This window comes from Nansenia antarctica (genome assembly GCF_963989245.1).
Source record: "Nansenia antarctica genome assembly, chromosome: 1".
NCBI lineage: Eukaryota > Metazoa > Chordata > Actinopteri > Argentiniformes > Microstomatidae > Nansenia > Nansenia antarctica.
The window spans coordinates 10,056,595-10,200,773 of NC_137674.1; the positions used below are offsets into that span (position 1 = coordinate 10,056,595).

At 40.9% G+C, this 144,179-nt stretch overlaps 11 protein-coding genes across 15 annotated transcripts in view; 4 read left to right on the top strand and 7 right to left on the bottom strand.

Annotated features, from left to right (window-relative positions):
- Positions 1-1,145: 1,145 nt before the first annotated feature.
- Positions 1,146-3,044, bottom strand: LOC308170012 (uncharacterized protein). The gene is made up of 3 exons (XM_080544743.1): positions 2,912-3,044; positions 2,317-2,415; positions 1,146-1,750 (listed from the first exon to the last, which is right to left on the bottom strand). Exons 1-3 carry the CDS (start codon positions 3,038-3,040, stop codon positions 1,598-1,600), a joined length of 381 nt encoding a protein of 126 aa, XP_080400869.1. The 5' UTR covers positions 3,041-3,044; the 3' UTR covers positions 1,146-1,597.
- A 5,172-nt stretch (positions 3,045-8,216) lies between these two features.
- On the bottom strand, positions 8,217-41,365 carry LOC308161301 (leucine-rich repeat-containing protein 1-like). The gene is made up of 14 exons (XM_080535299.1): positions 40,853-41,365; positions 30,829-30,946; positions 29,979-30,057; positions 29,400-29,489; positions 17,377-17,433; positions 16,967-17,030; positions 16,478-16,552; positions 16,059-16,203; positions 14,732-14,850; positions 14,353-14,436; positions 11,143-11,258; positions 10,673-10,845; positions 9,054-9,193; positions 8,217-8,556 (listed from the first exon to the last, which is right to left on the bottom strand). Exons 1-14 carry the CDS (start codon positions 41,009-41,011, stop codon positions 8,398-8,400), a joined length of 1,578 nt encoding a protein of 525 aa, XP_080391425.1. The 5' UTR covers positions 41,012-41,365; the 3' UTR covers positions 8,217-8,397.
- A 5,258-nt stretch (positions 41,366-46,623) lies between these two features.
- eloal (elongin A, like) lies at positions 46,624-50,526 on the bottom strand (the record flags this gene model as incomplete). The annotated part of the gene is made up of 9 exons (XM_080524881.1): positions 46,624-46,721; positions 46,951-47,131; positions 47,416-47,513; positions 47,608-47,775; positions 47,899-47,989; positions 48,093-48,864; positions 48,973-49,085; positions 49,242-49,298; positions 50,449-50,526. 9 exons carry the CDS (start codon positions 50,524-50,526, stop codon positions 46,624-46,626), a joined length of 1,656 nt encoding a protein of 551 aa, XP_080381007.1.
- A 2,331-nt stretch (positions 50,527-52,857) lies between these two features.
- On the top strand, positions 52,858-54,936 carry klhl31 (kelch-like family member 31; the record flags this gene model as incomplete). The annotated part of the gene is made up of 2 exons (XM_080550349.1): positions 52,858-54,032; positions 54,204-54,936. 2 exons carry the CDS (start codon positions 52,858-52,860, stop codon positions 54,934-54,936), a joined length of 1,908 nt encoding a protein of 635 aa, XP_080406475.1.
- Positions 54,937-59,652: 4,716 nt separating this feature from the next.
- Positions 59,653-68,010, top strand: gclc (glutamate-cysteine ligase, catalytic subunit). Of its 2 annotated transcripts, none has more exons than XM_080530649.1 (17): positions 59,653-59,929; positions 60,064-60,270; positions 61,581-61,693; positions 62,257-62,439; positions 62,544-62,657; positions 63,138-63,196; positions 63,409-63,545; positions 63,722-63,796; positions 64,006-64,122; positions 65,012-65,150; positions 65,496-65,608; positions 65,742-65,834; positions 66,096-66,200; positions 66,544-66,625; positions 66,727-66,830; positions 66,963-67,083; positions 67,225-68,010. In XM_080530649.1, the coding sequence occupies exons 2-17, from the start codon at positions 60,121-60,123 to the stop codon at positions 67,404-67,406; spliced, it is 1,887 nt and encodes a 628-aa protein (XP_080386775.1). In that variant the 5' UTR covers positions 59,653-59,929; positions 60,064-60,120; the 3' UTR covers positions 67,407-68,010. The 2 variants fall into 2 exon arrangements, with proteins under 2 accessions (XP_080386775.1, XP_080386776.1); XM_080530650.1 differs by having other exon boundaries at positions 59,653-59,821; positions 60,068-60,270.
- A 1,815-nt stretch (positions 68,011-69,825) lies between these two features.
- Positions 69,826-80,881, top strand: elovl5 (ELOVL fatty acid elongase 5). 3 transcript variants are annotated; one of them, XM_080523955.1, is made up of 9 exons: positions 69,826-70,013; positions 70,273-70,441; positions 71,677-71,742; positions 72,407-72,594; positions 76,014-76,091; positions 76,989-77,160; positions 78,244-78,368; positions 80,112-80,246; positions 80,472-80,881. In XM_080523955.1, the coding sequence occupies exons 3-9, from the start codon at positions 71,685-71,687 to the stop codon at positions 80,598-80,600; spliced, it is 885 nt and encodes a 294-aa protein (XP_080380081.1). In that variant the 5' UTR covers positions 69,826-70,013; positions 70,273-70,441; positions 71,677-71,684; the 3' UTR covers positions 80,601-80,881. The 3 variants fall into 3 exon arrangements, with proteins under 3 accessions (XP_080380081.1, XP_080380082.1, XP_080380083.1); XM_080523956.1 differs by having other exon boundaries at positions 69,826-70,009; XM_080523957.1 differs by lacking the exon at positions 70,273-70,441.
- A 3,847-nt stretch (positions 80,882-84,728) lies between these two features.
- fbxo9 (F-box protein 9) lies at positions 84,729-90,777 on the bottom strand. The gene is made up of 13 exons (XM_080546677.1): positions 90,637-90,777; positions 89,833-89,907; positions 88,532-88,654; positions 88,362-88,419; positions 87,996-88,083; positions 87,599-87,726; positions 87,354-87,468; positions 87,102-87,220; positions 86,350-86,440; positions 86,167-86,262; positions 85,678-85,771; positions 85,310-85,464; positions 84,729-85,114 (listed from the first exon to the last, which is right to left on the bottom strand). Exons 1-13 carry the CDS (start codon positions 90,637-90,639, stop codon positions 85,006-85,008), a joined length of 1,254 nt encoding a protein of 417 aa, XP_080402803.1. The 5' UTR covers positions 90,640-90,777; the 3' UTR covers positions 84,729-85,005.
- Positions 90,778-108,928: 18,151 nt separating this feature from the next.
- Positions 108,929-115,082, top strand: LOC308157470 (serine/threonine-protein kinase ICK-like). Its single transcript, XM_080531026.1, has 13 exons — positions 108,929-109,128; positions 109,636-109,690; positions 110,707-110,828; positions 110,923-111,002; positions 111,111-111,249; positions 111,392-111,557; positions 111,965-112,132; positions 112,336-112,725; positions 112,833-113,038; positions 113,119-113,261; positions 113,548-113,661; positions 113,852-113,959; positions 114,143-115,082. The coding sequence occupies exons 1-13, from the start codon at positions 109,028-109,030 to the stop codon at positions 114,292-114,294; spliced, it is 1,944 nt and encodes a 647-aa protein (XP_080387152.1). The 5' UTR covers positions 108,929-109,027; the 3' UTR covers positions 114,295-115,082.
- A 3,251-nt stretch (positions 115,083-118,333) lies between these two features.
- tmem14a (transmembrane protein 14A) lies at positions 118,334-124,689 on the bottom strand. The gene is made up of 5 exons (XM_080545218.1): positions 124,581-124,689; positions 121,812-121,894; positions 121,628-121,729; positions 119,346-119,433; positions 118,334-119,146 (listed from the first exon to the last, which is right to left on the bottom strand). The coding sequence occupies exons 2-5, from the start codon at positions 121,885-121,887 to the stop codon at positions 119,104-119,106; spliced, it is 309 nt and encodes a 102-aa protein (XP_080401344.1). The 5' UTR covers positions 121,888-121,894; positions 124,581-124,689; the 3' UTR covers positions 118,334-119,103.
- Positions 124,690-125,924: 1,235 nt separating this feature from the next.
- The window catches only part of echs1 (enoyl CoA hydratase, short chain, 1, mitochondrial), a 418,160-nt gene continuing 399,905 nt past the window's right edge, over positions 125,925-144,179 (bottom strand). The window contains exon 9 of the transcript XR_013937789.1: positions 125,925-125,937. The gene's annotated coding sequence lies outside the window, so the exon portion shown is untranslated. The remainder of the gene's footprint in view (positions 125,938-144,179) is intronic.
- On the bottom strand, positions 125,947-136,530 carry agpat5 (1-acylglycerol-3-phosphate O-acyltransferase 5 (lysophosphatidic acid acyltransferase, epsilon)). Of its 2 annotated transcripts, none has more exons than XM_080545187.1 (9): positions 135,957-136,530; positions 135,566-135,831; positions 134,583-134,652; positions 133,051-133,166; positions 132,666-132,755; positions 131,833-131,923; positions 130,145-130,306; positions 128,315-128,438; positions 125,947-128,119 (listed from the first exon to the last, which is right to left on the bottom strand). In XM_080545187.1, exons 2-9 carry the CDS (start codon positions 135,782-135,784, stop codon positions 127,894-127,896), a joined length of 1,098 nt encoding a protein of 365 aa, XP_080401313.1. In that variant the 5' UTR covers positions 135,785-135,831; positions 135,957-136,530; the 3' UTR covers positions 125,947-127,893. The 2 variants fall into 2 exon arrangements, with proteins under 2 accessions (XP_080401313.1, XP_080401312.1); XM_080545186.1 differs by having other exon boundaries at positions 135,566-135,900; positions 135,950-136,530.

The following is a 144,179-nucleotide window of genomic DNA, read 5'->3' on the forward strand; positions in this document are numbered from 1 at the left end:
TGCAGAGAAAGGTTTATTGAGAAATGACATATTTGGCAATATAAGAATAGTGAGAGACTGAGCCTCAAGAATCAAATCATATCATACAAGGCAAGAGAGGTCTCAAAGTGTATTCTAGTATAGTAGCAGGATTTAAAACAGGTCAAATACAATTCCTCCATTTCCATTCCTCCATTTCCAACACACTGGAGTCAGTAAACAAGGTATTCAGAGGCAATACATGACAACAAAACACATATCTTGGCTTAGTGGTCTGCAGAGAATGTAAGCACACCATAAACCCTTCATTACATCAACCATAAGCCAGTGGCTCTCTAGTCTTCTTGTGCTACATTTCCCGCAAAGACATTGTTAGTATGTCATTGCCAAATGTGCCATTGGAGAGGACCGTTGCTTTGCTGCCTAGAATGTTGTATACTGTGGCAAAACAGTATGTATAACAAATATGGATCTAAGATGAAGGGCATTGGCTGTTAGTATGGATAGAACAAGAACGGGAAATCATTCTTTCAGGCAAGAGTATTCCCATAGAATTCCTCATGAACAAACACAAGAAGCAGCCACCATGCACTGAATGCTTTGGGATTTGAGAAGCACACTAAAAACATTGGAAGGCCTCAAACCTGAATACAGGTTTGATTCACTTACTATTCTGAATCCTTTCAAACTTGCTCCATCAGAAATACTGTATATTTCAAGAATACATATCACCACATCACAATTAAATACTCCTTACTCAGTGACTAACTGCAACATACTGTAATATCTCAAAATCCTAAACAAGAATGACTATTAATAAAGTTCATTTGTTTCTTATTTAAGTAAGGATGTCAAGCTTTATGACTTTGCATTTTTTTCAGGGGGGGTAAATTTAGCTAGAGCTGCAGGTGTTGGTCGAGGGGAAGCAGGACTGACTCTGGCTGTCCAGGTCACTTCAGACATGTGGCATTTTATCTAAGCTCCAACTGGAGCAAGTATAAGAGCATCTCACTCTCGTAGCTGGCGTGACATACCAGTAACTACTGGCGTGACATACCAGTAACTACTGGCACAACATACCAGTAACTACTAGCACGACATACCAGTAACTACTAGCACGACATACCAGTAACTACTGGCACGACATACCAATAACTACTGGCACAAACATAAGCTACAGTGGCTCCTTGGTACTTCCCAATTGAACACAATTTCTAACAAGGAAGCAGAGTAATAGTCTTTTTCAACAGAATAAATGCAACAAGTTTATGTCTCCTTGCACCCACTCTATTGTCTTTATTCATCGTGGTCGCAGTACCACACAGATAAAACATTACAAAACAAAATATTTTCAAGTCTCCACACAAAGGCTCTGTAATAATTGAATTCTAGCAATTGACAATGAGTCTTAGAAACCAATAAAAATACAGCAACAAAGAAAACAGAGCCATGAAAACTAAGAGTCATTTAAAGGTTCTTAAACTTATATTTTATATCTGGAGTATCACGTTAAACAATTACAATACCATTCAATACAAAAGGTAGGAGAGGACTGTGTCAGTCAGTTAGTCAGTTGTTCAACATTCTTCACATACCTTCAATATTTCTTGAAAGTAGGTTATGGAGGATAGTCACCTCTGCTGAAGCAGTCAGAGTGGATGAGACTTTCCGGATCATCAGAGTCATCTAATGCCTCTCCGTCAGGGCTCTGTGTCAAGGGCTCCACATCTTCATCTGAGGTAGAGGGATGAGTGAGGATAATCCGTGGTATCTAGCAGGCGGTTGCCCAGAGATTGAACAGGATTGGATAGGAAATAAAAAAGAATGATATGTTATTAGTTAACTGATTTGACACCATACTGGAATTTCATTATCAATAATCCACCATAATAATTGCAATACAAATCTATTGTTATTTCTCATTCATACACTAACTCCCAAGTGCTAGAGAGGTATGGCGATGTTTGATATCAACAGTGACTCTAGGCTGGGCGCTTAGGTGGCGTAGCGGGTTAAGCGTTGACCATGTAACCGCAGGGTCACCGGTTCGATTCCGGCCGGGGACATATCCTGCATGTCATCCCTCCTCTCTCTCTCTCACCCATCCTTCCTGTCTAAATCTCTACTGTATCTGTCAATAAAAATGAAAAATATGAGTGTGACTCTAGGATGTTTTTATCATCTATATCTGCTTATGATTAATTCATCAACATGGAGTCAACAAGGAGAGCGGATTTGGATGAGAGTAACTCTACCAGATGAGTCTGGCACGTTGCAAAGATTTGTTCACAATCATTAAGAGAATATGTGACTTGTAGTGGGAAGACAATTCGTTACCGTCATGGTATTTTTCACCACTTGAAGTGCCTTGTCTTTGAACAAGGCTTCTGGTTCTCCTTCGAAAAAGGTCACACGTAGGTCACTCTCCAAATCACACTGCAATACAAAGAAATGATGAAAAAAATTAATTAAAAAAGCTGCTCTAGTGGCAAAAACAATGTCTTGAGAAAACAAAGCTACAAAGCAATAATGGTCAAGTCGTTAAATGGACAGTGTTGACGAGTTTCTGAAAAGCCTTAGCTACTACTTCTATTTCTTTTCTTTTTGTTATTATTTATTTTGGTAAATTTTCAAACAACAAACATCTAGACGTCACAACAAGGACAGACATTAAGGGAAAACAAATAACTCCATAAAGTAGAAAGTAAGAAAGATAAAGTAATTAAAAGACAAAACACAACAGCAAACTAACAAGACAATAAACAACAGCAAAGAGACAAAAACTAAAATAAAACAAAAAGTTACATGCCAATAAACAAAAATGTGTGCGCAATGAGGGAAGGGGGGGGGGGGCATTACCACCATCAACAACCATTTGTATTTCTATCTATTTCTCTTGCCGGCACAATCATAGTGAAAGTGGTCAACTCACCACTCCATTGCCATTGCAGATCACAGCCTCGATTCTCTTGGACAGGTTGCAATCCACAGGGGGGGACTCCGTGCTTGGCTGCTTGGGTTGTTGGCGTACATCCTCCTGCTCAAAGTTGTGTCGGCTCATCAGGATATCCGTCTCCGAGGCAACAGGGTTGTCCTGGGCGCGGATGTCTTGTGGAATGGCCCTCTCTCTCACTACCTTCATCTTGATGCAGCTCCCAGCATTCCTGAGAGCGGTGACAGCCTCGTGGTGGGTGACCTCCTGCATGTCCAGGCCGTTGACCTGGAAGAACCCCAGGACACTTTAGACCCAGAGAAAGTAAAACCCAAGGTCATAGGTGGGAAACTGAACCTTTTGCCTCACAGTATGCATTCACTGAAAATAACTTGTCTAGTCTATGTATGGACACTACAATATAAAAGTTGCTCTATGATTCAACATTTCATTGGACTGTCACTCGTTCCCACTGTTGGTCTAGAGATGAACGTGTGTTTAGGAGTAATTCACTATATACTCTTTTGAATGACTAAAGTCTACATTCAGAAGTCAGTCTCAAACACGACAGCCAGGTCTCTCTTTCTACATTTCTATTTGTCGAATGATGCCCCCTTCTGGCCAGTAGAGGAATAGCAGACAAGGCACTTTTTTTTTACTCAACCTTATGGGACTGTTCACAGGTAATCTGATAATCATAGCAGCCAAATAGAAGTAACCAGCCAGAGAAACACTACTAGGAGTGCAACCATATCACAGTATTTTAGTCCAACCTCAAGCACCCTGTCTCCAATGTGGACCCCAGCTTTTTCCGCTGGCCCTCCTTTCGACACTCTGGAAATAAAGATGCCCTGAATGGAAATAATATGGATATCAATACAACTGATACTCAAAGGAAAACATGTCAAACCTTCAATCGCCTGAACTGAATCAGAATTCTTTTTTTATGTTTCAGGGGGGTAAATGTCAACCATTTAATGATTATCGTGTGAGAAGTGTGGTGATGCTACAGCTGTGGTTGCAGTGCTGCCTAGGGCCTCTTCAGCTGTCCTGTGATAAGGCTCACCTCGTCATGCTCCTTGTAAGGCAGAGAGCCCCTCCCCCCTGCAATGCTGATTCCCAGACTGCCCCTCTGGCCACACACTTTGATCTGTAGCTAAATGGAAAAGTAATAATAATAATAATAATAATAATTCATAAAACGTATATAGCGCTTTTCCGAGGCTCAAGGACGCTGCTTCCATTATACAGAATCCATTATACAGAATCCGCACAGCCTGGCTATCTCCACCAGTACCATCAGAACTATGTGCAAGAAAAATAAAAAATAAAGCTATGTGCAAGGTCAATACCATAGAAAACAGGAAACCTGACATACCACATGCGACATACAGTAGAAGTCAAAAGTTTGGACACACTTGCCCCGATTGAATGGGAAAGTGTGTCCAAGCCTTTGACTGACGCTGTAAATAGATGGCACTGATACATTTACATTTACATTTTTGGCGTTTAGCAGACGCGTTATTCCAAAGCGGCTTACAATCAATCCATTTGACTAAGAAAGTGAATCATCAATCCACCAGTTGTAGCAGGAAAAGTAATCAAGGTTTGTAATGGACACTGGAGAAGCAGTACATGGGGGTAGTAGAAATCTTCGGAGAAACAGTACAGGAGGGGGGGGGGGGGGGGGGAGAAACAGTATAGAGGGGGGAAACAGGTGTCTCTGGAGACACAGTGCAGGGGGGTAGTAGATGTCTCAGGAGGAGCAGTTAAGGTGTAGCCCGAAGAGATGGGTCTTCAGTTTCAGTTGATACAAACAGTGGACATTCAAGATAGTAAAGGCATGAAGACTTACTTTTAATGGCACTCGCGAGATAAGTGGTTGCTGAAAAGTGGTCCTCCCTGCTGCCCCGGCTTGGTCTAACTTCCCTGGGGTAGCAGGGCAGTCTGCAGTCTTTGGGGGGTCTCCATGGAGACCGGGAGCTCGACATCGTTGGAGTTTTCTGTCCTCCCGAATGTCTCCTCTGTGATGTCGGAATCTTCTGGGCATTGCTTCTGCCTCTGAGAAATGGACAGCACCATCCTAGGGGAAGGGGACGGGGACGGGGGGGCAAAGAGATGGAGAGAGACAGAGCGAAAGGGAACAGGTGGTGTAGAATGATCGATTATGTGTATAAAACATCTTCTTGAGGATATACTATATGCATGTGGGATAATATGTGGGACGTGTGGGAACATGAAACCAAGGCAAGGAAAAGCAAGGCAACAAGAGAGAACTAGAAGACGGAGCTCACGTCCTCAAGGTGTTCCTCAACCTCCTCTGCATCTTTCTCTGGACTGGAGCTGTGGCCCCTCATGCTGTCGTTAACAGGGAGCAGGTTGAGTCCCCCGTGCAGGCAGTCCTTCCCTGCCACCCAGCGCAGGCCAGAGATGGGCCAGTTGTGGCTACTGGCACTGGAGGATGCATTAGCATGAGCATTTCTACACCCCTGGAGATAGTCAGAAGATATCATTCATAGCTACACATAATGGTTAGTCCAAGAAGCCAACATAGCCAATAACACAAGTTAAATTAACATACTAAGTTATTTTGAGAGACATTCCTAATTAATTGCAGCAGGGGCATGTTCGTAATGTATACATAGTATTACATTTAATATTTGTACCTACCTGTCAGTGACATTTTCCTCTGATAGCATGCATTTACTCTTATAAGCTGCCTTGTCTTTTCTTTTAGGTTCAAGAGCAGAAATGCTGGTCTAACTTTAAGTACAGTATAGGTTTAAAAGAATGGGTTTCATTAAGTCTAAAATAAAGCTTTAAACTTGGTTTAAAGAGGGGCTGAAATGTTAATGGAATTTGTCTATGTTGTGTATTCTTATTTCAGTGTCTTCATCTTGTGGCGTAGCACACAAAACGGGTTGTAGGACTCCAATGATTGTACTTTAAGTATATAAATAGAAGAGAGATCCCAGCCGAGCAAAACAGAGTATCAGTCCAGCCGGGGGGATAGTCTAACTATCTACAGCATTTAATCAATTAGGTAGACTACTGATATGGCGGGACATGGCAGAGGAGCTCAGTTTGTCAGGAATTACAAAATCAAAGGGATAGGCCCTTTGGGAGATGCGGACACTTCCTTCAGATAAGGCAAAGTAGTGCACAGTTCCATTTGATATCTCCCGAGGAGGAAACCAGTCTGGTCAAGTATTTTAAATGCTTTGTACTGGCACTTGAAAACAAATTGTACAAGCACAGAGTTGGATATGTGGTTTGGTTGTAGAGGCCTAAATCAAATTAGGGCTTAAATGCATCCTATTAATATTCATAAAATTGCTAAATACATTATCAACCCATTCTGATGTCAATTATTTTGTGTAAACCATTTGCATGACCATTCAAAGGGGACTATACCATGACGTGCTATACAGACATGAAATTCAAAATGATTTACAATTAAATCAGCACACAAACAGTAGATCAAATTAAGATCTTACCTTCCATGCCAAAATGCATGCTTTTGTACTTAGCGCCACATTTGTTTATGTTGAGAAAGAACATCAAACAACAATTGCACTTGAAAGCATGTCAATATACATAACATACAACATAACCCATGCCTTACACACTGGGACTTCACATACATAGCAGTTAGGTAAATGAGGTGTAAAATGCTATACACAAGTCATGCATGGTTGAATAGACACAATAGGAGAGAAATAGGTGAGGATACAGGAACAAATACTATGTGTATGTTGTGATTGACCACCATGATGATCTCTCAGAGTGAATACCAAAACCACTGTATGGAAGATGAGATTGAGATTGAGATTTTAACAAGCCTGTTAAAATCCTATCTGAGTTTAGTAGAAAGCACATCTAGAAATAATTATTGGTAATGTGGGGTGTGAACACAAAAGATGTCTTTGGTGTTTGTGATTTTAAGTTTGACTAATTATGATGAACTGATATAGAACCCACACTATAATGAAATCACTAAACAACTCATGATGCAGCATGCCCTTTTCAATGTCAGCATTTAGAGAGAGGTATAAATGCTTGGGAGGTAATGAGTTTAAGGAATAAGGAATCATGTTGTTTGGTTTTATACCCATTTTATTATCAGTGGTTAAAGTCATCCAAATCTGTAGGCTCAGTGTCCATGCCTATTTGAGATTGTGTTTTTGTGCAGCTTGATCATAAAAGAGAAAATAATCCAAAGACAAAATCAACATTATAACCAATTTCTAAAGTCCTCTCCTTGCAATACAATTACAAACAAAAAAGTTAAAATCAACTTTGTAGTGTACCATATGAACAACAAGCCGTATTTAATAAGACGCAAGAAACTTTAAGAAGTGCATTGGTGTATGGTCTGAAAACGACCGCATTTTTTAAAAGATTACACACAGGTAATTTACCATATCTGTAATACAATTGGTCAGTCAAATGCTCGTTCTCTACATTATGTGTTACAGAGAGGAGGCACATCTGAACAAATCAAAAAAATGCAGCCGTTTCAAGCAACATTGCAAAGACGTGAAGCGCAATGGACGAAAGTAAGACAGCCTTGTCACTTCCACTCAATCCGTTTGTAGGAGAGTGGTTAAGGTAGGAGTAGTGCACAATATTAGCCCTTAATCGTTTAATTACAAAATGTTTTTCCATAAAAAAGTCTCCGATTTGTGTAAGACGTCTAACAAGGGACTAGAAAAAATATCCAAGGCTGTCCACTCACCCAAATTCACAGTTACATCGTTTTGATATGACATTAGCAACTGCATTTTGTTCATTCCTTGACGTAAAAGGAAATAAATTACGTACCAAGTTCAAAGATATAAAGTTTTAAATCTGCAATGGATTAAGAAACTTACTGCTATACATCTTTTTTTTAATTTACACCATCTGAGCTGCCAAAAAGTATAAAAGTATCAATATTCACAAATTACTATACAATAATTCATAATCAGTAGGTCCTGGGTTTAATATATCCCAAAACGTAAAAAGAAATATTCACCCAGTGTTTTAAAAAATAAAAAATAGAACAAATATACATAATATATTTATAAAGATTTTTGACAATATTAAGACTTACAATAGTGCAACTACCTATTGTCCATTTCCAAAAAAGAAGAAGAAAAATCTTTGTAAAAAGCACTACATTTTAAAGTATCTTTGAAAAAGGGCACACCTGTGCAGATTATTGCTGTGGAAATGTGAAAAGAAGGCACATAGACCCTGGTAGTCTGAGCCGCATAGACCCTTGTAGTCTGAGCCACATAGACCCTGGTAGTCTGAGCCAGATACGGTGATGGAATCAGAGATGAAGGAAGGTACTGGACACAGGGAGGCCAAGCAGAGCCCCAGGGTTAAACCAGAACAGGGGGAGGCCGCAGAGGGGTTTGTGGGTAGAAGAGGGTTGGAGGGGTTGTGCAGGAGGTCATGGCGAGAGACACAGGAGGTAAAGCACATTTCGGAGGTAAGAGTCACACAGACGTGGTCACTCTGTCTGCAGCGTTATTGACCTCGTTCTTGTTGGAGTCCAGGCCTTTGGCAGCATTCAGGTCATTGCGGAGGTTCTCGGCTGCTTTCTTCATAGTCTTCAGCTCGCCGGGATGAGGGGTAGCGCGTCGCATCAGCGTTCCCTATGGGGAGAAAACAAGCAGACAACAACAGGGGATGAACAGGGTTCTACAAGAGATCTCATGATGCAATACAGCACTTAAGAATATTCCACTTCTTTGCCTTAAAAAACTCCTGGGTTGCTGATGCAGTATGTTTTGGGTCAGATAGATAGAGATAGAAAATGGTTGGGTAGAAAGTGAGAGTAGGATGCTGAAGCAAGCCTAATTCTAATGACATCATGAATGACATCATATGAAAGATTAGTCCTTAATAGTCTCAACCAGATAATGGATTAAATCCTTATTTCCAGTAAATCCATATTTACCATTTGCCTTTCTATCTTTTACAGAAAAATAATTCCATCTATTCCTTGTTTGTCCAGCGATGTTTTGACGTTTCAAATGACCACTGTCTACTCTTGTCAAAAGAGTAGACAGGGGGTCACCTCACCTTTTTCACCTCACCAACCTCCCTCCGCACACTCCTCATCCTTCCCACACTCAAGCTCTCATCTCACCTTTTCATCATCCTCGTCCTCATCGTCATCCAGGAAGTGGATGGCACTGATCCTGTTCATGGCTCGGTCGTCCCAGGTGTCATCCACCATGTCCTTCACCAGGCTCTCCAGAGCACCACAGCGGGCCAGGTTATCAGACCCTGAAACACAGTTTGGGAATGCCATGTAAGGTCAGTAGTAGTAGTCGTTTGTAAGAATGCCATGTAAGGTCAGTTTTCATAGAGTCATTAATCAATGACTGGCTTCTTTATGAGGTCCAAATGAATGCAGAAAATGCAGAAAATCAAGAGCCTTATTGGGCAGTAAAACGTGAGGTAAAACCCCTCAAGGTAGTGTTGGCATGTGTGTTACAATCACAAAAGATGTGACACAAACCACAGAAACATACCACATTGAGGTGAATTCTTCAACAGATTAAAAATGTATGCGTTTTGTACGATTGCTTGTTTCTCCCTCAAAAGGTGAAGGCTGTCTCATGACCCAGTGCTCATGAATGAGAGCTTGGAACTGCCAGATCACAGTTTCAAATCCCAGCTTAGTCACAGGCTTACAGCAATCTACCCCCCTCCCCCATCTCACCGTCAGACTCACTCGCTTGACCTAAGAAAAATCGTAGATCCTCATCTGCCCTCCGCAAATGAGTGAGGGGTCACGAAAAATCAACATAAAGCACACAGACAGACTCTCATTCTGACAGAGATACTACTAGAGGGCTGCTACTATAGGGGATGGTCACAGGATAAGGATGGTCACACCGATACCAAATTAATCTGATAATAAATACTCCATAGGGTTCAGCGTGAGGTTGTGGATCACACTAAATGATAATAAACGATTAGATCATCAGGCATAGATTCTGACAGGACTCTACCGGGACTGCCTCTCTTCACTCAGCAAGCTTTTAATGACGGCAGGCCAGTCGGAGCTAAGCCTCTTTCGCTGTCCAATCCACTGGGGTTTTTTAAAAAACACAGCCGAGGTTCCTGGGCCTCAAGGGGCAGCGTTAGGCCCAGATCCGGTAGAGGCTCTGTGATCCCCGCAGGACCTCTTAATCGGCGTCAACCGAGGGATGGATCAGAGACACAGAACAGCTTCTCCGAGCTGCTCATGTGATAATCAAAACCCTGGCCTCTTTGAGTGAATGTAATGCTTGTCAGGCTTGGGGGAGAATATGCAAGAACTGATGTAGACTATTACTATAATATAATACGACCTGTGGGATTAACTCATCTCACTCTGGGGTTGAATGGGTTTAGGCATGATTTTTAAAATAAATGAATAGATAGCGTACATGTAACATGTAATGAGAAGCCGGTGACCCCAGAAGAAGATTTGAGGTTAAGTCCCCTCAATCCATAAATGACCATCCATGATCATGCAATACACTTAAAACACTAAACATAGTCACTGTGATTAGTAGAGAATAAAGGTTGCATTTTATCGCATAAGCAGTCATACTATAACTAGTGAATATAGTAGTGCTGGTGCATATCAGGTAACATTATAGTAGTGCTGGTGCATATCAGGTTCAGGGAACATCAGAGCCACAACCCATCAGGTTAACCATCATCAAGCCAGACCAGGGGTCAGGATGAACCAATCAGAAGACAATAAATTACCTTTATTGTTGGATTCACAAGGCTGCTGGGGCAGAAGCACACAGGTGAGCACCTTTTCCCCTGACTCAGGGTCTATGTCTGTCTGAAACGTCAGGAGGGGCTTGGACTGGTTCTCTGACAACCACAGGGCCTTCAGCCGGAGCGTGGTCAACGACATAGGTAAGTGGGAAAGCCTGGGGAAGAGATGACACCGTGTTACAGACAAGCCTCACAAAACTGTATGAGTTGGGATCTCATCCTTGGACAGCAAAGTCATAATACACTTTAAACAACTACAGTTTAACAACTAATACAATGACTACAGAATATACACATACATGCTACATACTCTGATTGGATATGTCTGGGGGGGGGGGGGGCACTGCAGTCAAACATAAACTTGCAAATACTGCAGATGAGCACCTGTCATCTCTTACAGGTTTGCTGGGTTTAGTGAATTATGATCAAACCGAAATGATTGCAAAAAGTACCTGTTTCCAGAGACATCGAACACGTGCAGCTCCGTGGCCTGTGACAGCTCTGAGGGGATCTGCGTCAGCTTGTTCTCTCGCACGCAGAAGACGTTAAGACTGCTGCAGCCTCCGATCTGGATTTGAAGAGACAAAACATGGAAATAAAGCAAATTAAAACAAAACAAATCTTAAAGACAGTAGTTTCACATAGACCACATCTACTGGCAGAGATGTGTTTTGGGAGGCACCGAAAATCATAAGCAGTGAGGAAGGCATGGGCGGCAGAAGCCTTTATAATTCATAGTATAACCTAATATATGCAGGCAATCCTGTACTGTTTCTAACCTCCGATTTTTCACATTGACTAGTCTCAAGCCATCCATACCAGCTAATGGTACGGCAATTCTTTTGGAGACGGTTTTCGACAGTCAGACACTCTCCTGGCAAATCACAAGTTTGGGTAGGTGGGGTTTGGAATGAAATGGAGGAATCAGAGGTGGAGGCCAATTGTTGAAGAGACAGTTAGTCAGAAGCATATGGTATTTGTGGGAAGCTGATTTGGTAGACTACATATTGACAGCAAAAAAAGGAAGTAAAGTATGTATGGACAGTACCAGTCAAAAGATTGGACACACTTCCCCATTCAATTGGTACTGTAATATCCTTTAAACATATTGTGTTCAGAAACTATGTGTTGTAGAGAAAAGTTAAGCACTTTGCCCTAGAATTGCCGATCCTGATCACAGATCTATAAAATGTCTGTGGTTTGGCACAAGGGACTATAATTAGCTGCAATTAGTAGCAAGTTAAAGTAGAGACCTGATGGTCCAGCTAAAGTGCACTGTAATCTACTAATGAGTCAGTACCCAGCCCTAAGCAGGGAACAAGTACAGTGATGGAGACTCATCATGTTAAAAGGACCTCTCTAAGCTGGAGAACTCGATGAAAAAGATTAGATGAAATGATGCTGCTAAGAGCTGTCCAAATGTCAGCAAAGGGATTGCAGGTTCTACACAAAGAATATCCATCACTTCAGGCATACAAAGGGTTTCATGCATGGATGCTCAAACAAATATTTCAACAGATGTTTTTTTTTTGTCTTCCTCAGCGCATAGCAAATATTGCCAAATTGCAACATGTAGGCCCATAACACAACCATTAACAACACTAATGAATATCTGTATTTTTACAGTAAAAGATTTGCCAACGGTTCTGTCAATATGATGGATCTATAGATTACGATCACAAAACAGCCTTTGACACTTGGAGCCAAATATCAAGTCATTGCAATTGAAAAAACAACATTCATTCTGCCCATCGCTGTATTGTAGTAGACTTTTTGTTCAGTTTCATGGTAAGGTTTCTATACTTGTTATTATGGTTGGAAAAACTGTGATACCATCATTTCATTATCTGGGCCAAGTGTATGGACTCTTACTTTTCTGCAAACACTGGACTATTTTCAGCATTGAGACATAGAGCCATTGTCTAACCACTAAAGGCCCTTTCAGAATAAGCTTTAACCAGAGCTTGCCTTCACTCTACGAGGGGTTAGAAACAAAATGTCCAACACAAATACTCGCACCAGAGAACTGCAGAAGATAATAGAAATGAAATGAATAGGCAAAAAAAAGCAGGCAGTGTCTGTGTGCTTTGTCTGGGCTTGAATCCCATGAACACAAAAGGTAGCATGCCAACACTGGCATCGCTGTGAGTGCTGAAGTCATGCTAGTGTACACACACACACACCCACACCCACCCACACCCACCCACCCACCCACCCACACACACACACACACACACACACACACACACACACACACACACACACACACACACACACACACACACACACACAGACACACACAGACACACACACACACACACATACACACACACACACACACACACACACACACTTGTTGGGTGCAGTCACAGCAGGAGATAATATATTACATCACTGAGTGCACCATGTCGACGTGGTAGTCGACCTTTGTCTGCCAGTGACGGTGGCATACACTCCTGCTGAAAAGGATTCAGCTCACACAACCCGGATCTTGTTCGGGTTGGCAGGTGTGAGGATTAGCTTTCACAATACCCATTAAAATCAGAGGTGAGTGATAAGAGTCAAACAGAGCTGCATGCAAATCAAACACAGTCATGGCTAGAGAGCACACTAACCCATTCCACTTACTCATGAGGCTAGGAACTTCAATCATTGTTCCAAGCAGCAATGTAAATCAGGAGCAAAATGCCATTTAATCACAGTTTATGTCCGCTTTTTAAAAATGTTAATCTGAGATTGCACTCAAATCATGCAAATGCACACATCTACACTCAAATACAGTACAACTATATTAAACAAAGCTCTATTTCATTCTATCCATCTGTGCAATCTGCACTCAGTCAAATATTTGAAGACCCTGGATGTTGATCAGAAGCTATGGTCAAAACAACCTAGGCCTAAGTCTCATATGCATGTGCTTTTGTGTTCATCATTAATCTGTAGGAGAACCTGCCTGATATCAATAAAAGATGGAACACATCGTCATATTTACAACAAACATTTGAATGTCAGAGAGTATTGTAGGGCTATGTCATATTCTATCCCAGATCACTAAAGTACAGAGTCTGCTACAAAGGGACACAAAGTAAACTTTATCTGAAGTGTAATTGCATTAGTTTCCCAGACCCACATTAAGAATCTCCATTGAAAATACTTGAGGGTTAGGACAACACAAAGCCTATAGACAGTACCATTAATCAAAAGGACAATGGTACATTTGTAAACAAGGACACAAGCCTGCTTTCGTGAGAAACTCACACAATCGTGTACCTACTTCAGAAATGCCCTGAGGTAGATACTGCCCTGAAATTACGCCTTTTTTTTCTTTTAACATGCAAATGATCAATCAATCTCAAGGGTCATGAATGTACTGCCACAAACTGAAGAGAGAGCGGGAGGGAGAATGAGAGAGAGATGGGTGGGATAGAGAGGGTGAGTGAGTGGAGAGAGAGAGAGAGAGAGAGAGAGAGAGAGAGAGAGAGAGAGAGAGAGAGAGAAAAAGAGTGGGTGGGTGGGGAGAGAGAGAGAGAGAGAGAACTAGGTAAAGCTCGTTTTCAGTTTCTCTCTCACTAAATAACATGAAAAGACTCAATAATAAAAGCAAAGATAAGACAGTTGATGCCTACACATTTCCCCTCTTGATTTCTTGTATAACAAATTACCTCTTTTGGTAATGATGAGAGTCGATTCTTATCACAGTTGAAGTTGGAGAGTCTCTTTAGTTTCCCAATACTTCTTGGCAAACTCTAAATAGGGAACCAAAAAGAGCAAATACTTAATCAGGTTGTAGAATTAATCAGTTTGTTGAATGTTACGCAGCAGTTGACACTCTGGCTTCTGGCCAAAGCCTGGGGCTTATACACGTCGTACTGTGAAGATGGAAAAACACATTTTATAGGTAAGTGGCACTGTGAGGGCAAGATATATAGAATACAGAAATGTGATGGTTTAGCATACAAGACGTGAAGTGTCAGGGCATGTTCCAGTTTTAAGGTGACGAGATGTAAAGACATTATTCATCCCTTCAGAAGGAACACACACCTGTAGCTGATTCTCTGTGAGCACCAGTTCAGTCAGACTCTCACAGTTGCCAATGCTTTCTGGCAGCTGGGCAAGCCGATTCTGATCCACTTTCAATATTGAGAGTCGCCTGAGTTTTCCTGCAAAATAAACATTGACATCTTGAAACATCAGCACAGTACCTCCATAGAGATCGCATAAGATGTACCTTTGATAGCAAATTCAAAATGAAGATTGAATAGTAATCATTAACTATAATTTGTTGTAGGTCCCAAATAGGTCCCATTTATAGTCCTTGTTTGGATTTGCAATGAAAACCAGTTCATATCTAATGCAACTACATCACGAACCACCAACGGGCAATAATACAACATGTTTTCTCAAAGTTCATCACTCATTTTCATCCATTTATTAGCAGTTATGTTGTGCTCTAGGGAGATCCCACATGAATTAGTAGGTAATTTCCGTTAGCAATGTCACAATCATGAATATATGGTTGAGATACTGTAGTGTACAGTAATCTCTCTCTCTGTACTGAACATTCTTTGAATCCGTTAAGATTAACTTCCCGTTTCAATTTAGTATAGACTACATCCATGTTGACCAATACATCGAACCCATCAGTTTTAGAATTGTGCCATTGAAAACAAGATACCAACAACAAACCACATGTACGGTAAGCACCAACAGGAATATGCACATGCACACAATCAAACAATTACTGTGAGGTTGAAGTTGTGATTCTCAATTCAATGTATTGTTTTTTCAGATTGGTTTTACCATTTAGAAATTACAAGCCTTTTTATACATAGTCCCCCTATTTTAGGCACCAAAAGTATTGGAATATTGGCTAGACGTGTGTTTCCGGTGTTTTCTTGACTTTCAGTCTCTTTGGCCCTCATGTTGCAGACACCAATAGCAGACTCCAAATAAATAAATAAAATAAAAGCCTAAAATCAATACTAGACATTGACAGCTCTCTTTTGCCTGCACTAATGATGTGACGGAACACCCTGACTTACCAGGAACACCTGTCAAGCCAATGGGTTTCCAATACCTGTTGGTGCCTTACAATAAGGGGACTATGTTTAGATCTTAGATTTAGATTTAGATTCAACTTTATTGTCATCGCAGAGTACAAGAACTACCGTATACAACGAAATGCACTTTAGCATCCAGCCAAAAGTGCAAATAGTGATATAGTGCAGCTAAGTGCACACAACAGAAATAAAAAGGTAATTGTGATTTCTAAGTGGTAAAACCAATGTGAAAAAAACACACAGAGGGCACTGTGTATTCTTATTCCCGTGGTGTGCAGCAGCAAGGATAGAAGAGTGCAGATACTAACCTATGCCCTCTGGCAGAGCATCGATGAGGTTCTGGGACACCAGCAGGTCTGTGAGGGATACCAGGCCGCCCATCTCTTCTGGAAGATGCTCCAGTTTGTTCTCTGATACATCTAGACACAGAAGGTTTTTCATACTGCCCATCTCCTGCAAGTTAAACACATCTTTGTTTATTTCCCATTGTGTGAGCAAAAACAGTACTCTTATCACTCCATCACATCAACACATCAAGTTGCAATATTAATTTGGGTTAATTACTGCATAAGGTGATATGCTTTGGAAAAGTGTATACTTTGCAACCAAAATGTTTTAATTAACTGGAATATATTTACAGTGCAAACTATGCTTTGTCCACCAAACTGATGATATACTGTACAAGAACAATTGTAATGTTAGCACATAAATGTCAGGAATAGCTTACTGCAGGTATTTCAGCCAACTGGTTTCCATCCAGCCACAAGTCCTTTAAGCTGACAAGACAGCCTATTGTTTCTGGCTACGTAGGAGTAAGAATTGCAAGAGAATGAGAGAGAGGTAGAGAGAGAGAGACAGAAAAAAAGAGAGGCAGAAGAGAGGCAGAGAGAGAATTATAGACAGGTGACTGAGGCAAATGCAAAAATGTGAAACATTTCTAAACTGGCATTCCTTCACAACCTGTTTTTAGTACTACATTGCCATTAAGAATAACATTCTGTGGAGACCGCTGTTTGAGTCCAAACGCAAGTCGAGTCGAGCACAAATGTATGTTTTGTTTGTTTACCAGGATATGCACACATTTGTCACTATCAGAAAACGTAGCATATTGAACATTTACATTTTCAGTGACGCCAAAGAGGGCAGCAACACATACAACTATGTGCTTCACCTTTAATAAGACCAAATGTATTTATGGCATTTCAGATAAACTTACCAAGTTGTAAAGTTCATTGTTCCCTAGGTCAAGTTCTTCAAGTCTATTTAGTAAAGACAGTGACCTGTTAAATGCAAGAAGAGTTAAACTCAGCATACAGGTCCATACATATGTGAAATACAATACACACATAGTAACAGATTGCCTAGCCTTTCACACCAACTGAGTGAAACTGGCATGGACATGGTAGCAAAACAAGCAGTGAGATGGTTAGAGGTCTGGTAGAATACTGTGTTTAGAACGTTTGGAGGACACACTGCCTTCTATATCACCACTGATCTAAGGCCATCTTACACATTACCCTTACGTAAAACACTTTCAGTATGACTGAGTCTAATGTGAACCCACAGACAAATTCGCAACACGCTCTAGTCCATAAACTCCCTCACATATCAGGTGAAAATACTTACTCTGGTAAATATGTCAGCAGGTTCTCTCTGAGTTCCAGTGACACCAAGTTGGAAAGGCTGTAAAGAGAGGCAAATTAGATATATTATGCAAATTGTAGTTTGTTAAAAACTAGATTAGGCCTATGCACTGTCATTAATAACAGACGTCCCTTTTATATGTCAGTTTTATAGAGCAAGATTACTAAACCAGTACAACAGGTCCAAGGAAATACAAGAATTAAGATTTTCCAGGAGTAAGAAAAAAAGCCATAAACATGTCAGAGAAAGAGACATAGAGAGAGAGAGAGAGAGAGAGAGAGAGAGAGAGAGAGAGAGAGACAGAGAGAGAGAGACAGAGAGAGAGAGACAGAGAGAGAGAGAGAGAGAGACAGAGAGAGAGAGAGAGAGAGAGAGACAGAGAGAGAGAGACAGAGAGAGAGAGACAGAGAGAGAGAGACAGAGAGAGAGAGACAGAGAGAGAGAGAGAGAGAGAGAGAGAGAGAGAGAGACAGAGAGAGAGAGAGAGAGAAAGAGACATAGAGAGAGAGAGAAAAAGAGAAAAAAAGGAGAGAAAGCGAGAATAACTCTTCATTCCCCAGGGATGAAATTAGGTGAAGAGCTTATAAATACACAAAAAGTATGTGGCTGCGTCAAACAGGGTTGGAGATCAAACAAATATGATATGAATGGTTGTGGGTTTGTGTCAATATTAATACCATAGGTCAACAAGATGTAGGCTAAACATGTACACATTGAAGACACATCTACAGTACGTCACCCTTTGGGTAGTTCACACCTCCAATACAACATAAACAACCTGAGCACTAAAAATGGCCTAGTTTGAAATTCCAGCCAAGAAGCAATGACCCAGAGAAACGCCCAAATGTGCAAGCCCTATCAATAGTCAAGTGTTGGAATAAAGTCAGTAGGTGAACTTTGTACAATGGCATGTCAGGCAAGTAAAGGAGTGTTGCATGATAACGTGTAGCACTCGTTAAAAACAAGGGTTAGGCCTACAGTATCAAATATCAAATAAATAATTACAATCAATTACAAAGACACTGTATTAAGGTGTATGTGCACATGACTGTCTTCATGTCACAGCGTAGAGGTTTGGGCAAAGCACATTGTAAGGAAATATGGCTAATATGTACAGTACAGGCCAAAAGTTTGGACACACCTTCTCATTCAATGTGTTTCCTTTATTTTCATGACTATTTGGTACATTGTAGATTCTCACTGAAGGCATCAAAACTATGAATGAACACATAGGAATTATGTATTTAACAATAAAGTGTGAAATAACTCTAAATATGTCTTATATTTTAGATTCCTCAAAGTAGCCACCCTTTGCTTTTTTGTTGTTAATAAAATATATAATAATAATATTAAATATAATATGTGTTAATAATATAATGGTATTATATATCTATATTTAATATTATTATTATATATTTTATTAACAACAATTTTATTTTATTTTATTAACAACAAAAAAGCAAAGGGTGGCTACTTTGAGGAATCTAAAATATAAGACATATTTAGAGTTATTTCACACTTTTTTGTTAAGTACATCATTCCACATGTGTTCATTCATAGTTTTGATGCCTTCAGTGAGAATCTACAATGTAAATAGTCATGAAAATAAAGGAAACATTGAATGAGAAGGTGTGCCTGTACTGTATCTGCAGGCATTAGGATAAGAAAGGGGCCAGCTAGTCAGTCATGAGAGCTCTCTGCTACAGGCATTGACTGACAAAGCCATGGCCAACAACTTGATCGCCTCATACTGACTACTGACTACTATTGACCTTGCTCCCTATCATTGTTAACCACTGCCTAACTCTAGGGTAGCCACACCTTTGGGGTCTCTTGTATATATAACGTGTGCCTTTCAGACATGTAATTGTATTTGAGCTGTCTTTCATGCCTGGTATACTTGGTGTACCGTACACTACTCTTTTGCTGCAAGACTTTCTTATTTCACAAGGGTGAATTTCCTTCAACCTGAATCGTATGGAGGATTCCTTAAAACCCAAGAAAGAAGCCATGCATTTGACTTTTGTGACCGTAAACGAATAACTTTAGGAAATTTGAAGGAGAAATGGCGGCAAATGTTTTAACAAGGAAGGGAGCCAGGGAGGTTGTTTATATATATAGGCTATATATACATATATATATATATATATAAATATATAAGCCGATTACCAGAGTAGCATTGCGCTTAATCTATATGCAATCTCTCCTGAATGACTGTGGCTGTGTAGCTCTCCTGTGACGTCACCCAACTGGGTCTTGTTTTGGCGTGTTTTTTTCTCTCCTGTCACAATGCTGGGTTACTGGGCCAGATTAAAAAGACAGACAGAAATCTCTCCAGCTCTGATACTTGCTGCCTGCATGTTGGCCCCAGCTACAGGACCTCACAGACCAGCACTAGGCCTATTGTATAAGATGTGTGCCAGCTTGCTTAGCGTAGTCATTTGATAACTACAGTACCACACAATGCTGATAAGATATTAATGCTGTTCACCCCCCTATTACATCTTGCCTTAGAATGCGGTGTTGAAATCCCTCGCTAACCTGTTTTTGAACAGTGTTATGGTTCCCAGTGCCGTTCCTCCTCGGGAGGCAGACAGGTCCTAACTCATTGGGTTATGTAAGACAGATATGGCACACATGCCTAAGGCGGAGGCAGAGGCCGTACCACGGGGAGAGAGCTGTGATGCCTGTGATCCATCAACCCTAAGAACTCTGAACACTGTGCGTGACAGCAATCTGGAGGAAACCCCCATAGGGGAAAAGGACAGAATCATCTCATCATGTCTGAGAGATTATCTATCCCATAATATGAAGGGTAATACTGAGGTGCTACAGGTCTAGTACTGACGGTGATAGCTTTGTCTGAGGTTGGGGAACTACCACCAGATCACTATGGTAACTAACAGATCAACACAGGTTTAATGACTAAATGGAGCGCAATAAGTGTAACATTAGTCCAAGGTTTTAATCTAGAACTTCCACTACGAACGAGAAAAATCCAAGGTTGACCCGTTCCGCTAAATACCCATCTACATTAAGCATATGTGGGTATGGTATGTTAAGTTTATCCATAATTTACAGCATTATGGCATGTCAAAACAGATCTCCATTTAGTAGTCAACTAGTTGTTGCTGTGACACACTGTGCAGTAGCAGTTATCTTAAGGGAGAGAGCTGGCATTCTGCTGCAACTGAAAGTCAGGGAAAATGGCACACTGGAGGAAATTACACAGGAAATTAACAAGGTCCCAGGGTATAAGAGGGACAGGAAAGAGGCAAAACACTCTGATACAAGAGCGCTGCATGTTTATCTGCCAATGAATGATACGTCCCTTTGCACCATTCCTCGTCGTCCTGAATAATACAATTTGAATCCTTGTAAAGTTTACAAATAAACACAACTAGAAAAGTAGTTCCACAAAAATCTTTATGGGCTTGCAAAGTCTTAGTTTGGTAATGGAAAAAGTTTAAAGACGGTTTGGATTATACATGGGGGAGGGTAGTAAGAAAGATATAGTCTTCTTATGGTAGCAGATAAAGTTAAAGATGGATTGGATGGATAGATAGATAGATGGATAGATGGATAGACAGACCGACAATCAGATAGACAGATAGATAGGATGAGCCTGAGGTTTAGGTTCAGTGGAGTGGGTAAATAATTGGTCGGTTTAGGAGTTGAGAGCATCGTTTCACAGTCTGCACTGATACAGTATGTCTCGTATCACTGTGATATCCTACATTAGTATTTGGAGATCACTGCAAGCTGAACAAATCAACACATTTCTACCAGTACATCACCTGCCCAACTGGATTTATGCTATGGGTCTATAAGGCGTCTCCTAGGCCTCCCCTTGGCTTATTTGACTACAGCACTATCCACCTTTCCCCCATTTAAAGACCCGTTCTGAAGAGGGAGAAGGTACAGACAAAAGAGGTCACGGTTGATGATTGTGTTGATTGGAAACATTTCTCTGACACGTTGAAAGTGCTCCATTCAATGACGGTGTATGCTAGTGAAGTTGTCCTATAAAACGATAGCTGTCCCCCTTCCCCAAGAAGCATTTCTGTAATCTAGCTATTTAACACAGCTATGAGCTAGGTCTCATACTCTGTATAGTAAACAGTAAACAGTAGCCATTTTGGCAGTTTATCAAAATTCGTCTTACATCAGTGATAGTGCATACTAAATGCAGCGGTCGGGAACCTATGGCTCGCGAGCCATATATGGCTCTTCCGGTGACGGCATATGGCTCCCAGACAATTGGGTTGAAAAGTAAAAAAAAAAAAAAATTCAGTTTGGAACTGATTTTAAAATACTTGTGATATTGCGTAATAATACTGTGTCATTTTAAAGTAAACAGAAATTAGTTTTGAAGTTAAATTTCACGGGACTCTTCACGGGACCCATGACCCGTGACCCGTGGGTCGGGTCGGGAACCAATGTCTCGCGAGAGTGTCAGAGGTCGTTGTAAAGGTGAATAAATAAAAAACAATTTGATCAGATATTGAACTAGCTTATACGCTTCAACCCTTGTAACGAGAAAGATGGCAAAAAGAAAAAAAGACGATGATTACCGTGCATTCCAGGCTGCGTGGACAGAGGAATTTGCATTTGTGGAGATCGCAGGATCTGCGGTATGTCTAATATGCAATGATAAAATTGCATCGATGAAACGGTCAAATATAAAGCGGCACTTCGATACGCATCATGCTTCATTTGCATCGAAATATCCAGCGGGGGACAGCAGGAAAAAGGCATGCGAGGAGCTACAACGGAGAGTGCAGACGAGTCAACAGCAACTGCGTGGGTGGACCAAGCAAGGTGACGGGAATTCCACTAGCTTTGCGGGTGCTTTGGCAATAGTCAGGAATGGAAAACCATTCACAGATGGCGAGTATGCCAAAACATTCATGCTTGATGTGGCCAATGAACTGTTTCATGACTTCCCAAATAAAGACAAGATAATCAAACGAATAAAAGACATGCCTCTGTCAGCAAGAACTGTTCACGATCGTAGCATCATGATGGCAAATCAAGTTGAGGAAACACTAATTAAGGACATAAACGCCGGGACATACTTTTCTCTCGCGTTAGATGAGTCAACAGATGTTAGCCATCTATCTCAGTTCAGTATATTTGCCAGGTATGCTGCAGGTGACACACTGCGTGAGGAAAGCTTGGCTGTTTTGCCAATGAAAGGGACAACCAGAGGAGAGGATTTATTCACGTCTTTCATGGAGTTTGCTAAAGAAAAAAAACTGCCGATGGATAAACTTATTTCTGTCTGTACTGATGGTGCACCCTGTATGTTGGGGAAGAACAAAGGATTTGTAGCGCTTCTCGGTGAACATGAAAAGAGAGCCATCCGAAGTTTTCATTGCATCCTGCACCAGGAGGCGCTTTGCTCTCAGACGTGTGGCCAGGAGTTTGATTGATTGATTGAAAACTTTATTAGAAGATTTGCAGAAGTAGGTACATGAAAGTACATATTACATACAAGGTCAACTAACAGGATAAAAACCCAAGAAAGCCACTGGCTTATTTCAATTGGGGTCCTTGATTCTCAATTCATCGTTACATGTAAGACAGACAAAAAAAAAAACTAGTACTATCTACAAGATAATACAGACAAATAACTATTACTATCTACAAGATAAACATACATCCATCATGGGAAGAACAATACAACAAAACATAAGGTATGTACAGCGGGTAGGACAGGTGGGGACATACACCACCGGTGGGGGCGGGGGACAAAACACAAAGTATGTACAGTGGGTAGTTCGGGTCTTTTAATCAGATTTTTGATTTAGAGGGTCCAGTTACGGATTGCAGCCTCCTGTAAATGTTTTTTGAGAGTGGTTTTGAAGGTGGGCAGTGTTTTGCACTCCTTTAAGATTATAGGAAGGGCGTTCCACATTTTTACTGCATAGTTTGCAAACAAGTTTAACCCCTTGTTTGTGGTGCAACGCGGTTGAACGTGGTTCGTGGAGCTTCCTCTGGTGTTGTATGTGTGGACGTTGTTCACTTTTTGGAAGTATGTTGACAGGTACTTGGGTGTCTTTGTGGTGTAGCGTATCTTGAAGACCAGGCCCAGTGCAAGCTGCTGCACTCTGTCAACTACTCGTAGCCAATCAAGGCTCAAAAAATGAGCAGCGGTTAGATGTGTCCTAGGGTTGAGGCCTAGCAGAAGCCTAACCAGTTTATTTTGGGCTGTCTGGAGTCTTGTTTTATGGGCCTTTGTGGTTCTATAGTACCATGATGTTACGGCATAGTCGAAGTGACATTGAATGAGAGCTCCTGATAGGGTCCTCAGTGTGTTTTTACTGACAAGTGAGGATATCCTGTACAAGAATCTAGTTCTATGGTTCACTTTTTTGATTACTTTTGCTGCCATTTTATCTCCGGAAAGATTTGCCTCTAAGATGGAGCCCAGGTATGTAATATCCTCTTTTCTTGTGATATTAATGTTACCCACTTTTATTTAAAAATGTTCAGCCTTTCTGAGTTTAGATGGGGATCCGTATAGGATGGTTTCAGTTTTACCTAGGTGTATTGATAGTTTATTGTCAGCTAGCCAGATGCAGATTCTACTCAGTTCAGTGCTTAGCGCTTTTTCCACCTGCAATATATCCCTGTCAGAGACCAGCAGAGCCGAGTCATCCGCGAACAGGAACAAATTGCAATCACATGCTGATGACATGTCATTCACATATATTAGGAACAGTAAAGGTCCCAATATGCTTCCTTGTGGAACGCCGCAGGTCACTGGGAGGGGGGGGGACAGTGTTCCGTTCACACTAACCACCTGTTCCCTCCCCTCTAAGTAGGATTGCATCCAGCTCACCGATGTTCTATCGAACCCAATTGCTTTCAGTTTATCTAACAATATGTGGTGATCTACTGTGTCGAAGGCCTTCTGGAGGTCCAGCATGACCATGCCGCAGTACTTGCCCGAGTCCACCTCATGGTTGATGTGGTCGTTCAAATAGAGAAGGCATGTGTCAGTGGAATGGGATGTTCTGAATCCTGATTGAAATTCATACATCAGATTTTTTTCGGTAAGGTACCTATCAACCTGTTCATAAACTATTTTTTCCATAAGTTTCGAGATGGAATTAAGAATAGAAACAGGTTGGTAGTTGTCTGGGTCTAATTTGCTTCCTTTTTTATACAGTGGGGTTACCCTTGCTATTTTAAAGTCAAGGGGGACGTGTCCCTGTTTGATGGAGAGGTTTATTATGTGGGTGATGATTGGGGTAATGGAGGCAGCTGAGTCTTTTAGAAATCTGGCTGGAATATTGTCATGGCCCGTGGCCTTTTCTGAGTGTAGAGCGCCCAGCTTTTTAAACACCTCATCGTTTGACACCATGGAGAGTTTAAAATCATCTTTGCGTACACCCAGTTTATTGTAGAACGCACGGATGTGCTCTACACCATAACGCCCTGAGTGGGGTGGTAGATTGTTAACTAATTTAGTGGCTATTGTTGTAAAGAAAGTGTTTAAGCACTTAGCCACATCCAGCTTGTCTGTAAGGAGAGAATCTCCAGATTTTATGCTGATGTTTGTAGACCTGGTTTTGAGTTTTTGACTGCAACCTAGTTGGCTATTAAGTAGCTTCCAAAGGTCACGTGGTTTGTTTAAGTTTTCTTCGATTTTGTTATCGAGGTATTCTTTCTTAGCAGATTTGGTCATGGTAATTACCTGATTGCATAGTTTGTTGCATTGTTTTTTAATTTTCTCAAAGTGGGTTTTGTGATCTTCGTTTAAGTGTTTCACTAATTTTGATTTGCATTTTTGAACTTCAGAGCATTTTAGGTCTCTGACTTTCATAGCATTTAGAATGTCCGAATTCATCCATGGTTCCGATCGGGCTTTAACCCTGGTGGTTCTCATGGGGGCTATACTGTCAATAATATTTAGGAATTTGGTTTTGAAACCTAGCCATGCCTCTTCAACCTGTGTGCATTTTAGTTCATCTAACCAGTCTTGATTCTCCAGTTTATGGTTTAAGGCCTCACTAGAATAGGATTTAAGGGATCTAGTGGTTACAGTTTTATGACCGCCAGCCTTGGGTTTATGTTTTTTACGAGTGCAAAAGATCATGTAATGATCACTTAGCCCACATACAATAACCCCACTCTTGGAGATTTTGGACTCATCCGATGTTAGAATGAGATCTATGGTGGTTTGAGTAGAAATACACACCCTAGTGGGTTTGGTAATTTGTTGACGGAGACCGTGTAATTCAGAAAACCTAGTGAAGGATTTGAAAACGGATGCTTCATTTCTGAGCATGTCCGTGTTCAAATCCCCAATAAGAATCTTTTCCACACAGTCAACGTCATCCAAGCACCCCTCAAGAATATCATAGAAATCATTCTGATCGGGAGGTCTGTAGATAGTACCAACCAGCACCGGTTTTGCTTTGTTAAAGATAATTTCAACCCAAACAGATTCTAATTTGTCACGATTCAGGTCATACCGGGTGTTAAAGATAATATCGTTGTGAATGTACATGCAGACACCACCCCAATACCTGTTCCTGTCGTTTCTGATGACTGTGTAGTTAACTATTTCAATCTCTGGGTCTTTGATTGATTCATCAAACTTGGTCTCAGAGAAGCTCAAAATGTGAACCTTGCTGTCATGGAACATTTCTCTGATTTGGTCCAGTTTAGGCACAAGACTGGTCACATTAAGGTGAACAATATGCAGGCCCTTACTGCTGTGTCCAAATAGAGAGTTCATGTCCTTGACTTGGAAATAGTCACAATTCAGGTCATCGTCAAGTTGAGGATTGGGGGATGGGGGGGGTCGCCCATTGTTCAACGTCTTCGGTAGAGAGTCTCCGGGTGGAGAAGGGGGGGGGGGGGGGGGGGGGGTCGTCGTCGGGTGGGGGAGGGAGGGGGGGGGGGGGGGGTCGTCGCCGGGTGGGGGAGGCCTCTGTGTTCACTAGATAGCTGGTGGAAGTTAGGTGGGGGGGTAATGTTGATAGCATAGCTACCCTTTGTTTTGTTAGCCTCGTCTGAATCCAGGAAGTCCGCTGCTGGTACCGGTTTGACCGGTTTGACGACAATGGCGTCAATGGCGTCGCTAGTAACATTTGCCTGGGAAAGGCATAGCTGCTCTCTGGCCAAACGTGTAGCCTGCCTGGTTGAGACTGGTCCGGGATTCAGCTGAATGTCTCCCGAGAGAAGTAGATAGAGACAGATCATGGTCCTTCGGTCCATTCTACCTGCCGGGGGCTTGTTTTTCCGCATCAGATCAGCAGTCAGCGTTGTGTGAATAGCTGCCGTTCCGAAGTTTATATACTTCTTTGCGGCGTGGAGATAAAAGTCGCTATGGGTCTCATTTTTTCCAATAAAGTTTGTCTCCTTCTCCATAAGATGTAAGTTCTGTGGTGATTTAATGTATAAATCCGTAATCCACAGAAGGAACAGGAGAAAGTGTGGAATAATCCTCGCTGTTGCATTGTTGTCGGAGCAGCAGCAGGAGGAGCGTTGAGAGATGCGACCGCTCATGTCTGTGATCACCGTGAGTATCCCTGAGGAGCTAGGAGTATCCCTGAGGAGCTAGGAGTATCCCTGAGGAGCTAGGTGAGGTGATGTCGCTGATCATTCGAGTGGTCAACTTCATTGTTGCCCGAGCTTTAAATGATCGCCAGTTTAAAGCTCTGTTAGAAGAAGTTGGGAATCATTATCCCAGTCTGCTTTTACACAGCAACGTGCGTTGGTTGTCAAGGGGAAAGGTGCTCAGCCGTTTTGCAGCTTGCCTGAGTGAAATCCGGACTTTTCTTCAAATGAAAGGCGTCAAGCATCCTGAGCTAGACAACACTGACTGGCTCCTGCAGTTTCACTATCTCGTGGACATAACAGGCCATCTGAACCAGCTCAATGTGAAAATGCAAGGTATTGGAAATACAATCTCATCCCTTCAACAAGCAGTGTTTGCATTTGAAAGCAAGCTGGAAGTCTTTCTCAGGGACATTGAAACAGGTCGTCTTCTGCACTTTGTAACACTGCAACAATTTAGAGATGCATGCTTAGCAAGTGACTCCACTCAACATCTGGATCTCCAGCAGCTAGCTGGCTTTACGTCCAATCTCCTGCAGTCATTCAAAGCACGTTTTGGAGAATTTCGTGCGCGCACTGGTCTTTTCAAGTTCATCACTCATCCACATGAGTGTGCAGTGGACAAAATCGACCTGACATGCATCCCTGGGGTCTCTATGGGAGACTTTGAGCTGGAAGTTGCTGACCTGAAGGCATCAGACATGTGGATGAGTAAGTTCAAGACACTTAATGGAGAGTTGGAAAGTCTTGCGCGACAGCGAGCAGAGCTGGCGAGGGAACACAAGTGGACAGAAATGAAAAAACTTCAACCTGAAGACCAGCTGATTCTGAAAACTTGGAACGAGCTTCCTGTGACATACCACACAATGCAGCGTGTTAGTATTGCCGTATTGACCATGTTTGGCTCTACATATGTATGTGAGCAGTCATTCTCGCATATGAGGAACATTAAGACCAACCTACGCTCACGTTTAACTGATGGAAGCCTCAACGCCTGCATGAAGCTCAACCTCACCACGTATGAACCAGACTACATTGGACATCAGCAAAACCATGCAGCACGAGAAATCGCATTAAAAGTAAGACATATTTAATTTTCTATGTTAAAAATACTATATGGCTCTCAATGAAATACATTTAGAAATATTTGGCTTTTATGGCTCTCCCAGTCAAAAAGGTTCCCGACCCCTGATCTAAGTGATGTACATTAAATACATTTACATTATGATTGTTGCGTACGTGTTATTGTGTATGTACGTGCATTGTGAATTCCACAATCCCCCCCCCCCCGATCACGCTGTCACTATCTTAAAAATGTTGAGCACACTCACTGGCGATCAAGATGGCTGGCATTTTGCGTCTTACAAACTTCACAAGGCTATCATTTGGAGAGTGGCGACAGCTTTTAAGTGATGAGAGACCAACGTACGTTGTGTACCAATGACACCCCCTGTCGTAAGACTCTCATGGGTTGAGAGTGGGGTAGGTCTGATAGCCTAGCCCTAGCGAGTGCATTGTTGTGGAATCATTCTAAAAATGTGTTCTGCAGGTCTCCTGTTATTTTAGTTCCATGGCAGTTGCAGTAATAATGGAGCTCTCAGAATGTTGGTCTAAATCAACATTCCACCATGTTAAAAGATAGAAAGAGTAATATTTTCATATGTAGTACAGGACTTTTAAACAGAATGGCTGGATTGCATTAGCAAAATCTGTTTATTCATGTCAAACATGTGCAAAAGGTACCGCTAAAACACATAATGCGGAACATCATAATGCTTTCATTTTTGCTTTTAACAACAATGTTGTTGGCAATCAAAGAAAGATATCATTACCATGTATACAGTTTAATTCACAGCGTGACACAGTGCCACTACCCTGTAGTATTTTGTGTTCTGTTGATCAGTGACAAAAAACATATTAGGCCTAAATCTATTTTAAAGTCAAGTGATAACAACAAAATGTGGAAAAAGTCCAGGGGGGTGAATACTTACTAAAGGCACTGTAGATAGATAGAGCTTGGGGTAGTTCGGTAGAGAGTTGGTTGGTGTAACTATTAAGTATATTAACATACATGAATTTGGGGTTCCTGGATGAGATCTTCACTTAAGTCATTCGTGTTTAGGTTATGGAGAGGTGGAAGGGAATTACGGCGTCGTGCTATTTATGTTATATTTATCGAAACCCAGAAGTACGACTATACATTATTTGAAATTCATTGGAAAATGATGAAAAAAAACTGCTAAATAACAGCATCCGCACAAACACTGTGCAAAAAAACTTAGTTTATAGCGAGCGACTCTTCAGTTGCAGCAAACTCTGATCGATGGTATTTTCACTTTTAAAATTTAAAATGGGAGTGGGGGCTGGGGGGAGTGAAGCCGTTATCATGAATCAATTAATAAGATAGAAAAAGTTGGTTAGGTACTTACTTTCCAATGTTTTCGGGAAGGGCTTGCAATGAAATGTCATTGATGGAAAGGCATGTTAAACTCCGTAGCTCTGGAAAACTCTCAGGCAATCTGCAAAGACAAGACAGGTACAGTAGTCAAATAAGATTTGACATTTTCAACTGAACAGTAGTAAGTGAATGATTGCAGATACCTGAGTCTAATATATTGAAATGGAAAGTTAGAACAAAAGTAAATTATGTCAGAACATGACTAAGTAGGCTACCCATACAGTATAAACCTTAAAATAGTTCTTCAATTTCCATCTCAGAGTAGGTTCTCTTTTTTAGAATGGACAGTGTGCTCTCATTAAAGAAACTGTCTTGATTATATCAATCAGCGACTATTTCTCCATGTTGAAATTGCATTGCTGCAAACGTTATCCACTTGCAGCCTAATATCAGGCAGTATAATGGACACCTGACTGAGTTGTGACAACAAAAGAACGATGCAAGTGGCTCATATTTCTCTTGATTAAAAGAATTTAAAAGACTTGAAAGAAATTGTGTTTTCTGTTGTTTACTAAATATCAATGGTATTAGACAGGATTAAGGATATTACCTTGTTAATGGGTTTCCACTGAAGTCTGCTACTTGGAGAGCTTTACAGTATGAAATGCTCTCAGGAATTTCCATAATGTCTGTATGAGGGAGGAAGAAAATAACATTGTATTATGTAACCCCTAAATCCATGTTGTAACACTATACTCTAGTAACAACAAATGATTAGCATGTTCTTACATGGTACACGGGAAATTGCATAGTTGAACAGTTGTTATTACACAAGTGGAAACAAGCAACATCTATCTTAAGTCCATCTTACTACAGTATAGGCTACTTTTCCCATGAAGCTTGTGATCCAGAAATGATCAGATACAAGACAAAAAAAAATATCCATAAAGGAGTGAACATCGTATTTAGAACCATTTAAAGCACCACAAAATGATCATGTCACTTGCCAAACATAGACATAGACTACTTCTATAATCAACATAATTAGCATTCTGGATTCGGTGCTGTTGGGGAAACTCTATGATGGCAGCTCTGAGTTTCTTTGAGGAATGTTAACCCCTTCCTGCTCAGCCTTTGTGGGAGGAACCCCACCACAGTGGCTTCAATAGGGCAATTTGTTGGGTGTGTACAGTAGTCAAGGGTTGGATGGATATTGCTGACCATGTCTACTTCTGTTGCTTGTCATCTAGCAGGCTACACTTTCTCTTTACTCAGATTATTGTGTTGTTTCTTTAAATTAAAACAATTTAAAAAAACGTTCAAAATAGCGGGTTCTAAGTAGCAGGTTTTTCAAGATAAATTTCGTTCCTAGAATAGCGTCTAAGGAGAGTTGTTTGGATACAGGTCTGAATCAATGTCATGTTGTTTGCTGTTTCAGGACAATGGTTATCTCTTCTTACCGTTTCTGGAGACATCAAGTTCTACCAGCTGCATGAAGTTGGCTATCTCTGGTGGAAGTCTCTGGATCTCATTGTCACTAAGGCCCAGTTTACGTAGCTTGATAAGCTGGAAAAATGGCTGAAAGACATGATAAAACATTATTAGAGAAGCAATATAGTTTATTATGGACCTACTGAGGAAGCATTCAATGAGAACAATAAATGAGATAGTACAGCATGGGTTTTATGTGAACTTGTTTGTTCCAAGAAAAACATTAACATCTATCGCATTAAAATAATAATGGTTTTGAGTATGTCACTTCATGTTAAAATCTGACAAACTGATAGATCATACTTAAACAGTAAGACATGCACAGTCAACTAACTGAAGTTTCAACTAGCGAAAGCAATTAAGAATGGTCAGTGGCCTGGCAAATATTGTTCAGATCGTGAATGACCTACTTGTTAGTTGGCTCATCCTTACACTTGTCGGCACTGTGAGTCGACTGTTCGACAAAGGGCAATTTGACCCCCTCAGCGAGCAGTTTCACAGATAAGAAAATTAACCCCCAAAATGACCTATATCTCAATAACAAGCAGTGTTTTCAAGAACACAATGCTGTACTCAAGAACACCTGACACTTCATGACGGAATGCTCTGAGGTTCTGACCAATAGGACGTGTGCTCAGATTCCAACGTTGCTGTTATGGCACTAGGCACAGTCTAAACCTGAATTGCTGAAATTGAATCTGCAACATGAATACTCTCTTCTCTTGCATCTTCGAATGGGGCTCTAAACCATGCTGGTATAGGCCTGATAGGCTACATTTTACTGTTAATAATAGAATACAAATCAGAAAACCTCTGATGTGGTAGGCCTATTTCAAGAGCATCAAGTAGCCTCATTTCATTGCAAACACGTACGCCTACAATCAGTGATGGTGAACACGGGTCCAATTTGCAATTTTAAGAGGACACGGTCTCTGTGACCTGTACTATATGCTATGTGTTTTAATAACACTTAAATGAAAATAAAGCACTATGTAAAATCTGTCAATTGTGAGATGGTTTAGAAAAGTGTGTTGTTAGGCTATATCACTTCACGACTGAAACAGAACAAGTGCTAGGCTATTAATTATGACTCATTTGAACTCAAAACAAGGTGCCCAGAGTCAGCTTAAAACAGCCCAACTAGGCTAATGGAGGAGGCTAACTTCCTTTATGCTATAGTCAGTCTTGTAGGCCGATGCTGATCTTGGAGATTACATTTCGGACCAATTATCATGCAGTAGTAGATAAACATCACTGACAGATGTCGTTCCAAGGACCAATAGTGTCTTTCCTGGGACGTTTCCCCCGAGCAACACGTGGGTAAGACTAGAGCGGGAGGGTACAGTAGGAGAGAGTAATTTAAGCCATTCACTTGTTATGATCAAATGTCCACTCAAAATGTCTCTGCACACTTTAATGATATAAAAACAATAGTGCTGTCAATCGATGAAAAATGTTTATCAAGTTAATCACAATAATTAATAATAATTCAGAAATTAATCAGTTTAACCATGATTAATCACAAGTTCACAATACTAGTATTTACTAGGGATGCCCTGATACCATAGGACAGCTGGCTGTGTCTCAGAAGTTGAACACTGTCTGTCTTTTGAACCTAGCTCAGGACTAGCTATCTAGCTCTATACTCCCATCAACTATTCACCAACTACTACCGTTAGCTCACCGCCTCCGTTCAGAGTTTGAAAATAAACACTCTTTAGAGGCGTCGCCGATATGTCTCGTGTCGAAAGGTGTCTCGCCTCACCTTACAACGCACATCTTTTTAGCCCAGCAGTTTGTGATTAATTCAAAATGTGAATTTTCCTGTTTCACTCTGCTGTGTTATTATCGAGCAAAACAACAAGCTTCAGCCTAAGGAAAAAGGTGTTCCTGCGACAGATACAAAACACACCCGACGAAGAATACTGCAGAAAGTGAAGCTGGTGTGGATGAAACCTGCTCTGGTTTTGGTCATGTTCATCTGAAATTCTTTATTGGGAATAACCCCTTGAGATGAACCCTCTCGTTCTCAAGGGGGTCCGCAAAGACAAAATACAGAATTATTCTGTTTGTCCGTAACTGAACAGGTTGTGGTTTCAACAGTCCGTTTGATAAGACACAGAGAAAGGAGCAGGAAGCAGAAAGAGGCATCTAATCAGATGCAGGTTTATTCTAATGTATCAAAAAGGTCAAATCAGTTGGTCCAAAAAGAAATAGGGCACTGACGGTAGTAAACCGGTTCTTCCGCTTCCACTGTTATTACCACACCCCTAACCCATCCTCCACACCTGCCACACAGAGACTGAAACTGACATGTATACATTAACCATTCTCACTCTTATGTCAATATTTGAAGTCTTATTGGGTTAAGTCCATCAACTCTCTGGGGTAGCCTAATGGCTCCTGCAAACTACATCTGTCTTGGTACCAGTTTCATTAAAAAGGTAGCAAGGACGATGTTTAAATATAGAAACAGGCTAAAACAAGACATCTAGACACAAGAGAGTTACACTCACGTGGCCTGCTCCCAGTCACAGCATGTCCCAGTAGTTTGGTCTATTTGAGCTTCTTCATCATAACTGATATAAAAGCCAGCAAATGCCATTCCTTTCACAATGCAAAATAACGATCATAACAAATGAGAGAAACATGTCTACCTTGTCGAGACCATAACATGGGCCTTAAAGGTCAACATCACTTTACAAAACAGAAACACCAATATCTACAAAAAAACATAATCCCTAGAGCCTCACTCAAAGGTCCTCTAAACTGTTCAAGCCTGCTTAAGACTGATCGAGGTCAGAGACGCTCAGGGACAACTTGTTCAAACAGCTGAAATTCATTAACTTAACCTGACAAACTACTGACCAACTCAGACATTCACGCTTCTGAAGAAGGGGCCTGGAGACAAAGCAAAATGTCTAGTGTAATGGGGAATGTCAAACATTCCAAGCCATATGACATGGTCACCGGGTTCTCCAGAGAAGTCTCTGTTGGCATTCTAAAAATGTGTGAGTGTGTGTGTGTGTGTGTGTGGTGGGGGGGGGGGGGGGGGTTGTCTGTATGAGGACAGTAATCCAACTACAATACTTTATTGCCTGTATTGCTATGTTGACATGGCCTTCGTGGTCATAAGATGCAAACAGGAACAGGGAACAAGGAACAGGGAACAAGTTTCTGTTGAGGAAGTCTGGCTTTTGCATTAACCCAAGTTGGCACATCTGTAAATACTTAACAGAATACAATGCCAATAAACTTCAGGTGTGATGCAGGGCTTGACAAAACAAAATAACCATATGTTGTGCCATAGCACCATGTTGATTTCACATTGTACTAGACTTTGAAAATGGGTCTAAGATTGTGTCCTAGCAAATCATTGAGATTTGAGGATCAGACTAAACACTTTTAAGAAAGATCGATAGACCATTCTATGAGGGCATTATTATACAAATAATAAGGGGAAAGTAAAGCAACAAAGCATTAGGCTGTGTCCCAATGCTTCAGAATCTATTGACTGCTACTACCAATAGGCTAGACTGAGGGATTTTAGGTGTGACCCACTTATTCCTCAGCCTAGCCATTATTCTCATCACTAGCCATTAGGGATGTCATTATCTGTACAAATATGTGACAATTTAAATCGGTGACATGAAAAAATAATCATGATATTTGCTTCGGACAATGCAAGGAATATGGATGTTGCAGTGAGAGAGGCCGGGCTAGAAACACATACTATCACCATATTATAGTGTTTTGTCCACATTATAACATTATAGTGTTTCGGCCACCTAAGCGGTTGAGTGAACCCCGCCAGGGGCGGAGCTAACTTTTGTTTCAGGACGTGTTCAAAAGCAAGGACTGTGTGATCATCTAATTACCACGTTCATCCGTTCGAACCGGAAGGGCAAGGCTGCTAGATTCTCCTCCCCCTAAGGAACACAGGGATGTGTCTGCTAAATTATTGTCCTCTTCCTAAGCAACACGTTTTTTATTGTAGCCCCCCGGGAAGTTATGGTTTCATCATGGAATTCCAAAATGAAAGTAACCGGGATGAATGACGGGGGTGCGTGTCGGTCTGCATGGTCGCATTTCACAAGTTGATTATCATTATTAGAAAATAAAAGTAATATTGCAATACTTATAAATTGACAGCGCTGTAAATATTGTTATTCTTGCACAATACGTTGCACCTGCTTAATCTGACTTAGGCTACTGTTGGTGAGCTTACTAAAACATATGTTGATGAGAATATCATAAACAAGGGGACATGTCAATCATAATTTTAATGTTGGCAGTGCAAAATTAAAAGGTCATATGCACCCTGCTTACAAAGGTGAAAGAGATAATACAGACAACAGAAACACTAAATACACAGTGCACTTAGACAGAGGTCTGTGGCAGCCTTAATTTTTGACCCCCCAAAAAGTTTTGGGCGCTTTTGGCTGGCCCCCCCAATTGAACTGTTATCCCCCCCCTGTGTGTCACCCCTGAAAATGAACTGGCTACGCCCCTGTACACCGCGTCAGGTTGAAGGATTGCTGGGTCAGGTGAGGCCGGTTGCAGCCTTCTGCCACCGAGGCTCCACAGCAACCGCTGTGTTCGTAATTTATCCTAGAATGCTTTTTGTGAAGTCTTGTAGCTAATAGCGTTGTGCAATTTAAAACGTGCAGAGCTACATTTTTCGACTGTTATTGCTGTAGCTCGCTGCACTCGTCTTGCAATGCTGTTGTCAAAGTTTGCATTGTTGGTGGTGTGTTGGTAAGTTATTGTAAGTGTTATCTCTCTAGCTACATTGACATTGGGAATGCTGGTGAAGAAGTGATTCATCATCAAAATGCAAACTAAGGGGAAATGTGTTTAAACATGCAAATAGATCATTTCTATGACCTGTTTTCAGGAACTACATATCAGCAGCAATACTTAAATACTGAAAATATGATTTGAGCCTAGCTGAACACATCCCATATGTCAACAAAACAAACAATACAGTATAATAACTACTTATTTTGTTGGTTATGAAATATGATTTATATGATTTCTTTAAGAAAATACAGTATTTTGTAGTTTGTGTCTGAGAAATAAATAATTTTTTTGTCATAATTTGTCTGCAATTCCATTTTGTTTAAAAAACAAAAAGTGAGAAAATCATATTGTGAATCGTATCGAATCGTGAGTTGAGTGCATTGTTACATCCCTACTAATCATTGTAGGCTAAGTTTTGCAAGTTGGACAAGAATAAGGAAAAAATCTATATTGCTTGTCTTCATAGCCTACGTTTCAGTATGAAACATTCCAGTTCGGTTAAATAAGAGGGATGCAAACAAAGTTGTATTTATGAGTTTCATTTATTTGACAAGGACAAAGCCATTGCCCAATAATCCACATCTCAGAAAAATAACTCAGAAAAATCAACACTAAATTATCACTCCTTTCTCTAACTTTTCCTAAGCTCTGAACTCATTATCTAGGAACAACAGGCATGATATAATCTTTGTAATGCAGTGTCATCTAAACATACAGTAGGCCTACATGATGAAAACACTGTTACTAGGCTATGTACTACAGTATGTCTATGGGCCTATCCAAGGGCTTGTTTGAGCTAGGTCTACATCACCTTGGAAGCAAATGTGATGCAGCGGCAATACAACGAATGAGCACAGTACAGTGATTTAGAGGATTTGTTCTGTTTGACTTGTCTTGGGTTCACTCAGCTAGCCTGGATGGTATTAGTTACATGCCAAGGAGCACCATTAACAATAGTTGTGATCCTTCTTACATCATAGAATGCAAGAAGGGATCTATACTTTTCTCTTCTATTTGACACTCTACGAAGACATTTAATGCAAGTGGAGGAAATGATTCCAGATTTAGATTAAAGGCTATCAACATTCAGAACTCATAACTTATTTACTCATGTGATTGGCTAAGTAGCCTAATAACAGATTAATTCAAGTAATATTTTTGCACAAAGTAACCCCAATTCTAGTGTAGTAAATACATAACAACATGCTACAATGTTGTTAATAGAAAAAACAGGGTTACTATACAGGGGGATATTCCAGAAAACTGGATCAATGAGTAAGCAAGCGTATTTTACTCAAATCCCGGATCAACTCTGACTTTCTGTTTCAAAAAGAGCTGTCGGGGACCAGCCAGATCAGAAACTATATGATAACGAATTTTCCAGAATGAACCTGCCCTCTTGCAGGTTAATACATTCCCCCATGTTGTTGCCTACTCGGGGTGGCCAATACCGAACCTGTTTATTGTGAATTGGTCAGATCTGAGGGCTACTGATCCTGTCTTTGAGCCGCCCCAGACAACATTTGCAATGCTCTTGTAATGCGCAAAGACAAGTTTTGAGAATGGTAATAAGCACTAGCCAATGAGACTTGTCTGTCTCGTCTTGTGACAAACAAAGTCACATTTCGTTTTTTTGTTTTCGCCAGACAGTGTGGTATCAGCAACCCTCACAATCAAGTGAAGAATATTGTCGTGTGTGACACACCGCCTGTGTGTGTGTGACACACTGCCTGTGCCACATTGTTTAGTGTGAGCCCCAATGTTGGCAACACAAAAACGACAGGTGACACAGTGGTTCAGCAATGCTAGGATTTTGGAAGTCGTGTCATGACCGATAATAGGAATGTTTTCTTGACACGTGTACCTGAGTCAGGAAAATCCCTAGGCTATATGCTGCAATGTGTAGACTGTGGTAGGATATACATCATTGTGGTATTTGAGAGAATCTATTGATTGCACATATTGAGTTGATAGTTGTGTCATGTGGTGGTTATTCAAAAGAGAATTCATAGGATGTTCTATGAATTATTTTATAAATAATGGCAGCCATGTTGCCATGGCTATGTTTCAAAGCCGTACAGTCAGAATTTGACTACATTGTCCAACTTGAGAATGCACAGATGCACTGGCCCTGCCTGTTCTCAGCTAATTTCTAGTTGGTTTAGCTATTAAACTCAAACAGTCATTGGCTCTGACTTGGCTCTTCTCTGAAGCTTACTGCATTACTTCAATGTATCGGTGCTCATCTCTCGTGCCTTCAGTATTCACTATGCCAAATGAAAGCTAAGGGTCTATATTTTGGGGAAATTAAGTTAATGAATAATTAAGTGATTATGAAATGAAATGCATTTCTCAATTTTCTTCCATCATAAGAATGGATAGTGTCTATAGAAAGTCATCATACCCCTTCACTTTTTCCACATTCTGTTGTGTTATAGACTCAATTTAAAATTGATTAAATAGACAAATGTTGTCATCATTCCACACACAACACCCCATAATGACAAAGTGAAAACAGGTTTTTAGAGATTTCTGCAAATGTATTCAAATTGAAACACAGAAATAGGCCTACCTCATGTGCAATTAGCTAAAAAGCTAAAATGTCATCAACAAATCATTCAATAAGTTGAATTGAGTCCATCTTAATGCAAGGATAATAGTTTATGTAATTTTGGAATGAATATCTGTGTTCTTATAGGGTCTCTGATTTGCATAGGAATCACTTACACACTGTGTTAGGATGTCACTACCAACTCAGCAAATTGTATAATTGTCTCTTGATCCTGACAAACTCCTCAGTCCCTGCCAGTGACAAATATAGGCTACCCATAACTTGATGCAGCTACCACTAATCTTCACACGAGATGGTGCAGAAACTGCATTGGATGTGCTAGATTTGCACTAAAGTAAATGCTTTAGTAAAACCAAATAAACACATATCCAGCCACTTTCTGTGGTGCTGTATCACTTGGATTCATTGTTGCAAACACAATTATGGCTATGCGATAGATTATTTTTCCATTAAGGGATTCTTTTTGGCCACTTGGTTACAGACCAATTTTGTAGAGTGACCGAGATTATGTTATCCCGTCGACTGTGCATTTTCCTCTCCTCCACCATTCAACTTTGTAGAGTTTTGTAAGTGTCCCCAGGGCTCAGGGTCGCTTTCCTGAGCAGTTTCGTTCCTCTCCATTTGCTCAGTTTGTAATGACAGCCTGATCCACACAGTGTGTAACTGATTCCTATGCAAATCAGAGACCCAATAAAAACCAAGATACGGTATTGATTCCAAAATTACATGAACTATTATCCTTGCATTAAGATTGACTCAATTCAACTTATTGAGTAATTAGTTGATGATTTTTCGAAAAGAAAACAGAAATTGAACTTTTTCACTTTGTCATTATGGGGTATTGTGTGTGGATTGACGAAATGTTTTTATTTAATCAATTTTAAATTGAGTCTATAACACAACAAAATGTGGAAACAGTGAAGGGGTATGATGACTTTCTGTATGTCAAGTTGTATTTGGATGGGAAAAAGCCAGCCCGCACACAGGCGTATTCTCCTCAATCTAGCAGGATCAGAAGCTATTGAATGAAAGCTAATTCGTATACTCACTCTCTCTGTTAACTGTTTTTGAAGTGTTAAAGTTTTGCAAAGTTCTATTGACAAGGTATAACTGTGTAATTGAATAATCTCAACTACTTTTTGGTGACCTAAAACAGACGGTTGTATTCAGGTCATGAAAAATTCGTTGAGATGACGTCCTGGAAAAAACGCCATGAAAATCCAGCTCAGTGGCCTTGCGGTTGGAGTGTCCGCCCTGAGATTGGGAGGTTGTGAGTTCGATCCCCGGTCGAGTCATACCAAAGACTATAAAAATGGTACCTGCCTCCCTGCTTAGCACTCAGCATTAAGGGTCGGATTGGGGGTAAGACCATGCGACATACCAGTGTCATGTCCAGGGGGTGTACTTGTCATCAAGCCGCCTCACACTAGGCTCCTGCCCTATGGGGCATTAGGCTCGAGAACCATCGGTTCTCAAGGCTATACTTACTTTTACTTGCTATTAAATTACTTTCCAAGAGAAATGTGGCAAACTTGACGCAGTCCCCGTCAATGGGGACAACCACCCCACGAATCATCGACACAAACTGTGTCTTGGCGGGGGGTCATTTCTATTTTGATACATGGCAAAGTCTCTGACCATCACTACATAGGAATGCATAGGGCATGATGCTTATCCGGCTAGTTTTGTTGGTCACCCGATACAGAAATCACTGAGTAGGGCTTCTGCGGTCAGGTTTTGGAAATGACATGAAAATATGCATTATGTTTATGCTTAGGAAACTGAGTGGCAACATTGACAAGCCTGCTGTGTCGTGCATTACAGCAGCGTAGACTAACGTCAAAACAGTCCAAGTTAAAACATTCCTGTGCGACGTGCGTGGCCTGGTTCCCACGACTGAACGCACTGTATCTGCAGGTGTACCCCTCTCTCTCTCTCTCCCTCTCTCTCTCTCTGTCTCTCTCTCTGTCTCTCTCTCTCTCTCTCCCTCCCCCTCTCTCTCCCTCTCTCTCCCTCTCTCTCTCTCCCTCTCTCTCCCCCCCCTCTCTCTCCCTCTCTCTCTCTCTCTCCCTCTCTCCCCCTCTCCCTCTCTCTCTCCCCCTCTCTCTCCCCCTCTTCCTCTCTCTCTCTCCCTCTCCCTCTCTCTCTCCCTCTCTCTCTCTCCCCCATCCCTCTCTCTCCCTCTCTCCCCCTCTCTCTCTCTCTCTCCCCCATCCCTCTCTCTCTCCCCCATCCCTCTCTCTCTCCCCCATCCCTCCCTCTCTCTCCCCCATCCCTCTCTCTCTCCCCCATCCCTCCCTCTCTCTCCCATCCCTCCCTCTCTCTCCCATCCCTCCCTCTCTCTCCCATCCCTCCCTCTCTCTATCTCTCTGTGTATCTCCCCCCTCTCCTACCAAGTGTGAGGTACTACCTGCACCAACGCAACATGCTCGAAGATACTAGTTTTCACTTCAACATCAACAACAACAAAGTAAATCGTGTGTTATTGATTGCATTGCAGTGTTTACATGTAGTGTTTTTGCTTGCTTGCACGTCACCACGGTAAACCTAATCAGTGAACTGACTTCTCGTGTACAGACAGGTTTATGTTACCTAACTAACCAATGCTGCTTAGTTACCTTGGGCAGGTCCCGGAGCTGGTTGGCGTCCAGTAACAGCTCCTCCAGACTCCGGCCGTAGCGGTAGATCTCGTCGGGGACGTACAGCAGAGAACAGTGGCGCTTATCGATCATCTCCACGTGACGGTTGCACCGCCACAGGGGGATACAGTGAAACATTACGGAGTAAACGGAGTAATGGCAAAAATCCGCTCTTGAAAAAATTCCCCAAAAATATCCTTAATTAATTAAAAAGTCGTGGAATAAAAACAAAAGGGTAGAACCGAATACCTGTCCGAATATCCTGTCTTATATAAGTTGTTAAAGCAAAGGCTTTTCCTTTCTGTTGTTGTTCGAATAAAAACAAAAGCAAAGCGATCGTCGCTTATCTATCTCCCACTTTGGATACTTTGGAGCGCTGGCACCTGATTTGTGTTTGTTGAGTTGGACCCTCAAACCACACGTCGTCGCTGGAATGTATGTTGGTAGTTCGCGAAATCTGCTCTCGAAAACGGCTCACATCTCTGTTTTCGATGTGTTTATTTCGTGTGTTTTCCTTTCCTGCTCTCAGAGTTAATTTCCTCCCCAGTTCCAGTTTCTGACCCGGAACATTCACTCCCTCATTCCGATCTGACGTCACCATTCCTGACTGCTCCTCCCTTTTGTTTCACTCCCCCCCCCTCCCTTTGGAAAAGCAGAAGCCAGGAAGCATCGCCTCATAGTGTGGTGCTGTCAGTGACCTTTTAGCCTCTGAAGCTGTCAAAATGTAGGCCAATATACAATAATATACAACAAGTATAGGTTCTTATGGAGGACCAAGTCTGTCAAAATTAACAATAAATATATAGATACATAAATGAATGTATGAACAAATAAATGAATGAATACACACAGTATAACGAAATACATTTCTATATTTATTTTTTCTTTTACGCATTCATTCTTTGTTTTCCACTTTCATTCTTTGTTTTCCACATTCATTTATTTGTTCATACATGTGTCTATATATTTATTGTTAATTTTGACAGACTTGGTCCTCCATAGGTTCTATGATGAAATACACCAAATCCGTTAAACGTCAGTATAAACTGGAAATTCATTACCAACTTAGGAGTTTACCAATTAGATTTTTTTTTTATTAGATGAGCAAGATATTATAGTCTAGGTATATTTATGTACTCCCACACCCACAAAGCCTGTACTGTTACAGAAGAATAGTGAGTGTCAAAAGGTATTCCACAAAACTCAAATGTCCTGGCTGCAACAATTACAAACACATCGTACATTGTCTAGCTATGAAAAGTTATGAAGGCTGCAGGGAAGATGCATTCATTAGATACAAAACTAGTGAACTAACACACCATGTAGTAAACTATTTATTTTTCAACCAGTGACAAGCTATACAAATATGAATTTAAAAAACATTTAAAGTCCTACACGAGTAGGGTTAGGGTAATTCTGTCTCAATTAAAGTTAACGCTTACAATTATGACCAAGATCAATATTGTCATTGGCGAACCTCCAATGAGTGATCAATGATCAAATGTTACTTTAAGACATTTAGGTAAATACAAAACACTAAACAGAATGTTACAAAAATGATTTAGGGTATAACTAAATACATTATAATGCGTTAAGCCACTATAAGAGTTTCCTCTTTTGCTCCATGCAGTAGTGGCCACTGGATTCATTGACATCACATTTGCATGTGCATGTCATTTTCTTACTGTCCAGTAGAGGGAGCTGAAACCTACTAAATGAATGACAGGACCTCATACAGCCTATGGACAGGACACTCCCACATGTCCAGAAATGTGAATGAAAGACCAACAACAATAATGTGGTTTGCAACATATTTAATAGTGTAATTCCCTCAGTGACAATTTAAACAAACAAAAATAGATATTTTTGGGACAAATATCTTACACCATTTAACCAGCAACATTGGCAAACAAGTGTATCATGGTAAATGAACTTACTTTACTACGAATGGAATGTATAAACCAGTGCCATATTATACATGTAATTCATCTGAACTGCTTACGTCTAAAGTGCTTCTTGAAGAGCTTCAAGGACTTTACCATCAGTGTAATTCCCTCACTGACAATTTAAACAAACAAACAAAAATAGATCTCTTTTAGAAGAAATATCTTACACATCATTTAACCAGCAACATAGACAAACAAACGTATAAATGGAATGTATAAACAAGTGCCATATTATAAATTGTACATCTATGGCTCTGGAATGAACCATAATTCTCCACAATTTAAGGCATTTTTCTGAACGGCTTATGTCTGAACTGCTTCTGGAAGACCTTCAAGGACTTTGCCATCATAGGTGCCATTCCTCAAGAGAAACAACAAAAGTTATTGGAGCAGATTTCATTTTCCATTATTAAATGATCATTTTAATTATCATTAATTTCTATGTGAGAACAGAAAAATACATGGATGAGAGTCATAAAGGTCATTTAATAAACTGATTGAGAGAGTCCATGGGATTCTTTCTTGAAAATGTTCTGTTAAACTAGCAGTTTAACAAGGCAGATTTAATCTAGCAGACCAACACCATGCAGTTTGTCCCAACTCCTCCACTTAAGGGAGCCTGCCTATAACACCTGCTAGGTTAAATTTAATTCTGCAATATATTAAGCACGCACACACACACACACACACACACACACACACACACACACACACACACACACACACACACACACACACAGCTTCCTCCTAGGCAATGCTGGGTTACAGCAGCTGCCAACACTAAATGGGAGGAGTGCAATTTCATCCACGTCTGTATTATTATCATGAGCAGAGGGCCTAGCATAATGCAACAAGCCTCCTGACTAGAAAACAAGATCAGATAAACTGAGGTAAAAATGGATACCGGTGTTAAAATTCAACAGTATTTAGGACACATCTTTCCACTACGCTCCCATTAACGCCAATTAATGAATTTCACAGAGTTAAGCACATGGATCTCAAGTCTGACCACAGTCATGTTGCTCTTCCTAAATGTTTCTCTTAAAAGCACGTCACCAAACTATTGCTAACAAGATATTATGTCCAACAGTTCTACTCACTGCCTTTTTTGCAGAGGTCTTGTACTTGGCTGGTACCAGAGCTAGTAATGGCCTTGCCAGGCGCACTATAGCTCGGTTTTGCTCTGTTGTTCTGAGGCTTGACACTGTGGAGAGAGAGAGAGAGAGAGAGAGAGAGAGAGAGAGAGAGAGAGAGAGAGAGAGAGAGAGAGAGAGAGAGAGAGAGAGAAATGCATCTAGTGTTACATGTGGGCGGATCATGCCCTCACCAACACCCTCCCAGGCCACCACACACCAAATGGTTTAAAGGTCCCATATCATGAAAAAAATACTTTTTCAGTGCTATACATTTGGATATCTGATGACCCTACTAACACAGAAACTGTGAAATTAAGCAATCCGTTCATTTTTTTGTAGGCTGCCTATTTCGGAAAAACAACGTTTCCATTTAAATGGTTTTGGATTCCTTTTTTTGATTGATCAACAAAGGATAAATCCGAATATAACACACCTTGGTTTAAATAAAATAAAAACTAAAATAAATAAAACGGTTAAACGAGTTGTACATAAGTCTGTTGGAAATCTGCCACCTCTGGCTGTGAAATTCAGCTCAAAGTTCCAAACATCCACCCTAATAACAAAACTACTAATAATATAATGGACTTGCAGTGGACTTGCAGTGTCAGATTAGCTGTTATGTTTCTGCATGCGTGCATGATTTGAAGAGGCAGCCACCAGAGACAGAAAGGTGAAAATAAGTCCCCTAGAACACCCTGGTGGTAAACAAACCTGTGTCACCACCACCACCACAACATTTTAGAAAATGCTTTTCGAGACTAAAACAAGTTCATAATGAAATATTTCATTGAAGGAATCTCATTCCGTGGTCACTACCGACTAAACATAGTCATTACAACCATAAGAAAGCTTGGATGTTACATATTGCATGTTTAAGCAAAACATAACTGAATTGTTTGAAACTGATTTAACAAGAACATTTCTTTCACAATGATACTAACTGTACATTTAAAAGTGTCAAATCCTGTGAAAAATTGCAAACATTATCTCTGCAACATTGATCTGTTGATCAATCTGATACCGTATATAACTTGCTCAGATACAGATGACAAAGGCACAGTGAAGGCTGTGTACACTACCGGTGGACTGTTAACAACATCTGACCGAGGACACAAGCTCCATCTCTAACTACTAGACTGAAACCAGTTTATCTGGCACTTTGCCCTGATCCCTACTCTCGCCTAACCTCACGCCAAAGGCATTTCACCCTGCACTATCGCATCAATCTCTGACAGGTTATGGCCCTGCTTAGCTACTGTTGCTGAACATTTTCATTTGGGAGAGTAGTATTAACAGAGGGAACATAACAATGGTGTTTGTGTGTTTATGGAAATCAGAAAAGGGCCTTAAAAGTTTAAACATTAACACTGTTAAATAAACCATGTATCTGCAATATTTAATGCCATAACTTTGTGTAGCAGTACCACTCCTATTTAAAAGACACTCCTTCCCAACAGAGGTTCAAATCTTACTTTTGACTCTCTGTGCAGTACTCTCTTAATCATTGCTACTATGATTAATCAATTAGCTTTTTGTTTTGTTTACATTCCTCTGTGCTCTGTGATCATTTACAATTAATCGCATTTCATGATAAAACACCACATTGACAAATTCCCCCCAAAAGAGTTTCAACTTAACTAACTCAGACTTAACGTTTCATACTTCATGTGTGGAAGAGTATTCCAATGAAAATGTTTTAACTATTATTTTTTGTTGTCACAGCGTTTGGAACGAGTATTCCAATAATGCACAGCATCAATAACATTTTTACATTTACGATTTTAGCAGGCGCTTTTATCCAAAGCGACTTAGAGATTATAGGGACGGTCTCAGAAAGACGATCCTGTTTATAAGCAAAACTATGTAGTAACAGATTCTGGGTATCCACACTATCCGCTTGTTAAGTCTGACGTCAAAAGTGACGTTTAGCCATTTCCGAGTCCAAACCAGAAATTCCCTCCACCAGAGTACCTGTGAACTACAGCGGTAGAATGACAGTTTAATCGTTTTTTAGACTCGGATCTATTCATACAACAAGGGACACAACACTTTCCCGTTTTCTCCATATTGTCAGGGTATTTGAGCCTCGGAAAAGCGCTATATAAATATAATTAATTATTATTTCGGCATTTCGAAGACAGCGCCTCAGCCAACGTTGGACCCGGAAACACGTCACCACTTAACAAGCGGATGGTCATTCACAGAAGGACAGGGTGGTTGGAAGGAACAAACCTGGGCCTGTCTAGAGTATGAGGCTGCAGCATAGCCCCAATGGTTCCATGGATCTCCTGTTGGATTTGCGCATGTCTGTGCGGCTTATTATTAAGAAACACCAGCTTCACCTGTCGAGCTGTGAGGCAGAGAAAAAGGAACAGGAAAAACACTTTTAAAAACAAGTAGAATGTTAAACCGTGTGGAATGTCAATAAGACTAAAAGCAAACCAATGCAAGCCTGGATCAAAGGGGGAGATTGCATCATTCATTATTGTCCACATTTAATGCAAATAGTTCTTAAACCACAGTGAGCCTAATAGGAAAATGTTGCATTCTACTTTTTATACTCTACAACATTATCTCCAGTCCTGCAAGGTCAGTAGTGGCTCTCACGGATCGTCAGGGTCTCACGTTTAACCCTGTAGCCTGCCTCACTTTAAATCTATTCATAGTCTCAGATGGCCAGGGGACAGATGGCCAGGTCTATGTTAACCCAGTATTTATGAGCCTTCTTGGTCAGATCACTATAACAACTGGCCAAACAAGTCCTTTCTAGAGCAGGAGAATTTAGTTCAAAGGTGATAATATGAGCATTAGCATTTTTCAATCAATGGCTGTATACATAAGATTTGTTAGCTACTGTTTCACCTGTCCCAAAACAATAATGATTTCACAAATTAAGATTTGACAGATTAAAGAGCATTATAACAATATAGGTTAGCACTCATCCACATTGTCAGAGAATAAAATGCGCTTAACAGAATTTAAACTTGACACAGACCTTTGGATTTCTTAGAATGGGCAGTGACAATGCTTTTGGTCAGTGTTTTGAATTTCCTTTCCCTTTCCTTATTAAGCCTATGGTGCATCTCTCTCCAGCACTCGTACGCCTCAAGCTGGTGATCCCTGAAGTCCTTCCGACAGTGCTTCTCCCATAAATGATCAGTCAATCCAATGTACACCTGTGAAAACACAAAACAATGACAATGCCTGCTTACTGTAGAACGAGGTTCAATAATAATGATAGTACAGCCTTACAAATCAGTGTTCAACATTCATAAAAAAGAAATATTGTTATATAAAACTGCCCAGCAAATGAATTATGTTCAACAGATCAAATTAAGTTACATTAGGATTGAGTATTAGAGTGAATGGAGCTCTTTACAGCATCAATTCACAATTTGGATGTACAAGCGTTTTAACACAGTCCTCCTCAAATCAGCTAAGGTAGAACCTAGATTCTTACCGGGTTGCTCTCTTCAATAAGCAGCAGTTGATCTGGTTTACAGCCTTTCAATACTGGTTCAATGATTTCAAACCGGGCCCCTCCAAACTCATACAGCACTGAGAAGAGAGAAAGACCCCAAATATACCACCTAAAAGGTACATTACATTACCACCTTTTAAATGAGAGAAGGTTTTTCAACACCATACTGACCGTCTATGTTTTTCTGCAGAGCACGGATACATTGTTGGTACAAGGTCATCATGGCTGGCAGAAAGGGGGTCTTAGCTCCAGAGTAGACCAGCATCTTCGTGTTCAGCCTTTGGCCAGTGAAGATCGGGGCCTCCTCAGAGAGATCAGACACTTCAGCGACCTTCTCAGCTGAAAGGAAAACCATGCATTATGGCTAGAATATCCAGAGAATATAGCAAATCAACTATCACAAAACAATGTGTAATAGCATACCTAGATGTTGAAGGGTTACATCATATTTGACTCACTCACTTTTGCTCTCAAAGTAGTGGAAGCTGGAGGGCTCATCAAATGTAGGCAGATATTTGGGCAATGGAATGTTTAGTAAGTCCACCACAGACCCCTTCATAGCCAGTAAAATGATAGCCATGTTATTCATGACCAATCAGTGACAGTATTGATTTGCAATGCCAGAACAAGAATCGTATATTCCATGTAAAACTTACCGTTTTGGAAGGGTGGAAGTCCTCTACCACCTTATGCAACTCCTTAATAGATTCTGTGGTATGTGGTGTTTCTCCATTTTCAAAAGTCTTGCATTTCTTTAAAGTTTTTTTATTTTCATCAGATCTTTTCTTCCTCTTAGGTGCTTTGAGGTCATAGTTCAAACAGGACTCAAAGGACGTAGAGGGATCCACAAGGCCATTTTCAATTTGTTTGCCTTTATTCATAGTCTTAGCTCTTTTCTCTTTGATCTGTTTTGCTTGTCCCTCATCTGTCATCATTTCTTTGTTTTTATGACAGACCTGCTTCCTTTCACTTTGTTGCCCCTTCTTTCCATCACACGTCAAGGAGTCATTACTCACTTTTGCAGATTTCTTGTCACCTTGGTCTTTAGCAAGGTCAAACAATGTCCTTTTGCTGACAACTTCAGATTTTGAAGGCACTTCAACAGCCGATTTTGAAGGTGATTCAAGAAATGTTCTACGGGAATCTCTCTTCGCCCCACATTTCCCTCCAGTATCTAAATTGTTTTTAGATTCTTTGGTGGACCTGGATTTCTTATGGGTGCTCTTGGATATTTTGCCCTCACACTTAACATCTTCATTCTTCCCTTCTTGGTGTTTGTCTTCACTGTTCCAGGGGTCCCCTTTTGAAACATCTGGGTTTTCATCCTTTTTCAGAGCTTTTTGACTTTGGTCCTCAGTTTTCAAATACTCCGCTGAATGTTTTTGTTTCAAACACTCACTCTGTGAGGCCGGACCCTCCGCTGCATGGCTGTATCAGGGGGACATTCAGACACCATATTAGGAGATAACAAAAGGGAGCAAGTGGACTAAACCGTCAAACAAATGATTCCAAATGACCAGGCAATGTACACCATACCTGGATGGATGATTGGGAACCAATTTCTTCCAGTTCCTAACAAGTGACTTGGCGACTTCTCCAGCATCCCCATGCTTTCGCAGAGCATTAACAGCTTTGCCAATGCCAGTCTCCTAACCAGGATAAACAGAGTACATTTGAATACAAATCACTGAAAGCAGCTCACAACTCAAGTATGTATGCCTTTTGCATTTCTTCATATGAGTTTTGAACATGAATTATATTTATAATTATATATTTCTATGGAAAACACAAAGCATGGGTCTTACTGCAAGAATGTCTGGGGTTATATCAAATTCCTGTAATATCTTTAAGATTCTCAGGACCTGGAATAAGAAACACAAATCCATAAGCTCCTGGGAGCTAACATTAGGGCCATTATAATGCAAACATTAGTCCTCATTTCCAATCTGTGTAAAAAAGAAAAGAAAACTCTAATGACATTCTGCAGTAGTATGATATGGATCAAATTACATGCTAATCAATTAAGTCAACTACAACTATAGTTACAAGATGAATTAAAATGAATTATCATGTAGACATGAATATGCTGAAACAAAAGAAAAGAAAATGGACAAAACATGAAATGTCAGCCTAGGTCACCAGAACACAGACAGACACGCGCCAGATATGGTAATCCTTTTTTTCGCTTCACTAGAAAGCCAGGATTGCTGAATGTGCATTCAAAGCAAGAGGTATGTACAGTATGGTGATCTCCCCCGCTGAGCTAGGCTACTCATTTTACTACGAACTATAAATGGGCAACGGTGAAGCCAGCACCTCTGTAGTAAAACAGCCTGGACTAGGTGCAGTAAGCAACAGAGGTCAAACAAGCAGGCAGAAATACAACACATACACCTGAAAAAGGCTTTAACACCATGATTGAGCCAAGCATGACATTTATAATTATCTCACCTAAAAATCACACTTGAGAGGCTCCACAACTTACAAGTGTTGAATTGATTGATAGCGGCCATAAGCAGCAACTGGGAGGGTTGTTAATTATAGCACTGCAGCTCCACCCATTTCACAGCCCTGAACCCTACACTGGTGTGGCCCAGGCTGCAGGGTGACAGTGAGAACTTGTCTGTGTGTAGTGTTGTGTAGTGTGCAAAGGCATACAGCCACTACACAAATTGTGATTGGAAATATGTACAGCCTAATGTCCTCTCACTCATACATCAAACATTCATGACAGCTTTGGACTACATCATGTTAAAGAATTCAAACTTTTCCCAGGAATGGGAAATTGGACATTTGTTTTAGTGTAGGCCGACTGTGTCCAATAGGGCCATCAAGTTCTGGTGAAACAAATGTTCTACACTGCATGGCAGGGAATAGCAACATGTCAATAGGCCTAATGTGATTCACTCTACACATCAATATCACATGTTAACCTTTAACCAAGTGTAAATATATAACTGTCTAGGATTTTTGTATTTGTGCAAAAATAAATAATAATACGTATGAAAATACCGTCTTTGATTCTGTCGATTCACTGAGCTGAAGTTTATACTGCAACACTTTCTGCGACACATCAGAGGACGCCGTCATGATTGTCCCGGTGCGTCCGGACACCTGCGGCTGCGACGTAACTCATTTTTTATAAGGGGCGTTCTCCGTTCTCAAATATGCTTTTAAAGAGGTAGGCCCTGTGTCATTGTAATCAGATGTCCCGTGCGTGATGCCTCTATCCTACCCTCCTGCCTAAACCCGTTGTCCTAACAAGGCTACAAGAGCCAATTAAATCACGCTGAATACTATAACAACCATATTAATGTAAATAATAATTAAAAATAATAATAATAATAATAATAATAATTTAAAAATTATGTGTAGCCTATGTAACTTAAATGTTAAATTAAATTAAATTGAATGTAAGGATATAGCAATAACCGAATGCAAACAAAAGCTATAGACACCTTAAAAATACATATTTTAAAAAGCTGTAATATAAAAAGTAGGCTACCGCAAATTAGAGAGATTTATTGCGGAGACAATTTTATAAAGAACGATCCCAGCTATCGTGTTACAAGTCAATGGACTATTGTTAGTATATAGGATTTGGTAAGGAGGGGTATGGCTCCAGATGCCCCATGCTCCGGCCCTCACACGTATTGTATGGAGCTATTTTAGTGCCATCAGAAATTGAATTGTATTTGACAGATTGAATTGAATATGAGCACAAATTGAATTGTATTTCACAGATCTGAATTGTATTTGACAGATTTAATTGAATCTGAGCACAAACTGAATTGTATTCGACAGATTGGATTGTATTCAGTTCAGTTTTCATTATTTTCATTCAGTTTTCAAATTAAGTTTCTCTAAATACAATTCGGTTTTTCTCAAAATACAATTCAGTTCTCTAAATACAATTCCGTTTTACTCAAAATACAATTCAGTTCTCAAAATACAAATCAGTTTTTCTCAAAATACGAGTTCAGTTTTAGAGGCACTCATCCGGGGACTCTGGGCTAGGTAGGTATTCAATAGGTATTCAATCTGTCGAATACAATTCAGTTTGTGCTCAGATTCAATTCAATCTGTCAAATACAATTTAATTTGTGTTGGCACTAAAATAGCTCCATACAGATGCCCCATACTCCGGCCCTCACACGTATTGCGCAATACTTCAATTCGCATACGCTCAGACTAGGAGGAGTTAATTAGCCAGTCTCTTCTCTCTCCCTCCTGCGCGTCTCTCTCTCTCTCCTGCACACTGCCGGGAGGTGCCAGTCCATTTTACACCGACTTCAACTTCCAAATAGGTAAGAAAGTTCACGTTTAGACCATGCCATCTGCACATTCAAGTGTGTCTGTCCAAAAAGAAAACGAATCTGTTATAGAAGGCTATAGCATGGATAGGCTACGGTTGAACAGTTTGTCATTCATTGTAACACAATTGAATGGTAGTTGGTTTGAGAGATTTTAAGTCAGGCTATAATTGGAGGCTTTTGTATTCAAAGTAACTGGACACATTCACCATAATAATCATAATATCATCTACTGTAATACTAGTGTAGTCGTAGGCTAAATATGTTTTAAGCTCTTTCCTTTACATTGTAGCCAGATCACCTACAGTAATATAACATTCTGTTAATTGAGTGGTAAACCTACATAACTGTGGACTTATAATAACTGTGGAAATATTCTGAATTAACGAGGTTTTAACTAACGGAGACGTTAGGCCTAGTCTTCATGACACAAAGTCTATAAAAGGAACGTCATGGGTGAACTTTCCGGGTGTTGCTATTCCTGGACATGGGACTGATAAATTGTGACAGATGCAGGGACAGGAATGTTGACGTGGTCACTTAGGCTAACATCACTTCTGGCATCTAAGCGTAGGCCTACTATCATTTTTTACACATTTGGGAGAAATAAGTTATATACGGTATGTTAGGTTTAGGGCTATATTATTATTCTTTTATTTCTTTTATTATTATTATACAGGAAAAGATTAAACGTAACATTACAGATTTTAATTGACTGGCCTGACTTAAAACTGGTTTGCAGCAAGTTCCTGTTCTGCAATACAAAACACAGGATTACATAAACAATACAAAAGGTACAATAATTGTACATAGGTACCTAATTGTTTGACAACAGTACAGGGTCGTCATCGTGGTGAGAATAGAGGAAGAGAAACCCTTCTCCCCTTTTTCACAACAGTCACTAATACATTTTCTTTGAATTATTATGAAAATATCTAAATATATTGGGTGGGGGGGGGTTCTATCTGATTGTTATACATGTTATACCACATTGAGTTTTGAATTAATATAGGTTTGATCTGATTATATCTCATCACATATCTCTGACATATATCTCTCTGATTTCATTCTCCGTAGGTCTGGGCTGTGACGACCCACTGCTGCAGCCATGGCACCCAAAAGGAACAAGGCGACAAAAAAGAATAAAGGAGATATCAATGAAATGACCATAATAATAGACGACAGCCCGGTCAACAAGATCAATGGGCTTAACACCCTGTTGGACGGAGGAAATGGCTTCAGCTGCATCTCAACTGAAGTCACTGACTCTGTGTATGCTCCCAACCTCTTGGAGGGTCTAAGCACGATGAGGCAGGAGAGCTTCCTATGTGATCTGACTGTCGCCACCCAGTCAAAGTCCTTTGATGTCCATAAGGTTGTAATGGCCTCTTGCAGTGAATACATTCACAAAATGCTGAAGAAGGATTCATCCCTCCAGAAGATTGACCTCAACGAGCTGTCTCCTGTAGGCCTTGCAACAGTCATCACCTATGCCTACTCGGGGAAACTAACCCTGTCATTGTACAGCATCGGAAGCACTATTGCAGCAGCCATGTTGTTGCAGATCGACACCCTTGTGAAGATGTGCAGCGACTTCCTCATGCAGGAGCTCAGCACAGAGAACTGTATGTATGTCGTCAACATCGCAGACACCTACAACCTCAAAGACACCAAGGTGGCTGCTCAGAAGTTCATGCGGGAAAACTTCATTGAGTTCTCTGAGATGGAGCAGTTCCTGAAGCTGACGTATGAGCAGATCTGCGACTTCCTCACTGACGATTGCCTGCAGCTGCCCTCTGAGATCACAGCCTTCCAGACAGCCATGAAGTGGTTAGACGTGGACGAGAAGAGGCTGAAATATGCCCCGGATCTTCTGAGCAACATCCGCTTTGGAACCATCTCTGCAATGGACCTGGTGAATCATGTCCAGAGTGTGCCTAGGATGATGCAGGACCCCGAGTGCCATCGTCTGCTGGTTGATGCCATGAATTACCATCTGTTGCCATACCAACAGAACATCCTGCAGTCCCGCAGAACAAAGGTGCGTGGTGGCCTTCGGGTCCTGCTCACAGTGGGTGGACGACCAGCCCTAACGGAGAAGTCTCTCAGTAAGGAAGTTCTCTACAGAGATTGCGACAATGTATGGAATAGGCTGACAGAAATGCCTGCTAAGAGCTTCAACCAGTGTGTGGCCGTCTTGGATGGCTTCCTCTACGTTGCTGGTGGTGAAGATCAGAATGATGCCCGGAACCAGGCTAAACATGCTGTCAGCAACTTCTGCAGGTGAGGACTTAATTGAATATTTGCATATTTGAGGTAATCAGCTCCATTACTATGCAATGACAATTCATGTGTGACCCATATTTACTTATGGGTATGTTAATGTTGACAATAATAAGGAGTGTTTTTTTTAACGAATAAACAATATGTTTACAATATGTTTCTGTCTACTAGGTATGATCCTCGATTCAACACTTGGATTCATATGAGCAACATGATCCAGAAGCGTACCCACTTCAGTCTCAACACCTTCAATGGTCTCTTGTTTGCTGTGGGAGGTCGTAACTCTGATGGCTGTCAGGCCACAGTGGAGTGCTATGTGCCGTCTTCCAACCAATGGCAGATGAAAGCCTCAATGGATGTGCCACGATGCTGCCATGCCAGCACTGTTGTTGATGGCAAGATCCTTGTATCCGGTGGTTACATCAACAATGCCTACTCCAGGGCAGTGTGCTCTTACGACCCCTCCACTGATAGTTGGTCAGATAAGAACAGTTTGAGCACCCCTAGAGGCTGGCACTCTGCTGTGACGGTGGGAGACCGAGCCTATGTGATTGGTGGAAGTCAGCTGGGTGCTCGTGGAGAGAGGGTGGATGTTTTACCAGTTGAGTGTTACAACCCTCACAATGGGCAGTGGAGCTACTCTGCACCCCTCCACACAGGAGTGAGCACCGCTGGTGCCACCACCTTGAATAGTAAGATCTACCTCCTGGGAGGCTGGAACGAGATTGAGAAAAAGTACAAGAAGTGCATCCAGGTGTATAACCCAGACCTCAATGAATGGACCGAGGATGATGAGTTGCCAGAAGCTACAGTTGGCATCTCATGCTGTATTGTTACTATACCCACACCCAAAACACGAGAGTCTAGGGCCAGCTCAGTTTCATCTGCGCCAGTCAGCATGTAAATTAATGCAGATAGATTGAAGTTCACTTGCTAATTTAAGCAAGACCAAAAATCCAACAGCCAGTCTATTTCAGAGAATCATTCATGGCTTTCAATGCAGAAAATGTATTTGTGCAAAATATATGTTTTACCTAGCATACTCTCAATTAGGAAGGAAAACTAAGGACATACAAATGTTTGCTAAATTGAGGCCAATCATTAATTATTGACATGAATTTAGGTTGTTTCATGTGAAGCTGTGAGACAAATGAAGTGGGTATGAAGGAAACATTGATAGTCAAACGGATATACTCAGAGCTATCTTTGTTGTGTTACTGTACATTATGGTTTTGACAGAGAAAGTCAATGCACTGTGTCAAAGTGAATGTTTTAGCATGAAGATTAGACATCATTTGTTTTCTTTTGGGGCCAATTCAGCCACAATAGTTGCAACAGACCTATTCCCCTCAGCCTTTAGCCATTATTCTACAATATCATTTAGTTACTTAATGTGCTTATGTGCTAATACTGTAGTAATTGCGTTATTTGTAGGATAAGATATTTTTCAAGGACAAACACATGCAATTAACCCATGTTGTAATGATACATAAAGCTAAACACACTGTATATTATAGCTGCAACGTTTGCAGGAAAAGTGCTATACAAATAAAAGTTATTATTATTATTATTAAAACAAAGACTGGATAAAGAAAGATAAAGAAAGTACAATTGCGCCTAATTTATTATGTTAATGTATTTAATGTATACAACAATGACTTCATCATTGGATGCAAACATCACAAGCCATATGTCAAGAATTTCAAATGATACATACCCATCAGGAGTAGTTCACTAACTGTCGGATAGTCATTTTCTTTCCTTTTTTGGAGCATTCAACACAACACAGTACAGTCATAAACATTAATTTGATAACATTTGTTTTGTAAAAAAAAAAAAATGAATATTGGACCGACCGGGGTGGGGCTGGGAAGACTGGACCGGGGTGGGGCAGGGAAGCACGTGGCCTGAGCTGTCAATGGTGTGGGCACTCTGCAACAATGGAGATTCCCCTGACAGTTCATGTTTTTTAATGTTCTTGTTTTTAAAACCACACACATCTGGGTGTGTAAATGTGAAAGAACTGGATTTATTTATTAAGCTACACACAAGTTCTTTCAGTTGTGGGTGAAGCTGGTTTGATGAGTCTTATCATCGTCTCTCTTATGCTCTATACCATTATTAAAACAATTCCTACCAAATCTTGTCTGAATTGTACTTTTCCTCTTATTGTGTGAAAATAAGTTTTGCTTTGCTTTTCACCAGTTTGTCTGTTTTATGAGGCCACAGGAGTACCTTTACCTTTTTGCTATGCAATTTAATGTGGTAAGTTATTGTCCCCCACCGATGAAATCGGAGATGGATGATTCGGTCTCAGTCCTTTTGTATATCACAAGATTTGTTTTCTCTGAAACCACTGGGACGATTTTTATGAAACTTTCGTGAATGATGGCTCTTGCCATACAGATGGGACATTTACAAAATGACACTGATTGGCCCAATGTTGACGAAACTATGGTGAAAGATGCGTCTTGCCATAGAGTTTCAACGTGATGCTGATTCATAATTAAACATGTCATAATAGAATGGAGCCTAATGCAGTAGGCATATACACTCACTGAACACTTTATTAGGAACTCCTGTACACCTTCTCATTCATTCAGGTGGTGTAATGGTGTGGGGAATGTTTTCTTGGCACACTTTGGTTCCATTAATACCAATCAATCATCGCTTGAATGCCACAGCCTATTTGTGTATTGTTGCTGACCATTTGCATCCCTTCATGGCCACAATGTACCCATATTCTAATAGCTACTTCCAACATGATAATGCACCATGTCACGAATCAAAAGTAATCTCCAACTGGTTTCATGGACATGACAATGAGTTTAGTGTTCTTCAGTGGCCTTCCCAGTTATCGGATCTGAATCCAAAAGAACACCTTTGGGATGTGGTAGAATGAGAGATTCACAGTTTGAAAGTGCACCTGATCTGCAGGAATTGCATGATGCAATCATGTCATTATGGACCAGAATCTCAAAGGAATGCTTCCAACATCTTGTGGAATCAATTTCACGAAGAATTGAGGCTGTTTTGAGAGCAGAGGTAGATCCTACCCAGTATTAGTATAGTGTTCCTAATAAAGTGTTCAGTGAGTGTATGTTCTTGATAACATTAGCTGACTCTATGTCCAGTTAATTCAGTAGCTCTGAGACATTATGTACCTGAATAATGAAATATCAGATAAAGCTGCCGGAAAGCGAGTCACCCTCATTCATGGTTCACCCATTGTTGAATCATTAATGGAAATCCGATATTTTCAAACCTCATGCAGTGAAGAGGTACAGGAAGATTATAGAGTATGACAATACAGATGGTCCACCACACAGCCCTACAAAATGTACAAACATTTTCATATTATTTCATATGTCATAAAACTTGCAGCAGAATTTATTTTAAAACCTCTATCTCTATGAGAAGATAGCAATTATTCATATCGATCCAAAGTAAACCGTGCACATATGTGTACAGTTCGCAATAACTTTGCTGGGATCTTGCGAAAATAAAAACTAGTTATAATTCAATACATCATGGGAAAGATATCACATAATATATAATTCATGCAATTGGTCCACCCATTATGAATGACTTGAGTCTAGAGAGAACACATGGCTACCTCCAGAGGGAGGCACAGTGCATTGGAGGAAGAGGGGAAGCACTAGATCAAAGACAAGAGACTATAAACACAGTATGTTGTATTAAAGTAGTATATGAAGTAGTATATCACACGTGTCCACACCACATACCACCATAAATCACATATGAAAAAAAGTTAATAGTTGTGACAAGTTGTGCAAAATTGTGTAATCCCTCAGGTGGATCCTGAGTGGTGCAAAACAAAAGGTAAAAGATAGTGGTGCAACATATTTTCCTGGACCTTCCATTACCCCTACTAACCAACATAATGCTTCTTTGTGCCATGCATTCCTGGACAACAGCAGTTGCAGGGCATATTATATGATGAGCTGTACTGTACTGTACTGACTTTAAGTAGGCAATATCCTCAGGGCAATGTCTTTTTTCAGATGTAGGCAGTGTGCTTCTTCAGTGCTAGTGAATTAAAAAGAAAGAAACAAAGTACACTGAACATTAACCACTAATTACCCCCAAAGAGATAGATAATATCATATGTGTATTGTATTCATTGATTGTATTGCATTGTAAAGCAACTGGGCTTCTTATTGCACAGCATGAGTCTCGTTTATAGGCTGCCACTGTGGTGTCCAAAGACCCAACAATGCATCAATATAGGAAACAAAACAATGCATCAATTAATCTCACCAGACTGTCTAATGGCGGTAGGCCAGCAGGTAGGCTTGGTTTACAATAAAGTCATTCAAGAAGTGCTTCAGCCCCAGATCATTTAACAAATGTTCTATTGTTCTTGTCATGCAAAGTTATACAATTTCCCTAGTGTTGGGGAAGCTCTGAAAATCTATTGAACTAAATGACCAATTTACTTTACAAGCAAACAAGATGAACTATAGTAAAGCTACCCTTGAGAGAAATGATAGTCCAACTAAAAGCTACTTTGAAAAGTTCACTAAATCGAAACGAATTGGCCCAACACATGACAGTCAGTTACTAAAAGATGACTAACAAAAAAAACTGAAATCACTGGAAAAACATCAAAACACACAAAAACAGGTGAGGTGGAGCAAAAACACTAAGATATGAATTTAGTTTAACTACCTCCAAGCTATGACAAAATGTAGTAATAGTTTAGATACATAGGGGGGGAAATACTCTCCACTAAAATGTTCTAGGCTAGTACAGTAGGTGAAAGGCAATTCACACGGTATAGTAACCACGTCTTGCAATGTCATCATTACTCTTAACAATTATGTATTTGGAGCCAACAGAACAGCACACACCCTAGGAGCGTGGAAGTGTGCGTAGCCTTAAGCGAAGAGGGAGGAGAGACAGATCGCTGAGTCATAATGACGCGCCTCCGCCTGACACAAGGTGCGCACGATTTGCAAAGCCATCTGGTTATGTCCAGGTGGGCGGAGTTTGCACTCGATTTCATTATTTCTTAGCCCCGCGCAAGCTGCGTACGGCGAATAACTTAATAATAATAATAATAACTTTATTTATATAGCACTTTACGTCAAAGTGCTTTACAAGTACAATAGGTAAAAATAAAATAATAACTTTTTTTTTTAAACAATATAAAAACAGCTATTTCAATTTAAAAAAACACACACAATTTCGCACCACAAATATAATAGGTAAAAACAAAAATGTTAAACAAATTTAAAAACAACTAGTTCAATTTAAAAACACACATAAATTACAACAGCACAAAAAACAGCCTATGACATGTAGACAACGCAAAACAGGTGGGTCTTTAGCTTATTTTTTACTTGAACAAAACTGACGTCAAACCCGATTTTATTCCTTAGACGGAATAAATAAATCAATAATAATAAATTAAGCGATGAAGAAAAACATGAACAATAGCACCACCGCAGCATTAACAGCTGAAGCAACTCTCGACTCTGTCCATTTACACAGGGTGTGGCAAAACGAGCGGACCCCCACTGGTCACGTGTGTTCAGTCCAACGTGAAGACTTACGCCAGGAAAGCGGCAGCGCGAGTTCAGTCTGTCCAGGACACTGAAACAGGAGACTTGTAGCCACCAGTGGGACTATTGAATTCACATTTGATACAATATAAAATAAGTCATTCCTCCCAGGAAATACATGTGTATCGTAACTGTGTAGTTCATAGTCTGAATGAGAGACGTTTCGTAGCACGGGAGACAATCTTGAATCTTGAATTTTGAGTTTTCGTGGAACATTACCAGCGATACTATTCAAACTAAGCTCGCTGGACAGAGACAGCCCGGGGGATGTGTGCAGGCCTTGCTCTGGTTAGCTAGGTTAGCTAACAGGTATCCAGCGTACCCAGTATAAACAGCAATTGCAATTGTTTCTCTGAATATTGCATTTTTTGCGCTAGGAAGTGCGTTGCTAGGAAGTAAACTTGCTAAACAAGCTTGCTAATACCTGTCAAATCCATCCATAGCCAGGCACCAGACAGTCTCTGTGCTGATATACCCGCACGCCTGTGCTCTGCTGTACTATGGGCTTGCTGTCACAAGGGTCACCGCTGAGCTGGGAGGAAACCAAGAAGTATGCCGACCACGTCAGGAAGCATGGCATCATTCAGTTCCTCAACATCTACAACAAGGTGAAGGAGCGGCAGAAGGACGTGTTGAAATGGGGCGATGAGGTAAGAGGGGGGTCTCGTTATGTGCATGACGTTAGCTTAATAAACTTGCAAAATTGGCCAACTCGTGACGTTAGAATTGTAAGGTTCTAGGATCTCAATTTTTGTCAAAATCGAGTTTTTTTTTTTACATAATCTCATCTGATCCATTAGGTGTTTATTAATGCCTGTGTGGTGTTATTTTTTTTAAATGTTGGACATTTTTTGAGTTAGTAATTAATAAAATACAAAGGTTTCCATCTCACAGAACATAATGGAATGTAAAAACTTTGACGCTCAATATCTCTGAACTGCCCTAAACGGAGATAGAACCTTATCATTCTAAGCTCACGAACTTCTGACACTTAATAGTAGTGATGTAACTGCACCATCACATTACAGCATCAGTGTTGATGTCTTTCCCATCCTGCAGTGATGTGATGGTGGTGCAGGACAGGTGCAAGACAGTCATATTAATGTACTTCGACGTGTATGACCTAACTAACTAGGTACTATTTCAAAGCATCTGACATGGATGTAGACTTCTTTGTCCTGTCACTTCAAATCCATGTCACCCCCATGATCACTGGTGTAACAGTTCTCTTCCCTGAGATATTGATATGTAGTGCACCTATTGAGTGTGTTTTAGTATTTCACTCTCTTTAAATAATTGCATACCACCAGCATGTGTGATGTCTTTCTATCTATGCAGTGCCTATCCATCCAAGACTTCAGTGCGCCTCAGCCTGATCACAACGCTTTGATTTCAAACGAGGTGGAATGTTGTTGTCATAGAGTAATCCCTCTTTCAGACAGGGGATTACAGGGTGTCAGAGTCAAAGTCAAGGAAACATGATTGATGAATTGGAATGGATGTGATGGGGGTCCCATTTTTTACATGGAAATATGGATGCAGCAGGCATTACATTAGGTCTACACACACTATGACGCACATTGAAGGCATGGCCATGGTGTTTGTAGACACTAGACAGCTCCATTCAGGACCATTGGACCAAAAATAAAAAAAATATTTGAATGGTTAAAGCTACAGTCTTCAATATTTCCCAGTGATTCAAATAATTAAATGTGCCTCTTGATTTGGAAGAATGTGACATGATACTTTAATGAGATTAGTAAAAACTCTCTTACTTTACCATGTGTTTGATGTCATTCATTCAACATGTTAGAATGTCATGGAATGCATTTTCTTCATTGTTGACATTTTTGTTGGTGGCCCACTCTTTGTTGATAGGCTATGCACAAATAGAAGATTGTATGTCAATATCAACTGGCCAGGCTACATATTTCTGTGTTTTTTTTCTTCTCGTTTTGAGGTGGAATACATGTTGATTGAAATGGACGAGAAAAATGAGAAAGTTCGTCTTGTTCTGAATGGAGCGGAGGTTTTAGAAACACTTCAAGACAAAGGTGAAAATACAAACCCCAAGTAAGTTCACTTTTGAAATGTACCAGATATCAATCAGATGTAGTGTCAAAGTTACACCTTTCTACGTCGACCAATATGGGCGGATTACACTAATCAAATTGCATAGGACTTATGATCATCTAAAGTTGACCAAAAGTAATCTCAAAACCATGCCATTGGGCGTTTGCTTGCAAAGACTTGAAGCAGTGGCTGTTTTATGCGAATGTGTTTGTTCAAGCCACACAGTGGTATGCTTGCTAACTGCCCATGACATCCTAAATCTGTGGAGCCCACTGAACCCAGGGGAAATACCAGTGTCAGTGGGGAATAGTAGAGCTGTAGCATTCCTCATTACTGCCTCTCTGTCGCACATACTGAAGAGCATGCCCTGAAGCACAAATGCATTGCACACAGCATTTTCCCCCCGCTGAGATAGTGGCTTATATGATCAGATAACATAAACAAAACATGTTTACTTCATCAGCGTAATAGAGGAGACCTTTATCTCCAACCTTGTTTCTTTTAGTCAACGTTATTAATGATTACCTCTAAAAGTTAATGTTTTCTTTTTTTTATTCATACAGCCATCCCACCCTTTGGAGGCCAGAGTATGGCAGCTACATGATTGAAGGGACTCCAGGGCAGCCTTATGGCGGCACAATGTCAGAGTTCAACACCGTTGAGGACAACATGGGGAAGCGAAGGCGAGAAGCTTCATCTGTGCTGAATGAGAATGAAACACTCTGCACCATAACATCATACCCCATGTAGGTTCATTCCTACTCTGTCACTCACAAAACCATGCGTAAACTATGTTGATTACATTTGAAGTATTTAACATTATTGTTAATCATTTCAAACTGTGGTTTAGGTTAGGTTGCCCAGGCTTCACCCAGCCAGAGTACCGGCCGACACCTGTTGAAAAAGGAGTGAACAAATCACTATTTTTCCCAGATGAAGCCATAAACAGACATCCAAGATTCAGGTAAACTTGTTAGTCCCTTTTACCTTATAGATGGAATACACATGGTCATAATGGCCACCAATAGTTGTATGCTAAGAAATGTCTAAGCTTTGTAAGATATGTAGAGCTCCCATTCCCTTAGCTGCACATGCGCATGGCAGCTGTACAGTCGATGGAGATGTCATACTCATCACGGGCTGTGATCATTCAGATACAAGAATAGCTCTATACAAATATATTGTCCGGTTGTTCATTTGTTTCTTATTAAAGGGATTTACATCTTAAGGTGCCATGCTCATATTGGCTTACATTTGCTTGTTTAACACTTGCTTGTTTAAAAAAATAAAATAATGCATTAGCCTAGATATTAAGATACATCCTTCTCACTAAATGAACTGTACACTGTGCAGTACCATGTTTCTCACTGGCATTAGATGCAAATTTAGAGCTCCTCATTTTCATTTCTGATCACAGAGAATATGCTCTTGTTTATTCTTTCAGCACCCTGACCAGAAACATCCGTCACAGACGAGGAGAGAAGGTTGTAATCAATGTACCCCGTAAGTCTAAATGATATAAAGATATACACGGAAATTTACTTTCCATTTGAAGTCAATTATAATCTGTGTTTATTTCAGTGCATTCAGTTGTCTTTTATTTTCATTGTTCCAAGTTAACATTTGCTTTGAGAAAGTGTGATGTGATATATTTGTTCTTGTTCTTGTTCTTGAAATATTTGTTCTTGTGAGTTGATACATTTTCTCCTTGACAGTCTTTAAAGACAAAAACACTCCGTCTCCATTTGTGGAGAAGTTTCCGGGGGATGATGGGGAGGGGGCCAGGGCAGCACTTCCTGATCACATCTACATGGATGCAATGGGATTTGGAATGGGCAATTGCTGTCTACAGGTATGCAATAGTATAAACATAGTAATGCTGTAGTTCTTTTTCTGTCTTTGGGTGTTGTAGTTTTTTCCAGTTTTTTTCCATAAATGACATTAGAATTTGCCGTGGGCATAGTAAGTTGACAGGTTGTCAACCTAATGTACTTTAAACTTTAACCGTTTTTTATTATGTTTTTCCAGGTGACATTTCAAGCCTGCAGCATTAGTGAGGCAAGATACCTTTATGACCAACTAGCAACATTCTGCCCCATTGTGGTAGGTATACTTTTGAAAAAAGTAATAGTAATAGTATTGCATAGTTGCCTCAACAAAATGTCAGTGTGCTGTGAACAAGTACTTTATTTTTAACTAATCACTACAAATTAAAGCCATCTCTTATCAGCCAAGATAAAAAAAAATCTAAATGGTTGTGACGACTGTCAAGTCATTTTTATTTTGAAAAGAAACTGTTGAACTGTTCACAGATGGCCCTGAGCGCTGCCTCACCCTTCTACAGAGGCTACGTGTCAGACATTGATTGTCGTTGGGGAGTTATTTCTGCCTCGGTGGATGACAGGACGCAGGAGGAAAGGGGCCTAGAGGTGAGCAAATAGATCCGGAAATTCTGGTTACAGAAACATGACCTACCTGATGCCCGTTTGCCTTTCAGGGCTTAACCCTTGAAACACACCATAAGCGTCAATCTCAGCAGCGCGTGTGCGTTTCATTTTGGCGCCCATGTTAACAGGTTAGAGCAGCCATACAGTGCACATGAGGTGCGCGTGTCAAGCATGTCCCACGCTGGCTGCCGCAGCACGCCATCTAGAGATTAGGACTCATCTATTTTTTCCGCGTGCCACGTACGTTGCAGGCAGAACTCAATGTACAAAGATAGGGCTGGCAGTAGCAGCTCTGCAGTTAGAGCCACAGACGACACGCAGACAGTGGAAGCCACAGCAGTTCCGCCACTCACACGCGCTGCTGAGGTTGACACTTGCGGTGTATTTCAAGGGTTAGTGTCAGCATCTGAAAACAAGTTCAGTCAAGTTATAAGTTCAACAAGTTATAAGACCAGGTTTTACATTTCAGTTAAATGTTTACAATAAGAGCATTTGAAAACCCTTCTCTTTTTTTTTTTTTTTTTTTTATTTGTTTTTCAGATTTTATCCCTTTTTCACCCAATTTGGTAGCCAATTTAACCCAACTTTAGCATCCAATTATCCCCTGCCTATTGCATTGGATCCGCCGCCCGACCCCGTGGCCGGCAGTCCCAGAGGAGGGCGCCAGGCAGACTAGGCTGACTGGCTCCTCGAGCCCAGTACCGTTATTCCGGCACCCCAGGGGGCGGTGTTGCGCGACGGATCCTAGTCCAGAAATACTCCTATACCCCCCTCGGAAGCGGCCGGCCAATATGCCGCTTCCCGTGTGCCTCGGCCATATCTGTGAAAACCCTTCTCTAATGTACATGAACATTTGTTCTTTTCTTTGCAGCCTTTGAAAAACAACAAATTTAGAATCTTGAAATCAAGGTACGATTCCATCGACAGCTACCTGTCCTGCTGTGGTGAAAAGTACAATGACATAGACCTGACAATAGACGAGGAGATCAACAAACAACTGCTGGATGCAGGTAATAAGGAACACTGTATTAGTATTAGTATTGTCCTATTACAAGAAACATATATTTTTCTATTTATTGGAATAATGACTAAATATGGAGGAAATATAATGAAATATCCCTCTACCACATCTATTCTGTGCTCTGCCTCGTCATGTTGTACTGGGTTTTTGTTGTGGATGGCAGACGTTTTTAGCTTTTCCATTATCTGTATTGTTTAATTAGAAGCTATTTGCTTTATAGCAAATACACATTTGATACTTTTGGATAACTAATTAAACAAGGTGAAAGATTTTAATGTTGGGTTAAGATACTTAAAACCTATGTGGAGATGAGACCAGAATCTTGTGTTTGTAGGGATTGACAAACTGCTGGCGCAGCATATAGCCCATCTTTTCATCCGGGATCCACTGTCACTCTTTGAGGAGAAAATTCACCTTGATGATGAAAACGAGTCTGATCATTTTGAGGTGAAACATTAGAAACTATTCTGGTGAAACATCATTATGTTGACTCTGACAGCTTGCAGACAAGGACAAATTAAATGTTGAGTTGTTAGGCATTTTAGTTGTTCAACATATTGAAATGTCATCTCTCTTGTAGAATCTCCAGTCAACTAACTGGCAGACAATGAGGTTCAAACCACCTCCTCCAAACTCAGATATCGGATGGAGAGTTGAGTTCCGCCCCATGGAGGTAACTAACAACTGTACTGACACATGAAGTGTTCATACAATTTTGATATTTAAACACTCAAGGTGACTATTTCAATGCAAAACTATCTCTGTATATTTGATCGGGGAAAATGCATGGCCAGAGCTCCCTCGTCAACTCTTTACTTCAAGGTTGTTATTTCAACCCTTTGAGTGACTGCTATATTGATCCATGATATCATTGTTTGTAGTGTACATACCACATTGTGTTTTCTATGTTGTTTCTATATTTTATCTGTTTCAGGTGCAACTAACTGATTTTGAAAACTCTGCGTACGTTGTCTTCGTTGTCCTACTCACCAGGGTCATCCTGTCCTACAAACTGGACTTTCTTATCCCCTTGTCAAAGGTGAGAACAGTTGCAGTTTTAATTCTCAGTTAATCTCTATGGGCCGGTTTCAGAGACAAGGCTTAAACCTAGTCCTGGACTAAATCACACTTTCAATGTAAAATCTCCATTGAAGATGTTTTTTAGTCTAGGACTAGGCTTAAGCCTTGTCTGTGAAACCGGCCCTATGTGTAATAAGGCTAGTCTGATAAATCAGATTTAGGAATAAATACACTACAAAGGGGTATAATCATCCTAGTGCCAAACATTGGTCAAACGAAAAACTTCTTATCTCTTACTATGTATTTACAAAGCAATTACTAAGTTAATGAAAATGTGTTTTTGTTGTTGATGTGTGCATCAGGTTGATGACAACATGAAGGTAGCACAGGAGAGAAATGCCGTCCAAGAGGGCATGTTTTACTTCCGGAAGGATATCTTTAAAGGTGAATATGAATATAGTCTGAAACCAGTTTCTTCTGGGAGGGTCTTACCAGCCTGAATAGGTTTTCTGATGCATCGCCGTCTCTTTTTCTTCCTCCCATAGGCTGCAATCCTGGCCTCGATGGCTCATCAGTGGCCCAAAACGGCCTGGACAGTGACAGTGAGGACTACACACTAATGAGCATCGACACTATCATCAACGGAAAGGTGCCTGTTTACACTTATCATTTCATATACCTTGTCTCCAGTTCTCTGAATTAAAACAATAGATTATTGGAATGAAAACAATAATTTCTCTAATATAAACCAGTAACACAGTTGTTGCTTCTTCATCATTAGGAGGGAGTGTTTCAGGGGCTGATCCCAATCCTGAACTGCTACCTGGAAAATATGGAGGTGGATGTTGACACAAGATGCACTATCCTGAATTATCTGAAGCTCATAAAGAAACGTGCCTCAGGTATATTCACTTACTGCCAATTCAATGACTGAAATATTAATATCTGCATGACCAAACATAAAATATATATATATATATATATAAATATATATAGCTAACATTTTTACAAATAAATTACTTACTTTATTCTTTTTTATGTAGGTGAATTGATGACCATGGCAAAGTGGATGAGAGAGTTTGTTGCTATGCACCCCCAATACAAGAAGGACAGCGTCTTAACTGACAAAATCAACTTTGACCTAATCCGCAAGTGTGACAGGATTGCAAAAGGAGAAGAGCGATGCCCAGAGCTCATTGGAGACCCAGTCAATCGGGGGAAATAAGGAAGCTGTCACAGCTTTGATGAATGAATGTGTTGTCCATCATCATTGATACACATTAGCATGAAAAAAAAAGACCAAATAATGTGTCTGGACAAAGAAGTGGTCCAATTAAATTTAGTTTTTAAAGACGAATAAAAAAGTGCATGTGGTGCATTGCAATGGTCAAGTGTGTATTGAAGATGTATATACTGTATCAGATTTTTACAATTCCAAAATTATTTTAATAGTTGGGGAAAATGCAACCAAGTGTGTAATAGCAATCAGATATGTATATATTTTTTCCTCTGTTCATAGTCTGTCTGTGTGAAATTCTGTAAATGTAGCAAACTCTTAGCTGTACATTAGAATCATTTTAATCTTGTGTGTTCTGTAAATACTGTATTTGGGCTCAGCGAACATTAACAAGAGTAATTTCTTTGCCAATTATGCCACCTATGCTATATCTGCATTTTTCAGAAACAATTTTGCCTTTAAAAAAGACAAGTGTTTGCTTTGCTGTGCTTACATTATAGTAGAAGCTTTTAATAGAAGTAGTATTACACCGAAGTGCAGGTGATGGTGAACATTTGCTTGGAATGTTGTCTTTTGAAATAAATCTGTGTACAATCAGAATCAAAATCAGAATCGCTTTTATTACATCTCAATGTACAAATAAAAGTAAGTAGCCTTAAGAACCGATGGTTCTCGAGCCTAATGATCCATAGGGCAGGAGCCTATCTCCTGTTTCTGTAGCGTGAGGCCGCTTGATGTACAAGTACACCCGCTGGACAGGACACTGGTATGTCACAGGGTCTTACTCTCAATCAAACCTGTAATGCTGAGTGCCAAGCAGGATGCATCGGGTAACATGTTTATAGTCTTTGGTATGACTTAACCGGGGATCAAACTCACAATCTTCCAATCTCAGGGCAGACACTAACTGCAAGGCCACTGAGCTGGTGTAAAATTGAGTAAAATGGAGTAAAATTATTTGACTTTGGCAACATTATCTCAGCATTATCACTTAAAGGTTAAATGACAAGTGGTTAACCTCAAGACCCCTTATCACTTATTGATTGTTTCTCTGATCTTTACATTATTGTGTTTACTGATGGATAAATGGTATGACATCCTTTATCTTCAGAGAAAATGCACTCAATAACTGAGATATTTTGCCCACTAGAGGGGGACAGTGACCAGTGCTTCACAGTGCTCAAACATGTTTTGATTATGGACACATCTGAAAAGGATTGAAGGAGGCATTTAGGATAAATCATGTCATATCTGTTGGCCTATAATAAATGGCTGCAGGGTACCCCATTTATTTGTTAATATATTATATTTGAATTAAAAGTGCTAATTGGTGGCAATGTACTGTTGTCAAACGTCTGTTTCAATTGAATGTTGCCAGACGTTATTTGTTTTAACATTTAAGCAATGTCGATTAGTCTTGTTAAGCAATGACGTGTGCCAACTTAATCATGATAGCCTACTAAATGCATGGTCTCCATTTGGCCACGGTTATATTTGCATTGCTATAAAATGTGGGGGAATGTTTCTTTGGTAAACCAGACAAGTTCACATTTAGCCATGCTTTTCAGACATAAAGGGATATGCCACTGGAAATACAACCTCCTACTGTTTCTCCTAACCCTGGCAATGTTGGACTGGAGGGTTTCCAAGGTGTTGTAGGTGGACAGAACTGTGATGATGGGCCCATACAATGGGCCATTGACATTGACGTGAGGATCCATCCAGCCTATTACAAAATAGGGCTATTATCTCAGTGAGGGAACTAATACAAAACAAAACAGTCAGAGGAAACATCATATTTTGTTGAGTTTTCACCTTAAATGTGTCCTCAAAGCATATCCTATGTCGATTGGATTAGGAATGGTGTGTATGCTATTTTGTAGGTCTGAAACAGAATTATCCTATTTTGAGGTCGTACAAACTGTGGTCCACAGAGACAGCAAACATATTCGGTTAGCCAGAAACTCGTGAGCTTAGAATGATAAGGTTCTATCTCCGTTTAGGGCAGTTCAGAGATATTGAGGGTCAAAGTGTTTACATTCCATTATGTTCTGTGAGATAGAACCTTTGTATTTTATGAATTACTAACTGAAAAATGTCAACATTTTAAAAATAACACCACACTGGCATTAATAAACACCTAATGGATCAGATTATGTAAAAAACACAATTTTGACAAAAATGGAGATGGAACCATAATTCTAACGTCACGATATGCCAGATAGATATGTGACTGATTATGAACATCACGCTACAAGTCCACTCCTCCAGCATTGTCAGAGTGCTGTGCCCACCTCTGTGGTCGTCAATGGAACCCTATGGGGGGATGCCATGATGTGATTGGTCAGTTTGGTCTCCACTGAGCAGGAATCAATGGGGTGATCTATCAGGATGGAGCGGGTCTACGCCTAACAGCGCTGGGACAGAAGCTATAATGGCCACATTCTGAATGTAACTTTTTCAGTGACCAGCCAACAGCATAACTATAAAAGTAACAAACTAATCTAGGCTAGTCCCGATTACCGAGCCAATCCTATAGCCTACTTTGTCTGACTCGGATGACTTAAATAAAATCACGAATTCATGCTTTTGTAGGTGAGTGCATTCATTTGAGCTCATTAACAGAAACAAAGTTATAGAAATTCAAATGTTACCCTTCTGGATCCTCAATTGTGAAGTGGGGGACTGTACTCTTTCTAAATCAAACCGATACGATATTGTAATCCGTTTATTGACTCTGGGCTAAACTTGAGTCTAGACAGATATTGGCAATAAGGTCAAGGATGATGTTACATCAAATTATAATGCAATCTATTATGCATTGCTTCATCTTTTTCTTTTTTTTGTACCTTAGATCAAGATTAGGAGACGTGACGCTCTCGGTTTCAGGGCAATCGGCCAGAGAGTTCATGTGTTTCTCCCACACAGTAGCGACTGTTTCCACTTAAATACCAACTGCGCTAGTCGCCTATTTGTGCTCCGAGATTGTGGCAGTCAAGGTTATACGCGCGTATCTTCCGAAGGTAGGTTACATTTTTACTGTGTATGATCTATGATATGAACTGGGATTATGGATATTATTAGAAATAAGATCAGTAGTGTCTCTTGTTATGGAAAAGTGGACATATAACAATTAGTGTTTGGATTATTGCACCAAAAAAAGAAATAGACTGTTGGTGTCGCTCCCTCCGCCTAACCCACATTGGCTATGAGGCTATGTATGTAAATCGGGTGATGAATGACCTCTGTGATGCGAGCGATGGCGATAGGGTAGCCCAGTTACTGTGTCCGGAGTCGAGACCCGTTAGGATGGTATTTGGTATGTGGTTATTGCTACTTACGATCTAACTTATTTACAAATATTCAGCCTCTAATTCTGTAGGCTATACTTATCAGCAAGCACAACAGACGCGCTGCCATATCCAACTTGGCAACAATATAACGGTAATAAGTACAGCCTACAAGTTGCGTTATTTGAGTACGCTGATGTTGTTTTCATATTCATATTTCATCAACATCGATTTGTTTGATCACTTTCAGTAGTAAATACAATACAAAGAACGTTTCTAATGACAAACATTAGACAGTAATCAATAAGTCATAATTGCCTACCTTCTTATTTTTGATGTGACATAGGCTAGGTTTGTTCATATCGAGTAGAAAGAGTTGAAATAATGAGTTATTAACAATTACAGGCATGGCATTATATATATTTGTCATAATTGGGCTTACCAAACACTCTGTTGTGAGTTGAAGGTTCAATGAATGCCCTTATATTTAGTGTCTCTTGTCCCACTGACATAACATTGGTCCAGTGGTCTCATTCTAGATGGCCTTGGAGAGTTTCTTCAAGTTTCTTTCGAGTTACACAGTTCCTGAAGTCATCACGACTTCTTCTTCTTCTTCTTCCGCTAAACTCATCCATGTTCTGATTTCACTGCACCTCTGTTAAGTCTATCTGTATATCAGGAAGGGCATACTGTACATATTTTGTCTTTGTCTTTGTCTTTAATCTGATGTTCTCAGTCACACTCCAGCTGTAATGCTTGACTGTTGTGTTTTACCATACAGTACCATTGTGGTCATTCACCATACATTTCAGGTGATAAAAGGTGGGCCTTTGTTAAACAAGGCTGCAAGTTGATCAAGTATACCACATACATCTGGTGTTGTTATTAGTTGACTCCTGTACATTAACACTAATGTCTGTAACATATTACTTCTTTCCTCTATCGTCCCTCCCTCATCTGTTTTTCAGAGTCAGAAATGGAGATTTTCAATCATAAACTAAACACGTACATAGACTCATGGATGGGTCCTAGAGGTAGGTGTTTGAGACAAGATCAATCATTTGGATGACAATCTGATTAAGGTTTATGCTAAAATGTAGTAAGTGACGTGTGCAACCTTTATCATGATAGCCTACTAAATAAGTCATAATAATGTATTACGGTACTCAATTACATCTTTACAGCATGCCATTTGTTATAAGACCTTGCCATTTGATATCTGAAGAGGTTGTACATTGTCAGTCTTGCAGTCAGGAAGAATGTTGTTTTTGTATTTATATTTTTTTGTATTTGTATTGGATTGACTAACAGTTTTAAAAAACGATCTGTTGCAGTTGATTATTCTATGACTAATGCAAAACTGCAAGATTTAAGGAGATTAGGTCCTTCAGATCTTGAAAATCATATATTACCACCTACCTCCTCACAAATGTTTCAATGTATATGGTTCTGCAGTGGAATGCACAAGGTCTTTTTGCACGTCCTCCATGATTCTAACATAACATTTCTAGGAGTTAAGCAAACACGCTTTGGTTCTCACTGCCCCCTCTCACACAAGCTTATCCTCTTGTACCAATTACCAACTACCCCTCTCTCACTTGTACTATCTCACTGGAAAGGAGATACAGTCATTTGTTTGAGGGAGTATCCTGCTGAAAAACTGATATCACTTTCTCTTTCTCCACCTCCGTGTTTCAGATCAGCGGGTACAGGGATGGCTCCTGCTGAGCGACTATCCTCCAACCTTTGCACTCACAGTCATGTACCTGCTGATTGTGTGGATGGGGCCCAAGTACATGAGACACAGGCAGCCGTTCTCTTGCAGAGGCCTCCTGGTGGTCTACAATCTGGGCCTCACACTCTTATCCTTCTACATGTTCTACGAGGTAGGCAGACTTACTGATTATTCGCTCTGACATAGACTGTCTGGGGCTGGTGCTAGTATGATTGAAATGCAACATTACAGGCTTCTGAAGTGAACGGGATGATCAGGAGATTGGGATTGACGTAAATGCTAAGATGCGCCCTGGGTTTCCTCTTTGTGCTGTGTGATTCTGTGATAAGAGAAATTGTGATCGTTCGGTCAGATTAGACACAAAGCGGCCACTGGCGTCGAGCACTGAATGCCTCCCTGGTAGACAATGCTATGGGGGAGTACGTGTGGCACAGCTGGACTCTGACAGGATCATTGTTTCAACAATCCAATCTCTCATGCCTTTTCACCCACATTAGCACAATCCTCAATTGTTATCTAAAAAAACCTGCTATTATTAGAAAGTTGAAAACCAGTTCAGTTCAAATTCTGAAATGGTTGATCAATGAATACACTGATGGAATCTTCAGTGAAGGCCTGTGCTTGGTGACTTTCTTGTCCTTTGTGGCGAACTCCGGTGGCGAGAGTAACTCGGCCCCAGGGGGTCTCAAACCCACTCCACCGCCCGCTGAGTTACTCTACCCTGGGGTTCGCCACATTCACCCCCAAGAATGGGGTTTAGACAGAGAGGTGGGATGGAGACCGAAATGGTGCCATCGGAGAGACGTGCCCACTTGAGGGACTTGTTATAGTGAAGCATGGGGAGCACTCTTTTTGGGGCCACGCACTGGCCGGGTCTCGAACCCCGATCTCTCACTTCCCAAAGTTAACTCCTTTGGCATTGCGGTTAGCGCGGCCAGTTGGGGAGCGTGGATCGGGGTTTAAGACCCGCTGGGTGTGAGTTACTCTACCCTGGGGTTTGCCATATCCTTGAAGACTTTTATATGCAGACACTTGTGTACAGTCGTGGGGGTTGTCAGTGTAAGAACCTATTCACTTAGTTTGCAATGTTACTGACAACCTTACTTTTCACAGTTGTTTAGGCCTACACTGCCTCATGGGGTACAGTATAGTAGTTATTCACTGGTAAGAGGCAAAGCCTTTTCTCAGTGCACCTGTAGGTCTAAAGTCTTTCCTCTCCTCACAACCCTGACCAATTTAGATAAAATGTATATTTGTTAGCATTACATAATATTACCATTCAGAGGATTGGCTGTGCTCGAGTCATAGTCCAAGGCCACACTCTCCCATCACGTTGCCTATTTGGCTTTGAGCTAGGCAGTGGTCATTCTTGGGATCATTATTTATATACATTTATGTATATCATATTATGTGGTCCAAAAGTTGCACGTCGCATTATTTTTTATGTAGTTATTAAATGTTTCAATTGGTCAACTGACCAAAAATTCTTTAGCAATTCTTTAGTTGTATGTTGCTATGTTACCGATATTATTAGGCTTGTATGCTAGTCCTTAATAAGTCACAAACTGCAGAATGTAAACCTGACTGGAGATATACACATATAACTGGAGACTGACCGGTTGCTAACAAACAGTAAATAATTATGTAAAAATGTTTGTTTGCCCCAAGGTTTAGCCTAGTAGGCTGACAGGTAAAGTAAATTGAGTCATTTACCGAGATGTAGGCCTACCGGGAATTTGCTACCGCGACTCTTCTTACTAGCAAGCATAACATGACTCCAAAAAATCAACATAGAACGTTGCTAAGGAAAATGCATACACATTCTTCATGCAAATGTTCTTTTTAAAAATATATTTCAATAAACTTGCGATTATCAGAAGTTTTGGACCACATAATGTGAGTCTATATAAATACATTTACATAATGTGCCCAAGAATGACCGTTGCCAGCGCATTCTAGCCATAAATGTTTCCTAGAAGTGGTTGGCCTTTGGACAATAACTGAGTGATTCATTAAACTTTCCTGTTCTGCCACTTACCCTGCTTTACGATGGACGTTTGGCCCTCTAAAACCGATGTCACCTGATTCCAATATCAGTACAAAGGTCCTGGTCAGGACATGTAGAAATGTATTTTCTCATTGCATAATAGGTGTGGTTTAAGATGTGCCAAAATTGCCTAATTGAATCACTGTGTAAGAGAGCAAAGAAAGTATATCTGTCCGTTTGTTTAGTTGCAGTTGATGCAGGGTGACCACAATCTAAAGTAAAGCTTCTAGTAAGAAATACCCCATTCACTGTGCATTTTATTAAGCCAGTCAATATTGATGAGAATGAGCTGGCTCTTAAGCTAATTAGCTTTCTTTGCAAGAAAGGCAGGTGGAGATTGGGTCTTCACACATTCCATGAATCAGCATTGTTCCACCCAATTCTTTCTTCATTTTACTGATCATTCCTTTGTTTTGAATTAAGTCTTGAGAATACTATAACCCAGTGAAACGCTACCCTACATGATGTTGTTGCAAAAAATGTTGTAGGTACAGGGTTAGCACAAAATACAAATACAAAAAACTAACTAACAATGTGATTGCTGAAGCATTCCAATTCTCTCTGTGTAGAGACAGTTGTGTTTAATATGTGCTGAGTTCTACATGTGTGGGGATTACACAGCAGAGTAGTGGAGCACATCTGCCAGTCCATGGCCTGACCCACGTGTGTGTGTCAGCCCCATGCACAGGGACAGGTCAATCACTCTCCTGGTGGCAGAGTCAGATGATAATCCTGCTGTATGCCTCCAAGTCATCCCAGCCATCAGCTCTGTACTGGCCCAGTGTTCCTTCACATCATGTTCTGAAATGGGTTCTGTCCCAAGCCCCAAGCAGAAATACTTCTTTAACTTAGAATAATACACTTTAACCTGAACCTGAATCAGCCTTTACATGCTGTTTTCCATACACTTATACTTACAAAACATCGTTAATTTAGTCAAGGCAGTGTTGAATAAAAACAGCCTTTTGCATCCCAAATGTGAGAAATTATGTGAACAAGGCCTCCATTTAGAGAATGTGGCAGCACTGGTCAGAATGAAAGACATTGCTCTAAAACAATAAACAATGCAGGGTCACAATATCAGACAACAGAAATAGGACTGGTATTCTGGCTGGTAAAGAAGAGACTAAAATGGAGAAAAATAAGTTCACTCAGGGAGATAGACTGTAGCATTGACCACTTCATTTCTTCACACTAGCACCAAGTATTTGTAGCTAGCATCCAAAATGCCAAACAGTGAACTCTCAACAGGATAGAATGAGCATCATTGGGATGGAAGAAAGTCAACTGATATCAACTATCTCCTACCACTGATCTAGAACATAATCTCTGCTATGGGTCCTATGTCACTGAGGTGATTTAAGATTGCGTGACACTTGGTTTGTACAGTATAAGTATGACATTGATGTGATATAATAGGACAAGGACAGTGAAATATGTGTGTGTCAATTCAAGGTCTCTGGCAAGATTTTAGATTTCGGTCCAAATTTGTCTAAATCATTTCTCTTTGTCACCTTGTCTAGCTATTGTTTGCTGTGTGGAACGGGGGTTACAACTTCTACTGTCAAGATACACACAGTGCAGGAGAAGCAGATACTAGGGTAAGTCAGTTATTCTACAGTAGACAGCAGTGTTTATAGACATGGATTAACATTTGTTATCGTTTACAGATAGTATAAGACCTGAATCATTCTACTGTTATGTTAAGTCAGTACCATAACCTGGAACTGAATTACACCTCAAGCTTACAGTAGCTACTTATTGTCTTAAAGAGTTATTTCATGAGGATGTTCATGTTTCCCATATGTTTTATATTGAATTGTATAAGAGAGAAAACAGATTCAGAAGCTGTACATTGGTTGTAAAAGTGCAGTGTCATTAGAAAAAAACTAAAAACAATAGCAAGAACTGCTTTAGCTAGACGTTACCCTTTCATTTATTCTCTTTTAATTCATCATTGATTTATGGAAAGTACAGCTTCGGATGTTTTATGCCCTTCAGCACAGATAACACTAGCTAGATAATTCACTGAAATTAGAAAATTGTCACCAGACAGTAATATACTTTTTCTTTTAAATCTTGTTTAAATCTTGTTTCAATTCTTGTTTTTGTGGTGGAGTTTTCTAACTCTATTGGTATAATTTATGTCAGCCAGTACCTACATATCCTAGCAGATAAACCACAGAGACAGACAGCCTATTTAATCTCTGCTGTGTCATCAATGCTGACTCTTTTTAATGCCCCTTGCCTTGGGAACATTGAGGAGACACTTGCTCACACAAAAAAGTGCAACTATTATATTGCAGTTCGGTTGGGATTAAAAACATAAGCGTGTTCCTGCTGTAGATGTTTTCAAAGGCAGTCTGGAGCAGGTTACCACTCAGCACATTATCAAGATATGGGCTTTTGTAAAAGTATTTGTACTGGGCATTTCTCATAAAGGATAACAAAGCTAGTGAAAGCTTTCTTTTTATTTATGTTTTTTTTCCTCATCTTAGATCATACATATCCTTTGGTGGTATTACTTCTCCAAACTCATTGAGTTCATGGACACCTTCTTCTTCATCCTACGGAAGAATAACCATCAGATCACATTTCTACACATCTACCACCATGCTAGCATGCCGAACATCTGGTGGTTTGTGATGAACTGGGTGCCCTGTGGTCACTGTGAGTGTTAGAACACAACTGTACCATCATCAATTTGTACATTTTGGCTTTTAAATTAATTATATATATATATATATATATATATATATCATTGATTCTTGAAGAATATAACTTTTAAATGCCTCTTGAGTGTAGTTCAACTGTCTTATGCCATCAGAACCCCCAAAATAAGCTTGTTTCATAGCATTCATAGCTTCGCCTATTAAGTACAACATTGTCTCCAACGAAATACGTTCAGGGGGATCATTTCCACAGACCAAAGAACATGTTCTGTGTGCACGTATTATCTGGCTATACCAGCGTTGACCACCTGTGCTGCTGTAAGATACGTCAAACACTAAAGATACGTTGTGTGAGAGTTAGGTGAGTTGCAAGATACGTTACTGAGAGTTATGTGAATTACTTGTTAGGCAGTATTAGGCATTCACTTTGAGTAGTTATGGTTAGGGAAACTTGTCAGAGGAAGGCATTAGCAAATATTAGTACAAGCAATAAGAATTAGCACAAGTAGTAGTGTCAAAGTGTACAAAAAAAGGAGTGTCCCAAGCATGATTCGAATCAGCGACATTATTCATTTGGAGACTGGGTTGATTCATTTGGTTACATGGTTAGTGGTTACATTTTTCCAGAGCCTTATCCCTCAATTGTTTATCCAACAAAGTTGTTTGAACTCCATTTGAGATTATCTTTCAGTATTTCATGATTGAACAGGATGCATTTTCAGGGTGTTGTTTGGTCGTGTACCCTCACCTTCTCTTAATTGCTTAACCTTCTCACTCTAGAACACACTGTCCTAGAACAGGACACGGTGATGTCAGCAGCCCTCTGTGTTTTACCCTAAGGACACAGATAGCTGAGAATGCAAAATAACACCTTTTCTCCCTTATGTACTATGTATCATTGCCACTGCAGTATACATATTATCTGATCAGAGATGGTTATAAGGTTGACTTTAGGTAGGTTTGAACAGCAGGAGATGAGGTGTCATTCTTTGTTTCTAATTGTCATACTGTGATTGCTTTGACCTTTGACCCTGCCACTGTGGATGAATGACTCTCCCCCTCTCCTCTGTGTCTTCCCTAGCATACTTTGGTGCTTCCCTGAACAGCTTCATCCATGTCCTGATGTACTCCTACTATGGGCTGTCAGCTATTCCAGCCATGCGACCCTATCTCTGGTGGAAGAGGTACATCACACAAGGACAGCTGGTGAGTCTGGTCTCTGGTCTCTCCAAAACCTCAACAGATGGATGAATATGATACAAGGTTCAACTAACAGAGGATATTTTGGACCCTGAAACTTTTCAGACTATTCAGAGAATAGTGAAGAGTTTAATATAATTCATATTTGTTCTATCATTAATTTAGCCAACGGTGTTGACATGTTTACCTTGACATTATAAAGCAATCAGAAAAGACAAAAACAGAGAGGAGATTTAACTTTTTGTTAAGAGATGATGATGATCACTACCCATAAACCATCTTGTTACAGTAGAGAAACAAAAAACAGTTACCAAAACTGAGTATTTACTAGCTGAGATTGGCAAAAGATTGGCGTGGTGCAACCGAAATTAGTAAACAACTAGTTTGAAACTAGCTAGTAACAACTAGGGGTTTAGTAACTACTAACCATATTGGTGCAACCCAGTCCAGTAGGCTACCAGATACGATGTTGTAATGTATGCACATATTTTGCTACCACGGTTGCCAGACGGAATTGACAATGTCCAGCCCAACCGGTCTAAAAGCTGCCGAATCCACCCGTCCAGTGTGACCAAAAGTAGCCCAATCTGGCAACACTGCTTGCTACGTTCTTGCAGCTCGCGTGAACACAGGTTCTTCCATCAGCGCTCGCCTGCCGCTTCGATTGCAGACTCAAGTTAACGCGCGTGCAGAAAGATGCCACGAAACTCATGTCCGGTAGCTTTCTTTCAAGGAATTTCAAAAATAAAAGTCCCGTAAAACAATTGTTATTTCTCGCCGTGAGAAATAGAGATGCGGCGTGAGAGCGTGAGAACTGGTTGAAATGCGTGAGTCTCACGGCGATTGCGTGAGACTTGGCAGCTCTGTTTACAAGCCATGTATTACTTACCCAGTAGAAGCCTCCGGAAAACATTAACAATGAATCCATTCCACAAAGTATACATATATAGCCGTTTCACGCGAGTGGTTTACGGTTTCACCAGCTACCTTCACAAATGTAAAAGTGCCTCTTAGGCTTGACGACTGGTATAGTAGAGGAAGAACTGAAAGTAAAAATGCACTTTAGCCATGACAGCTGTAGCCCATACAACACGCGTGGAGCATTTCCAAAGAAAAGTCTGAACATTAAATCGGCTGCCGACTTGCGGACCAATTGACCAGACCGTGTCACAAATGTTTTTTTGTAAGTCGCTTTGAATAAAGGCGTAGGTTTAATGCCCAAAAATTCAAATGTAATGTGATTTAGCTTTTTAATTCAGCATTGGTGCACAATTTACACATAAAATGTCAAAGGGACACAAAATGTCCTCTATTCATGGGATGATTTGAAGTTAAACAATTGTGCACCATTGGTTGTGGGTGAGAATGGCATGTTCGTGTCCCCTTTGTCCTTTGTACTGTATTTGATAGCAATGTTTACTGTACACCAGTGTTGTAAGTGCACCAGTGTTGTAAGTATAGTAGTGTTCTATGTACACTGGGTTGTACACACTCCATTGCTACTTTGGCGAAGTTCCAAAACTCTCAGATTATTTTCTGCTCTCCTACCTCTGCACAGTACACTTTATCCATTAAAATTGAATGAAAGCAACATTTCCCCCATCCATTTAAGGTATTTTTAGGCATTAGATCAATGGTACTTATTCATGCATAGTCATGTGTGTGTATTTGTGTGTGTGTGTGTGTGTGTGTATCCTGGTATCTAGTTAACAAACCATTCATTCCAGTTGTGTCTCATTCCATTTCTAGATTCAATTCTTTTTAACCATGTCCCAGACGATCTGTGCATTCATTTGGCCATGTGCGTTCCCGAGAGGCTGGCTGTATTTTCAGATAAGCTACTTGGTCACCCTGATTGCCCTTTTCTCAAACTTCTACATGCAGGTGAGCAAATGTAAAATTGTTGCAGAAGACTTGATGACATGATGACTTGATGACATGATATGATTATTATCATGATATATTATTGTTATTTTATTATGCACAGCATTATACTTTGCCCTGCTGATGTGATTATTACAGTGTTGTCAGTACTGTTGTTTAGATCGACATTTGGGTCACACAACTCTTCATCATTTTGATGCTAATGTATTACACCCCTCTTTTTAGACTTACAAGAAACATGGTGGTTCGGTAAAAAAGGAGTATCAGAATGGCTCGGGTGCGCCTATGAATGGCCATGTGAACGGGGAGACACCCATGGAAACCATTACACACAGGAAACTGAGGGTGGACTGATGCATGAGTAACCTCACAACGCTTACCGTAGAATATGTAATTTCGCTAGGATGAATGAATGAATGAATGAATGAATGAATGAATGAATGGTCTTTATTGTCATTGCTATAGTACAGGTACCAAACAACGAAATTTGGGAGGGGGGGCTCTCCTGGTGCTAGGAAAGAAAAAAGAAAAAAAAAAGAAAAGAAAAAAAAAAAAAGGATAGGAATGATGTGTAATTTCTTATGAAGAACCTAGCATATTCACTATAAAACAAATAAGCCATAGCCATGTTTATCTGAAGAGAGATGCCTATTATTTTGCACACCACAACCTATTATTATTCATATTGAATCAAAGTTCATTAGGACAAGTATAGCAGAGGGAGTAAAGAACAGTTGCTCCAAAGACCCCTGTACTCTCATTGCCAAATGGCTGTCCTCAGTGTGGTTTTGATTTATTTGGTATAGGCCTAATTTCCACCAACACCCGGTGTGTCAGAGTCTGATAAGAGAGACTAGGTAGGTGTAACCCATTCTGACAACACAAGTGGGGACATACAGTGGCTTTAATCAACATTGACCTATACAGAAATCAATGTTATAATCCCACATCAGGAAATTAATTTGGTCATACAACATATGCACTTCAACAGATCCATGATATACCATGTTATGTTTACGGCAAACGCTTGTATTTTCATTTCTGTGAAATACGATGGGTCACATTTTACATTCAGTTGCATTATTCCTTATTCCACTTGTGTAATGACACAAACCACTCAACTCCATATGTGATGCTATTACCAAATTACAATGTAACAGTGTGTTAACACAATGCTGTTTGAGTGATTACAGTGTTACTATACAAGTACAGCACAAGGGCAACTTGTAAAGGTATTATCATAGAATGTCATGATAAGAATTTATACAGACTGATGTATTGGTTAGATAATTAGCTTTGAGTGAGCCATTATATCTACAGTACAGTACAGCATACAGTACATCTGCATGTAAAATGAGTGAAAATTAGACATCAGTTTGATTATGCCACTATTATGACATGTGTGACATGTGTATGTGTAATGTAGCTAATTGTTTAAGTGAAGTGTTGCCATTTCCCCCAATGATCACAATTTGAAATGTCTTCCTTTGGTCCCACTCATGTGAAATGTACATTTGAAACCAATAATCCTTCTATAATTTCTGGTTCCTAGTCTCCTAATTTACAGAACAAATCAATTTTGACATTACATTTTAAAAAGAGTACTCTGGTCACTGGCCATACAAAATCCTAATGAATGAAAAAACCCAGAATTAGGTCAGTTCTTCTTCTTTTGCATGTATGGTACATTCAATTGAATCATGATGTATGATGTATTGGTAAGACCTGTTGCACTGTTCACTGTTCAAGTATGAACTTCATCCAGAGTATGGCAACACTATCTACTGTAGACAAGTGCACATTTATGCATTGTAAATGCACGACTCAGGAGAGCTATAGTTCAAAATATATTGCAATAATAGCTTTGTCCATTGATCAGGTTTGCAAAGCATTCTGCTATAAAATGGCCATGATCAGAACCAAGTTCTTCAAATGCGAGACACTAAAGGACATTTTGTATTTCAGGTGTTGCTTGATATATTATTTCTATTGCTGTAGTAAAACGTTCTGTACAGTAGGATAATAATGATTGACAGCCATTACTTAATGCACAAGACTATGACTACTGTACAGTGTCTCTCCTACATTGTCCTATTTTGAATGTATTATCTACTTAATTGCAACATGTGAAACAGAAAGGCAAAAAAGCAACTACCTGATTGATAGTGCCATGTACTGTGTCATAAATAGATACAGTAGATGTGTCAAGTCGACCAACAAAACTCAACTCCTAATATGGACTACACACACCTTCATATTCAGAATGCCTAAAAAGTGAGAATCTCTGGCACGTCCTCCATGAAAGGCTTTCATTTGAGTAATACAGTATAACTGTTAAGTTATGCTGGATTCATTGTTGCACTTCTGGGGGGGGGGTCAGGATCAGACATCTTGTCAAGATGAATACTGTACTAACCTCGGAATGTCAAGCTTTCGTCTCATGAATGATTGAAGGGGATAGCGTGGCTGTTTCTATGCCAGTGTTGCTTATTATGCTAGTAGGCCTACATACAGGCGATGGTTTAGGTATGATTGCCCACACACTCTTCACTCTGTTAATAGTAAAATGTATATAATTGTTACACTAGTCATTTACACCACTGAATCACCATGAAAGCCCAAGTTCTAATTGATTGCCACCATTTTTGCAACCAAAGTCACCCCTATATCATAATATGTATGCTTTCAATGTTGTGCAGTACATGTAGGTATGGGCTAAATGTACAACTATATATATAGATTTAATATTCATGTTTGATACTGTGTTTTAAACCCACTCTTTTATCTTAAACTCAAAGCCTCTTTGTTTTCTTATTTTATTAGATTGAATCAGGCTAAATCAAGTTAAACCTCACATTTGCCATGACGTTAGATTTTGTGACTATTTCCTCAAAAGTGTTGCCTTAATAGATTTTGACACATATTGTACATGTTTCACTTGGTTTGTTTTACTCGTTATTGTAAGACTTATTATGGTCATATATTGTGGTCCACATATGCCTTAATTATGAAATGCAGGGGCCAAATCATCAACTTCTGCTGTAGAGATGTATCTCGCTTTGAAAGCCATTCACAAATCAATACCTGTATGTCCTCATTCACTGAAAAGTGGAAATGCTTCTGTGTCAGATAAAGAAAATTGTTAGCATTTTTAATATTGGCATGGAAACGGTGTGACACATCAACATTCACATGTACCCCAAATCTGAATAGACTGCAATAACTTTACCCAGAGTAGACCTCATCTTTCAAAAAGTGCTAGTGAAGGCAGCCTCATATTAGTTTGTAGTGTCACTACAGTTTGCAGTTTGCATATGTAATGTCACTGGAATTGGAATTAATAAAAGCATTAATGTTTCTCCTGTGTGTCCTGTGATGTGTTTAAGGAAGTCAACTAGAGCCCGCTGATCAAGCTAGAATCAGTAACGCCTCCTCAGAAGCACCAGGATCTTATTATCACACTTTGGGCATGGCGATTATCACCATAACAAAGGATCTTCCCTGTTATGATGCTTTATCTCCATGTTGCTATATTTAGGCCAGTTTCCCAGTGTGCACTGGCAGCTCTGCGTCCAGTAGAACTCATTCAGAGCGTATTCACTCTTCAAAAAGGTTTATTCATGTTCCTGTAGTGTAGAGGAACCCTTTGAAGAACCTGTTTGGGTTCCATTTAGAACCCTCTGTGTATAGGGTTCAACACGGAACAGGGTTTGACTTTGATCATGGCACAAATCATCTCCCTGTATTGTGTCATCTCAATAGTTCCTGGTATGGGACAAAGCTATCATCATATTAGTAAAGTACTAATTTCATACTAGTTAATTTCCAACACATAATGATCTTTACACAACATTAGGATCCATATGTCATATTTTAAATGAAGGTTTTACATTTCTATATTTCATTTAGACAAATATCACCATGGAGAACCTACACTTCGATGAGGTAGTGATGCCAGAAAGCTTCTAATCATCATAGTAATCCAATACAAATTTCATGTAGCAGATCAAATATTTTTTTGCTCCAAATCCTTTTCAGACCTCAATCCCTAGAATATGTCATAGGTGGATTATGTCATGTGTCCTTATCTAGACAAGTGATTTTGAAAAATGAAATCATTCAAATGTGTGTCAGGCAGGGCAGAGTCCTCTATTCTGTTTGAGGTTGTGTAAGGGGAGCTCTATCGATGTGTTTTTATAGTATGTTAATGTGTAATCTGCCTTTTAGTAACAAATGACTGATTGGGACATTTAGTGCAATGATTCGTCCTTGGAAGGTAGTAATAGAGTAAAATAAAAGTAGTGTAGTTACTATCCCAAAACGTTCAGTTCACCAACTGCAACCAAGCCATGCTTTCTAAACTGATAACATTATAATGTATTACTCTACACACACTGATGGCATGCCCATAGCTGATTCCTGATACCTTTGTTAATGCCAGTCAACAAATGGCAAAATGGCAGGGATTTTGTTTTTCTTCAAACATTTATTGTTTAGAACAGGTGAAAAATGTCCTACATATGTCCTTATCATTTGCACATCGATATCATTTTCAAAGCAGAAAAATCAGTAGTCGGACCATATTTTGCTGTGAGCCCTAAACATCAGCACAGGTGACAAACATCCATGTAGAGAGCAGGTGCATGTTGATATACATTCATGGAAATTATATTGCAGCACAACAGGCAGCGAAATATGCCAACAGGCAGAGAGCTATGCATTTTGTCTAGGTGTGCAAGTGTGATCTTTCTCAGCTGCTCTACAGTGGACGTTCAGAAAAAGCTGTGTAGCTCTTCACACGTGCAAAGATAAGAGATGTGTAGTTCTTATCCAGGTCAAAAGCTGTGACAACCGTCTCCCCAGTTGATCTAAAGAGAACATGGTTTTCAATTTCAAGTCGTCATAGAAGACGGATACAACAACAAGTAAGAGGTCATAGACATACACACATATTTCACATTTATTCCCATGTAATTCTCTCTCTTGCAAAGACAATACATTAAAAGATAGCTTAAATGCAATCAAATCAAAGCCATAATAGAATCAGTAGCCATTGACTGTACCCGTAGGTGATGTGGCAGGAATGGTGGATCCAGACTAGCTTGTTGAAGCGTTGGCGCCCCCCAGAGGCCAACTGCAAGCCAACATGAAAGCTATGCTCGACCTCAGGCGCTGGGTTCCGCCTGAAGAACCGGTTCCTCTGAAACTCTGCCACCTTCTGTCAGAAGAAAAAACACATACACATGCTACAGGCTGTTTCTCAATACCTTACTATCGATAATAATACGTTGCATTATTTGTCTATTGGTCTACTTGCAAATTAAGTTGCCATGGCAGTTGGATGGAACCTTTGATGGATGGTGTCCTGTTGAGTTTCAGGTATAACAGGAAAATGTGCTTTCACCACTTGCACACATGCACTATCACTCACCTCTTCTTTCCTCTTGGAGACGACAACAAAAACTTTGGTTTGATTGTCTGTGTCCTGTGACAGACGGTAATGACCACACATAATAGACTCCATCCTGTGTGAAGAGATGGGTCATAGGTCAAACACCAATGTCAAAATTAATACAAGTAGGGTACACCCACATTCTCAAACACATACCTACAGTGATTAACAGACTAAGACAGACTATGTTTCGGTCCTAAAAGGATCTTCGTCAGGCCGCCTCAGATCCTTTTAGTATAGAAAATGTTTCTGTCTTAGTCTGTTCATAAAAGTAGATTCAAACATTTTGTCTTCGCACCCCAAGAAGGGATGTGCATTTCTATCACACTACATCTTCAGACAAAATGAACCTGTTGTGAGTTTGACCATTTACTGTAGTTGTACCATTTTCCACAGCTTTATAGTTTATGCATACTGTATATGTGCTATAATAAGTGTAGTGAATAACAGAAGTTTGAAATACAAAACCTGGAGTTACTGCTGCGCAGGCGAGGAACAGAAACCAGTGGGTCTTCAGGTGTGGTCAGCATCATGACTTTGCCATCAGGGAAGAAACGCAGATACCTGTGACAAATGGTTTAGCTCATGATCAACTGTGCAGTATTTTAGCATATCATAAATATCTGACCAATAACAGTCTGAAACATCTACCTGTAGTATTCCACCTGGTGCCAAGCCCTGTAGAATCCATCAAGGGATTCCTCTCCCTGACGAATGTATACCGTTCTGCTGATGTAGACACCTGCACATATCACCATTGAAAGTTACTTACTAAATATTGAATTCAATGGACCTAATAGCTTGACATACATGATCATGATAGCGACTATAGAGGAAATACTACTACTACTACTACTACTACTACTACTACTACTACTACTACTACTACTACTACTACTACTACAACCGGGCCTAAGGATGGTCATAAACCATCATACAACAGCATTGGTAGTGGTAATTGTTCCTTTGAACAACCCTCCAAAGATTTCATTTTAAGAATAGCCAGTGTGTTTCCTAAACCATGGCTATCAGACATTGATTGTTCCCTCCTGAAACATTTAGCAACCGGAACGTGTGTGACCCTCATAGGTGAATCACCCTGCACGCAAAGAACAAGTCTGGGAACCTACAGTAGCCTAGTAGGAGCCTCTGGAGTGTCTTGATGAAATCTAAAGTTGCAGATATAAATTCATGCTTGTACATTGTTGTAGGGACATTATTGCGTCACACTCACGGCCAGCCTGATTCGTTTAAGCCCAAAACCAATCAGATTCGTTTGGCCCAGAACTTCGAGAGGTTACTTGTTGCACTCTCCCTCTTGCTTAGAGAATTATAGCTGGAAAAAGCACATTCTATGGTGATAGCAGGGTTTCTCAAAGGATAATAAGTGGATTTGTGTTTACCGTCAAAGCGCACCCGTGGCCGCTCAAGGAACATCTCCCTCCAGGACTTGAAGGGCACCAGTTTGGTGCAGTTACGGCCCCACACTCTCAAACAGGCTAGGCGCCAAATCTCAGGATCCCTGAGGAGAAAACAACATCAATTTCTTTCCACTTATATATATATATATATACATGTGACATCCTGATATTAACAGTAAGTAATCAGAGGGACAACTAACATGAACTCTAGAGCAGATTGAAAACAAATGAGACCTTGCACAAATGTAAAAGCCTCGGGAGACTAGGGAGAGCTGCTCCAGGGCACGCATGTCCAGGTCACTGGACACAACCCAACGAAAGATGTACATCAACACCTCTGGAGGCAAGGCTGAACACAGAAGAAAAACACAACACATTGACAGTGAGAATCCTTCAAAGTTTGTGTGAAGGCAAAGCCGACTGAAAAGCCACCCAAGTAATGCAGAACTAGGTAACCTAGGTAACTAGGTAACCTCTACCTGAAATGTGCATCTGAGTCATCTCCACCACAGGAACACATATTTTTAGAGGGGAGTCTTCCAGAGTGAGCTGCTGCTGGAAGTAGGCAAGCAGATCCTCTATTTCCCCATCGGGGTCATTCTCCATGCTAGAAACAATATGCAGAAATAATTTGATAAGATAAAAGACTTATTCCTCATGTTTTCAGCAAAAAGGATAAAACTCTGAGACAACAACTTAAGATGTGTCCAGAGGCATCAGAAGATGTACACATACAGTAAATTGACTTGGAAATTAACTCTGGTTAATATATGAACATGTGACTTTATGGCAAGTATACTAGAGAGCTGTGACAAAGAAATCAATCCTTTCAATTTCTCAGAATTGTTTTAAACTAAAAATTCTGAGCTTACTTACCCACCAGCTCGGTCTGGGTCAGGGCTGTAGTTGATTTTAAACTCGATGTCAGGGACAATCTGCATCGCCCTGCGGTAATACTTAATTGCTGAAATTTAGGAAGGAAAAACTCTTAGTTATACAATTTTACTAAATCACAAATACAGACATAACTAAAGGCGAATCTGATGCTTTGAGATTTTAAAGGTGCATTCTCGGTTTCCAACCCCCAAACCACAGAACCACCACTCTTACATTGGCCAAAACCTCTCCTGTAGGGGCCCACTATAATCAAAATGAATGTTCATTATCAAGTGAAATGTTTATGTAAGAAACAGTCAACATATTATCAATAATTTTGGTGACAATGTTGGTTCACAGATATACCTTCATAAACAGCTCCATTCTGTTCCTCCTCAACAGCTTTTAAGAATAGCTCTCTAGCCTAAGGTGATGGGACAAAGGTCATTAGAAATGTAGTTATGTGAAATCAGTTGCAAAAGTACCACTCCTCGCATAGCTAGCATAGCACATGCAGAAGTAACAAAGCAGCTTACTTTTTCCTCCCGAGCCAGTTGCTGTTTTCTCCTCAGGGCGGCTTGTCCTTTATTCATCCCACTACCCCTGGAGCTGGGCTTCAATTCTGACATCCATTGAGCTCTGAACACATTGAGCTCTACCTATACAGATGACGCAGCAGTAGTAGTAGTAGTACATTAAATGTCAAATGATCAATACATTGGCTACTGTAAGACTAGACTGTTGGTAAACAGGCCAATCATGTGGAACTGGTTTCACCACACCACAAGTACAGGATTCCTAAAAGCCCAAAAGTTGTTGCTGTCCACCATAGTCATTATTAGCTTAGGGTCATAGGTAATGTTGCCTTTCCAGCTTATTGGCCCCAAACAGTAGATGAATTTAGCCAGGCGTGTAGCTGGTAACTAGCCTGAGCAGTGTAGACCACTCTGCTGATGAAGGATGTTAGCAAGACTTGGTGATGACGTTCACAAACCAGAGCTTTATTTCCTCCGCTGCAACGAACACAATTCCCAGCCTTATAACTCTGTTATGCTGTAATCCTGAGCTTATCCGGACACTTTTACACTGACTGTCACCACTCAATATCTGTGGCATGAAACATGTAGCCTACTCTTCCCTCACGCACATGGCTGGGCTGATACCAGTAAGGTAAAAAGAAATTGATTGATGCCATTTATTTTTTTAATAAAGTTACTATATGGGGAACAAAATTTGCTCCCATCATTTTTTCCTTTTTGCCTGACTAGTTAGGGCATGTAAAACTGCATCATTACAAAGGTCATAAAATAAAGTTTTAGTTGTTTACATTCTGCAGCGCCAATTCTGTTTACCAAAAGTGGCCCACTAGGTGGCTCACATTCCACATCCGGCTCCAAGCCAGCAAGCTTGCTTCTTACATTTAAAGGTTGAGAATAGATTGAGATTGTTTCAGCCCCAAGACCTCTAGTCATTTGTTTTACCAGATAAAATTGCGAGACTTCGAGCACCAGCTATCCTGAGGGAAACTTCGGAGGAAACCAATTAGGCTACTAGATGGTTCGAATAGTCTTTTGTCCTATACCCAGGTCAGACGACCGATTTGCACGTCAGTTTCCTTACCGGAATTAGTTGTTCCGGAAAGTAGTTTCCAAATCCTTCAATGAATACTTGATATGTTCCAATTTTGAATGTTTGCCATGCATTTCTTTTCTTTTTTTAGACATCTCAATAATTCAAGCACAATGATTATAAGAACAAGCACCAGGTTTGGGGGCGCACAAGCACACTACACCTATGCCTTATTTTGAGCCAGGAAAAACCCTGAGACGGTTCTTACATTGAGGTGAGAGTCATCTGTGCTTTCATCCTCTCCATCTTCTACCATGCCACCAGAATTAAGAATTTCTTCAGCCTGCAGAAATTAAATAATATGTTAATAATAAGATTGAGACAAAAACACATTATGAACACCAACATGTCTGGCTGCCTACGACATTTATATATGATGATTTATATTTATATTTATGACATCAAAACAAATGACTAGCTAAGGGATTTGAAGCTCCCAACAGAAGAGGGTATAATATTGTGTGTGTACTCCAATCATCAAACAGTTGGGAGTGGCCCAGTGCTGGGAGGTGTGCTAGGGCTGGGCTGGGCAACACATGAGCAGTCCTCCCACATTGCTCCCCAAGGGAATGGATGTTGAGAATAGACCAGTTCTAGGTAGTGTGTAAATAAAATGTGATGATGTTGATCTGCCCAAATACTGCACGAGGGAAACCTGACCCCCAGTGCCTCAGCCCTGGCCTCTTCTGCTGGCATGATGCCCCGCCCCCTTTGGTCAACAGTGAGCTAGCTCGAGGCTGTAGACGTGTTTACTTGGCATGTTCAACCTGTCAGTCACCTGGCTAGCTTAGTTTAGCTGTATACATAACATTTGCCAATTGATCTTTCAATCGACTCCCACGTATTAGCTGAGCAGATCAACTTGTTCAAATCAATAAGAGGAGACATTAAGAGAAGACGTCAAACAGCAGTGTACTGCTGACTAGCTAGCTCATTGTAGCTAGCTGCTAGCTGCAAGTTGGAAAGCAAGCATATTACATTAAGCCCCCTTAACCCAAAAAGATTGAGCGACCATTGTGGCTTATCTGAAGGCTCTTCTGTTCTCCGCGACTGTTTTCAGACGAGGCTCTACAGCTCAATCACGGTCAGAGAATCGCACAACACAACGGGAAAATGTGCGAGCTCTTCTGAAAGCAGCCATGTCGTTGACCTGCCTCCTCGAGCTGAGACCAGCAGCAGGAGAGACATACGAGGGGGGGAGAGTGGTGACGTCATCACGTAATGTGGCGTGCGCTCTATGGCAAGCCGTTTTAACCTTTATTATCTACAATGGATATTCATTACTGATATCTGCAACATCATTTTGCCTAGTCAAAACTCAAATTCAAGATATCTTTAATAATATTTTGACTAATCGAAACTCACATTTTAGATATCTGTAATAGTACACTAGTTAACACTGACACATCTTAGAAAGTAACTCAGTACACTAGTTAACACTGACACAGTTTAGCATGTAACTCAGTACACTAGTTAACACTGACACAGCTTAGAATGTAACTCAGTACACTAGTTAACACTGACACAGCTTAGAATGTAACTCAGTACACTAGTTAACACTGACACAGTTTAGCATGTAACTCAGTACACTAGTTAACACTGACACAGCTTAGAATGTAACTCAGTACACTAGTTAACACTGACACAGTAACTCAGTACACTAGTTAACACTGACACAGTAACTCAGTACACTAGTTAACACTGACACTGTGACACAGCTTAGAATGTAACTCAGTACACTAGTTAACACTGACACAGCTTACAATGTAACTCAGTACACTAGTTAACAAACTAACACGTTTGGCTATGTCGTGTTGGCAAGAACTGTACAAACTTGTACATAGCTACACACAGCTTAGTACACAACGCATGTAACTCACTTACCCCAAAACAAAGTAGAAGCCTTCACAGTCCCATGAATAGTATGTTGATCGACGAAACTTTCTCTGTGGATAGTCCTTGGCAGTCACACCAGTTATACCACACTTCCAGTTTGCTAAAAAGTACCTACAAATCTGGTCTGTAAACGGGTATTGTGGACAGATAAGACCATGCAGTGATTTGTAGAAAGTGGAACGTTTGGAGTTTTATCTGTGAAACATGTCTTGTCTTATTGTTCTCAATAATAAATGATATGTGACACGTTCTAATGCTTTGGTCCTCATGTCGGCAACCAATCAAAAATGTTCAGACTTTTCTTTTGAATCACATTAAGAATTAAGAATTAATTAAGAATTAAGAATCACAACACAAACTCGCTAGTCAAGCCAAAATACTGCAATGCAATGGATTCGGCGAGTAATCCCCACTGCTACCTAGTTAAACCCTTTCGCTTTGACAACACGGTAACAGTGAATAATGTGCTTCCATTTGTGCAAGATGTATGTAGAGAAATAGGCAGGTAGAGTTGTACTTTGGGTGACACAGTCGGTGGGGTAGGCCTGCATTCCTAACGGAATTGTATTTAACTTAGCAGAGGACAACTGTCCCTCCTTGTTGTATTATTCTCATGTTTATAGACCAAAGGTTTGGAGCCCAAATGGTGAGTTTGTCAACTTTTTGCCAGGCTTGTCAAACATGGACAGGGTAGGTTCTTTACTTAGTCTTAGGCCAACTGTAATTGTATGCCTATCATCTAACAAGTGATGCTCAATAGACAGCCATTTAGTTTAACGTTTTATTGTTAAGTCACAAAGACCAATAAGGCAGGATAGTCAAGATAAACAAAGTGGCAATAGTTACAAGACATGAGTGAAACAGTTGGACAATTGACAAGTAAAAATAAAGACCATTCATTCATTCATTGTGGGAGACAAATAGACAGGACACAATTTAGCAGTACAAATAGTACAAAATAAAATAGTACAGAGAATTTACATTTTTGGCATTTAAGCAGACGCCATTATCCAAAGCGACTTGCAACAAATTACATTTGACTATGTAACTGACATGTAAGTGAATCATCTATCCACTATCATAACAGGAAAAAGTCATCTGTGCTCAGGCCTGGGGCCATTAGCAGTCGTCGTGCTAGAAGAAGGAGGCTTTTCTTTGGCGTTATTTTCGGCATGGTTTTCAGGAGCCTTGATATAACTTTTTCTTTTTGCAATGTCAATAATAATAATAATAATAATAATGACTTTTTATTTGTATAGCGCCTTTCCTGCAAACGTTGCAGCTCAAAGTGCTCCAATCATTATATAATCATCATTTAATATATTTGTTTTATTTAAAGGCAATATTAAAAAGATGGGTTTTTAGTCTTGACTTGAACATATCTGCTGAGGTTGCATCCCTAATGTAAACTGGCAGTGCATTCCACAATTTGGGTGCATAAAATGAGAATGCAGCCTCACCAAATCTCTTCTTTTGTACATGTGGTACACAGAGAAAACCAGCGTCAGAAGACCTGAGAGCTCTATTGGGCTGATATGCTAGCAAAAGATCTTTCAGATATTCTGGTGCTGTGTCAGTGAGAGCTTTATAAACAAGCAGAAGGATCTTGAAATATATTCTGAACTTAACAGGAAGCCAGTGTAGAGTTTCTAAAATAGGAGTTATATGAGCTCTTCTGCTTGTTTTGGTTAAAACTCTCGCTGCTGCATTTTTTTTTACTAATTGCAGCTGGCCAATAGCTTTCTTCGGAAGACCAGAAAGGAGACAATAGTCCAAACGGGTAATAACAAAAGCATGCATTAACACTTCTGCATCAGCTATCACAGCCTTCACAGGTGATTAGATTTAGATTCAACTTTATTGTCATTGCAGAGTACAAGAGTACAGAGTACAATGAAATGCAGTTTAGCACCTAACCAGAAGTGCAAATAGTGATAAAACACGACAGTGATAAGTGACAGTATGGCAAGTATGGTAGTGCATGTCGAAGTATTTGCTGTACAGCAACAGACAGACAAGAGGAAGACAACTACCTGCAATACAAAGTAGAGGGGTAGAGAGAGAAACAGGGGAGGAAACAGAAAAGAGGAGGTGGTAAGGGTAAGAATAGGACACAGTAACTTGAACGGGACTCTCCACGTTCTAGGGAAGCATCCACCTGGACTATGAACATTCAGGTAACAGAAAGAGGAGGACATGGACTTGGACCCGTGATTGCTACCTGGCGACCAGTTCTGGTAGTGTCGATAGGACGCACTGATAAAAATGCGCATGCGTTGAACGTTCAATCGTTGAACTACAGCCCTTGTAAGTTACATTTTTGACCATGTTAGATGTTGTCAACAATGTTGACATGGCATATTATGTTTGTGTCCCTGTGATGCCTTAAATGTATTCCAGTGCTTAAGTTAACCCGAAAGTTCAATATCTTTGAATTGCCGATTTATTTTAAACCCGGAAATGAATAGCACTCCATTTCCCGTCGTACCCTCATGCGAAATTGTTTTGATATGTATTGTAATATGTTGTAAATAGTAGCATTGCTACACTCTCTTAATGTGGTTAAAGAATGGATTAATACTGGACACATTGAAAGTCCGGCGTGACATGAATATCACCATAGTGGGGATTAGTGTCTCTGAGAACGGCTTGTGTCGATCTCCTCTGTAGAAGTCAGTACACTCTGGTTTCTCTTCAGATCGCATAAATCTTTCGCCTTTTACTAAAGATTTCATATGCACATGTCATATCCAGCTCTGACACCTACCCAGGCTTCCAGACCCAGGAGCAGAGACCGGCGGGAACCACCACGTCACCCCAGCACCAACCCCAGGTTCCAACTCAGCGACCCCAAACCCCCTGTTCCGGGCCCCCCCCCCCCAACTCCAGGCCCCCAGCTACAGGCCCAGTCCCCTACCCGCCAACCCCCAACCCCCAGCCCAGAACAAGCTGAGAAGAGCCAGGGAGCTTTTTCCCTGGATAAGCTGTGTACAGGTTTTTCGCCTCTGCTTGCCTGCCATGCGCCGAGCTCTCTGGGCCTCTCCTCAGGGGCCTCCGGTCGGCCTGCGTGCTCGATCTGCTCCGCCGCTGGGGCGCCTGGTCCGGCTAGCCTCGTGAAGGGCTACAGGAGTCTGAGCCTGGTGGGCTGGGCCGGATGCGCCGGTGGTGGGGCGGGTCGGGTGAGTCGGGTGTGTGGGGTCCCTCGGGGGAGGGAGGTGGGGGAGCCACGGCTTTGCACTGGTGGGCAAACTGGATAGTAGTCGCTCTACAACTAGAGGGCTGCAGGGGAATTTTTTTCCCGGATGCACAGCGAACAGGTTTTTTACCCCTGCCTCCTACCGACACTGGAACCTGGACACTGAACACTGAACACTGAACATTACCCTACACTGGACAATACACTGAACACTGAGCACTTTAGTTAGTTTAATGTTGGTTGTTGTTAAATGTCTGATTGTTTGATTAATTGATTGTATACACGGTGTTGTGTTTTTATAAAAACCAATAAAAAACACCTTTTACTAAAGATTTCCGTGGAGAGGAACATTATGAGTATCAACAAATTTTTGTTATGCCCTGCTTTACGGCGGGGCTTCCTTTGCCTGTGAAATATAAAGTATTCTCCTTCACTTGGATAACGTTAAGTATGAGACCCAACACGTGTTTTACATGATCACATGGTCGTTCATTGTTACAAGAGATCATTTTACATTCTTCTCAATAAAGGGTATGTCTCCTGACATAGCGTCTTTTATACTTCTGCACATTAGATACTGTACATAAACTACCTCAGTGTACATAGCTCTGTATATAGCTCATAACTGTATATACCTCTAAACTGATGTTTCCAACACTACCTCTGCACTTATTGTATATTACATATAGGGCCGGTTTCACAGACAAGGCTTAAGCCTAATCCTGGACTAAAAAGCATCTTCAATGGAGATTTTACATTGAAAGTGTGATTTAGTCCAGGACTAGGCTTAAGCCTTGTCTGTGAAACCGGCCCATAGTCACCTACAGGGGCGGATTTAGAATCGTAGGAGATCCGGGGCTTAGCCCAGAGGGAGAATATAATGTGCGCGCGGAGCGCGCTGGAAAAATTTGCCTTCAACCTTCAACTTACCACCACCTTAAAGCGGACAAAAGACACTGGAGAACACATACTGTATACATTCACACCCTTTAATGAAGCAAACTAATTGTGGTGGTTCTGGGCACAGAGGGAGGTCAGCACACGTAGCTCCCCCTGTCAGTCACCATCATTTATATTTGTATAGAATTACATAATTGATGGGCTGAGGCTAGTTATGTTACAGTATGTATATCAGGGCAGACTCTGTGCTCACCACTTATATTGTATTTAGAGTCTTGTCCTGTGTTATATGACGATATATATAAAACACTCTGGTTTCTCTTCAGATCGCACCGTGTATTGCTTCTCGGCCTTTTGGCTAAGAGCAAACTCTGGTTTCTCTTCAAGAAACGCACAGGCCTTTCGCCCTTACTAGAGACTTCTATTAAAGCTAGTCTCCGGTGGGGTGTGGGTTTTTGTGTTTTTTTGAGAAATCTAGGGTTTTTCCTTTTTCCTCACTAGGCTCTATGCCCCTCCTTTTTTTCTATTCTTGGTCGGGGAGCACGTCTTCTCAGTAGGTGGCTTGTCCGCTGCTGGGAGGTGGCTCCCCCGACCCACCCCCCCTCTTTGAGCGGAACAGGCCGGGATCCGAGAGGAGCTGCCGGAGACCCGCGACTCTTCCAGTAGGTGGCCTTTTCACCACTGGGGCAGTTCGGCCGCTGGGCAGCCCCCCTCCAAAGAGCGGAAAGGCCGGACCCCGAGAGGAGCTTCCAAAGACCGCGACTCTTCCAGTAGGTGACCAGTAGGTGGCCTGCCCGCCACTGGAGCCACTGGAGCACGAGTTCGGCCCCTGGGCAGCCCCCCTCCAAAGAGCGGAAAGGCCGGACCCCGAGAGGAGCTTCCAAAGACCGCGACTCTTCCAGTAGGTGACCAGTAGGTGGCCTGCCCGCCACTGGAGCCACTGGAGCACGAGTTCGGCCCCTGGGCACCCCCCCTCCAAAGAGCGGACAGGCCGGACCCCGAGAGGAGCTTCCAAAGACCGCGACTCTTTCAGTAGGTGGCCTGCCCGCCACTGGAGCACGAGTTCGGCCCCTGGGCAGCCCCCCTCAAAAGAGCGGAAAGGCCGGACCCCGAGAGGAGCTTCCGAAGACCTCGACTCTCCCAAGCACGCCAGAGGTGAGAGAGGGCCCAACACCCACCAGCCGACCCAGCTGAGCCAGTGGACCCCAACCAGACCAGGAGGGAGGACAACTATAACATCTAAGCTAGGAGCGAGAGGGACACAGGGGAGTGCTTTCAAGACCGTAGGTCTTTGGCCACCTGGTGTCCCCACTCGCTCTCAGGTGTCCCTCTTTTGTCCCCAGACGGGAACCCAGTTCCAGACCCAAGCCAGAGTCCAAAATCTGCCGTGAGGACCTGAGAGGAACAACACCCCTAACCTAACGGCAAGTACCCTATTCCCCCCCCCAAAAAATTATCTACAACCTCCCCCTAACCCTATTCCTCTCCCTCCTTCCTCCCTGATCCCCCACCCCCCCCACCCCACTCCAACGATGAACCCCGGAGCGATGCGGCGCTACAACGCCGTCAGGTTGACGCTCAACCCAACTGAGGAGGCTGCCATGGATGGAGCCCCCCAACAGAAGACTGCCAGACCAGTAACAACGATGACCCGCCTGGAATTCAGCAGGGCGGTTCTACAGAGAGGTATGGGCTTTGTGCCGTCTGATCTAAACTGCCTGGTGAAGCCCCCTGGGCCGAATGAATGTTTTGAAGTTAGCTTTAAAACCCCCCAACTGTTAGAGGAATTCTGGACCTTTCATAGGATTAATGAACACAAACCCCCACTTAACCGTTTTACAGCCCACCCACTAACGGATTTAGAATCAAAAGTGGTCACAATTCAATTCCACAATGAGGTGATTCAGGAATATGATATTGAGGTGTGGCTACACCGTCATGCCACCCTTAAATCGGGGGCCCGGATGGTCCTGGATGAAGACGGAGTGTGGACGGGGGCCAAGAAATGGCTGGTGCAACTCCGTCCGGACCCGGAGGGGATAGGCGGAGTCCAACATATCCCCAGCACCATCAACCTGGGGAACAACAGGGGCTCCGTCTACTACTACGGTATGCCGAAGCTCTGCAGGAACTGCGGCCAATTGGGCCATCTGGCAGCGGCCTGCAAGGCCGTGGTATGTAAAATCTGCCGCCAAGACCACCCGACGTCGGAGTGCACCACGACCAGACCTTGCAACCTGTGCGGGGGACAGGGGCATCTTTACCGTGACTGCCCAAGTTCCTATGCAAGTAGAGCCCGGGGCTATAAATCCAACCAACCACCACCCCAACCCCCACCCCCACCCCAACCCACACCCCCACCCCCACCCCAACCCCCACCCCAACCCCCACCCCAACCCACACCCCAACCCACACCCAACATGGAGGAAGAGAAGGGAGAGACGGAGGAGGACCGGCGCCCGAGCGATGGAGGGGACGATCAGAGCTCGAGCGACGGAGAAGGAGAAGGAGAGGAACCAACCGTCCCAGCACCCCCTACAGACAACCTCAACACCCACCCCCTCCTAAACCCCATGGCCACCTCCACCCCCTGCAAAAACACCATGAAGGGGGAGCCGGCCTCTATTGAGATAGCCACCAGCAGCACACCGCAGATCCACCTCCCCTCCCAATCAGACAGTGAAAATGACTGGAGCTTGGCTCAACCAAAACGCAAAAGACCACAAAAAAAGGCAATCCGGAAAAAACCAGACAAAAAGACTACTCCAGAACCCAAACCCCAACGCCATACAGGTAAGCCGGCTCCCCCCCCCAAACCCTCCTCCCCACCCTCTTCCTCTCTCCAGTCATCACATGCTCCTCACCCTGCACAGCCCACCAGCCACCCCCAGTCCATGCTCACCGGACCGTACGGGCCACCGAAAATCACCTCATCAACAACACAGATGAGGGGGCCACCAGGCAGTCAGAGGGGAGACAACCCCCACACCATGAGCAGCCAAGGGGAGGTACCACACTATCTGGCCCCCAACGACCCATTGGAGGGCCTCAACCTCATGTGCAATAGTTTAGCAAAAATTGGAACAAACCAAATCCAAGAACCATGAGGATAACAATCTCATCTCTCAACACCAGAAGCCTCCGGCAACCAGACAAACGGGAGGTCGTCTACCAGTACATCACCCAACATCAGTCAGACATGTATATCCTCCAGGAGTGCGCCATCCCATTCAAGGAGATGGACGCCACCCTGGAGGAGGAATGGACACGGGGGGACTCTCTCTGGTCAGGCTCAAACATTGATAGAGCTGATGGGGTCGGCATTTTGGTGGCCAACCCTTTTCTGCAGACCAAAAAGGGGGAGGTTGTAGAGAGCGGGCGAATCCTGGTTCTGGACCTAGAGATCCAGGGTTCGCCGCTGAGGGTCATCAATGTGTACGGCCCAACCAACGTGGCCAAGAGAGTCTCCCTTTTCAAGAAACTTCGGTCTCTCCTCCTCATCCCCACACCAGTCCTAGTGGGGGGAGATTTCAACTGTGCCCTCCGGGATGAGGACCGCAGCAGGCCCAGGAGAGACCGATCCACTACAGAACTTCAGTCCATCATAGACGACTTCCAACTGGTAGACGCCGGTGGCACCTCCCCGCCGACACACACAAGGGTGAGTTCCTCCGGGAATTCTTCCTCCAGGATAGACATGTTCTTGCTCTCGCCAGGTCTGAGGATGGGAACCCTGACCAGCCAGGCGGCCCACTTCTCGGACCACAGGATGTTGACAGTGTCCCTGGAATGGGATGGCCAAACAAGAGCGGGTAGGGGTACCTGGAGGATGAATACATCGATCCTTCAGGACCCAACAGTGGTGCATTCCTTCTCCAGGCGCTACCTGGAGTGGAGGACCCTAAAAGAACTGTTCGACTCCCCGATAGAGTGGTGGGAGATGGTTAAGGCCAGGACAAAGGGCTACTTCGGGTCAGTCGGAAGGAGGAAAGCGGCAGAACAGAGGGCCAGGTTTCAACACCACAACGCGGCCCTCCAACGCCTAAGTCTCCTACAACTGGGTGGTCTGGATGTGGCCCGAGAACTGGCTGAGACCAAACAACACCTTGCCACCCTCTACCGGGAGCAACAACAAAAGAAACAGTTCAGGGAAAAACTCCAGGGCCTGGAGGAGGAGGAGAAATGCACACGCCACTTCTTCCGCAAGGCACGGTCAAAACACAAGCCTATCCTGTCCCTATACGACACCGTGTCAGACAGAGGCAACATCCCGGGGGTGGCAAGAGAGTTCTACGAGAGTCTCTACAACATCAAGACAACCGACGAGACTCTCATGGCCACCTTCCTGGATGGTCTGGACCGGGTCCCCGAGGGTGGTGAGAGTGAGAACCCAGAGCTGACCACGGAGGAGCTCACCCGGGCCGTGCACTCCTTGAATACACACAAGGCCCCTGGACCGGATGGGATCCCAGCAGAGTTCTACAAGACTCTCTGGGATCTCCTCAAGGAGGACTTGGCGGAGGTCTTCAAAGCCGTCTACAGGGAAGGGAGGCTTGGAGAGTCAATGAGACAGAGTACGGTCACACTGATCCCCAAGAAAGGGGACCTCAAGGACCTCCGGAACTGGCGCCCCATCAATCTCCTCCCAGTGGACTATAAAATTATGACAAAAGCCCTCACCCAACGGTTTCAAACCCTCCTCCCCTCAGTTATAGCCCCTGACCAAACCTGTAGCGTCCCCGGTAGGTCCATCAACGACAACCTGCTCCTGGTGAGAGACCTCATCCTGCACTCCCAGGAGCGGAGGTCCCCTTTAGGCCTTCTCAGCCTGGATCAGGAGAAGGCCTTTGACAGGGTTAGCCATGGTTTCCTGCAGAGGGTGCTGAGGGGCATGAACTTCCCCCAGCACCTGCTCAACTGGACCGAACTCTGCTACAACAACATCACGAGCAGAGTTCGGATCAACAACCAGTTGACAGACCCCTTCCCCATCAAAGCTGGAGTACGGCAGGGATGCCCCTTGGCCCCTCTACTGTACGTCATCTACCTGGAGCCGTTCCTACGGAAGATCAGGAGCTCCCCCAACATCATGGGCTACCCTCTACCAGGGGCCCGGGGGGAGAGGCTCAAGGTGGTGGCGTACATGGACGACATTACCATCGTCGGCACAGATAGTCGCTCCATTTCCACAGCAACGAAAGTGGTGGAGGACTACTGTGCAGCCACTGGCGCCCTGATCAATAGGGGTAAGTGTGAGCTGTTTCTGTCGCAGCACTGGCAGGAGAACCTGGCAACCTCCTTCCCTGTAAAGACGGAAAACATTAAGCTGCTGGGGATCACCTACCAGAAAGATGGAGGAGCCTCCGGCAGCTGGAAGGAGACCATCCGCCAGGTCCAAAAGAAGATCTGTGAGTGGAGTGCACGGCCTCTCACAATGACAGGCAAGATCCTGGTCCTGAAGGCTATTGTTCTTCCCATTCTCCTTTACCTGGGCAGGGTGTTTCCCCCAGACAGAGCAGTATCCAAAACCATCGAAAGGATCATGTTTACCTTTGTCTGGGGGAGCCAGATGGAAAAACTAAAACGCACCACCCTGTACAAAACAGTGGAGAATGGGGGGAAAGGGGTCCCAGACATCCTAAACATCATTAGGGCGCAGGGACTCTCCAACCTCATCAACAACATCAACAACAAAGATAGGAAAGCCAGGTTCTTTGAAATATACTATGCCACACCCATCCTCCGGACACTCAGGGTGACCGCATCAATAAATCACACTGTGCCCTACAGCTGGGACCCCCCTCCAGTCTACAAGATATGGAGGGACTTTGCCTTCAAGACAGGATTGTCCGCGGCTGGGCTGGCCTCATGGAAATACAAAGACATTATGACCTTCATAAGGTCGAAGGAAACCATTACTCACCCCAAGGCCAGCACAGCCGTGGACTCCAAACAGGTATGGAAAAACATTAATCATAAATGTACTAACAATAAACAAAAAGACATTGCCTGGATGGCTGCTCATGGTTGTCTCCCCACTAGGGAATTCTTGCATAGGCGGCACATCGCAACGACTGAGAAATGCCCCCACGGATGCACGGACACAGAACACATTAACCACCTGTTCTGTGAGTGCTCCGTGGCCAGGCGGGTCTGGGCCCTGTTTGTTCCCTCTGTCTCCCTAAACAGCCTGCTGACCCTGCCCCGCTTGACGAGCGAGAACATCCTGTATGGTCCTCCCGGGGGGTGCACAACCCCCCAACTACAACAACAGTGGAGGATCATCAGCGCCGTCAAGCAGGTACTCTGGGAGACGAGGAACATCAGGGTCTATCAGAAACAGAGCGTCCACCTGACAACCCTGAGGAGGAGAATCACCCTCTGCCTCAGGGACCATGCTATTGTTGACTTTAAAAATAACCCGGATCAAGCAAGAGCGGTGTGGGGGGTGGAGAGATGGAAGGACGTCATCCTCTAAACCCCCCCCCCATGCCGCGCCGCATCGCCCAACCCCCCCCCACCCCGGGCCTACCTCACTACACCACCAGTTCCTGCACTATCACCTTCACCACCGTTCCAGCACAAGCCCTGGTCAGCAGTATCACCATCACAAGGACCAGGAGAGGAGCAGCGCACAACACCAACAGGGAAGTTTACTGCACCTTCCACCACCTACACATGTACACAGCACTGACCCACTTCCTACCCTCACCAGAATATCACCACACACAACCCACAGCCGAACCAGCCGTCTCTGCCAGCACCACCAGCACCAGGATGACCAACACCACTGGGTCACAGGGAAGTACTGATCACCCGCCTGACACCAAAATGCACACTACACAAACCATGCACACCTCCCTTCTCTCACTCCTGTATCTTTTCAGGCACATGTCATATCCAGCTCTGACACCTACCCAGGCTTCCAGACCCAGGAGCAGAGACCGGCGGGAACCACCACGTCACCCCAGCACCAACCCCAGGTTCCAACTCAGCGACCCCAAACCCCCTGTTCCGGGCCCCCCCCCCCCAACTCCAGGCCCCCAGCTACAGGCCCAGTCCCCTACCCGCCAACCCCCAACCCCCAGCCCGGAACAAGCTGAGAAGAGCCAGGGAGCTTTTTCCCTGGATAAGCTGTGTACAGGTTTTTCGCCTCTGCTTGCCTGCCATGCGCCGAGCTCTCTGGGCCTCTCCTCGGGGGCCTCCGGTCGGCCTGCGTGCTCGATCTGCTCCGCCGCTGGGGCGCCTGGTCCGGCTAGCCTCGTGAAGGGCTACAGGAGTCTGAGCCTGGTGGGCTGGGCCGGATGCGCCGGTGGTGGGGCGGGTCGGGTGAGTCGGGTGTGTGGGGTCCCTCGGGGGAGGGAGGTGGGGGAGCCACGGCTTTGCACTGGTGGGCAAACTGGATAGTAGTCGCTCTACAACTAGAGGGCTGCAGGGGAATTTTTTTCCCGGATGCACAGCGAACAGGTTTTTTACCCCTGCCTCCTACCGACACTGGAACCTGGACACTGAACACTGAACACTGAACATTACACTACACTGGACAATACACTGAACACTGAGCACTTTAGTTAGTTTAATGTTGGTTGTTGTTGAATGTAATGTCTTAAATGTCTGATTGTTTGATTAATTGATTGTATATACGGTGTTGTGTTTTTATAAAAACCAATAAAAAACACCTTTTACTAAAGATTTCCGTGGAGAGGAACATTATGAGTATCAACAAATTTTTGTTATGCCCTGCTTTACGGCGGGGCTTCCTTTGCCTGTGAAATATAAAGTATTCTCCTTCACTTGGATAACGTTAAGTATGAGACCCAACACGTGTTTTACATGATCACATGGTCGTTCATTGTTACAAGAGATCATTTTACATTCTTCTCAATAAAGGGTATGTCTCCTGACATAGCGTCTTTTATACTTCTGCACATTAGATACTGTACATAAACTACCTCAGTGTACATAGCTCTGTATATAGCTCATAACTGTATATACCTCTAAACTGATGTTTCCAACACTACCTCTGCACTTATTGTATATTACATATAGGGCCGGTTTCACAGACAAGGCTTAAGCCTAATCCTGGACTAAAAAGCATCTTCAATGGAGATTTTACATTGAAAGTGTGATTTAGTCCAGGACTAGGCTTAAGCCTTGTCTGTGAAACCGGCCCATAGTCACCTACAGGGGCGGATTTAGAATCGTAGGAGATCCGGGGCTTAGCCCAGAGGGAGAATATAATGTGCGCGCGGAGCGCGCTGGAAAAATTTGCCTTCAACCTTCAACTTACCACCACCTTAAAGCGGACAAAAGACACTGGAGAACACATACTGTATACATTCACACCCTTTAATGAAGCAAACTAATTGTGGTGGTTCTGGGCACAGAGGGAGGTCAGCACACGTAGCTCCCCCTGTCAGTCACCATCATTTATATTTGTATAGAATTACATAATTGATGGGCTGAGGCTAGTTATGTTACAGTATGTATATCAGGGCAGACTCTGTGCTCACCACTTATATTGTATTTAGAGTCTTGTCCTGTGTTATATGACGATATATTACATGTATTGTTGGCCTGTGTATAGTACTGTGAAATCAAATCCCCCCTGGGACATTAAACAAACTTAGTTAGTTAGCGTTACATCTTAGGATAGATTTGAGTCATGTTCTGTATACATACATACTACAATAAGGGCATACTTAATGTGGTTACTCCATGTTTACTAGCTGTAACATTAACGTTACATCATTCTTTTTCACTTGTTACTCAGTCAACCAGAGTGCAGATATCAAAGACTATCAGCCTGTTATTCACTTTATTTGTATAAGTATTATCCTTTGTTTGATTTCTTACCATGTACCGTAACAGTACCTTGCTATGTGTCATTTTCATTATAACATAACGTTATGTTATGATAGCCAGCTAGCATTAGCAAACCGGAAAAGTAGTGTCAGTGAGTCAGTCACCTTTCTAATAAGATTCACAAACCTGAAACATCATCTATGTCATCACTGCTGGTGATGTCATTGTTGTCAGCTGCTGATACTGCTGCTGCAACAGTTCTTGGCGCTTGTTTTGTTGAAAACAACTTTGGGATATCCATCCTTAATGGGCGAGGCCCAAAGTACATTGCTAATTCCCTTGCCAATTATGCGCCCTCAAGAACACTAAGATCATCTATCGCAGGTTTATTAGAGGTTCCCAGCAATAGTCAGAAGAAGATCGGGAGCGCAGCCTTTGCCAACTATGCCCCAAAGCTTTGGAACACATTACCTTTAGAGATCAGGGAAGCCAGCTCACTAAATATTTTTTAAAAGAAAGCTAAAAACTCACTTCTTCAATATAGCCTTCAACTAGCTCATCTGCACCTGCCTACTGCTCATTTGCCAGCTACTGCACTTTAAATGCCCTTTTTAAAATTAATTAATTTGTATTGTATTTTCTTTAACTTTTCTTTTTACTGTTTTCCCCTGCTCTTATATTCACGTACACAGACTGACTAGTTGAAAGCAAAGGATTTAAGTTGGTGTGGAAATAAAATAAAGCCCAGTCTTGCCATTAGGCAAGTGGTAGTAAATATGTTCATAGGCAAATGATTTAAGTTGGTGTGGAAATAAAATAAAGCCCAGTCTTGCCATTAGGCAAGTGGTGGTAAATATTTTCATAGGCGAAAGATTTAAGTTGGTGTGAAGATGGGAAACAATCACAGTCTCTCTTTTTAGTGTTTTCCCCTGCTTTTATATTCATTCTATGCATGTATATGTTTTTATATTCACTTTATGTTCTTATTCCTGTTGTAAAGCACTTTGAGCTGCATTTCTTGTATGAAAGGTGCTATATAAATAAAGTTGTACTTACTTACTTACTTACTTACTTACTTACTTACTTACTTACTTACAGCTTAGAATGTAACTCAGTACACTAGTTAACACTGACACCGCGTAGAACAGGGGTGTCCAAACTTTTTTCACAGAGGGCCACATACAGAAAAATATATTCAAGGCTGGGCCACTCAGTAGAGGTGAGAACACTTAATTTCTTGCATTCTGGTGAATTGATATGCACCAATTTGTGCCCTTTCTCCATCAATTTATGGTGGAAATGTCATTATTTATGTAAAGGAAAACACAATATTCAGGCACCAGATGACCATTCAAAATATAATGTAATATAATGCAATATAAGGCTCTCAGGCATTCTGTACTTTCAAATATGTATTCTCCTTGAGCAGTCAACATCAACTATCAGCTATTTCGCTAGCGAAAACGAAAGCTAACTTATTTGCTAAACAGCGCCCCCGCCACCACGTCGGCGCAATGCCGCAATTGCAGTTAGAAATTACAGAATAATTATATGTTTTGAATTTGTTTTGGGCCAATTAAAAACGGACCATGGGCCGCAGTTGTCCCGCGGGCCGTAGTTTGGACACCCCTGGCTTAGAATGTAACTCAGTACACCAGTTAACACTGACACAGCTTAGAATTGTAACTCAGTACACTAGTTAACAAACTAACACGTTTGGCTATGTTAATTTTTAATTTTAATTTTTGCCATTTAGCAGACGCTTTTAATCCAAAGCGATTTACAATTACGAATTACAGGGACATTCCCCCTGGAGTAACTGAGGGCTAAGTGCCTTACTCAAGGGCACACTAGTAGTGGTGTGGTTTCAGGCGGGATTTGAACTCACAACCTTCCGATCACAAGTCCAACTCACTATCCACTACTAGACCACCACTATCCCTATGTCGTGTTGGCAAGAACTGTACAAACGTGTACATAGCTACACACAGCTTAGTAAACAACGCATGTAACTCACTTACCCAAAAACAAAGCAGAAGCCTTCACAGTCCCATGAATAGTATGTTGATCGACGAAACTTTCTCTGTGGATAGTCCTTGGCAGTCACACTAGTTATACCACACTTCCAGTTTGCTAAAAAGTACCTACAAATCTGGTCTGTAAACGGGTATTGTGGACAGATAAGACCATGCAGTGATTTGTAGAAAGTGGAACGTTTGGAGTTTTATCTGTGAAACATGTCTTGTCTTATTGTTCTCAATAATAAATGATATGTGACACGTTCTAATGCTTTGGTCCTCATGTCGGCAACCAATCAAAATGTTCGGACTTTTCTTTTGAAACACGGAACTACGTTTCAACGTTGTTGAGAATCACAACACAAACTCGCTAGTCAAGCCAAAATACTGCAATGCAATGGATTCGGCGAGTAATCCCCACGGCTACCTAGTTAACTATACGTAAACACTACTTTGCATTGTTAGCAGGCTCACAAAACAAGCTGTGTTAGTTGACTAGCGATGTGTCATTGATTTTCAACAACGCGGAAATGTATTCACATTTTTCGAAAGAAAAGTCTGATCATTACATCGGATCCCGATACGAGGACCAAAGCATTAGAACGTGCCACATTATGTTCAATAATTTCCAAATCACAACAATACGAAAACATGTTGCTACCAGGGAAGGGATACAGTACTTTTTTGTGAGCTTAGAATTATAAGGTTCTATCTCCGTTTAGGGTAGTTCAGAGATATTGAGCGTCAAAGTTTTTACATTCCATTATGTTTTGTGAGATGGAACCTTTGTATTTTAGGAATTACTAACTAAAACATTTCAACATTTAAAAAATAACACCACACAGGCATTAATAAACACCTAATGGATCAGATTATGTAAAAAACTAAATTTTGACCAAAATGGAGATAGAACCTTATAATTCTAACGTCACGAGTACTATTTGCTTTTATTGTGAAGGCTGAAACCGGAGGTTCCGTTCTTAGTGCGTCTGACGTCACACACCATCACGTCCTGGCTGCTGCGGCAGTGATTTGTTGTGATGTGTGAAGGCCTGTGCGTGGTTTCTTTAGGTGAATGGGGCAGGGTTGATTCTCAGTCAAAAGTGGTTTAGATTTGATATTCAAATCACTATATGTAGTGTTGAGCAGAGGGTGAGTATTTTTTCTTACATGACAGATGTTGACACCTTTAACTTAAGTCATAGCCACAGTTTTGCTCTTTGCTTTTATTCCCTCATCTGGCAGAGATGGATGTACAGCTATCTCAGATTGCTGGGTAGCTTAGCCACTTTGTGTATGAAGCCACTGATCACTACTCTCATTTATTGTTTTAACAACACTAACCAGGTAGAAATTTCCTGATTATAATAATAATTAATATACTAATTCATTCCCTGGCTATAGTCTCATCATGCTTGCTTGGCTGTGTTTGTTGTGGTACCGTTTGGATGAGGCTAGAGTTAGCTAGCTGGCTATTTACAGCCTAAAGGACATGTTCCTTCTGGTTGATGGTTGAAGACCTGCTGACTTGTTTGGACGGAGTCACTATCTATCTGCTAGTAGGACTTCGTGACGTTAGAATTATAAGGTTCTATCTCCATTTTTGTCAAAATTGAGTTTTTTACATCCATTAGGTGTTTGTTAATGCCTGTGTGGTGTTATTTGTTAAATGTTGACATTTTTGAGTTAGTAATTCATAAAACACAAAGGTTCCATCTCACAAAACATAATCTATATGGAATGTAAAAACTTTGACGCTCAATATCTCTGAACTGCCCTAAACGGAGATAGAACCTTATCATTCTAAACCGAGATAGAACCTTATCATTCTAAACGGAGATAGAACCTTATAATTCTAAACCGAGATAGAACCTTATCATTCTAAACGGAGATAGAACCTTATCATTCTAAACCGAGATAGAACCTTATCATTCTAAACGGAGATAGAACCTTATCATTCTAAGATCACGACTTGCTTAAAGGCACTTAGCTAAATCAGTCTGCTTTCTTCATGTAGGGCCACGAATAAAACATGTGCAATGCATGGAGCAGAATACAAATAGCTTTTTTTTTTTTTTTTTACGACCCTTCTATGAGGGCAGCATTTTTTTTACTTTTTTTTTTACAAAACATGATTTTCCCTAACCCTAACCCATGATTTGTTAACGAAGTTAAATACAATAGTATTTTGTCCGTCGATTGCTAATTCTCACAAGTGACTAACAAATGCAGACGACGACTGTTATCGTACAGTGAAGTGACTGATCGCAGTGTCAGTGAACATCAGCATAGTCACATGACATGGGCTATTAAATACATTTGAGAGAAAAAAGTAAAGAGCCTATTTCATCTGAAATTATTTGAAATTATCACTGGAATTGTGTGTGTGTGTGTGTGTGTGTCCCCCTCTTTTCTTAGGAGGAGGCAAGCCTTTGACAACATGAGTCCCCCAGTTGTTCCTGTGATCCACTGCTGTTGTCACAGGAAAATCTGGTTGCACTCAACAGCAGGAGGTAGCCACCTTTCCCCGCTTCAGCATATTGTGAATGTGATCTGCCCCCAGAGGATGGTGAGGGACGAGGATCATCATGAATAGATACACCACACTCAGGCAGCTCGGGGATGGAACCTATGGCTCGGTCATCCTCGGCCGCAGCCTGGAATCAGGGGAACTAGTTGCCATAAAGAAGTGAGTGGGACATTGTTACTACAACATTTTAAATAACAAAATGTGCTGATGGCTAAGCCAGGTTTCACCATGAATGGCATTATCTAGTGGCCCCTCCCACAGCTGGTAAGGGCAGATGTCGTTGAACGGTAGTGCACTGAGGACACGCCCTCCCGTTTGGCTGATTGCAAAACAGACATCTGTTAGATCCCTTTGGGCTGCATCATAAAAGCCTCAAGGTTTCTATTTATAGCTTTGGCAGTAAGTATAGATGTGGGGGTGGGGCAGACTAGTTTCATAAATCACCATGGATATTGGTGCTCATGAGATTGAAATCAATCCTCGTCATAGGCCTGTTTTCAATAATGTACTACCAACACATAGGCACAACTGATTGCTTATAATGAGTTTCAATATAATCTGACAAACAGGGCTAACTACTCCAAGTGGTTCAAAAGCATACTTCTCTAAAGAAACCTAAAACGCATTGGAGAAAATAATCAATAAAGTACTGTATATTTGTTTCAGAATGAAGCGGAAGTTCTACTCCTGGGAAGAATGCATGAATCTTCGTGAAGTCAAAGTATGTCTACCTAACAATATTTCCCTAACCATCCACACTACAGATACGTTGACAGCAAATGAATGAATACTAATTCAGATCCTGAAGCTGATATTTGACTTAAAGCTCCCATATTAGGAAAAACAAACATTGTCAGTGCTTGTGCACATACACATGGGTCTTTGATGGGCCTACTAACACACAAACTGCAAAATAAAACAACCCATTCAGTTTTTTGTGGGCTGCCTATTTCAGAAAACCTGTGATTCAACAAGTCTTTCAGATTTGCCTCTCTTTCCTACATAACAGAGGGGTCTCATTAAAATAGACCTCCCCCCATCTGAGTATTTCTGCCCATTTGTGCACTGTCTGTAGCTGTTGCCATAACTATGGGGTATTTTTATTGTCTAATGTTTCATCTGTTTTACTGTTTTTTGTCCAAACCTGTTCAGACCGTATTTAAATTCCATCACAGCTCAGAACCACAGAAACCAGCACAAAGAATAGAAGGTGACTCTTGTGTGTGGCCTTGGATTTGACCTTTCTAGCTCTCCTCCCTGACCCAGACTTTCCTTGCCTAGAGCTTGAATCCAAAGGAGCAGAGCAGCCATAGAAGAAGCGAGTCCTTGAGCAAGGGGTCTTCTTAGTTACAATATTAGTGCTGCTGTACATAGCATGTCCCACCACAAATACCTTAGTATCCCATAATGACTTTCCCCTTACTGAACACTATGGCATGGTGAAATCTAGATCTCTCCAATGCATGGGAAAAAGTCCCTCTCCATCCCCCTCTTAACTGTGGTCTGCCCTGATTTTTTGCCTTCACTTCAGTTGAAAATGATCATCAACTAATCACTAATGGCTGCACATTACCAGTCGTTCACCACACAATATTTTGACATTTTCAGCAACAAATGATGCGTTTTTTAGGGGGCCATGGCCATTATTTTGAACCCATTCCTTTTGCCTCTTATTTGTTCTTGTCTTGTATAAATGATCACCGTGGGCCCATCTAATCTGTTCCATTCTTCTTTCAGTCATTGAAGAAACTCAACCATGCCAATGTGGTCAAACTAAAGGAGGTTATACGGGAAAATGACCACTTGTACTTCATATTTGAATACATGAAGGAAAACCTGTACCAATTGATGAAAGAGAGGTAAATATATCGTTTTTTGTTCATTGTTTCATTCACATAGCCAAAGCCTAAAAATCATGGCTCATGCTGTTTTGCTCTTTGATTCATGTCACAGGACACGGCTGTTTCCTGAATCTGCCGTTAGAAATATTATGTTCCAGATACTGCAGGGAATGGCGTTCATCCATAAGCATGGTATGACATTATTTGTAAATGTATCTTTTAAATTAATTATGATAGTGTACTGTTTCAACTGTTTCTAGTTATCTCTTCTGTATGTTAACCTTTTCATTTCTCCTAAAGGATTTTTTCACAGGGATATGAAGCCTGAGAATCTTCTGTGCATGGGACCAGAGCTTGTGAAAATAGCAGACTTTGGACTCGCCCGCGAGATACGATCTCGACCACCATACACAGACTATGTTTCAACGAGATGGTTGGTGTATTAAAGCTCACAGAGCGTCATAAGGACTCTTGAATCTCAGTTTATGAATCTCACTCATACATGTACATTTGCTGTGTTTGTTAGTAGGATTAAACCACCCGTAGTCTTATATGGTCCCTTCCCCTCTGTTCAGGTACAGAGCTCCAGAGGTGCTACTGAGGTCCATCTCATACAGCTCCCCCATAGACCAGTGGGCCGTGGGCTGCATCATGGCGGAGCTCTACACCCTCAGGCCTCTGTTCCCTGGCTCCAGCGAAGTGGACACCATATTCAAGATCTGCCAAGTCTTAGGAACGCCCAAGAAGGTAGTCCGTTGCTTTTTCTCGTCGGGTCAGAACTGTTACTGCACTCTCCCGTTTTGGTATAACAAATCACATCGGCATGACACATTTGTCACTATATTCTCAAATTCATGAATTAAATCTGACTTAATCTCACTTGGCCATAAGTGTTGCGTAATGTTCTTTTGGAGTAACATACTTCTTCTCAATGTTTACTTTGAAAATGATTAGGCGTAAACATTCTAGGAATGCTAAACCATCTGTACTACTTCCAGAGGGGCGGATCCATGTTATTTTCAGATGGCGGCACAGGAGGGGAACAGGGGGGAACAACAGTTAAATTGCGGGGTTGAACATTGCACACCACGGTAGATCCACACCTGTTCCAGAAATCAAGCAGTTCAATAATCATAGTGTCTAACTATCTCTAGAATGATTGGCCTGAGGGCTACCAGTTGGCGGCAGCCATGAATTTCCGCTGGCCACAGTGTGTCCCCAGTAACCTGCGGAGCCTGATCCCCAATGCCAGTACTGAAGCCATCCACCTTATGAGGGACTTGCTCCAATGGGATCCCAAGAAGAGGCCACCCTCTGGCCAGGTAAAAACACCTGGGACCTTGTATCTGTATTACCAACTGTAAATGCTATTTAGTGCTCAGACCACATAGTTAAATAAGCTAGCGCTAATAGATCCAAAGCTATGTTAGATTTTTCATTTTTACCACTTGGCATTCCATACTAATCTTTGGAATATGTCTGACTTAGGACTCCTAAAAAGATAAAATAATCTCTCCGTCTGTAGGCTCTCAGGTACTCTTACTTCTACGCGGGTCAGGCGTTGGGCACTCCACAGCAAATCCTGGAACAGGGCAGGCCTCAGCCAGGTCCTCTACCTGCACAGCCGCTACCACCACCACCACAGCAGCAACTGCAGCAGCAACCACTGCTGCTCAAACCAGTGCCCCCTCCCCAGCCTGGACCCCCAAATCAGCATTGCTCCCCCTCCAGATCCCTGCAACAGATCCAGCCAGCAGCAGCAGCTCTGACCCCGACCCTCAACCCTGCCCCAGGGTACCAGAGGCACGCTGAGCTGCTGCGAGAGCAGCCCGTCTGCACTGTGAAGCCGCAGGAGACTGAGAGAGCCTCACAAACCCGCTTCCCTTACATCACTGACAAGGGTGTCCAGAGCCAGGTGAGTGTTCACCCACCACCAGCCTGATTGGTGACTGAAACCAGGGCTAACAGTTACAGTAGACGTGGCAATCTGACTGACAATTTCTTGACTTTTTTTTTTGCCAGCTGACCCAGGAGGCTGAGAATGCAAACTTCTTAAGCCATCAGCTGAAATCTAAGGGTGGCCGGCGGCGTTGGGGCCACGGCACAGGACTCCTCAAGGGTGACGACTGGGACGATTTCGAGGATAGTGAGCTGTCCTCTTTGAGTGTTCTTGGCAAAACTAACTTTTCTAGTGAAAAGCTGAGGCAGGAAGAGGAGACGCTGAGTAGGTGAGACTCTCTGCGGGGCGCCTTGGAGTCATACGTCTTATTTTGTCTGAAGAAGTCCTAATGTCTGTTGTATCTTTCAGGTACGGAAAGGTTCTAGATTTCAGCCGCCCTAATGGCAAGGATGAAGCGCCTTTAAATCTTAATAAGTCAATGACTTACCAGGAGCCATCAAGGACAGCCTCCGCCAAACAACATTACTTGAAACAGTCAAGATATTTACCAGGTATGAAGTATTAAAAAAAAAATATATATATTTAAATTATCATAAGCAAAATCTGCTTCATAAAATGGGGCCAATCTTAAAAATGTTCCATAGTACAAGGGAATTCTCTGTGGCTAATTAGAACAGCAACTGTTTTTCACCTAAGGCAAAGCAGTATGGCCAGAGTCAACTTTGCACTCCATTAGTCTACCATTTATGATTCAACTCTACTAGATAAGCAGGAGGGGCTGATGTTGCGTACTCATGGTGAACCTTTACTGTATAATCTCTTATCTTCCCCCTTCAGGGTTAAGTACAAAAAATAACATGGCAATAAATTCAAACAAAGACTTCAGCGGAGGTAACCTGTGGGGCAGCAGTATTCCTGTTGGCGGGACTCTTCCAAACAGAATCACCCACGGTATGATCACAGCTGTCCAATCTATTTTATTGGGGAGGGAGATCTGCCTCAATACCAAATTAATGAGGCAACTGGAAAATTGTATGTGGACTATGAATGTTCTCCCTTGTGCTGTAACATTATGTCAGTGACTCGGCAATGTGTGCATACTGTTATATTTGACTTATTTTCTTTGTTGGCCTGGTTGCAGGTGCAAATACATTACCAAGTGGATATGTACCATCCTACTACAAAAAAGAGATTGGCTCTGCTGGCCAAAGAGTGCAACTCCCACCCGGAGTGGACTCAACAGCATCAAGTGAGTTAACATTTTTAATACTATAGTATAAGACAACCATATATCCCAAACAAATGTGGATTTTGTTTTAGTCCCTTCTCTTTTAGATTATTATTCTTTTAGCCTTTCTATAAATACAGGTAAACTAAGTCTGATTAATGTTTGGTCCATATGTTTGGTTCTGTATTGTCTCTTCTGTCACAGATTATGCAACCTGGAGGTCTAGCAGAAGTCAGATGGGTGGCTCATCCTACGTGTCCTCACCCACCAAGAGTACCCCAGGGTTACGGCCTCGCCCCCCTGTACAACCCATCCATGGGCGGACCGACTGGTCAGCTAAATATGGACACCGCTAGTGGCTTCTCTAGGGTGACACAGCCTAGAACAGACATGTGAACTATGACCCCAAGTTACAGGAAAAAACACATGTTGTATTATCAAAGTATGTACATACATGTTAAACAGCAATAATATTTGTTTTTGTATTATACTGTGTATATATTGTGTATTGTATTTTTAAATGTATGTGTATGGCTAAATGCACACAAAAGTATCATCACATTTTAAGGATTACCTTTTATTGTGTCATGTGACAAAATCCCTATGTTTTTTCATTGTTACTCCCTTCAGAGGATGCCATTCCATACATTTTGTAAAACCATTCCATGTTTGAATTTACAAGAATTTACGAGCATTTACAGTTACGGAACGTCTATATGCATTTTATATTTTCAAGTTTCACTGTGACATTTAGACACATAAACATGTTATGTTGATTTGTTTACCAATTGTTTGTGGGGAGGTTAAAGCAGTTTTTGCTTAATGCACAAATCATGACGTTTGTCATCATGCATTGTGTTTAATATTGTTTTCCATTGTTCCCTAATGTTTTTCAAAAGTACACTAAGAACTCAGCAGAATAAATCACTCAAACTATTGACAACAGTATTCTTTTTGGCATGAATTAACTAGCACTCTGAGCTAAGTTGATTAAGTGATGTATTAGAAAATATTTGGTCTTGGTGTATCTTACTGCTGGACTAAATTGTACATACTGTCACTACCAGTTACCAAATTCCATTGAAATGTTATCTATGTGGTACTGTATTGATATTTTATTTTATTTTTTACAACTGTTTTTGAACAATCAGTAGGTAATGTATTTTACATAATTTCTGTATTTGTTTTTCTATTCAATAAACGTATAGGTGGATATACTTAAATTGTGTTTCTTTATTTTTAAGTAGAAGAAGAAGAGTACTTCAAATACTTTTTATGTCCTTAACACCGCGAAACATAAATTAATCTTTTGGCATAATCCCTTGATGTCAACAGGTTAGCCTGCTCAAGTGGCAGGGGCACCATATGATGGCCAACCTCAAGGTAACATAGTAAATGTAATAAATAGTTACAAAGACATCCAATGACTTGCATTAATATGTGATAGTGGATGTGGAGAGAACTACATTAGTTACAAAGACATCAAATTACTCACATAATATGTGACAGTGGATGTGATAGTGATAGTGGTGATTATTACCACATAATATGATGATGATCATAATATGGTGATTATTACCACATAATATGATAATATGATCATAATATGGTGATTATTACCACATAATATGTGATAGTGATAGTGGTGATTATTACCACATAATATGATGATGATCATAATATGGTGATTATTACCACATAATATGATAATATGATCATAATATGGTGATTATTACCACATAATATGTGATAGTGATAGTGGTGATTATTACCACATAATATGATTATTACCACATAATATGATGATGATCATAATATGGTGATTATTACCACATAATATGTGATAGTGGATGTGATCATAATATGGTGATTATTACCACATAATATGTGATAGTGGAGATAGAGAGAACTACATTTAGAACTGCAATTTAAAAAAAAGGGGAAAAGGAAGGCAGACTGCCACGTGCAGTGCCTCATTTGGATGTGTTTGAAGTCTTGGAGCTTGACTTCCCTACGTTTCTCCTACAAATGGGCCTTGAGCTTGTTTGGAGGTTCTAGCAGGGGAGTGCAGCTACTTCTATACCAGACACGATGCTCGTCCGCCGGGGAGATCGTCCTCTTCCACCGAGCGCGGGGCTTCGGGAGGGACGCACATGGAGCGGTGAGGGAGGAAGGGGACACCCGCCTAGCCAGCCAGATCAGCCGAATCAACCCTAGCGATCAATGGGGTGACAGATGTCGCTCGCAGATCGCCCTCACATCCGATGTACTACGCATGTCCGTAGTCTTATAAACCCCGTAATGTTGTAAGCTCTTACAGTACTGGTTGTAATAATGGAGTTTGCCTGATACTACTCTATGTATTCTTTAAGCCATAAAAAGTGTAAAAGTAAATGCGTGGTAACAGTGAATTATGTATTGTACTTAATTTCGTTTCAGTATCGTCCAATTGCCCATAATGCTTTGCAGATAATGCAAATCGTCCTTTCTCCCATTGGCCAAAACTCAGCGGGCACGGTTACATAACGTTGCTACTTCGTGAGCTTAGAAGGATAAGGTTCTATCTCCGTTTAGGGCAGTTCAGAGATATTGAGCGTCAACATTTTTACATTCCATTATGTTTTGTGAGATGGAACCTTTGTATTTTATTAATTACTAACTCAAAAATGTCAACATTTAAAAAAATAACACAGGCATTAAGGAACACCTAATGGATTAGATTATGTAAAAAACTCAATTTTGACCAAAAATTGAGATAGAACCTTATAATTCTAACGTCACGACTTGTGTCATATCTAGGCATCTAGACGTTTTACGTCAAAGCATGCAACGTTATTTACTGTGACACTCTGTTCTACAATAAATGTACGTCTGCAACGTTGTACAGGTTTAGGTTAATTAATTAATACACCCCTGGAACTAGGTTGAAGTCTACTTTATTCATCACGACTGGCTTGGAAGAGTTCAAACGCACTCTCTTATTTGCAAGATCACTATACATCAGCAGAATAACTTAATAACGACATTTTAGAATTGCAAGTCCACATATTACGTGAACTGAAATGCTTCCAAATTGCAGCAACCAACCCTAGCATGCCTAAACTATAATTACTTTTTCCACCATATTTACTTATTCTGACTGTCTCTGTACAAGTTGGCTACGCAGTATGAAAAACAGTTGTAGTCAAGGCTGTCCTGAACTACATAGCAGGGAAATACAAGCTGTAAGGGAATGACCTAAATGAGTGAGTCATGTATGCAACCAAGCAACCTAGCAACCTAAACAAGCAACCTGGTCATGTGCTTTTGAAAATCACCATCTCAGCGGTTGTGACTTTTTTTGAGGATGAACAGAGGGTCTACCTCGCCACATGACGCCCCCTGCTGGTTTCCGGCTGTTGCAACAGTAACAGAATGCTAAATATCAAGCTCGTGTGAGATCCAAGACAGCATAGCTAACTGCTTTTGAATATATCAGCAAAAGTGATGCATACAGTGAACTATTTTCATATATTTTTTGCATAAACAGAGGATAACATTCAGTTCACTTAGATTCAACAATAGGTGTAACTTTACCTTGCATTATCTTCACAACCAAGTCTATTGGACTTTTTGTGTTTCTGTGCAATTCTGTTTGGACTTCTTGTTGTACAAAAATGCAGTCTTTAATGCTGTTTAAATACAGTATCTTGTTTCCTTGTTCCCCAGGAAACAGGAATTCTATGAGATCAGTGTTCCATCCAAAGAACATATTTAAATGATGCAATAATATAAATGCACATAGAGTGTACAATATGCACATGGCATGTATACATTATGCACATGGCGAACATTGATTAATAAGTAGTGTGTTCAGTTACATGGCACTGTACAAATTCAAAATATGTGATTCAAAGTAAAAAAAAATATTCAAATTGAGCAATTCAAATTCAAAGTCAGTAATTCAGATTCAGATTCTAGTGGCACAGATCTCTGCCCATAAGTCTGGTCTATACTACTTGGGAGTATTTTACAGATATTCAGTCTAAAGAATATTAAGGTTTGTGCTTTTGAGGCGGTCTCTGGTTCCCAATACCTGGTGGGCAGTCAGCTGAGCTTTGCAAATGTCGAATTACTTGAAATCACCTTGATGTTGGAGGAGAAATATCCTACAATACTCTCCATATTCCCTAAGGTAAATATTTGTCTGTGTGGATACCCTGGTCCTTGGTTGATGGATTTTTAAATGGTTGTGAATAGTTTTCAGGCTTTTCAGGCGAGGATAAAAGGCCTGCCCTCCATTAATAAGTTCCTGCAGCCTGGCAGCCAGAGGAAGCCTCAGCCTGATGAAGTCGGGAAAAACTGGGTCACAAAACTCGCTCACATCTCAGTAGAATGCACTTTAAAGTTGAGCAAAAATATGTTTTTATTATTTCCATATGTAAATCATTGCTTGTAATATATTGTAGTCAAATACAGTCAGCATAATGTTACGTAATAGCGGAACTAAACGTCACTTGTTTTTCGATGTTATAACATTATGTAGTGCATTTTTATTATAATAATTCATTCCATTCAATTCATACAATGCATTACAATGATAGAGAATTAATTTAATCTTATCTAATCATGTTATAGTTTTAAAGACTATCATTACATTATGAACAAGAGACGAACAAGAGACAACTAAGAATCATGATTCTTCTCTCACCAGCCAAAAAGCATCTAATTGTTAATCAAGCAAACATTAGTTGTTTGTACTGTTACGTCACCTACACAAGGCATAGTTTTTGACTTGAGAAGTGGGGTCAATTCAATTTCAATTCAGGAGTATTCAATGATTGCAAATAGGATACTTCTTGAACAACTGAAAACGTTTTTGATATCCATTTTTTGAATTTGAATTTCATGTAAAGTCGAATTAACCCCCAACCCTGTTGAGTACAGTGTAAAAAACAGCTATACAAATATAGGCAGCATGAACAACATCATTCAAGTTATTGCTTGCCAAAAAAATTACAAACATTTTGTATGATTACAAACGCTAAATCTGCTTGATAGTTAAGCACAATCAGTATGCCTATGGGGTGGTATCCCTTTCAAACATGGGTTGAAAATCCGTTGAGCATTTTCTTGAACCTGTCTGGAGCACACTTTTTTGTGCTAAACTTTTGTGTTTTTTTCAATCACACCAACAACAGGAACAGAAGTCGCAGGACCATCAGCAAACTGTAAAGAAAAAAAGTGACATGATAGCTTGTCATGATAATAAACGTCCAATGTCCAATAAACATGAGGGTTCAATTACTACATATATTGATAAAATAGAGAAATACAATGAAATTGAATAAGACACATTTACAAAAATCACACTAAACATGTAAAGTGTTGTTGACCTATGTGCCCTATTAGTAAGTCTGATTCTCACCTTAGTCCTGCCATAATTCCAGCGGGCATTAATTTTCCAGATTTCTTGAATCTCAATCCCATCACAACTGTTAGTGCTCCCGAGGCAACTGAAGAAAGGGGGGGAAAGGATGATGTTCAAATACATTTTTGAGATGTTAGATTATAATTCCTAAATTGAGTGCTAACTGACCATCAAGGTGATGGTCATCAAGGTGTCACACAGCTGGAGACCTTTGCATATACTGTTTGTAATGTAGCTTTTCTGTGTATGTCTGTAATTTGTGTATGTAATGTTTTATATGTGTAGTATGTCTATGTCTGTAATAAAGGGGTATGTATGATATGATATGATATGAAAGCTTTATTTCGAACATGTTTTTTTTTTTTTTTGCAAAGACAAGATCAAAAATAAAATAGTTATAAAAAATAAAATAAAATAAACACTATTAACTTAACATGTCCGAAAAGGAGTAGGAAGAAGCATAAGCTTATTTAATCCTACCCCTTCTCCAATACTCAGAGATTAATAATTAATAATCTACAGTTAACTTCAATATTAATATAATATTTTTTAAATTAAATCAAATTTATTTACGTATTTACATATTTACCAACAATAGAAAACAAATAATGTAAATAAACAAATAATCCGTGAAAACACCTGGGGGCCGTTCCACTAACGTTGATTAGTATATCGGCGATTAAAATAAATCAGGCGATCAGGCAACTCGGGATTGGAATTCAAGCCTCAGGTGATTCCTCAAACGAGGATCAGGCTTGTGTCATGAGTGTTCACAGAACACCGGCTTAGAAATCCTCGATATAGGCGTGTGCACGCAGACATAAAGAGCCCTGAAGAGTCGATCTGTCGAAATGAAGATACTGCACTCTGCAGGGGTCCTACATTTGCGCAGCATTCCGAATTATTGATCTTTATGAAGACGGAAAAATAAGATGTAAAATAGTGCAATACTGCCGCAATTAACAAGGCGAGGGAAATGGTTTGGCAAGAAATTGCTGACTGATTAAATGCGTAGGTCATACTAGCCCCAGTTATTGTTATATGTTCATATTTTAATAAATGAATATTTACTACTGTGGTGATATCAGCAGCAGGCTACGGCCGTCATACCGTCACAATGGCCTAGTGGTATCGACCGCTGCCATAGTATGTATTCGTCATTTTAAGTCGGTGGTTCAAATCCCTCTTCAGACACACTTTTTATTGCATTTCGTTGTCTGAATCTAATCTAAAATCTAATCTAAAAAAGTATGTAGGCTATAAAATTATGGTGCAGGCTAATTTACAAGAACTGACACGATTACAATGGTGTTTGAAGCCTTTGCATGAAGGCTTCGGTTAAATGTAAAAAAAAATCTATCTATCTATCTCGTAAACAGTGGGAACTAATATTTCCTAAAAGACACTTTTTATTTAAAATTGTTTTTTCAGATTTTATCCCCTTTTTCACCCAATTTGGTAGCCAATTGAACCCAACCTAGCATCCAATTATCCCCTGCCTATTGCGTAGGATCCGCCGCACGACCCCGTGGCCGGCAGTCCCAGAGGAGGCCGCCAGGCAGACTAGCTGACTGGCTCCTCGAGCCCAGCACCGTTATTCCGGCACCCAGGGGGCGGTGTTGCGCGACGGATCCTTGTCCGGAACTATTCCTATACCGCCCTCGGGAGCGGTCGCTCAATATGCCGCTCCCTGTGTGTGCCCCGGTCATATCCGGATCTGGCGAGCTGGGATTCGATCCCAGTCTCCGTTGGGCAGCTTGCACTAGTGGCTAGTGCTTAGACCGCTACACCACCGCGGGGCACCGCCTAAAAGACACTTGATGGAACTGTCGTTCGGGATATAGTTTCCGCCTGTGAGACAATTTTGACGCACGTATTACCTAAACCAACCTCTTAGCCTGCTCGCGACCAGAATAACTCATATAACTCATAACGCATAGCAACCAAACAGCGAATTATTTGAGCCACATTGATGGAACCGAACGCAAGATAAAATTATCGCCGATTAGAACATTATCGCGGATTAGAATATAATCGTGCTTCGTGGAATAGGGCCCTGGTGACTGTCAAAGCCCTTCTTCCTCCTCGTACCTGGTGAAAACCATGTTTTTATACCGCTTTTTGAACTAGGCTACTGTTCTGAAATCTATGTGTGTATGTTTGTAACACTGATGGTGCTGCTGTCTTGGACCAGGTCTCTCTTGTAAAGTAGATTTGACCTCAATGAGACTAACTTAAATAAATCTAATATTCCAATTCATAACTGCATGCACACTTACATATGGAGACCTTTATGTCGCTTGGGTCCATCGATATCGCAAAGGCCCCATAGGCGGATATGCTGCCAAAGAATAGCCCCGCTATCAGTGACATCATACTGCCTAAACAATGCAATAAAGAACAGATGTTGAATGTTGATATTCATATGGCTTTATCATGAGCTGCTGAACTGGAGGATCCTACCTCTTCTCTTGTAACCCATGAATCCCCCGAAGGCGATGGCGGCAGCATAGCCAAATCCAAGCCAATCAATTGCCATTGTAGTGCTGTGGAACAGAGAGATATGATGAGAACTATAGGCGTATTTGCCAGCAATGATGTCCAGTATGACATGGCCTCTTTGAAACCTTTCCTTTAAACCACCCACTCCAGTCTCTTTTCCCAGCTAAATCTGCACTGGACAGACAGTACCCCGGATATGTTTTGCTTATATATTGTTGTTTATTACATTTTTATTATGTATTATTATATTGTTGTTTTTTATCTTTATGTCCTATGCACCGACCACACCAAGTCAATTTCCTGTCTGTGCGAATATACTTACATTCTGATTCTGATATTGAGCATTGTCCTAGCTGTCCACAAACTATAATTATTAAAACACTCCAAATGAGGGGTGAAAGCAAAGCGCTCATCTGGGTATCCACACAAATTCCTGTGCTTACATCCCTATTTCCCATCAGTGTTATGCACATTGCAGTCAATCTTACACCAACCCCATGCTTTCACACCCAGGTGCAGTGGAAGGGTAGAGAATTGAGACACATCCCAAGGGTTTTGAGGGCTATGTCTGTAGGAAAAGTCTAATTTGGGATATTGGACAACCCAATACCATCAAGGTCCGATTTCTCTTTCTCTTTCTCTTTCTCTTCTCAATACAGTAAGTACAGTAGGAGGGTTAGAAAAGGTATGTATGGCAGGGTTGGCGTCAGTTGAATCAAAAGGTGCAGTCAGGGATTCAAACAATAACAAATCAGTCAACCTGACTTTTTTGGGGACTGGATAAAGGTATATACCCACTCTCAAACAAAGTTAAACATTACACATTTCATCACATTTTAAAGCAAGATTAATAATATATATATATATATATATTTTTTTTTTTTACAGTTTCAAACTAATAAAACAAGGGAAAAGGCTGTGTGCAAACATTTTGGAACCCGGTCAGCTAGTCATGTTTAACTTTGTAGCATTTAGTGTTAAGGTTTGCTTTTCAATCACTTGGAGATTAATTATAACAGACATTAAACCAGGGGTGCCCACATTTTTATACCCCACTGTAACCCTCTAAGCAGTTCATGTTAACTCCACTTCCACTTGAGTGATATTTTCTCTTCTCAGCTGAATACTGCTCCCCTCGTTATTCCTTCGCCCCTGGTACATTGAAATATGAAGTCAATGTTTAAAAATCATTTCTCACGGTTGTGTTCATGTTTGCCCCCCCATCCTTGGTGTTCCCGGTCTAATTAGACCGGTCTGATTAACTGCTTCATATCTCCAAAACTACATGGTCAGATTTGCTAAATTTGGTACCTGGTGAAAGCTGAGACCTGTGAGATGTTAATGAACATAGATATGACCAAATTACTGTAATGTGACTAAATACACAGTAGAAATTGAATATTTCATTTCCGTTTTTTAGAATTTCAAATAAGAAGGCCAGTTACACCCTGAAACTCTATATATCTCTGCCAAACAACACATTGGATCAGTTCTTCAACATCTCAACATATACTGTGCAAAATGTTATGAGACATAAACAATGTAGACTATTGGTTAACCTGAATAACTGGATGGGCATATACGCACGGGAAAGATAAGGGTTCCCATAACAAACACCTGTTTCGTTTGATACATTTCAGTGTTTGTTATGGGAACCCTTCTCTTTCCCGTGCTTATGTGTCCATCAGAACCACACCTTCCAGAGTTATGGGAACCCTTCTCTTTCACCCCAGGTGAACCACACCTTCCAGAGTTATGGGAACCCTTCTCTTTCCCGTGCTTATGTGTCCATCAGAACCTCACCTTCCAGAGTTATGGGAACCCTTCTCTTTCCCGTGCTTATGTGTCCATCAGAACCATACCTTCCAGAGTTATGGGAACCCTTCTCTTTCACCCCAGGTGAACCACACCTTAAATAAAGAACAGATTATTCTGCATTATATGCACATCAAATTCAGACCAATTAGGTCTGGTTCGGATGGGCAAATAAGCACGGGAAAGAGAAGGGTTCCCATAACAAACACCTAATTGTTTAGTTTGAAATGTGTCAAACTTTATATATGAGGTATTTGAACAGGTCTGATACATCCTGGAATGTTGTAGCTTGTTACAACTTGTGTTATCCATTCATTTCCTATGGCGGTCATTTTTGACCGGGAACACCACCGATGTTACAAAGTTGACTAAAACCTCAAAATTCAATGCCAGTGGTTAGTCAGCTATTTTATATGTTCAAATGCCTAGTGTGGAGGATATCATAAGGCCTTGAGGCAATCAAATGTAAAACACAATATGTATGATTGATGAAGTTGCTCTCGGTCAGATTTGACCGGGAACACAACCGGAGGGTTAAGTGAGAAAGATAAGCTGTTTACATGAAAAGAGTGTTGGATCCTAGATGCATCCTTTATCAGAACTGAGCGATGGAGAGATGCAGCTGGACTTAGGTTCGTATTCCATCTAATATAATAATATGACCTATGCACACATCTAATATAATATGACCTATGCACACATCTAATAATATTATGACCTATGCACACACATTCAAGCACGAGCGTAACACATGTGGGCTAAACACTGGCTGCATGTCCAAGGCATCTGTGTGTACAGTGGCTAGGTTAGGACACACATCGCTGCACTGATCAGCTAGCTGCTTGTGCAATGCATGAATAATGATATCAAATAATACTATTATCAATATTACTCATAAGAATAATACGAACATACCTGGTGTTTGATGTGGTTTTTATATTCGCTAGTAGTGTATCAAAACAAGCTGGGCTACGCCGCGGTCATTATCGTCACTCCAAAGCTCAAGGAAGTAACTGGCCATCGATGGCCCGCACTGCGCATGCGCGGCCTGGATTGTACTGGCACTTCCACAGCCTTTTAACTTGTTAATATATTCGCATATGCATCAGTCTAGTCAACTTCAGCATGGACATATGCATCAGTCTAGTCAACTTCAGCATGCACATATGCATCAGTCTGGTCAACTTCAGCATGGACATATGCATCAGTCTAGTCAACTTCAGCATGGACATATGCATCAGTCTAGTTAACTTCAGCATGGACATATGCATCAGTCTAGTCAACTTCAGCATGGACATATGCATCAGTCTGGTCAACTTCAGCATGGACATATGCATCAGTCTGGTCAACTTCAGCATGGACATATGCATCAGTCTGGTCAACTTCAGCATGCACATTATGCATCAGTCTAGTCAACTTCAGCATGCACATATGCATCAGTCTAGTCAACTTCAGCATGGACATATGCATCATCAGTCTGGTCAACTTCAGCATGCACATATGCATCAGTCTAGTCAACTTCAGCATGCACATATGCATCAGTCTAGTCAACTTCAGCATGCACATTATGCATCAGTCTGGTCAACTTCAGCATGCACATATGCATCATCAGTCTGGTCAACTTCAGCATAGACATATGCATCAGTCTGGTCAACTTCAGCATGGACATATGCATCAGTCTAGTCAACTTCAGCATGGACATATGCATCAGTCTAGTCAACTTCAGCATGGACATATGTATCAGTCTGGTCAACTTCAGCATGGACATCCCCCGAAGACCGCGGGTTCGCTACCTGGGTCCGACTAAATGTCTATAAAAAATGATGTGAAAGGGGTGTGTGTAAATATTGTAATCATTTCTTTATTTCTATTATAAGTACAAATGAAAAAACAAATGAAAACAAGCATGATTGGATCATTGTATATTTGTATGGTTTCAGATCAGGTTTAAATCTATTAACAATAGATTAACAAAACAAAATAATAAGTGCCAGCTATTGAGACTTGTAGGTCATTACAGAATACAAAGTACATTATACTTATAAGGGTCAAGTATCCAAGGATAAGAGCAGCACAATTTCATAAACCTTCTTAGCAGTGCATTGTTGATTACATTAGAAGATACAAAATAAATCAAATTGAATTAATATACAAACAGTAAAGTAAGAATAACTTTTCAGTTAGAAAATATTGTCTAATCTCATTCCATGTTGGGAAATATTTCAAAGACATTCTTCTCTAACGCATAGGCGGAGGTAGTATTTAAAAGGTGCTGATGAGAAGTTAGCATCTTCTGGTGTAATCTCTTCCAGATGTATGATATTCTTCAAATGTGTTTTTTTTCTTAATGGTAAAACAGCTATATATGAAATTACACTCGATATTTTGATTCTGTACTTTTGGCCCATTCATAATGTGGGCTAAAATCTAATTTGCAGGTAGCTAAAAACTCAAATTCTATAGGCTGACTGTCAAATTGTAATGGCACTAGACATTGATAGATTCAAGACATGTAGATTTGTTCCATAGTATGGAAAAAGATATGGATATTGAAATAAACTCCTCTTCTTACGCTGACACGCAGGGTTAAACATTTATTTTTTTAAGTTGACTTTATAAAGGACTACATCTGCATTGATCATTGTTTCTGAAAAATAAATCCTTTAAATAAGGCCACCATACTGTGCCTACCATAAACTCATGAATTGTAGACATTTTTGACCGTTTGAGCTGTGCTGAACAGTTCCAGTGCTGTCCAACAGAGGGAATCCTAGTACAATCATCAGATGAACAGACGCAGTCATCCAGGACAAACTCCTCTCTTTGAAGGCACAGTTTTGGGAACAATTGGCACTTTCAGATGGCGTCTTCCAGAATCGTCTGATAATTTGCAATATATTATTTAAATCAGGTCTCGACTGGAATTCTTTTGGTTGAAATGAAGTGTGTATTAAAACACTGTCATGGTAGGATATGCGTAAGAGGCCTTTGAGTGGCATAATGTAATTATTACTATGGTCTTATAAACCATATGGGGAGGATTCCTTCAATACTTCAATAAGCTACTGTAAGAATACCAATATGTAAAGTGACAACAGTGAAAAGGTAATAATGTTTTCATTGTGAAAAATAATAATTCATTGGACGTACAGTAAATTTGACAGTACAGTGATGTGTAACAGAGTAGTGGGTTTGACACAAAGGAACATGAGTTCTACAATATTGTGATACATACTTGAGTTTACCTTGTCAATATATATTGCCAGCCATATCCCTTGGGTAATCTGTAACATGACATAAAAAGCAGCATATACAAAAATGCCTCTGAATAACAAGATCTCAAACAGAATTTCCTTTCGAAAATAAATTGAAGGTGTTAAATACCAGCAACGTTATTACAATTACAAAACAAACAAAGCAATATCTGTTGCTAAGATACAGCAAACAGGACATGCTGACCCGAATATAGATGTTGTAATGTTCATTTTGAAATACTTTTTCAACAACCCTGCACTTGTATCAAATTTGGCAACAATTTGTTTGCAACAACTCAACCCAGCAAAGCGTACATATACAGTAGACAACTTGGCATTAAAAGAAGAGAACTTTATATATCTGATATCATTGAGACCTACATCTTTCTGTTATCCATAATCCATTGGATAAACATGTACCAAAATGTTGTAATAAGTACTGGATACTCGTTCATCAATACCTGTGGCAGAGAGCCTAACACTAAACCTGACAAACTAATGGAAGATAACGACATTTTGAAAAGGGATGCTGGACATTGGACATGCAAAAGTACAGAATTGGCTTGATTTTATAATGTGATGACATCTTAGGAAAACATATGGCTATTCTTACTTTATGGTTGAAGTAAAGGGGAAATATCATGATAAGAAATACATTTTCTCCCATAAACTCCCATTTATATTTTCTCACCTTACTGGGCTGCAGGTTCGCACAAACAATCGTAGAGCAAGGACCAAGCAGCTACTTCTCCCTCCCTCCCTCTCCCTCCCTCTCTCTCTCCTTACCGCTATTATGGTTGAAGGTAGGCAATGAGCCACATATTTCGACAAAATCGTAGAAGCTCCAAAATCGAAACAGCAAGAAATGCTTTGTTTAGAAAACACACTTCTCTGCCTCGCTGGTTAAGGAGAGGGCAAGTTCTCTCCATAACTATGGCTAATGGCATGATGGCAGCCATGTTCCCTCTCTCTCCTTAGGGACTTACATTCACCCAGAGCCATCCCAGCAGTGTCCCACACACCCAGGTTCTGACATAGAGTTTCCTGCCAGACTCAGTCAATAGCATTGACACTGTCAGTCCTCCCAGAAAGAGAAGAGATGGCAACGTCTTTGTGAGGCTCAAAGGCGACCTCTGACCTTCTCCAGGGAACTTGCACTTTTTGTTGGGATCCTCCGACTCATAAAAAGTAGTCAGCAGCCTGTGGGGGAAAGACAGTTGACATTATTATTATTATTATTATTATTATTATTATTATAGGCCTAACAGAGATGTAACGGTCTCAACTGAACCTTGGATTACATTTGAAACATTTACATTTCATTTGAAATGTGTGCATAGCAGGTTTGTCTGAATGTCAGACCGGGTTAAAGAGAGGAGGTAAGAGGACACTCACTGGTCCTTGATCTCAAATCTCTCATGCAGCCACCTGCGGAAGAACACAGCCTCTTTAGGGATTTCCTTCATGTCCACACGTTCAAAGTGGATGTGGACTCTGGGGCATTCTTTACATAGGAATTCTGTCAAACAGAAAGAAAACATGAATGAGACAAAACAACACCAGGAAAAGACTATCAGCGACAATGCCACGTTGAGTCAGCATTCATATATATATATATATATATATATAATTCATATATAATAAAGATGAGGAACAGGTTGTGGATGAGGCACTATGGAAGCAAGTTCATGTGGGGGGAAAACCACTATAGGAAACAAACAGAAGTTCACATATATAAGGAGGAAAATGGGGATAAGTCTACTTTGCTTTGAGAAATGATATACAGTATATGGTGGAATATAAAATTCCTTCACCATGCTGTCAGGAGTGTCTCATCATTTGAATGTCCAGCTTTTAAAACGACGGTCTCCTTAAAAGCCCTCCCCACTCTGGTTTTCCTAAACTATAATATGTATTATAATGATTTGGCATTTTCATATGACTAATCCAATCTGCAAGATTCACGAGGGTGAAGCAGTCATTAAAATAATTATTGCACACAAGTGAAGGCAATTTTCATGGTTCTGCCATCATGGAGAAACAGCTGGATCATATCAGACAGGCCTCCTGAGATACAAGATCAGCTCATGTTTAAGTCACGTCACTTGAGCCTCCCCAGAGGAAGAGCAATTAGGCCAGAGTCAGGCTTTCCTGTGACCAATTGAAAACATCCATTACATGATTGATTGACAGTATAACTCATAGAATGGCACAATGACCATAAGGCTCGTTTAGTTTCAATGATTTAAAAAAAAAAAAAAAAAAAAAAAAAAAAAGCCTACCTCTGATCTGACAGCAAACATGGAAACACTGATACTGTTGAGAGTAAACAAACCTAACTATGCACAATTGTTCCCTATAACCACTAGCTAGCTAATAATATTAAATCCTGTATTGGTTATCAACCCAGGTTCATTTGATAACAGTAAGATCCTGGACACTAGCCGAACAGAGTAGATGTTTACTTCATGGAGGCTAGTACTTTTCATTATTCAAAATATACAACACTGGTTGCTCTTGAGTTAACTAGAGCCAAAGGCCATCCACTCCCAGGAAAACATGCTCTAAGAGTGTATTGCTTCAGATGTCAGCATGAAACATTCCAAAAACATACATTTCATGAGAAATCTGTTCATAAATATATAAAAAATCTTTTAACAATTACGGACATCTATTTGGTTTGAGTTTGGATGCTAGAAAGACATCCGTATCAGTGTAAAAAACATTCTTGGTTGCACATTCAACCCTTTGTCCAATAATTTCCTCCTTTGTACAGTCACACAGCATGTGAAACACTGGGAAATTAAGGGACGTCACTGTTTGTTTATTCCTGAGAAAACAGGATGTTTTTACATTACAAGTACTTTACAAAATAGGTTTGTGAACACAAGAATCAAAGACATCACAATGTAACACACTGTTGACAGGAAGCCACAGGAAATTGACATTCCAAATTTTGTTTTAACCTGTTTTAATTAGGAGTACAAGGTCACACGTCATTTTCTTGATGAAGTGATAATGAATGAATGCATGTCTTTTCAGTTGCATGGGAGAGACCCAGAGACGATTGCACTGAATAATATCAAGGTACATGCAAAGGAGTGTATTGGCTTGCCTGCTAATTACCAAAATAGGACCAAATTATCCTATAGTGAGTTCAATCCCTTCACAGCACAGACATCGTAGAGAGCTCAAGGAAGACAGCGTTCTCAAACCCCCTCTTACCTGGCATAGACGGGGCAGGCTGTCTTTCCCCTTTGGCGTCCAGCGTTCCCTCATATGCGACTGTGACATCATACACAGCGTCCAGGTGGTCCTTCATGGTCTCTATGGCTATATGAGAGGCTCTCATTCTGGGGGTCAGAATGTGTTTCAGAACAGCCAGTCCTGTGGGAAGTGAACAGCCATGGTAAAACGTACAAGATCATGACTGATCATGACAAACTGCAGTAAAAAAACGCTAAACTATCGAGCCCATTATTTTTTCGGTACGAATATGTGAACCGTTACACCTCTAGTGACTACAACTAAAGATTGTGTGTTGCATTTAAGCATTTAAGCAATTATCTTAAATCATATTATATGTATATCATTGATGACATTTAATATGCCTGTTATTCTATCCTGATTTAATCGTGGGTTGGACTCTGACCAAAATCCACAAGTCTTTGAGCCAACTACTGCATTGCCAATTGGTTGTCCTGTCTCATTGTTGGTAGAATGTCTGTGTCCCTATTCTCAACATTTTCCCTAAAATCTGCACTCTCCAAATGGATTTAAAAGCATAGGATTGGTGTAAGCATGGACTCTTACACCAATCTTATGCTTTTACATTCAAGTGAAGGAGTGCACACTTCAGGAAAAACAGTGGAGAATTAGGACACAGAGTTGATCTGGCACCATTCCTCCACTAATGCTCCCACCTTACTGAAAGCTGATAATGTCATGTGTCTAAATCCCTAGAGTGGTTTATTCAGATTTATAGTGGCAGGTGACATTCACTGTTTTGATTCAATAGAAAATAAATAAATAAAAATGTTCTAGTTAAATGTGCTGAGTATCCATATTGCACTGCACTGTAGTATAAATGTGATGGCAGTTTGGAATGGACTCCCTCACGGTCAAATTTCATAACCTCAAAGGAATACACTGAATACACTGCATCATAAGCAAAGAATACAATGACAACAAAGCTGTCTGGGGACAAAGATAGCAAGTTTGTATTGGATGCTAATGTAAAAGATTAAGTCAAGTAGTAGCTGGTAATAAAGCAAATATTTGAGCTGTATTGAGCATGATACAAATGTTTTAATTTGATGTTTGAGACATCTGTAGTGGTAACATTATAAATCACTTATCGGCCTGCAGGAACATACTTTTGTAATCTCTCGGCCAGTATTTAAGCTACAGCCTCTAGCATATTTCATTAAAGCAGCTCACTGGTTCAGGCTGCCAAGCTCTTGGCACTGTAACAGCAATCCACTGACTATGAGAAAAAATATCAAACAGCCAAGCTGATTTTCTTTTCTTTTTTTTCCTCCAAAGGTTTCCTTTTTATACCGTCAACAAACTGTTTAGGTTGCAAGTAAATGAGTTTTGCTGCGGTTTGCCATAAGGCTCTACATAGAAAAACCACATGGTCTTTGTATAGTAATGCTGACGTAAATGTTCTCCTCTGTATTCTGCCACTAAACATGGCCAGATGTTTAATTAGAGAGGTTGATATGGATAAATTAAGTGCTAAAAGATTGGCATTGAATGTGATAAGGAGCCCATACAACATTGAATGCGATAAGGAGTCCATACAACATTGAATGTGATATGGACTCCATATAACATTGCAATGCATTACCGTTATATACACACACACACTTGTTTGAAATAAATGAGACTCAACATGATATAAGAAGCACCTTGTTTAGTGGCAAAAGCCTGACTGTCACTGATCACTTTCTTCAGTTCAGGGTTATATCGGGTTCCTTCTGGGAAGATGACAAGATACATCTGCACAGAAAACAAATACAAGGTATGCCACAGGTGTCTTTGCCAGGTGTCAAAGTCTTTCATGAGGTCAGCACATACTGAGCTACTATGTTTAAAGGCACATAATTGGAGACTAACATTTCGACCAGACTACAGGATGGGCAAGCATACAGTCGTTTCTTCAACATGTAACATTAAGGCTGAGGTGTAAATAGATAAGACAATTTATATAGATTTTACAACTTGACTACAAGATACTGATTGAAACACATCCCTGTTTGTATACTTAAACAAAACAATAGCATTTATAGACTATAGCAACTTAATTGGGTGCCATGTACTTATGAAATGATAACAACATGCTGCTAGAGTGCAGGGCATTGGTCCAGCACAGGGTTACACAGAAGCCCAGACAGACAGATGTGGGGTGTACAGTGTCCTGGGAAAAAGCTACTTGGCAACAATTGTCCCTCCTCATATAGACTCACGGGAATCCTTTCAGAGAAGACATACCAGTGACCAAAAGTGCCCATTACAAAATATTTCTCTCTGGCAGTTTATGTACTTTGTATACTTTATGACAATAATTCTCTTTAATTAATGATTGGGGAAAGGAGAAGGACTGGGGTACTCATGGTATTCTCTGACAGCCCATCCATTGAATATATTGGACAGATTTACAGTATGAACGTTTTCTAAATGACATGCGACTAAACACAACAATATGATGGGAAAACAACATTCAAAAAATGTAAATACTTACTGGTGTTCCCAATACTGTCTGTGAAAGGAGTTTCTTTCTCATTGCCTTCTCATCAAACTTTGCACTTCGCTTCACGTAGACACCTCCATGCTGAAACCAGAACATTCAGTCATAAATAAGGACATCAAGGGCTGATATCCCAGACACCGATAAATCCAAGACCTACTTCAAACTTTCAATGGAGACTCTTTATTGAGGATGTATTTTAGTCTAGGACTAATGGAGGTTTAATGTGGGTCTTGGAAACCAGCCCCAAGTGTTTTCTTCACGTAGTCCTAGATCACATTAAATATCACCCAAACGTAAATGAATCATAACCATCCATCCAGCACAATACAAAAAAACATTATGATAAGTTTGAATTAAGTAATTTGGGATTGTTTACCTGAGAGAAATAGAATCCATATAACGGGAGCCACTTCAGGCCATCTTTAAGGACGTATCTTACATGGCCGAGGGCATCCTGCCTAACAGCTAACATGTCAGCAATGATCCAGTCCGCTGCATGACAAGACAGAGGAAAACAAGGGTTTTAGTCAAACAGCAAGTTCCCCCCCCCCCCCATCATCTCCTTTCTTTTGTTTCTCCATAAGCCTTTAAAGGAGCAGGACACACGATTCAAAGAGGCAGCCACCAGAGACAGAAAGACAAAAATCGTTGAGTACACTCCCATAGAACTCCCCTGTCCAGTAACATGTTTATATTAGTGCAGTCAATCGATACTTTTTTTAACAAAAAAATTATCTAGTTAATCACAATAATAGGCTGTGATTAATCACAAGTTTAAAATACTAGTATTTACTTGTATTTTTTGGGGGAGTTAAAACAAAAATGTGGTTGGTGTTGGAATAAAGAAATGCATGGCAAACGGGTTAGAGGAATCAAGAGGTTTTTCTTTTTAACTTATTATAACACCTCAGATTAGAATCTCTTAATTTGCAGAGTAAAAACTCAGGGAGTGCTCGGCTTTGCCCACTAATGTATTGCGGACTTAATTAGCAGACAACCACATAAATAACCGTTACAAAGTATATATATATATTGTAAGATAATAATAACTACTTATGGTTGCTTACTGATGTCCAGTGATCTCCAGTCAGTGCAATAAATGTAGCTTTCGTTGCCTTTTCACTGCCATACAATACATGAATTCTTGTGACAATAGTTCCCCTGGAAGGTGGCTTGTATGATGGTCGTCAGAGGCGATCTGGACAATGCCCTGAAGCCCATGGTCTTCAACAATGTTGATGGGCCTGCAGTCCATGGCTATCCATTTAGCGATTGCATTGGTTAACTTAGTTGTTTTTTAACTTTGTTGACAGACTTGCCCCGGCTGCACTCTACCAGTGTAGTTTCACGAACACGGCTTGATCCTATCTCAGTGCTAGCACCTTTGCTAACATCAGCGAAGATGTGCTTTGCCCGAAGATGGTACTTCAGACTTGGTGTGCTTCGGTGGAAAGACAGTTCATCACTGTGCACACAATTTGTGCACACATCTTTGGTTTTATCTAAACTTCCATCTGGAAGCTTTTTAAAACGAAATTAGCTGTTCAGCACACGGGGAGGGATGTCGCCTCAGTCATCGTATTATCTGTGTTTGCAACGCATGTCAGTAGAACTTGGTAATTTGATTCATTTTAAGCTTTTCTGATTAATCGTGAGTGTTAACGCATTAACATTGGCAACCCAAGTTTATATTAAACCCAGTGTTGGATAGGACACTCCTTTTTAGAAAGCGCTTTTCTGGACTAAAACAGCATTCGTAAATGACATTTCTTTCAAGGGATCTCATTCCCTGGTCCTTACTGATTAAACAGTCATTACATTCATTAGGAAGCTTTTAGAAAGCTTAGATATTACATATTGGACCTTTAACATAAAATAAAAATCATGTATCTGAATAGGTAAGCTCACCAGTGCATTGATGGTTGGAAATGTAGACCACATTCTCTTTATTCTTTGGTATGTTTCCATGGATAAGAATCTTAAAAAGAGGGATGAGCACAGGTTACAATTACATGAAAGAAAGTGATATAAGAATAAGACACATAGGAAATAAACAAATTTAGCAATAATGTTAGTTACCAAATGATAGCATTTGTGCCAATCTTTGAGAGTACACTTTCAACAAAACTTTTGCTATGAAAACCCCACTGCCAATTCAACAGCCAAGACAACACTATAAGGGGAAGTTTGCCAGACACAGATTAATGAAATACCTCGACTAAATTCATTTTAAATGGAGACTCTCCATTGAATTGTGATTTTTAGTCTAGAACTAGGATTTATAAGGAAACCAGCCTTCAGTGTTTTGTTTATACACGCAAGCTGCCATATGGCTGGAGTTTATGATGTGGTGATGGATAATGACAGTGTGTCTTCCACCTATGCTATACAAACGATGCTAATCATTGATTGTCAACAGGTTTACTCTAAAGCAAAGATAAGAACCAAAAGTAGAAGGCCTAGGCTGACTATCAAAAGTCTCAGTCAGACTCTTGACTGGTCTTTTCCAGACACACCCCAAGGAGAACTCCTGTCTCCTAAAACAAACACTGATAAAGAAATAGAAAATCAGCCTAACCCATAAAACAAATAACTGATAGAGAAACAGAAAAGCAAGAATGTACAACGCCCAGAGGGTTACACCTAATAAATCTGAGCTATGACAATAGTCTATACCCCATATAGCAGCACTGATAAAACCACCAGGAGGAGGAGGCCTACAATAATCCAGGTGTTGTTCTCTGTGCAGCAATTACACCAAATAGCAATCTGGTCAACATGTAATTGTTGTAGTTCTGCCAATCCAAATACAGTGGAGTCATGAGGAACTGAAAGAGAGAGGGAAATGGGTCGGCACTTAAAACAGCAAGTAGTAAATCAATCATACATACCTCCACCCCCGTGTAGTTCTCAAAGAAGAAGAGCACCATGCTCTGGTAGATGGAGTAGATGTGATCGTCCATCTGATGGTATACTCTCGCTGGTAGGACCGTAGAGAGGAGACGCCAGGCGCTCCATGTCAGCATATACGCCGGGGCTGTGCCTAGCATGACGGTGGCAGGGAACCAATACCGCAACGAGTACGTGTGCACCACCAGAGAGAGCAGCATTCTGATATTGTCACTTATTATTTCCAATGACGAGCTATAGGGTCTACCTGTCTACTGTCTACCTGTCTAACTGTCTACTGTCTAACTGTGTAACTGTCTACTGTCTAACTGTCTAGCTGTCTAACTGTCTACCTGTCTACCTGTCTAACTGTCTAACTGTCTAACTGTCTACCTGTCTAACTGTCTACTTACTACCTTGCAATAATGAAGCAAGCTCGTCTAACTTGCAATAATGTGGTTGGTTGGTTGTTGTTGTTGATCTCTATGAGAAGTTAGTTAGCACTAACCTGGCTGGGCAAGAGCGGATTGCCCAACTGTCAAGCTGCGAGGGTACAGCCTAGGCTACTGGCTTGTTATGGATCATGTGACGCCAAATCTGTAACGAATTAACGTTTTTGGCTAACTTATAAAACTGCAGCATAGCTAGTTATAACTCCACAGATCAACAAATCAACACAAAGCAGGTTACAGCACACCAATAACTGACCTCAGAGCTTCCCTTCGGTTACTGTACCTGGCAGGCTAGCGATGTCTCTGTGGCTAACGCTAGCAGCTACACTCTGACTCTTCAACGGGCCCATTGACAAACGTTACGTCTGTTTATTATTATTTAAAATCCATGACTACGGCAATGGTTACTCACACTGACATTGTTAGTAACTATCAGTAGATTCTCTCCAGCATACAGTTGGTTCCTCACACTCACAGACTGTCTGCTAGCTGGCTAGCTGTCAAAGTCACACACACACGCCTCCTCCTCATGGACTCCATGTTGCAAAAGAGACGTGAACCACGTGGTAATGTCGTGAAAGCTGATTGGTTGAAGTGAGAGTTCTGAGGTGGTGGTTGCTAAGGGGGGTGGGGTGGAGAGAGCACTGGGGGGCCACTCAATCAAAAACAGATAACGGTTTTCCCACTGTAATGTAAACGTATTCTTCTTATTTTGGAGAAATAATAAATGTGAAATAATTTATAATAATTTTTAACTCCTGTCTATATTATAATTATTTATTATAATATTATAATAATTAATAATAATTTTATTTTGGAGAAATAATAAATGTGTGGATTCATGTCCGTAACCAAACTATATGTATTATATATAACTTATATTATATATAACTATATGTATTGTAACTATTGTAACTGTTAGTTATTCAGCCCTGTTTCGTTTTCATGAAAAATGGCCATGACTCCCACAAACATTGGTAACTTTGATTTTTTTTCTTCTTCTTTTTGGCAGGCAAGTAGAGGCCCCAGGACCCTCAAAACAATTTCGACGTCAGAATTCCAGAAGGGGGCGCGATAGCAACAAGTTACATTTTTCAACATTGAAAAATATTTTCCGCTATTTTATAATTTAGTGAAAAACACAGAACAATCGTCAAATAATCGTCATTAGTCCGATTGACATGAAACCTTGTACATCATAATAAGTAGCCTATGTAGGCTACCGGTCCCTAACAAGTTTGAGGACGAAAGGTTCCCACATAAAAAAATGACCACACTACATGCAAATTAATCAGCCCCATAATTAACAAAATATGCAAATTAAGCTATTTCGGCCTTATTTATACAAATTAATGTGAAAGTAGGTGAGCGTCCGTCAAGACAGTAGTATAAGATAGATGTGTACCAAATCACAACATGATCGGATGAAAAACATGGCTGCCACATGCCTCTCAATATTTTGCAAGTTCATACTTACAAAAATACACAGTTACATGCAAATTAATATGTCCCAAATATGATGACATATGCAAATAGGGCTGTCAGTCATTGTTAGCCTAATCAACCTGAGTTAGTGTGCTCAGAGACAGTGCCATTATGAATCAATCACAAAGTTAGTGTGCTCTGAGACAGTGCCATAACATAGATGTGTAGCAAATTTGAAGTTAACCCTTGCGCCCTTTAATTGGCACTTGAGATTATTTACACCATATATATTTGGACACAGACAGAATCTTTGTAATTTTAGCTGTTTACCAAAACATCTTCAAGTTACAGTTATATAATGAATATGGGCTTAAAGTGCAGACTCTCAGCTTTAGGGTAAGGGTATTCACATCCAAATCGAAGGAAGGGTTTAGGAATTACAGTTCTTTAATGTGTAGCTCCCTCTTTGTCAAGGGACCAAAAGTAATTGGACAACTGACTCAAAAGCTGTTTAATGGGCCAGTGTGGGCTATTCCTTAATTATTTTGAATGAATTAAGCAGGTAAGAGGTCTGAGTTGATTCCAAGTGTGGCATTTGCATTTGGAAGATGTTGCTGTATACGCACAACATGCAGTCAACGGAGCTCTCAATGCAAGTGAAACAGGCCATCCGTAGGCTGCAAAAACAACCAAAACAATCTATCAGAGAGATAGCGAGAACATTAGGAGTGGCCAAATTAACTGTTTGGTACATTCTGAGAAAAAAATAACGCACTGGTGAGCTCGGTACCACAAAAAGGTCTGAACGTCCATGGAAGACAAGAGTGGTGGATGATCACAGGATCCTTTACATGGTAAAGAAAAACCCCTTCACAACATCCAGCCAAGTGAAGAACAGTCTCCAGGAGGTAAGCATATCATTATCCAAGTCTACCATAAAGGGAAGACTTCACACAAACAAATACAGAGGGTTCACTACAAGGTGCAAGCCATTCATCAGCCTCAAGAATAGAAATGCCAGATTAGACTTTGCCAAAAAACATCTAAAAAAGCCAGGCCTGTTCTGGAAGAGCATTCTTTGGACAGATGAAACTAAGATCAACCTGTACCAGAATGATGGGAAGAAAAAAGTATGGAGAAGGCTTGGAACGGCTCATGATCCGACGCTTACTACATCATCTGTAAAAAACGGTGGAGGCAGTGTGATGACATGGGCATGCCTATTTTCCAATGGCACTGGGTCACTAGTGTTTATTGATGATGTGACAGAAGACAGAAGCAGACGGACAACCCGATTGAGCATGCATTTCACTTGCTGAAAACAAAACTAAAGGCAGAAAGACCCACAAACAAACAACAACTGAAGACAGCTGGCCTGGCAAAGCATCACAAAGGAGGAAACCCAGCATCTGGTGATGTCCATGTGTTCCAGACTTCAGGCAGTCATTGCCTGTAAAGGATTCTCGACAAAGTATTAAAAAATTACATTTTATTTATGATTATGTTCATTTGTCCAATTACTTTTGAGCTCCTGAAAATAGGGGACTGTGTATAAAAATGGTTGCAATTCCTAAACGTTTCATACAATATTTTTGTTCAACCCCTTGAATTAAAGATGAAAGTCTACACTTCAATTACATCTCGATTGTTTCATTTCAAATCCATTGTGGTGGCATACAGAGCCAAAATTATGGAAATTGTGTCACTGTCCAAATATTTACGGACCTAACTGTATACTAAAGCATTATATTATCTCTGCATAGGAGCATAATATAGGATATGAGTCTTGATATACAGTGGCAGAAAAAGAAAAAAAAAAGAATTTTTAACTAATAACACACAAATTATTGTATTGTTCTTGTCCATATTGAATACATCATTCAAACATTCAGTGTAGGTTTGTAATGGAGGTCACACTGCATTGCAGGGAGTATAACTACATTGTTGTGTTTATCTGTTGGGGTATATGTTGTGTTTGTGCTTGTGCTTGTGGAACACAGGAGGAGGACTCATGAGTCTGCAGTTGTTTGGCATAAATGAGGGGCGGTCCTGCAAAGAGTAGAAGGATTCCTGGTGCACGGGCAAAAGGATTCCCCAAGCCACTTAGACAACCTATATGGTTCCGTAAGCTCCCATTGTTAATTGAAGGGGAGATAGGCTGTGTGTTGGCTGTAAGTTGCACCATGTTTGATTAAATGCCCACACAAAGGGCTTAGCTAAGTCGATTCTGCCTCCTCATTGAAACTCCATACAAGGTCAACCTTACATGGTTGTAAAAAGTATGTGAACCCCTAAGATATTACTTCTACAAAAGCTAATTGGAGGCAGGAGTTAGTTAAAGCTGGAAAGGGTTACGAAGTAATCTCAAAGTGTTTCGATATTCACAAGTCCACAGTTAGACAGATTGTCTATAAATGGAGATGATTTAGTACTGTGGCTACTCTCCCTAGAAGTGGGCACCCAGCCAAGATGACTCCAAAGGCACAACGCAGAATGCTCAATGAGGTAAAAAAAAGAACCCTACAGGTAAAGGGTTGAAGGAATCATTAGAACTGGCTAACATCTCTGCTCATGAATGTACCATACGTAAAACATTGAACAGGCATGGTGTCCATGGCAGGACACCACGGAGGAAGCCACAAATGTTGGTTTGCCAAAGAGAACCATGACACTCCACAATGCTACTTGGAAAATGTTTTGTGGACTAATGAAACAAAGATTGAATTGTTCGGGAAGAACACACAGCACTATGTATGGCGTAAACTATGTAGGGCACCGCATACCAACATGAAAACATCATCCCAACAGTGAAGTACGGTGGAGGAACATGACAACCATGACTTGTACTTCTCAACAACTTTGTCTCGGACTTGTTTGGAGAGTTCCTTGGTCTTCATGGCAGTGTTTGGTTGGTGGTGCCTCTTGCTTAGGTGTTGCAGCCTCTGGGGCCTTTCAGAAAAGGTGTGTATATACTGACAGATCATGTGACACTTAGATTGCATACAAGTGGACTTCATTTCACTAATTATGTGACTTCTGAAGGTAATTGGTTGCACCAGAAGTGTTTAGGGGCTTCATAACAAAGGGGGTGAATACATATGCACATACCAATTTTCTGTTCTTTATTTTTAAAAATTCATTTTTTATATATATATTTCTCATTTCATTCAAAAACTAACACTATTTTGTGCAGATTCATCAAATAAAATTCTGATTAAAAAATGTTTAAATTACAGGTTGTAATGTAATAAAATAGGTAAAAAGCCAAGGGGGGTGAATACTTTTGCAAGGCACTGTAATAGGAAAAAACTAACCACATGGAAATAACTCATTCCACTTATCTTTGCTTACTTCTTTCCAATGTGTTATTTGGCAAGGAATTTCATGTTTTATTTTCAAAACAAGATACGTTTGGGGTTAGACAAAGGGTAGAGCAGTGTACCTATACAGAACTTTATGTATGGTTGGACACCCAGACCAGGTGGGCATTTATACGTTGCTGTGAAAAAAACATCTGTTGTTCACAAAAGCCCTGTACTCTGCTTCACGTCTCTATGAGCACCACCCATTCAGCACATCTCCTACTAGGAGAAGACGTTGGGAGAGGTCTTATGACATTGGCTAACATACATACATCATCGTTTTTAATTGCTCCCCGTAACATATCAAAGGTTCTATACAGTGCCATTCTCTGCGCCTGGTTTGGATTCCTTGGTCTGCAGTCCAGGCTGGACATTTTCCCTGCTTTAAAACGCTGAATGAGAACATAATGCAGCGTTCTCTGACATTGTTCTCAATCTTAAGAAGTCTGAGTGGTGCTCTAAGCTGCAAGGGAAGTTTGGAGAGCTGCTCCGTGTCCGGCATGGGTCAGTTGCAAGCCTGAAAGGGACAATCTGCTCCTTTTTGAACGAGTGCCAGAAAACAGTAGCGGCATTTTATCACTGCGTAATCAAGGTTTGGGCAAATGGTTCAGGGAGAGAGGGTGAATGTGAGAGCTTTTACATGTATTGTTAACTTTATGGGGTTTCAGAACTCATAATGAAGACTAAAGACGCAGAAGCATTATCAGTGAATATGGGGTCGTTCATCAGATAACAAATTTAAATCAAACGAAGCATTGACAAGAGATTTCTGACAGACTTACATTTCAAATGGGGCATTATGATTGCCCTCATAACAGTGAGGAGACGGTCTGCTAGCACACACAGCAAACATTCTGTTTCAATGTAACCTGACATTACATTCACATTAGCCACAACATACAGGACTCCTAGTTTACATTTTTACATTTTTGGCATTTAGCAGACGCCTTATTCCAAAGCGACTTACAATCAATACATTTGAATACTAAGCATGTGAATCATCAGTCCACCATTCGTAGCAGGAAGAGTAATCTAGCTCAGGCCCGGGGCCATTGATAGAAGGAAAAACCTTCTCCTATCACCTTCTTCTAAAACCTATTATTTATTTATTTTTGTCTTCCTGGGATATTTAAGAGGTCAATGACCAAGTTATTTGGTTTCCCTTGTTTCACACAAATGATGAGTGTGTAAAGGCAGATGTCTGGGACAGTACCTGTGTGAGGTTATTACTCAGACTTAATGTATTGTGGCTTACAACTATATAGGAAAATACCATTTAAAGTGTCAAATTATGCTCTCTTGGAAGTCAGACACACAAATCAGTTCATGTTATGCCCTTTACGCCCTACGTTTCATGACATTCCTAAGGGAAGGTAATTACCTCCAAAATGTTAACCTTTAAATTACTTATTCGATAATGTTACCAATTTAGATTAAAAGCCTGTAAGAAACGCCAACAATGTGGAACAGCTGCTTGGCAGATTCTGTGCTGTGCAGTCACTGGGTTGGAGCCTACCGACTCTGGACGTAAAATAAATGAAATTAATTAAAATGTTACGAATCAAATACATGTGGTGTACCTGAATGCTTATTGTGTGTCAAATACACAGTGGTGTTAGAAAATATGTGGTCTAATGGAGCCCACCATATTCACTTTGGGTGGTATCCTAACTCGAGGTCTGCGTGCACGACCCCAACATTTGCATTCATGACAATGGAAAATAAGCAATGATTCGAGTTACGTATGTGCAAGGCTAGGATAACACCCATAGTGTGGTTCTTGAATTAACTTCAAATGTGTTGACAGAAAGTTACCATTCAAATTTCCATAAACATTCACAAGATTGATGGTAACTTATTAAAATGGCCAATACATTAAGAGGTCCAGCTTTATTAGGTTTAATTTAACACCAATAAATCTATGAAATTGGAGGTCTCAAATACTGTATTAATACTGCATTTAAGTCAAATAGCCTAACTTTATTTCAATAGCCTTGATAGGCCGATACGAACCATATAAACCAAAGCCAAATATACATTGTATTCTACTGCATTTGAAGCTCACACAGGCTTATCAACGAACGTGTCAATTGACAACCACGACTACGTAAAAAACCCCACAAATACCACATGCATACCACACGTAGCATCTACAAAGGAACATAAAAAGGATTGAGAATTGGATGTCAGTTCCGTCAAAATAATAAGTCATTGTATGTGTCACTTCCTTCCCCTGATGCACTTCCTCCCAACATGAAACAACAGATAGACAAACATCAACCCACACATATCTAACATAGCGTAGTGATTATGCCTTGAACACCTGACCCATTACATGTGTTGTCACTTCCTCTGCGGTCATCTACCTTAAACGTGCTGAATTTCCTTTACATCAGTTCACTTCCTGCAGTTTCCGTTTCTTGTGAAAGATTGTGGCAGGCAAACGCTATGCTCTCTAATGGATCACCTCAGCAGAATGAAGGAGTTACTGTATAATATGGTGTAACGTGTATCATGAACAAATACACTCCAACCTCCAACAGAGAGTTCTTTAACTGTTTTGACAGTTTCTTGGTACAAAACTTGGATAGGTGAAATTGTATGCTCAAAGCTGAAATGTGTGAGCTTTTAGTGTTAAGGGAAATGAAGAATGAAGGCACTGGAGCAACAAGAGGATGACTGTGATGGAGAAACATCCCTGGGGTTTAAGACAAAACATCCTCTGAGCGGATCGACTTCCTGTGCAGCACACCTGCACCTCCCCATGTGTGATATCAGCATTTTGATTGAGCTATCACATCATTGGTATATAGAGGAGGAAAAACACCATTACTGTACATTATTCCATCTGGCTTGTTATTCTGAAAATAAATCAATGTTTTTTCACTGTCCAGAAATGTTATAATGACATTCTCAATTGCTGTTCAACAACCTTGTTATTAGTATTCATTCAGATTTGTTTTTATTTTAATCCGGCCTTAGAAAGACGTGAAACTACTGAAGTGCTTTCTAGAGAACTGGGGAGGTCTCTTGTCAGGTTTGTTAATATATGATCCACGATATGCACCTTCCTGACTTGATCTCTCATCCATTCATGCCAAAGGTTAATGTAAAGCTCTGTTTGCTGAGCGGGTTTCCTTCTACATGGACATTTACATGGGAAGGAGACAAAGCACCCTATGTTAAAGTTTGACCACAGTAAAACCACAGGACTGCAGCAAAAGAGAAAGAAAGAATGAATTTAAAACAAAGATAATGTTATATGTTCTGTGACTGTCATCTATTATGACATACTGTTCAGTGACCAGATAACAGATAATATCACCAAAGTGAAATTGCTACTAAAACTAAATTAATACACAAGAATCTCAAAACCT

Bases quoted from the DNA above. Each gene is read 5' to 3' on its own strand.
- LOC308170012 (XM_080544743.1), bottom strand. From the start codon at position 3,040: ATGAGCCGACACAACTTTGAGCAGGAGGATGTACGCCAACAACCCAAG. The intron at 2,416-2,911 runs GTGAGTTGACCA...TTTGTATTGCAG, and splicing joins TCTGCAATGGCAATGGAGTG to TGTGATTTGGAGAGTGACCT. The intron at 1,751-2,316 runs GTAACGAATTGT...ACCGCCTGCTAG, and splicing joins TGGTGAAAAATACCATGACG to ATACCACGGATTATCCTCAC.
- LOC308161301 (XM_080535299.1), bottom strand. From the start codon at position 41,011: ATGTTTCACTGTATCCCCCTGTGGCGGTGCAACCGTCACGTGGAGATG. The intron at 16,204-16,477 runs GTAAGCTATTCC...TTTAACTTGCAG, and splicing joins AGTTGGCTGAAATACCTGCA to GAGATGGGCAGTATGAAAAA. The intron at 10,846-11,142 runs GTACTTTTTGCA...TCTCTTCCCCAG, and splicing joins TTCGATGTCTCTGGAAACAG to GCTTTCCCACTTACCTATGT.
- gclc (XM_080530649.1), top strand. From the start codon at position 60,121: ATGGGCTTGCTGTCACAAGGGTCACCGCTGAGCTGGGAGGAAACCAAG. The intron at 63,546-63,721 runs GTATGCAATAGT...ATGTTTTTCCAG, and splicing joins TGGGCAATTGCTGTCTACAG to GTGACATTTCAAGCCTGCAG. The intron at 66,831-66,962 runs GTGCCTGTTTAC...CTTCATCATTAG, and splicing joins ACACTATCATCAACGGAAAG to GAGGGAGTGTTTCAGGGGCT.
- elovl5 (XM_080523955.1), top strand. From the start codon at position 71,685: ATGGAGATTTTCAATCATAAACTAAACACGTACATAGACTCATGGATG. The intron at 72,595-76,013 runs GTAGGCAGACTT...CACCTTGTCTAG, and splicing joins CCTTCTACATGTTCTACGAG to CTATTGTTTGCTGTGTGGAA. The intron at 80,247-80,471 runs GTGAGCAAATGT...CCCTCTTTTTAG, and splicing joins TCTCAAACTTCTACATGCAG to ACTTACAAGAAACATGGTGG.
- fbxo9 (XM_080546677.1), bottom strand. The intron at 86,441-87,101 runs GTAAACACAAAT...TGATATGTGCAG, and splicing joins GCCACGGGTGCGCTTTGACG to GTGTCTACATCAGCAGAACG. The intron at 86,263-86,349 runs GTAGATGTTTCA...CATTTGTCACAG, and splicing joins CACCAGGTGGAATACTACAG to GTATCTGCGTTTCTTCCCTG.
- LOC308157470 (XM_080531026.1), top strand. From the start codon at position 109,028: ATGAATAGATACACCACACTCAGGCAGCTCGGGGATGGAACCTATGGC. The intron at 110,829-110,922 runs GTAAATATATCG...TTCATGTCACAG, and splicing joins TACCAATTGATGAAAGAGAG to GACACGGCTGTTTCCTGAAT. The intron at 112,726-112,832 runs GTGAGTGTTCAC...TTTTTTTGCCAG, and splicing joins ACAAGGGTGTCCAGAGCCAG to CTGACCCAGGAGGCTGAGAA.
- tmem14a (XM_080545218.1), bottom strand. From the start codon at position 121,887: ATGGCAATTGATTGGCTTGGATTTGGCTATGCTGCCGCCATCGCCTTC. The intron at 119,434-121,627 runs GTAAGTGTGCAT...CCCTTTCTTCAG, and splicing joins CGACATAAAGGTCTCCATAT to TTGCCTCGGGAGCACTAACA. The intron at 119,147-119,345 runs GTGAGAATCAGA...TTTTCTTTACAG, and splicing joins GGAATTATGGCAGGACTAAG to TTTGCTGATGGTCCTGCGAC.
- agpat5 (XM_080545187.1), bottom strand. From the start codon at position 135,784: ATGCTGCTCTCTCTGGTGGTGCACACGTACTCGTTGCGGTATTGGTTC. The intron at 134,653-135,565 runs GTATGTATGATT...CCTCTTTTTAAG, and splicing joins AGAACTACACGGGGGTGGAG to ATTCTTATCCATGGAAACAT. The intron at 128,439-130,144 runs GTAAGAGGGGGT...TCTGTTTGACAG, and splicing joins GCCTGCCCCGTCTATGCCAG to AATTCCTATGTAAAGAATGC.